Source organism: Ranitomeya imitator, chromosome 3 (assembly GCF_032444005.1).
Source record: "Ranitomeya imitator isolate aRanImi1 chromosome 3, aRanImi1.pri, whole genome shotgun sequence".
Taxonomy (NCBI): domain Eukaryota; kingdom Metazoa; phylum Chordata; class Amphibia; order Anura; family Dendrobatidae; genus Ranitomeya; species Ranitomeya imitator.
This window is the reverse complement of record NC_091284.1, coordinates 552,175,884-552,320,062: the sequence shown is the minus strand read 5'-3', so window position 1 is coordinate 552,320,062 and position 144,179 is coordinate 552,175,884.

Here is a 144,179-nt window from a genome sequence, read left to right as displayed (position 1 = left end):
CCCCAGCTGGTTACCGACATAGAGTTCCAATCCAATACTGGATTATGGGTTTGTAGCCATGGCAACCCCAACACGACCACATCATGCAAATTATGCAGTACCAAAAAGCGAATAACTTCCTGATGTGCAGGAGCCATGCACATGGTCAGCTGGGCCCAGTACTGAGGCTTATTCTTGGCCAGAGGTGTAGCATCAATTCCTCTCAACGGAATAGGACACCGCAAAGGCTCCAAGAAAAATCCACAACGTTTAGCATAATCCAAATCCATCAGATTCAGGGCAGCGCCTGAATCCACAAACGCCATGACAGAATATGATGACAAAGAGCACATTAAGGTAATGGACAAAAGGAATTTGGACTGTACAGTACCAATAACGGCAGAGCTATCGAACCGCCTAGTGCGTTTAGGACAATTAGAAATAGCATGAGTAGAATCACCACAATAGAAACACAGTCTGTTCAGACGTCTGTGTTCGTGCCGTTCTACTTTAGTCATAGTCCTGTCGCACTGCATAGGCTCAGGTTTACTCTCAGACAATACCGCCAGATGGTGCACAGATTTACGCTCGCGCAAGCGACGACCGATCTGAATGGCCAAGGACATAGACTCATTCAAACCAGCAGGCATAGGAAATCCCACCATTACATCCTTAAGAGCTTCAGAGAGACCCTTTCTGAACAAAGCCGCTAGTGCAGATTCATTCCACAGAGTGAGTACTGACCATTTTCTAAATTTCTGACAATATACTTCTACATCATCCTGACCCTGGCATAAAGCCAGCAGATTTTTCTCAGCTTGATCCACTGAATTAGGCTCATCGTAAAGCAATCCCAGCGCCTGGAAAAATGCATCAACATTACTCAATGCAGAATCTCCTGGTGCAAGAGAAAACGCCCAGTCCTGTGGGTCGCCGCGCAAAAAAGAAATAATAATCAAAACCTGTTGAATAGGATTACCAGAAGAATGAGGTTTCAAGGCCAAAAATAGCTTACAATTATTTCTGAAGCTCAGGAACTTAGTTCTGTCACCAAAAAACAAATCAGGAATCGGAATTCTTGGTTCTAGCATCGATTTCTGATCAATAGTATCTTGAATCTTTTGTACATTTACAACGAGATTATCCATTGAGGAGCACAGAGCCTGAATATCCATGTCCACAGCTGTGTCCTGAAGCACTCTAATGTCTAGGGGAAAAAAAAGACTGAAGACAGAGCTAAGAAAAAAAAATGATGTCAGGATTTCTTTTTTCCCTCTATTGGAAATCATTGAATGGCTCCTTGTACTGTTATGGCTGGCAATCAGGCAACACAGCGTGCAGTAATCAGCGCACATACAGAGATCTGGCAATAACCCAAAACAATAGGACGAGCTCTGAGACGTGGAATCTCTGTAGACTGCAGTACCTGATCTATCCTCACACAACTGGAAGCAGCAGTGGATTGCGCCTATCCACTACCTATGCAACTCGGCACTGCCTGAGGAGCTGACTAGCCTGAAGATAGAAATACAAGCCTGACTTACCTCAGAGAAATACCCCAAAGGAACAGGCAGCCCCCACATATAATGACTGTTAGCAAGATGAAAAGACAAACGTAGGAATGAAATAGATTCAGCAAAGTGAGGCCCGATATTCTAGACAGAGCGAGGATAGCAAAGAGAACTATGCAGTCTACAAAAAACCCTAAAACGAAAACCACGCAAAGGGGCAAAAAGACCCACCGTGCCGAACTAACAGCACGGCGGTGCACCCCTTTGCTTCTCAGAGCTTCCAGCAAAAGATAATAACAAGCTGGACAGAAAAAACAGAAAACAAACTAGAAGCACTTATCTAGCAGAGCAGCAGGCCCAAGGAAAGATGCAGAAGCTCAGATCCAACACTGGAACATTGACAAGGAGCAAGGAAGACAGACTCAGGTGGAGCCAAATAGCAAGGCAGCCAACGAGCTCACCAAAACACCTGAGGGAGGAAGCCCAGAGACCGCAATACCACTTGTGACCACAGAAGTGAACTCAGCCACAGAATTCACAACAGTTCTCCCTCAACCGTCATTCCCATTTGATTACTGGGCATCAAAATTAGACACCTGGCCAGAATTGGCTGAATATGCATTGCAGGAGCTTGCTTGCCCAGCAGCTAGTGTCCTATCAGAAAGAGTATTCAGTGCTGCAGGTTCAATATGAACCGAAAAAAGGACTCGTCTGGCTACACAAAATGTTGATGGTCTAACATTCATTAAAATGAACCACAACTGGATTTCGAATTCTTTTGCCCCACCTTGCCAGGGCGACACCTAGCTTTCCTATGAAAAGCTCTTGCCTGTGGACTACTGTGAATGACTTTTCAAATGTCTTCATTTGCAGCAGCTGATTGTCCAGAATACGACATGTTTACACCTCCCTAAATGGCCAAACTCCCCACACGGGGCCGTGGTATCGCGACTTGGCGCAAGCACCCGTGAGAGTGCTGTTTGTCTGAAGAGGTGGGTGTGCCCGCTTTTGGTCGACAGCACTGCCACTGGGTCCCTCATAGTACACTAAACTGTCTCTGGCGGTGGTGGTGCGCACCCAACGTCAGACACACTGTTGTAACATGAGGGGCCCTGGGCCTCTACCGCCGTCCACAAGAGAGTTCACCCACCCCCAGGTCAAACATTGCTCTGCCACTTCCACAATTATCTCTCACACTTCCACCAATGTTTAGACTATGCGCTGACATCCTTCCATTCCTGCCACTGACAATACTATTGTGTTGACATGTATAATGGTACTTAACATAGTCAGGGGCAGTGTCCTCTATTTACCAAAGTAAAAACTTTGCGCCAAATTAGTAGGTCAGAAACAACGCAGAGGATCCCACCCCTGTACCTAAAGATTGTACCCTTTAGTGTTTTCGCTGGATTTTAATGTGAGACATTCACATTTATGTATTGTTTTGGACTACTAACTGGCAGACACTCATTACAATCATCCTCCGCTGACCAGGCCACTGCTGGCCATGTTCACCTGGAACCAATTTAAAATTGCCTACAGCCATCTGTTATTATGTTAGGCCTTCGATGTCTGTCTGCGGTCACTCCTTCCACTAGGCCTCCACTGACCTCACCACTGCTGCCCGTGTACCCCTGGAACCAATTTAAAATTGCCTACAGCCAGCCCAATTTTTTTATGTTAGGCCTTCGAAGCCTGTCTGCGGTGCGTTCTTTCTACTACTACTACACTGACCAGGCCACTGCTGCCCGTGTTCCCCTGGAACCAATTTAAAATTGCTTACAGCCATCTGTTATTATGCTAGGCCTTCGATGCCTGTCTGCGGTCACTCCTTCCACTAGGCCTCCACTGACCACACCACTGCTGCCCGTGTACCCCTGGAACCAATTTAAAATTGCCTACAGCCAGCCCAATTTTATTATGTTAGGCCTTCGAAGCCTGTCTGCGGTGCGTTCTTTCTACTACTACTACACTGACCAGGCCACTGCTGCCCGTGTTCCCCTGGAACCAATTTAAAATTGCCTACAGCCATCTGTTATTATGTTAGGCCTTCGATGTCTGTCTGCGGTCACTCCTTCTACTAGGCCTCCACTGACCACACCACTGCTGCCCGTGTACCCCTGGAACCAATTTAAAATTGCCTACAGCCAGCCCAATTTTTTTATGTTAGGCCTTCGAAGCCTGTCTGCGGTGCGTTCTTTCTACTACTACTACACTGACCAGGCCACTGCTGCCCGTGTTCCCCTGGAACCAATTTAAAATTGCCTACAGCCATCTGTTATTATGTTAGGCCTTCGATGCCTGTCTGTGGTCACTCCTTCCACTAGGCCTCCGCTGACCACACCACTGCTGCCCGTGTACCCCTGGAACCAATTTAAAATTGCCTACAGCCAGCCCAATTTTTTTATGTTAGGCCTTTGAAGCCTGTCTGCAGTGCGTTCTTTCTACTACTACTACACTGACCAGGCCACTGCTGCCCGTGTTCCCCTGGAACCAATTTAAAATTGCCTACAGCCATCTGTTATTATGCTAGGCCTTCGATGCCTGTCTGCGGTCACTCCTTCCACTAGGCCTCCACTGACCACACCACTGCTGCCCGTGTACCCCTGGAACCAATTTAAAATTGCCTACAGCCAGCCCAATTTTATTATGTTAGGCCTTCGAAGCCTGTCTGCGGTGCGTTCTTTCTACTACTACTACACTGACCAGGCCACTGCTGCCCGTGTACCCCTGGAACCAATTTAAAATTGCCTACAGCCAGCCCAATTTTTTTATGTTAGGCCTTCGAAGCCTGTCTGCGGTGCGTTCTTTCTACTACTACTACACTGACCAGGCCACTGCTGCCCGTGTTCCCCTGGAACCAATTTAAAATTGCCTACAGCCATCTGTTATTATGTTAGGCCTTCGATGCCTGTCTGCGGTCACTCCTTCCACTAGGCCTCCACTGACCACACCACTGCTGCCCGTGTACCCCTGGAACCAATTTAAAATTGCCTACAGCCAGCCCAATTTTTTTATGTTAGGCCTTCGAAACCTGTCTGCGGTCCATTCTTTCTACTACTACTACACTGACCAGGCCACTGCTGCCCGTGTTCCCCTGGAACCAATTTAAAATTGCCTACAGCCATCTGTTATTATGTTAGGCCTTCGAAGCCTGTCTGCGGTCCTTCCTTCCAATAGTTCTCCACTGACCAGACCAATGCTGGCCGTGTACCCCTGGAACCCAGCTGAAAGTGCATGGAGCCTCCTTTTTTTCTTTGTTTTATATTTAGAAAGCCCAGATGAACTACGCTGTTCCACGGTTCAAGCTACCCAGTCGACATTTCTTTTGCGAGAAAAGCCATCCCAGCCCTCCAGCGGCATGAAAAAGTCTGCATTGTCATAGCACTCAGGCAATCAAACAGTAGAAAGGTGCACCTGACAAGAGACGCATGGACCAGTAGGCATGTCCACAAAAAGTTACGTGTCCATTACGGCGCACTGGGTTAATGTGTTGGATGCATGGTCCACAGGGGACAGCCTACAAAGTCTGTCTGCAGTCCCTAATTCAAATTTTCCTCCGCTGACCACACCACTGCTGCCCGTGTACCCCTGGAACCAATTTTACAGTGTCTACAGCCTAATTTTGTTATGTTAGGCCTACTACGCCTGTCTGCGGTCCCTCCTTCCAATACTCGTCCACTGACCAGACCACTGCTGCCCGTGGACCCCTGGAACCTATTTTTAATTGCATAGAGCATCCTTTTTTTAATAGTAGGCGTACAAAGTCTGTCTGCGGTCCACTATTGAAATTGTCCTCCACTGCCCAGAGCAATGCTGCCTGTGTACCCCTGTAACTTTTTTAAGCTGCAGTGAGCCACATTTTTGGTTTAAGTCCTACTACCTGTGTCTGTCTGCGCCACTCAATTCAGCTGTGTTTCTTTGAAAAAAGCTGAGCGTCAATAGTCTTGTTTTCAGCCTCTAGGAATTTTAAAACTGCATTGGGGGTACAACTTTGGTAGGGCCTACTAACGGTGTCTGCCTCCCCAAGGTGTGCCCCAGGTTTCGTCCACATTGCTTCGGTCTTCCGACTCTCGTTTAGTAGTTGTAGAAAACTACACTGCATTAGGCCTACAAATTGGGTATGGGGTGTAGAGAGATGGTGTGTTACACTCCAAGGTGTTCCCCAGGTTTCCTCACCAATGCTTCGATCTTCATGCTCTCGTTTAGTAGTTTTTGGAAACTACACTGCATTAGGCCTACAAATTGGGTATGGGGTGTAGAGAGATGGTGTGTTCCACTCCAAGGTGTTCCCCAGGTTTCCTCGCCAATGCTTCGATCTTCATGCTCTCGTTTAGTAGTTGTTGGAAACTACACTGCATTAGGCCTACAAATTGGGTATGGGGTGTAGAGAGATGGTGTGTTCCACTCCAAGGTGTTCCCCAGGTTTCCTCGCCAATGCTTCGATCTTCATGCTCTCGTTTAGTAGTTGTTGGAAACTACACTGCATTAGGCCTACAAAATGGGTATGGGGTGTAGAGAGATGGTGTGTTCCACTCCAAGGTGTTCCCCAGGTTTCCTCTCCATTGCTTCGATCTTCATGCTCTCGTTTAGTAGTTGTTGGAATCTACACTGCATTAGGCCTACAAATTGGGTATGGGGTGTAGAGAGATGGTGTGTTACACTCCAAGGTGTTCCCCAGGTTTCCTCTCTATTGCTTCGATCTTCATGCTCTCGTTTAGTAGTTGTTGGAAACTACACTGCATTAGGCCTACAAAATGGGTATGGGGTGTAGAGAGATGGTGTGTTACACTCCAAGGTGTTCTCCAGGTTTCCTCACCATTGCTTCGATCTTCATGCTCTCGTTTAGTAGTTGTTGGAAACTACACTGCATTAGGCCTACAAATTGGGTATGGGGTGTAGAGAGATGGTGTGTTCCACTCCAAGGTGTTCCCCAGGTTTCCTCGCCAATGCTTCGATCTTCATGCTCTCGTTTAGTAGTTGTTGGAAACTACACTGCATTAGGCCTACAAATTGGGTATGGGGTGTAGAGAGATGGTGTGTTCCACTCCAAGGTGTTCCCCAGGTTTCCTCTCCATTGCTTCAATCTTCATGCTCTCGTTTAGTAGTTGTTGGAAACTACACTGCATTAGGCCTACAAATTGGGTATGGGGTGTAGAGAGATGGTGTGTTCCACTCCAAGGTGTTCCCCAGGTTTCCTCGCCAATGCTTCGATCTTCATGCTGTCGTTTAGTAGTTGTTGGAAACTACACTGCATTAGGCCTACAAATTGGGTATGGGGTGTAGAGAGATGGTGTGTTCCACTCCAAGGTGTTCCCCAGGTTTCCTCGCCAATGCTTCGATCTTCATGCTCTCGTTTAGTAGTTGTTGGAAACTACACTGCATTAGGCCTACAAAATGGGTATGGGGTGTAGAGAGATGGTGTGTTCCACTCCAAGGTGTTCCCCAGGTTTCCTCTCCATTGCTTCGATCTTTATGCTCTCGTTTAGTAGTTGTTGGAAACTACACTGCATTAGGCCTACAAATTGGGTATGGGGTGTAGAGAGATGGTGTGTTACACTCCAAGGTGTTCCCCAGGTTTCCTCTCCATTGCTTCGATCTTCATGCTCTCGTTTAGTAGTTGTTGGAAACTACACTGCATTAGGCCTACAAATTGGGTATGGGGTGTAGAGAGATGGTGTGTTCCTCTCCAAGGTTTTCCCCAGGTTTCCTCGCCAATGCTTCGATCTTCATGCTCTCGTTTAGTAGTTGTTGGAAACTACACTGCATTAGGCCTACAAATTGGGTATGGGGTGTAGAGAGATGGTGTGTTCCACTCCAAGGTGTTCCCCAGGTTTCCTCGCCAATGCTTCGATCTTCATGCTCTCGTTTAGTAGTTGTTGGAAACTACACTGCATTAGGCCTACAAATTGGGTATGGGGTGTAGAGAGATGGTGTGTTCCACTCCAAGGTGTTCCCCAGGTTTCCTCGCCAATGCTTCGATCTTCATGCTCTCGTTTAGTAGTTGTTGGAAACTACACTGCATTAGGCCTACAAATTGGGTATGGGGTGTAGAGAGATGGTGTGTTCCACTCCAAGGTGTTCCCCAGGTTTCCTCTCCATTGCTTCGATCTTCATGCTCTCGTTTAGTACTTGTTGGAAACTACGCTGCATTAGGCCTACAAATTGGGTATGGGGTGTAGAGAGATGGTGTGTTCCACTCCAAGGTGTTCCCCAGGTTTCCTCGCCATTGCTTCGATCTTCATGCTCTCGTTTAGTAGTTGTTGGAAACTACACTGCATTAGGCCTACAAATTGGGTATGGGGTGTAAAGAGATGGTGTGTTACACTCCAAGGTGTTCCCCAGGTTTCCTCTCTATTGCTTCGATCTTCATGCTCTCGTTTAGTAGTTGTTGGAAACTACACTGCATTAGGCCTACAAAATGGGTATGGGGTGTAGAGAGATGGTGTGTTACACTCCAAGGTGTTCCCCAGGTTTCCTCTCCATTGCTTCGATCTTCATGCTCTCGTTTAGTAGTTGTTGGAAACTACACTGCATTCGGCCTACAAATTGGGTATGGGATGTAGAGAGATGGTATGTTCCACTCCAAGGTGTTCCCCAGGTTTCCTCGCCAATGCTTCGATCTTCATGCTCTCGTTTAGTAGTTGTTGGAAACTACACTGCATTAGGCCTACAAATTGGGTATGGGGTGTAGAGAGATGGTGTGTTCCACTCCAAGGTGTTCCCCAGGTTTCCTCTCCATTGCTTCGATCTTCATGGTCTCGTTTAGTAGTTGTTGGAAACTACACTGCATTAGGCCTACAAATTGGGTATGGGGTGTAGAGAGATGGTGTGTTCCACTCCAAGGTGTTCCCCAGGTTTCCTCGCCAATGCTTCGATCTTCATGCTCTCGTTTAGTAGTTGTTGGAAACTGCACTGCATTAGGCCTACAAATTGGGTATGGGGTGTAGAGAGATGGTGTGTTCCACTCCAAGGTGTTCCCCAGGTTTCCTCGCCAATGCTTCGATTTTCATGCTCTCGTTTAGTAGTTGTTGGAAACTACACTGCATTAGGCCTACAAAATGGGTATGGGGTGTAGAGAGATGGTGTGTTCCACTCCAAGGTGTTCCCCAGGTTTCCTCTCCATTGCTTCGATCTTTATGCTCTCGTTTAGTAGTTGTTGGAAACTACACTGCATTAGGCCTACAAATTGGGTATGGGGTGTAGAGAGATGGTGTGTTCCACTCCAAGGTGTTCCCCAGGTTTCCTCGCCAATGCTTCGATCTTCATGCTCTCGTTTAGTAGTTGTTGGAAACTACACTGCATTAGGCCTACAAATTGGGTATGGGGTGTAGAGAGATGGTGTGTTCCACTCCAAGGTGTTCCCCAGGTTTCCTCTCCATTGCTTCGATCTTCATGCTCTCGTTTAGTACTTGTTGGAAACTACGCTGCATTAGGCCTACAAATTGGGTATGGGGTGTAGAGAGATGGTGTGTTCCACTCCAAGGTGTTCCCCAGGTTTCCTCGCCATTGCTTCGATCTTCATGCTCTCGTTTAGTAGTTGTTGGAAACTACACTGCATTAGGCCTACAAATTGGGTATGGGGTGTAGAGAGATGGTGTGTTACACTCCAAGGTGTTCCCCAGGTTTCCTCTCTATTGCTTCGATCTTCATGCTCTCGTTTAGTAGTTGTTGGAAACTACACTGCATTAGGCCTACAAAATGGGTATGGGGTGTAGAGAGATGGTGTGTTACACTCCAAGGTGTTCCCCAGGTTTCCTCTCCATTGCTTCGATCTTCATGCTCTCGTTTAGTAGTTGTTGGAAACTACACTGCATTCGGCCTACAAATTGGGTATGGGGTGTAGAGAGATGGTGTGTTCCACTCCAAGGTGTTCCCCAGGTTTCCTCGCCAATGCTTCGATCTTCATGCTCTCGTTTAGTAGTTGTTGGAAACTACACTGCATTAGGCCTACAAATTGGGTATGGGGTGTAGAGAGATGGTGTGTTCCACTCCAAGGTGTTCCCCAGGTTTCCTCTCCATTGCTTCGATCTTCATGCTCTCGTTTAGTAGTTGTTGGAAACTACACTGCATTAGGCCTACAAATTGGGTATGGGGTGTAGAGAGATGGTGTGTTCCACTCCAAGGTGTTCCCCAGATTTCCTCGCCAATGCTTCGATCTTCATGCTCTCGTTTAGTAGTTGTTGGAAACTACACTGCATTAGGCCTACAAATTGGGTATGGGGTGTAGAGAGATGGTGTGTTCCACTCCAAGGTGTTCCCCAGGTTTCCTCGCCAATGCTTTGATTTTCATGCTCTCGTTTAGTAGTTGTTGGAAACTACACTGCATTAGGCCTACAAAATGGGTATGGGGTGTAGAGAGATGGTGTGTTCCACTCCAAGGTGTTCCCCAGGTTTCCTCTCCATTGCTTCGATCTTTATGCTCTCGTTTAGTAGTTGTTGGAAACTACACTGCATTAGGCCTACAAATTGGGTATGGGGTGTAGAGAGATGGTGTGTTACACTCCAAGGTGTTCCCCAGGTTTCCTCTCCATTGCTTCGATCTTCATGCTCTCGTTTAGTAGTTGTTGGAAACTACACTGCATTCGGCCTACAAATTGGGTATGGGGTGTAGAGAGATGGTGTGTTCCACTCCAAGGTGTTCCCCAGGTTTCCTCGCCAATGCTTCGATCTTCATGCTCTCGTTTAGTAGTTGTTGGAAACTACACTGCATTAGGCCTACAAATTGGGTATGGGGTGTAGAGAGATGGTGTGTTCCACTCCAAGGTGTTCCCCAGGTTTCCTCTCCATTGCTTCGATCTTCATGCTCTCGTTTAGTAGTTGTTGGAAACTACACTGCATTAGGCCTACAAATTGGGTATGGGGTGTAGAGAGATGGTGTGTTCCACTCCAAGGTGTTCCCCAGGTTTCCTCGCCAATGCTTCGATCTTCATGCTCTCGTTTAGTAGTTGTTGGAAACTACACTGCATTAGGCCTACAAATTGGGTATGGGGTGTAGAGAGATGGTGTGTTCCACTCCAAGGTGTTCCCCAGGTTTCCTCGCCAATGCTTTGATTTTCATGCTCTCGTTTAGTAGTTGTTGGAAACTACACTGCATTAGGCCTACAAAATGGGTATGGGGTGTAGAGAGATGGTGTGTTCCACTCCAAGGTGTTCCCCAGGTTTCCTCTCCATTGCTTCGATCTTTATGCTCTCGTTTAGTAGTTGTTGGAAACTACACTGCATTAGGCCTACAAATTGGGTATGGGGTGTAGAGAGATGGTGTGTTACACTCCAAGGTGTTCCCCAGGTTTCCTCTCCATTGCTTCGTTCTTCATGCTCTCGTTTAGTAGTTGTTGGAAACTACACTGCATTAGGCCTACAAATTGGGTATGGGGTGTAGAGAGATGGTGTGTTCCACTCCAAGGTGTTCCCCAGGTTTCCTCGCCAATGCTTCGATCTTCATGCTCTCGTTTAGTAGTTGTTGGAAACTACACTGCATTAGGCCTACAAATTGGGTATGGGGTGTAGAGAGATGGTGTGTTCCACTCCAAGGTGTTCCCCAGGTTTCCTCGCCAATGCTTCGATCTTCATGCTCTCGTTTAGTAGTTGTTGGAAACTACACTGCATTAGGCCTACAAATTGGGTATGGGGTGTAGAGAGATGGTGTGTTCCACTCCAAGGTGTTCCCCAGGTTTCCTCGCCAATGCTTCGATCTTCATGCTCTCGTTTAGTAGTTGTTGGAAACTACACTGCATTAGGCCTACAAATTGGGTATGGGGTGTAGAGAGATGGTGTGTTCCACTCCAAGGTGTTCCCCAGGTTTCCTCTCCATTGCTTCGACCTTCATACTCTCGTTTAGTACTTGTTGGAAACTACGCTGCATTAGGCCTACAAATTGGGTATGGGGTGTAGAGAGATGGTGTGTTCCACTCCAAGGTGTTCCCCAGGTTTCCTCGCCATTGCTTCGATCTTCATGCTCTCGTTTAGTAGTTGTTGGAAACTACACTGCATTAGGCCTACAAATTGGGTATGGGGTGTAGAGAGATGGTGTGTTACACTCCAAGATGTTCTCCAGGTTGCCTTTCCTGAGCTTCTATCTTCAGGCTCTTGTTAAACAGTGGTTAAATGGAACAACTGCATTTGGCGTACTAGTTGGTTTGGGGCCTACTAACAGTGTCTGCCACTCCTTGCTGTTCTCCTCCACTGAACAAAGCTGTGCCACCTGTTTACTACGGTTGCCAATTTTGAACTGCATTTCGACTACTTACTGATTTGGGCCTACTCTCTGTGTCAGCCTCTCATTCCAGTTGTCCTCCACTGCAATGCCCCCTGGTTAGTCCTGTGTTACCAATTTTGAACTGTATTTAGCCCACTTTATTCTTTGGGCCTATATCTGTGTTTCCTCCTCATCCTGCCCATTGCCCAGCCAGTGATAGATGAGTCTGCTGGTACATTGACCCATAACGCAAAATTCCCTGTGCACGCTACACAGCAAGATTGTGACCCTGCTGAAAGTCACGTTCCTCTTCCCGCATACCATACCACCTTACACGGGGACAAAGAGGAAGGTGCAGATGAAAGTGCAGGTTCCTTCATCAGGTGGGGGGAGGAATACTAGTTGGCAACGTCACTGGCACAGGGCCTCTCATAGTACGCAAAAGTGTTGCTGCCGGTGGGAGGCGCCCCCGCCGTGTAAACACACTGTGGTACTTTGAGGGGCCCTGTGCCAGTGCCAATGCCAACTAGTGGGCCCCCCCTGCTTGCTCAGGATCACAGCACTTGCAAAGTTGAAATACTTACCTCTCCCTGCTCCACTGCCGTGACGTGTTCCAGATTTCCTGGGCCCACTAATTACTTGAACCAGCCCTACCCCCCACAACTTTAGCCAAATGACCCCCAATTTCAAATGCCTTCAAATTATTATAAGCTAAATTACGATTGACAAGCTTCAGTAACAAGAATGGATGTTTTTGCCATTAAAATGGGCAGTGTAGATGTTTTCCTGGCCTCCACTCACTGCCGACTATGCTCCCCCATTGACTTGCATTGGGTTTCGTGTTTCGGGCGATACCCGACTTTTCGCGATAATCGGCCGATTCCACTCGACTCGACTTCTAAGATAGTCGGGTTTCGCGAAACACGGCTCGACTCCAAAAAGGTCAAGGTCGCTCAACCCTATTCACAATTATTATTTTTTCTTGGACAGCACCTAAAAGGGTTATCTAGACCAAATCGATAAGTCTGCAGTCACTTTGTGTGACTGCAGACTTCTGAATTCACCAGTTGCTGACCCAAGACCAGAGGGTATGTATGATTTAACAAAAACAAGGAGAACACCAGCACAATTCAACCTGTGTGTGTGTAAACTTGGCCTTAAACCAAACTTTGGGCTGAGCAATTAAGCCTGCAGGTACCAGGTGCTCACAATATAAGATGCAAACATGTATTTAGGAAGAAAAACTAGTGGCACTCACCAGTGATTTAAAGTTCAATGTCGTCATTCAGAAAAAATGTTTAAAATTATCTGCAGAGAGGGAAGGAGCACTCAGTATGGACCCAAAATTTACTTTTCGGGTTTGCCCATCACTGTTATTCACTCATTGAAAACAAGAAGAACCGTATTATTCCCCTTGATGGTATTTTTGCTGCAAAAATAATCATGAATTCAAGGGGTTTTTAGTCACAAAAAGGGTGCTGCCTACATAGTAAAACAAGCAAGTCAATATTATTCATCTTAAAGAAAAATCTCCATAATCCAGAAGTTTAAACACTATTGTCTACCTCAGAAACTGTGCATGGTTGTAAAAAAAAAACATTTTGCATGCTTAGTTATTGTAAATGTCCAATATTAAACCTATCCGAATACAGCGGTCTATTGCAGATCCTTGCTTATGGGATATGATTCTGCCTAGCTTTTCTTGTAACATCTAATTTTGTGAATGCACGTGCTGCTGTTGCAGCATGTACCTTTCCAGTTATGAGCTTACTTGTAGCTACTTTACAAAGTACTTTAATAGGATGAATGAGCTTTTTCCTAGTTATTTAATCATTGATTAAGAAGGAAAAAGGTCTGGAGCTATTTTCAGTTGTGCATTTGCGTTTGAAAGCTGTTGCTGTGAACCCACAACATTCGGTCAAATGAGCTCTTAATGTAAGTGAAAGAGACCATCATTAGGCTGAAAGAAAGATTAAATTGATCAGAGTGATTAGAGAAATGTTAGGAATGGTCAAATCAACAGTTTGATACATTCTGCAAAAAAGAGTGCTCTGGTGACTTTCAGAATTCAAAAAGGCCTGGAAATCCATGGAAGACAACAGTGATGAAGACAAACCCTTCACAACATCCACCCAAATGAAGAACACTCTCCAGGAAGTGAATAGTTCAGCATCTAAGTAGATCTTTCAGAATCTAAGTCTACCATAAAGGAAAGACTCATGAGATCAAATACAGAGGGCTCACAACAAGGTGAAACCATTAATCAGTCTTGAAAATAGGAAGGCCAGATTAGACTTTGTCAAAAAGCATCTAATGAAGCCAGCCTAGTTCTGGAAAAGCATTGTTTGGACAGATGAAATTAATATTAACCTGTACCAGAATGATGGGAAGAAGAAAGTATGGAAAAGGTATGGAATGGCTTGTGATCCAAAGCATACCACATTCTGTTAAAAACATGGTGAAGGCAGTGTGATGACATTGGCATGCATGGCTTTCAATGGGACTGGGTCACTAGTGTTTAATGATGATGTGACTAAAAATAGAAGCAGCCAGATGACTTCTGAAGTGTACAGGGCTATACTTTCTGCACAAATTCAACCAAATTGGAGAAAGATTGATTGGGTGGCACTTCACAGAACAGGCGGACAATGAACCAAAACATACTGTGAAATCAACCCAGGAATTGTTTAAGGCAAAGAAGTGGAATATTCTGCAATGGCAGAGTCAATCATGGCTTCCTGACTTCAGGCAGTTATTACCTGCAAAGGATTATGTACAAAGTATTAAAAATTAACGATCTTATGATCGCTGCTATGTAGCAGAGCCGATCCAGTTTTGCCAGCTTCTAGCCTCCCATGGAGGCTATTGAAGCATGGCAAAAGTTTAAAAAAATGTTTTAAAAAATATGAAAAAAATAAAAAAATATAAAAGTTTAAATCACCCCCCTTTCGCCCCATTCAAAATAAAACAATAAAAAATGTCAAACCTACACATATTTGGTATCGCCACGTTCAGAATCGCCCGATCTATCAATAAAAAAAAGGATTAACCTGATCGCTAAACGGCATAGTGAGAAAAAAAATTAGAAATGTCAGAATTACATTTGTTTGGTCGCCGAGACATTGCATTAAAATGTAATAACGGGCGATCAAAAGAACGTATCTGCACCAAAATGGTATCATTAAAAATGCCAGTTCGGCACACAAAATATAAGCCCTCACCTGACCCCAGATCACAAAAAGTGTAGACGCTACAAGTAACGGAAAATTGCGCAATTTTTTTTTTTTGCAAAGTTTGGAACTTTTTTTTACCACTTAGATAAAACGTAACCTAGACATGTTTGGTGTCTATGACTTGTAATGACCTGGAGAATCAAAAGATCAGGTCAGTTTTAGCATTTAGTGAACCTAGTAAAAAAAGCCAAACAAAAAACAAGTGTGGGATTGCACTTTTTTGCAATTTCACCGCACTTGGAATTTTTTTCCCGTTTTCTAGTACACGACATGCTAAAACCAATGATGTTGTTGAAAGTGCAACTTGTTCTGCAAAAATCAAACCCTCACATGGCCATATTGACTGAAAAATATAAAAGTTATGGCTCTGGAAAGGAGGAGAGTGAAAAACGAGAATGCAAAAACGGAAAAGGGCAAGGTCGTGAAGGGGTTAAATACATTCAGTTTCTACATGGTGCTGGTGATAGCTTCATTTGCCTCAGTCTTCTTGCAATTACTTGCAGTGGGTTAGTGTCTTCTCAGAGTGCTCTGGCTGGATTGCTGGTGTGACATCTGGGTGGTCTTCTCACGCTTGGTGTATCCCCTTGTTCCTCCAACCTCTATGTCTTTAGTTATAGTGGTGGCTGACTAGTGTTACCCCGTCCCCTCCCTATCCAGATCCTATAACTGGCATCAGGCAGGGATTAGGTTCCTGCTCGGCGATAGGTGCAGAACCTATTTAGGGACGTCTAAGGCAGACAGGGTGTTAGATCTGCCTGGGGTCTCCACTCCCCCCTTCCCTAATGTTTGGGCTTCCCTCTCTCCATTGTTGTGCACCTTACTTCTCTCTCACCAAGCATGAAATTAACACCAAACAAAAAAAGTTTTTTGTATTTAATCCCTTTACCCCCGAGGGTGGTTTGCATGTTAATGACCCGGCCAATTTTCACAATTCTGACCACTTTATGAGGTAACAACTCTGGAATGCTTCAACCATTCCCACTGATTCTGAATTTCTTTTCTCATACTTGCACCTACCTACATAGCGCTCTAGTTTTTAGGGTGATGGAATTTTTTGTTAAGAGGGAAGAATTAAAAATAAAACAAATTCTACCCTTCCTCCCAAAAAAAATGTTGGGGGAAAACAGTATAAACAGCTGTACACAATTTACTTTTTGCATACCTATTCCGATATTACATTTTGGCAATAGTACTCTACAAATTTATGCAGTTGTTGATTTCATCATTTTCAGTTGGTTTTCCTTCCTCCTTGCATTAGTTTTAACATAGTCCATTTTAGTCAAGGGTGAATTTATGTGCCTTAACACAAAATTTGTAAATAAATTATCACAGTAAATTGAGACACTCAACTGTGCAGGTCTGTTTTACCACACCTCTTTCAAATTGTCAAAATGGAGACTCAAGTAACACTATTATTGCAGGCAGACTGCTGAATTGTCCTTTTTGTCAGTTTCAAGCCTTACCCAGTATTACTGGTTGATTTCTTATTTTTCCTTGGTTAGCTAAGTGTGATAACAAAATTTTGGACACAAATGAGCTTTTATACTTGAATCAAAAATGAATGTTAAACCAAATCAGGACACGGTCAATCAACATGTTAGCATTAAAGAAAATAAAACCCATATCATGGAAATAAAATGTGAGAGCTGTAATATAGTAGATAGATAGATTTTATCAAGTATGCATTTATCAATTGTTGTTGCAATGGGCCAATGTAAATACAAATTCGGAATGCTACCTAACAGTGAATGTGTTTAAAATCAGCAAGTAAAAAGGAAATTCCAAAAAATCGGTATGATAGGGACTTACTGCAATGTTAAAAAAGCAAGCCAATCACAAAGAAAAAGAATGTCATATTACCTGAAATGTTCAAAATGAAAATGTTAAATCAAACATTTTACTTTCAAGAGCCATAGTTTTAGAAATTATGTTGATGAAATTTAGAAGTGCTTTGCAGTGACCTGAAAAAAATAAAGAGACAAGTACATTTCCAATATTTTAAGAAAAAAATATGATTTTGAGTAGGATAACATAAAATGCCTTATAGTCTAATCACTAAGGAGTCACAAATTACACTGAATGGAAGAATATAAAACTCTATTTTATATTTTTACTTAAACGATTATTCCACCCAAAAAACAAAATGTTACCTTTCCAAAGAATAGGGGATAACTCTATGATCAACCTCTGGGACCACCTGTGATCCCAAGAACAGGTCTTTGAAACCCTGAGAATGACACTTTCCAGCCCTGTTTTGAATGTAGGGAAAGTGTGAAGGCATGACTTGCTCCCTATTCATTGTCCATATGACTGCCTGAAATAACTAGAGCTTTATTCTCAAAATCAGAGTCCTAGCGATCACCCCTCCTCCACCATAGCAATTTGAATTTTTGTTCACCCCTTAGATAACAAAAAATTATATAAGTTTTAATTTTTACCTATTTTTGAACGGCTTAAAAAATGAAACTCCAAAAAACAATTGTGGAATTAAACTTTTCTTATCATTTCATTGCACTTACATCTTTTTCCTGTGCTTCAATGCACTATGTAGTAAAATGATTGCCCCCCTTTTAAAATCATAGCTTGTTCCTGAAAAACAACTCCTCATACTGCTATGCTGATGGAAAAATAAAAAAAGTTGTCTCTCGGTAAACCAGGAAGGGGCTCTGAATACTTATTTCAATGTGCTTTTACACCATGATCTTTATTCATCATATCCAAATGAAAAAAATGAAAAATATTTATGAAAGCTATTGCAAACATTTTGGGGAGCAGTTGCCCATAGCAAGTAGTCAGATTGGTACTTTATTTTATAAGACAAATCAAAATGGTAGGCAAATATTTGATTTGTTTCTGTCATCAAATGCACCAATTTTTTTTAAATGTTTACACAAATCTTCCTTTAAATTTTGACATATAAAGATAATTGAGATGCAATCAGGGATGTTCGGAAAGTTTGTCAAGTGCGCTGGCTTTGTATTTCCAGAAAATATTGTTCTATAATTGCTATAAATAACATATTTCAGAAAAGACATACTCAAACCAAAACTTTTTTTTATAAAGTAGTCACTAATATAGCACATTGCACCAAAGAGGTGAAAGATCTTTAAAAGGCCTCCTTTGACTTATCAAGTTTTCAATTCTATTGCCTTTTCTTGTTGCTTTGTCCTACCTCTGCAGGTTGCTCATTTTTAATTGATATTTCATGAATAATTCAGTTTCAAACTGTATTTTTTAAAGATGACTGTGGTTACCATTATTTTTTGAAGTCTGCCAAACCTTTACAACCATTAAATGTGGTATGAAGGGGGTCTCATTAATTTAGCTACAGTGAAAGTTAAAAGCAGCAGTGAAATGACAATAAGAAATTGTTTAGGTTTTCATATATTTCTATGCCTATACACTTTGTTTAGATTTGAAATATTGTTGCTTACATGTGACAAATGTATAATTTTTGGACACAATGGAAATCCATTAAAAATATATTGATTTTAAGTTTTGTGCGTTTAAAAGTGTAGGTTAATAGGTATAGTAAAATTGAATATATGTAAAACAATGTGTATTTGCTAGCATTTTTATTAAGTAAACATGCTCATTTTCACCATAAATAAAGGAATTGCTTTGTGGCAGCCACAACATTGTATATAGTATCACAAAAATCCCCAAAGTAGAAGTTTACAGCATCTCTATACTCTGGCTACAAACATGTGACACCATCTATATCATATCCATGTAGAGAAAAGCTGTATTAATTGTATTTTAACAATTTTGTGATATTTACCTATTAATGAAACCCCATATAACTGGAAAACCATCTTTGGCTGGTTTTAGCTTACCTGGTAAAAGCCAATAAGCAATTAAACAAACATAAAAATATTAAAGTCTGTTTCATTAGAAACTTGTAAGGTTAGATGCACTTCTAATATTTAAAACTGGACCTCAGCCCTTCTCTACAGTATATTATGTTGTAAGTGGGATTGTGAGGGATACCTTTCAACTCTTGGCAAGGTTGAACAATATCAATGTTAAGTGAGCAGGTATATACTTCATGAATGTGGTTTTGAGTACCTTGAGGGGTACAGTTTTTAGAATGGTGTTATGTCGGGATATTTTCTGTCATATAGGCCCATGAAAGTCACTTCAAATGTGGGGTGGTCCCTAAAAAAAAACGGTTTTGCAAATTTTATTTTGTAACTACCTAACAAAAAAATTATGTTTCAAAAATTGTGCTAATGTAAAGTAGATATGTGGGAAATGTTATTTATTAACTATTTTGTGCGATATGACTCGCTAATTTAAGGGTATAAAAATTAAAAGTTTGAAAATTTCAAAATTTTGGCAAAATTCTCATTTTTTTCACAAATAATCTCAAATCATATCAAATTTTACCACTATCATGAAGTAGAATATATCACAAGAAAAAAATGTCAGAATCAGTGGGATACATTAAAGGGTTCCAGAGTTATGACCCCATAAATTGACAGAAGTCAGAATTGCAAAAATTGGCTGACAGGAAGGTTAAAACAGACTTCAGAGCGAAGGGGTTAATCACCTTTATTTCTGACTTGGGTGTCATGAGTAGAGATGAGCAAACCCAAACTTAAAAGTTCGACATTCGTATCGGACAGTCAGTGTCCAGTGCTAAACGCAGAACACAGATTTTCCCCAGAAGTCTGTTGCAATGATAAGAGTTTCAGGGGAAGTCCCAGAGGAGAGAGAGGGAGATTTTTTTTTACCAGAAGCAAAGTTTGGGTCTTCATTGTTTTCAATGAGTTTCGGGTTTTGGCTCAATTATGGGTAAAGTTCTGGTACCTGTACCGAACTTTGGGCTAAAGTTCAGATTGAGAACTTCCACATGTCCGCTCACCCCTAGTCATAAGCTTTAGAATCATCGATTAATACAATTAACCATGTTAAACATTTTTGGTGGAGACTAGTGATTAAAGTGTGTAAATCATAGGCAGATGTAGCTGTTTAATAACTTATGTTTTAATTGTGCCGCCTTGTATTTTTGCATCACACTAAAATAGAATTTCAAAATAAAAAAAAAACATGGAAGGGAAGGGCGCATCTCTATTGAATACCACTTTATCACCTTGCTTTCAAGTTTAGAGTATTGTTATTTTTACACTTGGTGGAAAATATAGGAAAAAAAGTAAAAAACGCTAAGATAGTTTTGATCAACAAGTTCTCCATCCCTTCAGAAAAAAAAAACCTTAGTAGTGTGATGTCCACTGCTTTGAATTTTGGTGTTTTTCCAGAATCCATCGCTGTCTTTTCCATGAAGCTGTTTAGAAGAAGTCTATTCAAGAAAATGTTGATTTGCATTATTACACGTTTTACCCAATTTGCAGATGCAAATATAAGAACTGTTTTTCTGCAAGTTTTGTTTTCCTGCAATATCACCACAGAACTCATGCTTCATGAAAATGGACATTATTGTTTTATTGTAAAGTTAAACTGTTTGCAAATAACTGCAAGCACCATTTATACTTGTTACTGGCCCACAATGTTAATCCATTATCAAAGTGCAACACAGCATCAGAGCGATTGTTTTCTGTGTTGTTTGGCAAAGGTTTATGAGATGGGATTTTTTTTTCTTCCTTTCTTTACATTTTTGGAAGCTGAATAAGGTTTTCATCAATGCTTTTTCAAGTGATTTGTAAGAGCCTAAGGGGATTGGCAAGCAAGCGATGGTCCATGCCAGCTGTCATGCCCTTGGCCATGCCAAAAAGCATACAGCGAGCCTACTTTTCCAGAAAGATGTAATAGTGAGCATGAAGAAAAATATGCTTCTTTTTGTCAATTTGTAACCTCATGATGGAGTTAGCATAAACTGTGTGAGCACCTCCATATACTGTTTGGAAAACTAGACCACCATTATAAAAAATATGTGCTGCAACAATTTGCCAGGAAAATCTCTACATATATATATATATATATATATATATATATATATATATATGTATATATATATATATATATATATATATATATATATATATATATATATATACTAGATGGCAGCCCGATTCTAAAGAATCGGGAGTCTAGAATCCATATATACTTTATTTATTCAAATGTAAGAATAATACAATTAATAAATAATAGTAAGAAAGAACAAAAATAATAGGCAGTATATGGAGAAAACACCAAACAAAAGTTCAAAATTGGTGTGAAAATGTCACTGAACCACTTCACAACTAAATATATATAGTTTTGGTAAATGGTATTATCATTTTTTTGACGAAATTCGGCAGGAGCTTGAAGAGCAACGTCACTGGGCCCGCCTCCACGCAGTAGAAACTTGCTGTGAGGTAAAAATTCAAAAATCACACCAAAATGGCGGGCGGAGTGTGTCACAGTACGGCACGTTTCTGATTGGTCGCTCGCAGCAGGCGGCAACCAATCAGACACTGGACACTGTTGACGTCACTTATCTCCGGACATTATCTCCGGACATTATCTCCGGACATTAGCTCCGGACATTAGCTCCGGACAAAGCCACGGAAGTTGGCACAAATTGCAGGAAGTAGTATTCTAGGCAATTATATATTAGATAGATATATATATATATATATATATATATACTTGTTCCCTCTGTCCTGGAGTGAAATACATATCTGTCCTTACTGCTATGTAACAGAAGGCACAGTAGACAACAGTACAGGAAGTATAACCTGTTATGTCAATGTCTTTCACGTAAAGGGAACCTGTCCTATGATTGCACGTGCAGCGTGAGTCAGAATTAGGTTTCGTTATTAATGTTGTGTATCTTTTACTCTGTATTTTGGATGACAGGTCTCTTCCTTTACATAGAGAGAGATCTGTAAGTCATAGGGAGTAAGGCATTGAAAGCGGTGTTGGACGGGCCTGGGACTGTTTTTTTATATTCTGTTTTCTCTGAAATGTCACTGCAGTGCTTTAAAGTAATCCATCCACAGCTGCAATAATACAGCCAAACTCTGATCCATGCTGTCAATTGTTTAGTCAGCATGAATCAATTGACAGGTTCCTTTTAAAGTGATTCTGTGACCAAATTTCACAACACAGACTGCATACATTCTTGGAAAGTTCTACTAGGAATGGAGAAGTTGGTGTACTTACTTTGATTATCCATGACCAAATGGCTGTATAATACTTTGGGAAAGTTTAGACTCAATTGGTCCCCATCCCCATAGTCAGCTCAGCTACTCAATGCACCTACTCCATGCTGTTGCTGAAATCTCACACTACAAGCTGTAGCTATTGAAACTGGGTGAACAGAAAAGAAATGCACTTGAGTTCAAGGGCCCTTTCACCTTTTGGGCAATGTGCCCATGATCAGGATATAGCAGCATTTTGGAAGAAGAGTATTTTCGCTGCATCCAAAATGCTGCTTTCTAATCACATACGTAATGAATGGCTATGGGTGAGACTACGCAGAGGAGACTAGTATATCTGCTGCAAATAATTGACATGCTGCGGCTCGTAAAGACGCTCCGCGGGTGAGTTTACACAGCGTCACATAGAAGAACAGTAGGCATGGGATTTATGGACAGGTGAGCTGCGCCCAAAACGTTGTTATTCTGGATCGTGGGCACATACCCTTACCCTGGATTAATATCAGAATTATGCAACTATTCTGAAATGGAATTTCAAAGTAAGTACACCAGACTCCTTAAGAATAAGAGATCTATCTATTATTACATTTAATATTGTAGTTTGCATTATAAAAACATTTGTGACAGACCAACTATAAACAAACATCCAGGCAGCCTAGGCACAAGACTGGCATAAAGCTTTTTACTTATTTACAGCAGGGTTTTTGCACTATTTTTATCTTATAGGTTTTATAATTGACTGGCATGTTAACAAGCGGGAATTTTTTCTGATCTTCTTGTAACCAGAAGTAACATTGTACAGGATAGTTTGTGGATTAAGTCCGCGCTGCCACAATAATACAGATTCGAATATAATGAAATACGCTGGTGGTTTATTTATTTATTTATTTGAATAAACCACCAGAGTTTTTCATTACGTTTGAATCTGTATTATTGTGGCAGCGTGGACTTAATCCACAAACTATCCTGTACAACGTCTCTGAGAAGGTCGCCTGGGCGGCCCGTGGATCTGCAGCAGCCGATACGCACATGCTCTTGCTTTATACCATCAGGTGAGCAGCTCCTTGTTAAAAACTGCACTTAATCGGAGGATAAGACCCTCTTTGCGCTTTTTTGCCTCCCTAATCTACCTGTAACCAGAAGTAACACATACCTTAGTGTTGTGCTATCTACTGAAATCACATGCAGCGTTTCTTGCAGCTTTAGAGCCTTGTCACATATAAAGCCTTACATTGCTCTGTTGAATGTGCTCCTATATTTTGTATAAAAATATCAATAACAAATATGTGTTTGATTCTAGCATTATACTTGCCTTGAAATTATTTTAAAATTTACATTTGACATGTTTGAAGATGTAAAGAACCTAAACCACATCTGATTTTGATGCCCCAAAAATAAATGTTTTATGAACAGAAGGATTTTCACTAATTCAAATAATTTTACCATGGTGGTACATCTCTTTATTTGCATTTGTGCAACTTGAAAATAACCTGTCACCAGGTCTGATGTAGCCCATTCTTGCTGTTATTTTAGTCACACTGTTCTTCTGAGTATAACGCCTTTTCCTTTTTAAATTCGACATCCTGTTCCAAAAATCTGGGCCATTTTTATTAGTGCAATTTTTTTTTGATGTTTACAAAGGTCACATGGCTCACAGGGTCATCATTCATACAGGCCCCAGAGAATCCTGTAAGCCACAATCCATTGTTAAGAGCAGAAAAATCAACACTAAATAGCAACGCTTATATTCCTGGAACAGTAGAAACAAAAACAAAAACTGGGTTATTCAGGACAGCAGTGGAAATACAAAAGGGCTTAAACTGCCTATTTTGTATCACGTGACATATCCTCTTTAACCCCTTTACACCAAGGGTGGTTTGCACGTTAATGACCAGGCCCATTTTTGCAATTCGGACCACTGTCATTTTATGAGTAATATCTCTGGAATGCTTCAATAGATCCCGGTTATTCTGAGAATATTTTTTCATGACATGTTGTATGTCATGACAGTAGTAAAATTTATTTGATATGACTTGCGTTTATTTGTGAAAAAAATGGAAATTTGGCAACAATTTAGAAAATGTAGCAATATTCCAACTTTGAATTTTTCATGTCTTTAAATCACAGAGATATGTCACACAAAATACTTAATAATCAACATTTCCCACATGTATTTGGTTAAGAAGTTATAAGGGTTAAAAGATAACCAGCGATTTTTCATTTTTACAACACCAATTTTTTAGGGACCACATCACACTTGAAGTCAATTTGAGGGGTCTGTATGATAAAAGATACCCAAAAGTGACACCATTCTAAAAACTGCACCCCTCAAGGTGCTCAAAACCACATTCAAGAATTTTATTAACCCATCAGTTCCTTCACATGAATTTTTGGAATGTGGAAAAAATAAATAAACATTTAACTTTTTTCCCCAAAAAATTTACTTCAGATCCAAAAAATGTTATTTTGAGAAGGGTATCAAAATGGACCACAAAATTTGTTGTGTAATTTCTCTGAGTACGCCGATACTCCATATGAAGGAGAAAAACCGTGTTTGGGCACACGGCATGGCTCAGATGGGAAGAAGATCCATTTGAACGTTTACATTGAGCCGTAAAAATAAAAAAAAAAGCAAATTTCTCCTGAGTATGCGGATACTCTATATGAGGGAGATAAACCACTGTTCTGGCACATGGCAGAGTTTTTAAGGGAAGGAGAGCCATTTGATTTTTTGAATGCAAAATTTGCTGCAACAATTGGCAAACATCATGCTGTTTTTGGAGAGCCTCTAATGTGCCTAAACAGTGAAAATACCACACAAGTGACACTATTTTGAATGCTAGACCCCTCGGGGAACTGATCTAGATGTGTGGTCAGCACAGAAGTTTATAACATGGAGCCGAAAAAATTTTAAAAAATCACATTTTCCCTACAAATATGTTTTCAGCAGAAAATATTGCAAAAAAATAATGCATTTTCATAAGAGTAACAGGAGGAATTGCACCATACAATTTGTTGTGCAATTTCTCCTAAGTACGCCGATACCCCATATGAGGGAGAAAACTACTGTTTGGGCGCATGGCAGAGCTCAGAAGGAAGGGAGAGTTTTTCGAGTTTTTTAATGTCAAATTTCCTGGAATCATCAGCGTACGTCATGTCCCATTTGGAGAGCCCCTAATGTGCTAAACAGTGGAAACCCCCACAAATTACCCCATTTTGGAACATAGACCACTCAAGGAATGTAGTTAGATGCATGGTAAGCAACTTGAACCCCCAGGTGTTTCACAGAAGTTTAAAAGGTTGAGCCGTGAAAAAAAATAAAATCACATTTTCCTAACAAAAATGTTGTTTTATCCCCAAATTTTTTATTTTTTTAAGAGCTAATAGGAAATGTTTTTACAACAAACTGAGGTTCATTTTTTCCTGAGTGCGCCAATACCCTACATTTAATTGGGAAATATTTTTCAGGCACAGTGCAAAACACAGAAGGAAAGGAGCGCCAGATTTTACTGTTATGGTTTGCAGGTACCATGAACCAGTGGAAGAGGCCATGGGGTGCCAGAACAGCATACCCCCCATATGTTACCCCATTTTACAAACTATACATCTCAATGAATTCATCTAGGGGTGCAGTGATCATATTGACACCACAGGTGTGTCACAGAATGTTGTACCATTGAGCAGTGAAGAAAAAAAAACTAAATTTTACCAAATAATATAGCAAGGGTACATGACAAATAGTTACCACTCTCTATATAAGCCACAGGCCCATTGACAAAAGCCAATCTGAAAAAAATTAGATAATGAATGTGCACATGAATAAGTTAAAACATAACTTTTACTTTGTCCAAATAAAATAAAATATACTATGTGTTAGGGGTCGAGTTCCTGCCTCTGCGCAGGGGGAATCTCGGGCCATCTCCGCTGCAGTCTCCCATTCTTCTCCTGCCGCAGTAGAGCTTGCTCAGCAGAGACGTCGATCCCAGCATCTCGCTCAGTCTGACTCTGTGCTTAGAGTTACTGCTGTGTTTCCTGCTTCTCCCATTGAAGTCAGTGCTGGGCAGCGGCGAGCGGACGTTTCTGGGGCTAAGTCCTGCTTTTTACATTCTGAGCATGCCCAGAGTAAGATCTCTCAGTGGAGATCGAGGGTCACATGATCAGATACTGCAGCTAAGGTCCTTGTAGCTGCTAGGACTAAATCCTGCTTTGCACTCTGAGCATGCCCAGGGCGAGATCTCTCAGTGGAGATCCAGGGTCACATGCTCAGGTGCTGCAGCACTCCATTGGTCCTTCTTTGGAAGGTCCTAAACATGCTGCAGCTATATAAGCCTCGCATGGCCGCACGGCCATGCACTAGTATTGTCTTTGTAAATGTGTGTGTGTTGTGAGTGAAAGTCGTTCTTTAAAATCCCCTCCCTATTGTATGACTGCTCGCGGAAGGTGGGTAATTGCTACCTAGCGCCCGACTTAGCCATCAGCACGGTACACGCATTACAGCGTCTTATTGCTGTGACCGCCAGTGCGGCGCCGTGCGCTTTCTCTGCGCTTTCCTAACCCAAGCCTGGGTGGTTAGTGGCATCCGCCAGTGCGGCACCGCACGCACTCTCGTGCCTCTAAATATATTCTCTTGGTGCGGTACCGCGGCCCTGTGACTAAACAGGGTTCGCTTCCTTCGCACTGGGTGAAGTTAACCCAAGTGTGTATTCATATTGTACTGCCATCTCGTCCGTCTCTACTAGCAGCAGGGTTTTCACCTGCACGGTGGACCTCGGACGGCGAACGCACCTAATACCATTGCACCTTATACTTGGTGCGTTCCGCCAGTCCTAACATAATACTAGCGCCAAGGTCTGGCTAGTAATGACGGACGAACAGCGTTCACAGCGGTACATCCAGCAGCTGGAGGGAAGGTTGGTGGCTCTTGAGCGTTCAACCTCAGCTGTGGATGTTACTGCTGTCGCTGTTCAGGCTGCAAGTGTGGCTGCAGCTACCTTGTCCACTGCCGCCCCTGTACCGACGCTATCTCGCCTCCCGCTACCAGAGAAATTTTCTGGTGACAGTAAGTCCTGTAGGGGTTTCGTGAGTCAGTGCTCAATACATCTCGAGCTTCTGGCCTCTCGTTTCCCTACAGAGCGGGCTAAGGTGGGCTTTATCGTATCTTTATTGTCGGACAGGGCGTTGCAGTGGGCTACGCCGCTGTGGGAGCGTGGCGATCATGTGGTGCAGAGTGCTCCGTTATTCCTGAGCACTCTGAAACAGGTCTTTTTAGGACCTCGTGTCACCCATGATACGGTGCTCCAACTGTTGGCATTGACTCAGGGCTCGTCCTTGGTCAGCCAGTTTGCCGTCCACTTCCGCACCTTAGCATCTGAGCTGGAGTGGTCGGATAAGGCCCTTATTCCTATATTTTGGAGGGGGCTGGCTGACCACGTTAAGGACGCCCTGGCCACTAGGGAGATTCCCGCCACACTGGAGGAATTAATAACAGTATCCACTCGTATTGACCTCCATTTTCACGAGCGGAGGTTAGAGCGAGCCCAGTGTAGGCAGAAGTTTAGGCTGGCTCCCACCTTCGCCAAACCTTTGGAATCTCCAGTCCAGGCTCCTGAGTCCCATGAGCCTATGGTAGTGTCACGAGCGGGATCTAAGTCCCGGACCGCTCGTGCACTCCAGGTTTGTCATGTTTGCCAACAGTCAGGACATCTTGCCACCAGATGTCTCCAGCGGTCGAGGAAACGTCAGCGTCTAGTGGTAGTAGGTGGAGGTGCACTAGACACGGCGACGTTTGCCTCCAAATTATCCTTTAAGGGGACAATAACATTAGTCTCATCCTCCCACTCGGTAGACCTCTGCATGGATTCTGGGGCGGAGGGCAATTTTATGTCTTCTGCCTTCGCCCAACGTCACGCAATACCCCTGGTTATGCTACCTCAACCAGTAACGGTATGAGTGGTGAATGGGTCGACACTGCCCGCACAGATAACACATCAGACCATCCCTTTTACTCTGTCCATGTCACCATCCCATCAGGAGATTATATCTCTGCTCATCATTCCTGAGGGGATTGATGAGGTCCTGTTGGGGATACCTTGGTTACGGTACCACTCTCCTCACATCGAGTGGTCCTCAGGCAGAATTCTGGGATGGGGTGAATCATGTGGGGGTAGGTGTCACCGAGAGTGCAATCAGGTTGCTACTACAGAGGTACCCGCAGATCTATCCTCTCTCCCCAAGCAATATTGGTCGTATGCAGACGTGTTCTCCAAAAAGGCGGCAGAGACCCTTCCGCCCCATCGCCCCTATGACTGTCCTATTGATCTCTTGCCTGGTGCTGAGCCTCCCCGGGGTCGAGTCTATCGATTATCTCTCCCGGAGACGGAGGCAATGTCTCAGTACATTCAAGAGAATCTGGCAAGAGGGTTCATCAGGAAGTCAGTGTCACCTGCTGGGGCAGGGTTCTTTTTCGTGCAGAAGAAGAATGGGGAACTACGTCCATGCATAGACTACAGGGGTCTTAACGCTATCACCGTTAAGAACAAGTATCCTTTGACCTTGATATCTGAGCTTTTCGATAGGCTTCGGGGAGCAAGGGTGTTTACCAAACTAGATCTGCGGGGTGCTTACAACCTGATTCGCATCCATGAGGGGGACGAATGGAAAACGGCGTTTAACACCAGAGATGGGCACTATGAGTATCTGGTGATGCCCTTCGGGCTCTGTAATGCCCCAGCCGTTTTCCAAGACTTTGTCAACGACATCTTCCGGGATATGCTTTCCACCTCGGTTGTAGTCTATCTGGATGATATTCTCATCTTTTCTCCAGATATTGACTCCCACCGGAGAGATGTTGACAGAGTCTTCGACCTCCTACGGGCAAACTTTCTTTATGCAAAGTTGGAGAAGTGTATGTTTGAGCAGGAGTCTTTACCGTTCCTGGGCTATATCATCTCCGCCCAGGGATTGGCTATGGATCCTGCCAAACTACAGGCTGTGATGGACTGGCAAGAGCCCCATTCTCTTAAGGCGGTGCAGCGCTTTATGGGGTTCATTAATTATTACCACCAGTTCATTCCCCACTTCTCAACTCTGGTAGCTCCCTTGGTAGCCCTCACCAAGAAGGGAGCAAATCCCAAAGTGTGGTCTGAAGAGGTCTCCAGGGCCTTTTCTTCTACTAAGTCTCATTTTGCTAGCGCTCCCATCCTACATCGTCCCGATGTTGATAAGCCGTTTATAATGGAGGTGGATGCCTCTTCCGTTGGTGCTGGAGCAGTCCTCTTCCAGAAGGATGCTCAAGGTCGGAAGCATCCGTGCTTCTTCTTCTCCAAGACCTTCACACCAGCGGAGAGGAATTATTCCATCAGGGACAGGGAGTTGCTAGCAATGAAATTGGCTTTCTCAGAGTGGAGACATCTCTTGGAGGGGGCTCGTTTTCCCTTTCAAGTTTTCACAGACCACAAAAATTTGCTATATTTGCAAACAGCCCAGCGGCTAAATTCTCGCCAGGCCAGATGGTCCTTATTCTTCTCCCGATTCCACTTCACCCTCCATTATCTCGCTGGGGAGAAGAACATTCGAGCTGATGCCCTTTCTCGCTCTGTTGTGTCATCTGAGGAGGAGGAAGGAGAGCCTCGGCTTATTGTTCCTTCTGAGAGCTTGAGAACCGTGGCTCCGGTGTCGCTTGAGTCTGTGCCTCCGGGCAAGACTTTTGTGCCCATAAATTTGCGACCGGAGGTTCTCTCTTGGGCTCATTCCTCCAGGGTGGGTGGACACTTTGGGACAAAAAGGACATCTGAGCTGCTGGCGAGGACGTACTGGTGGCCGCATATGCTCCGAGATGTCAGAGATTACGTTCTGGCGTGTGTCTCATGCGGCAAAAATAAGTCTCCTCGACAACGGCCGTCTCGGTTACTCTATCCCTTGCCGGTGGCAGACAGGCCCTGGGAAATGGTCGGGATGGACTTTGTAGTGGGTTTGCCCAAGTCTCGCGGCTGTACCGTCATTTGGGTTATTACCGATCATTTCTCGAAAATGGTGCATTTGGTGCCGCTCCCACGGTTACCTTCTGCACGGGCCTTGGCAGCGTTGTTCATAAGACACATCTTCCGCCTACACGGCATGCCAGACAAAATTGTCAGTGACCGGGGTCCCCAGTTTGCGTCTCGGTTCTGGAGAGAGCTTTGTCGTCTTCTCAGCATTGAGTTAAATCTCTCTTCCGCATATCATCCCGAGACGAATGGGTTGGTAGAGAGGGCCAATCAGACTCTGGTCACATATCTGCAACATTTTGTTTCTGCCAGGCAGGATGACTGGGCATCTTTATTACCATGGGCAGAGTTCGCCCTTAATAACGCTGTAGCCGACTCCACTGATCAGACACCTTTCCTCCTTAATTACGGCCAATATCCGCGGGTTCCTGTGCCTATGCCCGTGTCCTCTGCTGACTCCAGGGTGGCAGACTGGGCAGTGGAGGCACGGGACATTTGGGACCGCACTCAGGATGCCATTCGGGCCTCAAAGGAGAGAATGAGGTCCTCCGCCGATGCACATCGGCGCCCTGCCCCGACCTTTGCTCCTGGCGATTTAGTGTGGCTCTCCGCCCGTAACATCAGGCTGCGTGTAGAGTCCACTAAGTTTGCACCTCGCTACTTGGGTCCCTTCAAGGTCCTCGAACAGGTTAATCCTGTGGTCTACCGTCTGGCCCTTCCTCCACGCCTTGGTATCACCGACACCTTTCATGTGTCCCTCCTTAAGCCCGTATACATGTCCCGGTTTTCTGAGTCATCTGCCGGGACATCGGGTTCATCTACAGATGATTACGAGGTGAACGCTATTTTGGGGTACAAGTTGGTACGTGGTAAAAAATTCTATTTGGTGGATTGGAAGGGTTATGGCCCTGAGGACAGGTCCTGGGAGCCTGCTGAGCACATTCGGGCTCCGCAGCTCATTGCTGCCTTCGAACGTAGCGAGGCCCAAGGGGGGGGGGGCCCTAGGGGGGGTAATGTTAGGGGTCGAGTTCCTGCCTCTGCACAGGGGGAATCTCGGGCCATCTCCGCTGCGGTTTCCCATTCTTCTCCTGCCGCAGTGGAGCTTGCTCAGCAGAGACGTCGATCCCAGCGTCTTGCTCAGTCTGACTCTGTGTTTAGAGTTACTGCTGCGTTTCCTGCTTCTCCCATTGAAGTCAGTGCTGGGCAGCGGCGAGCGGATGTTTCTGGGGCTAAGTCCTGCTTTTTACATTCTGAGCATGCCCAGAGTAAGATCTCTCAGTGGAGATCGAGGGTCACATGATCAGATACTGCAGCTAAGGTCCTTGTAGCTGCTAGGACTAAATCCTGCTTTGCACTCTGAGCATGCCCAGGGCGAGATCTCTCAGTGGAGATCCAGGGTCACATGCTCAGGTGCTGCAGCACTCCATTGGTCCTTCTTTGGAAGGTCCTAAACATGCTGCAGCTATTTAAGCCTCGCATGGCCGCACGGCCATGCGCTAGTATTGTCTTTTGTAAATGTGTGTGTGTTGTGAGTGAAAGTCGTTCTTTAAAATCCCCTCCCTATTGTATGACTGCTCGCGGAAGGTGGGTGATTGCTACCTAGCGCCCGACTTAGCCATCAGCACGGTACACACATTACAGCGTCTTATTGCTGTGACTGCCAGTGCGGCGCCGTGTGCATTCTCTGCGCTTTCCTAACCCAAGCCTGGGTGGTTAGTGGCGTCCGCCAGTGCGGCACAGCACGCACTCTCGTGCCTCTAAATATATTCTCTTGGTGCGGTACCGCGGCCCTGTGACTCAACAGGGTTCGCTTCCTTCACATTGGGTGAAGTTAACCCAAGTGTGTATTCATATTGTACCGCCATCTTGTCCATCTCTACTAGCAGCAGGGTTTTCACCTGCACGGTGGACCTCGGACGGCGAACGCACCAAATACCATTACACCTTATACTTGGTGCGTTCCGCCAGTCCTATCACTATGTGAGACCAAATACTTAATGCATCACTTTATTCTGTGAGTTAAAGGGGTTAGCTAGTGGGGCAGTTTGGGTCGTTGCAGACGTGGCGATACCAAATATGTGTACTTTTTTTTCAAATATTTATTTAGAGATACAACATCTTTAATTTTTTTATTATTTTTTATTTTCTTAAAAAAATTTTTTTACAATTATTGAAAACATTTTTTTTTACTTTTTTCTAACTTTTTTACTTTATCCCAATATCGGACTATGATTTTTTGCAGGCTAATTGCTTCTATAGCATGGAGATAAAGCAGCATTCCCATGCTGCATAAACTGTTAGCTTTACACTGACAGACAACTATAGAAATGTAAATTTGCCAGCCTTGCTGAATTATTCAAATCAGGAATAAGTCGGGGTATATATGGTAGAAATAATAAGCTGAGCCATCCACCATAAATAAGGAGGATAAAGCAATGCTGAAGTGCCGGGACTGACTAGCCTCAACTAGCTTCGACGAAGCTGTACGAGTTACGGCAATATGCGTTGGGTTGTCGTAGCGGCACCCTTCCCGGTATTCCATCTATCTTTTTTCCCCCTTTGGGTGGTTCCATTGTATTTCGGCTAGTCAGTCCTGGCACTTCAGCATTGCTTTATCCTCCTTACTTATGGTGGATGGCTCAGTTTATTATTTCTACCATATATACCCTGACTTATTCCTGTTTATTTCACAAAGGTTGTGGCCTTTTAACCACTTATACACCCTTTAGGGTATGGTTGGGATGTTATTATATGTATGCTGAGCTGTGAGGTGGTTTCTTGGCGATATTTTTCGGCTGCAGGTCTGTACCTGCTGTGCTATCACTCAGTGGTTTACAGGGAATTTTACCCCTCTTATATTTGTATTTTAGACATATTTCTCTTGGTCTTCAGTGCATTTGGAGGTTGCTTCATTCATATATGTATCATTTGTGCATTGCAATGATTGTTGATATTATGCATTGACTTCCATTAGCATCCTGTTTACTTTAGAGTATATATGTTGGGGGTTTTGTGGGAAGGTTGCCTATGTATTTTAATTATGTTTTAATTTTTGTGTTTATGTACCAAATAAAGTTTGTTATATATTTTTTCTTATAGTTGTGTGGTGTAGTGTGCGGGCTTTACGGTAGTGCTTTCCTCTTTATTTTTCGAGCTGATGTCTTTAATGATATCAGTTTGGTGCAGATACGTTCTTTTGATCACCTGTTATTGCATTTTAATGCAGTGTTGCTGTGACCAAAAAAACGTAATTTTGGCGTTTTGATTTTTTTGGGAATTTTTTCTCGCTATGCCGTTTAGTGATCAGGTTAATTCTTCTTTTTATTGATAGATCAGGCGATTCTGAACGTGGTGATGCCAAATATGTGTAGGTTTGATTTTTTTTTTATTGTTTTATTTTGAATGGGGCGAAAGGGGGGGTGATATAAACTTTTATATTTTTTTTATTTTTTTCATATTTTTTAAACATTTTTTTACTTTTGCCATGCTTCAATATCCTCCATGGGAGACTAGAAGCTGGCATAGCCTGATCGCAGGGCCGCCATCAGGGCATTACTGGCCTTACTACTGTATGGGGCTTGTCGAGCTGAAGCAAAAAAGGGGGGCCAGACCACGCTGGCAGCCCGGTCTGGGCGGGCCCCCCTCTCTTTGCAAATGCTTATCAGGCCCTTGGGACATTTTTTTAAAACTGCGGCACACCAGATGCGCAACAACAATGTGGTGATTTAAAGTTACACCTACAGAGTTATTAATGTATCCGGCGGACGGAAATGGGCACTGTTCCTTTAAGTTGCGGCGGGCCCGGGTGCATCATGGTCCCGACGTCACGTTACACACTGTGAGCACTTCCTCATTCCGGAGGAGTGTGGTGTGTATTGTCGGTGGGCAGACTGAGGCAGAGAGAAGGATAAAACTGAGGAGACTGCGTCCAGTAAGAGGAGGCTTCGGGTGGCTGCACCTGCCAGTGTGTGACTAATTCAGGTCTCTCCTCCACCCCGGCTGGCAGTTGTGCAGCTCTGTGCTCTTAGTCACACAGAACTGTCACTCCAGTCCTGACATCTATACAGGACAGCAAGGAGCAAATAATGGGATGGGGGGTATTATAATACAGGGGGAGCATGGAGTCTCTGCTGTGATAATAGGTGGGAGATAAGGGATGGAGCAGCTGCAGGGGAGTTATTGATGAAGGAGAGGTAATGGACCCCAAATTATAAAACACAAGAAAGTTTATCCATGTTTTACTTTGTTCTAAACATAAGATAAAGGTAATAATGTTGTACTTCCATATCGCCAATCACTGCTGGGTGATGATATCAGTGATAATGTTGCACAACATTTTATCTCACACCCGACATTACAGAACTCGTTCCCGTAATTCATGTAATAGGATGAGAGTGATTGTTTGCTTCTCTGGTTGTTCATCATGTTTATACATGAAATTAAAGCTTTGCTCTGATCAAATGATCACAGTACTGGATCAGACATTTGGTGCAGGGAGAATATTCTTAGGGTATGTGTCCACGTTCAGGATTGCATCAGGATTTGGTCAGGATTTTACGCAGGTAAAATCCTGACCAAATCTGCACCTGAAGTCACTGGCAGGTCACCTGCATTGTTATTGCGTTGTTTCAGCATTGCAAGGACATGTTGCGTTCTTAAAAGATGCGCCGCATGTGCATTTTCGTGGGTCTGCCGCATGCGTCTATTAATGCATAGTGGAGACGGGATTTCATGATATCCCCTCCACTATGCTGTAACATCTGGACACTGCGTGTTTGACACTGCGGCTCTACACAGCGTCAAACACGCAGCGTTTCCTGAACGTAGAAACATACCCATAGAATGTCGCAGACGGTAACTTGTATTTAGAAGAGCTGAGATCTCAGGCAAGTTTGTGGCTCTAATCGCTGCACTTACCACTAATAAATCCTCACATTCGATGCAATATTCTGCATTTTAGTTGGTTCCATAATTCCTTGTATTATATCTGCAAATAATGTGAAACATTTATTGGAAGATTATCTGATTGTGAATTCTTATTAATCTATAATATTAGGTCAGGGCACAGATCCCTGGTGCTCAATGTAGGGAGGACAGCAGGGAATGAATCCTCGTGTTTCCTTCTGTTGGAAGCAATGTGTTTCTAGTTATGACAAATGAGTTTCTCTGGCTTAATCAGGAGCCATGACTGCCCCACACCCCCAATAACCGATCACGTGATGCCCCCAAACTCCTCACAGTCCTCCCTGATTCCCTATGCTGTCCCCCCGAGCTTTCAGATATTCCCCGGTACAAGGACTTATAACAAAAACAAAAATAAATTCTATATGATGAAACGATACAATATATATAATGGGATTCTGATAATATGCAAGAAATGAGGAGGGAGGAGACAGGAGGGGCCGGGACCTTATATACAAGGAGTACTATATACACAACCATCTCATTAATAGAGGAAAGGCGATTACAGGCTTCCCTTGTAAATGAGAAATAATGGACAAATAGAATTATGTATGGATCAGTGGTGGTATTTGTTCCTTGTATGTGCTATTATTCAGTCACTTTGGTGGTAATATGTGATTCAGTCATAGTGCCGTGGTATTTGTTCCTTGTATGTGGTATTATTCAGTCACTGTGTGGTGATATGTTGTCTGGTCATGGTGTGGCGGTATTTGTTCCTTGTATGTGCTATTATTCGGTCACTATGTGGTGGTAGTATGTGATCTGGTAATGTTGTGTTGGTATTTGTCCCTTGTATGTGGTATTATAGGTCACTATGTGGTGGTAATATCTGATCTGGACATGGTGTGGTGGCATTTGTCCCTTGTATGTGATATTGTTCGCTCACTGTGGTGGTAATATGTGCTCTGGACATGGTGTGGCAGTATTTGTCCCTTGCATGTGGTATTACAGGTCACTATGTGTTGGTAATATGGTGTCTGGCCATGATGCGGTGGTATTTGTCCCTTGTATGTGATATTATTGGTCATTTTAAACCTTGAAAAATAAATACAAATATACCTAAATTGTATTGGATATTTTCACAAATGTTTGTAAGTTACAGCAGAGTATAATTATGACATGGTGGGGATATCTGAAACATGGCTGGATGAGAGCCATGACTGGGCTGTTAACTTGCAGGGTTATAGTCTGTTCAGAAATGACCGAATGGATAAGCAAGGGGGAGGGGTGCATCTATATGTAAAATCATCCTTAAAACCCATCCTGCGTGATAATATAGGTGAATCTAATGAAAATGTAGAGTCCCTGTGGGTGGAGATAAAGGGAAGGGGAAAAAATAATAAATTACTGATAGGGTTTTGTTATAAATCTCCAAAAATAATGGAAGCAATGGAGAATAATAATAATAATAATAATAATAATAATAATTTTTATTTATATAGCGCCAACATATTCCGCAGCACTTTACAATTAAGCGGGGACATGTACAGAAAATAAATTCAGTACAAGTTAAGACAATTTAAACAGTGACATTAGGGTTGAGGTCCCTGCTCGCAAGCTTACAATCTACAAGAATATCCTCGTAAAGCAAATAGATGAAGTTGCGACTAGGGTTGAGCGACCTTTACTTTTATAGGATCGGGTCGGGTTTCACGAAACCCGACTCTTTCAAAAGTCGGGTCGAGTGAAATCGGCCGATCCTATCAAAAAGTCGGGGTCGGCCGAAACTCGAAACCCAATGCAGTGCATTGGGTTTCCAATGGTTCCCAGGGTCTGAAGGAGCGGAAACTCTCCTTCAGGCCTTGGGATCCATATTTAAGTATAAAATAAAGAATTAAAATAAAAAATATCGCCATACTTACCCTCTGACGCGCCCTGGTACTAACCGGGAACCTTCCTTCCTTAGAATCAGCCTTCCAGGACCTTACGGTGACGTCGCGGTGACGTCGCGGCTTGTGATTGGTCGCGCGGCCGCCCATGTGACCGCTCGCGCGACCAATCACAAGCCGCGACGTCACCGCGACGTCACCGAAGGTCCTGGAAGTGCTGATTCTTAGGAAGGAAGGCTGCCGGAAAGAAGCAGGGCGCGTTCGAGGGTGAGTATATTCCTATTAGGTATATACTCACCCTCGGACGCGCCCTGCTTCTTTCCGGCAGCCTTCCTTCCCAAGAATCAGCCCTTCCAGGACCTTCGGTGACGTCGCGGTGACGTCGCAGCTTGTGATTGGTCGCGCGAGCGGTCACATGGGCGGCCGCGCGACCAATCACAAGCCGCGACGTCCCCGCGACGTCACCGCAAGGTCCTGGAAGGCTGATTCTAAGGAAGGAAGGTTCCCGGTTAGTACCAGGGCGCGTCAGAGGGTAAGTATGGCGATATTTTTTATTTTAATTCTTTATTTTACACTTAAATCTGAATTCCGATGCCAATTCCCGATATCTTAAACATATCTGGAATCGGTATCGGAATTCCGATTCCAGATTCAGAAGATCGCCGACTTCATGGCCGACCCCACACAGGGGTCGGGTCGGGTTTCATGAAACCCGACTTTGCCAAAAGTCGGCGACTTCTGAAAATTGCCGACCTGTTTCGCTCAACCCTAGTTGCGACTCAAGGGGACGTCATTATTATGGGGGACTTTAACTACCCTGAAATAGATTGGGGAACAGAAACCTGCAATTCCAGCAAAGGTAATCGGTTTTTGACAACTATGGGAGACAATTACCTTTCACAACTGGTTCAGGACCCAACAAGAAGGGGGGCACTGCTAGACCTATTATTATCCAACAGGCCAGACCGCATATCAAATATAAGGGTTGGGGGGTCACTTGGGGAATAGTGATCACAAAATAATAAGTTTTCATGTATCCTTTAATAAAATGTGTAGTAGAGGGGTTACAAGGACACTAAACTTCAGGAGGGCAAATTTCCAACGGATGAGAGAGGATGTTGGTGCAATTAACTGGGACGATATCCTAAGACACAAAAATACACAAAGAAAATGGGAGACATTTATTAGCATCCTGGATAGGACCTGTGCACAGTATATACCATATGGGAATAAACATACTAGAAATAGGCGGAAACCAACATGGCTAAATGGAGCTGTAAGGGGCACAATAAGTGACAAAAAGAAAGCATTTAGAGAATTAAAGGAAGTAGGTAGTGATGAGGCATTAAATAAATACAGAAAATTAAATAAATTCTGTAAAAAGCAAATCAAGGCAGCAAAGATTGAGACAGAGAGACTCATTGCCAGAGAGAGTAAAAATAATCCCAAAATATTCTTTAACTACGTAAACAGTAAGAAACTAAAAAATGATAGTGTTGGCCCCTTTAAAAATAGTCTGGGTGAAATGGTGGATGAGGATGAGGAAAAAGCCAATATGCTAAATGACTTTTTTTCATCAGTATTAAGTAAGAATCAGTAAGAAAATCCCATGGCAGACAAAATGACTAGTGATAAAAATTCCTCATTAAATGTCACCTGCTTAACCCAGCAGGAAGTACGGCTTCGTCTAGAAATCACTAAAATTGACAAATCTCCGGGCCCGGATGGGATACACCCCCGAGTACTGAAGGAATTAAGTACAATCATTGATAGACCATTATTTTTAATCTTTAAAGACTCCATAATAACAGGGTCTGTACCACAGACCTGGCGTATAGCAAATGTGGTGCCAATATTCAAAAAAGGGACAAAAACTGAACTCGGTAATTATAGGCCATTAAGCTTAACCTCTACTGTGGGTAAAATCCTGGAGGGCATTCTAAGGGACGCTATACTGGAGTATCTGAAGAGGAATAACCTCATGACCCAGTATCAGCACGGGTTTACTAGGGACCGTTCATGTCAGACTAATCTGATCAGTTTCTATGAAGAGGTAAGTTCCGGACTGGACCAAGGGAACTCAGTGGTTGTAGTGTATATGGACTTTTCAAAAGCTTTTGATACGGTGCCACACAAAAGGTTGATACATAAAATGAGAATAATGGGGATAGGGGAAAATATGTGTAAGTGGGTTAAGAGCTGGCTCAGGGATAGGGAAAAAAGGGGGGTTATTAATGGAGCACACTCGGACTGGGTCGTGGTTAGCAGTTGGGTACCACAGGGGTCAGTATTGGGCCCTCTTCTTTTTAACATATTTATTAATGACCTTGTAGGGGGCATTCAGAGCAGAATTTCAATATTTGTAGATGACACTAAACTCTGCAGGGTAATCAATACAGAGGAGGACAATTTTATATTACTGAATGATTTATGTAAACTAGAAGCTTGGGCTGATAAATGGCAAATGAGCTTTAATGGGGATAAATGTAAGGTCATGCACTTGGGGAGAAGTATTAAGATGTATAACTATGCGCTTATTCTAAAACTCTGGGCAAAACCTTCAATGAAAAAGACCTGGGTGTATGGGTGGATGACAAACTCATATTCAGTGGCCAGTGTCAGGCAGCTGCTACAAAGGCAAATAAAATAATGGGATGCATTAAAAAAGGCAAACATGCTCATGAGGAGAACATAATTTTACCTCTATACAAGTTACTAGTTCGACCACACTTAGAATACTGTGTACAGTTCTGGTTTCCAGTGTATAAGAAAGACATAGCTGAACTAGAGTAGGTGCAGAGAAGAGCAACCAAGGTCATTAGAGGACTGGGGGGTCTGCAATACCAAGATAGGTTATTACATTTGGGGCTATTTAGTTTGGAAAAACGAAGGCTGGAGTGATCTTATTTTAATGTATAAATATATGAGGGGACAGTACAAAGACCTTTCTGATGATCTTTTTAATCATAGACCTGAGACAGGGACAAGGGGGCATCCTCTATGACTGGAGAAAAGAAGGTTTAAGCATAATAACAGACGCGGATTCTTTACTGTAAGAGCAGTGAGACTATAGAACTCTCTGCCGTATGATGTTATAATGAGTGATTCATTTCTTAAATTTAAGAGGGGATTGGATACCTTTCTTGAAAAGTATAATGTTGCAGGGTATATATACTAGGTTCCTTGATAGGGCGTTGATCCAGGGAACTAGTCTGATTGTCATACGTGGAGTCGGGAAGGAATTTTTTTCCCCAAAGTGGAGCTTACTATTTGCCACATGGTTTTTTTTGCCTTCCTCTGGATCAACATGTTAGGGCATGTTAGGTTAGGCTATGGGTTAAATTAGATGGACTTAAAGTCTTCCTTCAAAATTAATAACTATGTAATAACTATGTGTAGAGTAGGGCCCGGCCAAAGGAGTCGGCCTTGTCATGGTGACAGATTAAAAAATTGTTTGGCCAAAACAAAAGCTGCTTGTTATGTATATGGTGATGGGAACTGTAAATGTGTGATTGGCGAGGACGTGGTGCAGAAGTGGAGTTTTTCCAAGAGAGACTGGTAAGACTGTGGAAGGTTCGAGGGATGGAGGCGGGGCTGGGGTGGAGCCTTGGCGGAGTCTTAAGGGGCCCCGAAAATTTTGCCAGTATCGGGCCCCGAAATTCCTAGTGGCAGCCCTGCCTGATCGGCTCTGCTACATAGGAGCAATGCTTAGATCGCTCCTATGTAGTAGAATTACAGCATTGCTCTGAGCGCTGACCACAGGGTGGCGCTCACAGCAATCTGGCATCAACAACCATAGAGGTCTTCAGGAGACCACAGGTTGTTATGCCAATGCACTAGTGACCCCCAATCATGTGTCGGGGGTCACCTGTGCGCACATTTCCGACCAGATGGCTGGAAGCATTTGTTAAATGCCACTGTCAACATTTGAAAGTGGCATTTAACTAGTTAATAGCGGCGGGTGTTTTATTTGCAGAGTCTTCAAGTGACTTAATACGCTTTTCTTACTCATCCAGTCTCTGACCCTATTGTGTTATGTCAAACTGCGACCATAAAATTTGTGACTGTTATTCTGACATTTTAAACTTAAAACATTAGATTGAGACATTAATTTATAATGACCAATCATATTATTTTTGGGTTGTGTTGAAAATGGATTTGTTCAGCAACACTGGAGAACAGGTATGTGGCCAACACATGTACTTCCTTAATGAAACGCATGATTATTTGCAGTATATGGTGATTTTTTTTATATGGGATAGCCTCTCTTAAGTTTGATTATCATGTACTAGATGGTGGCCCGATTCTAACGCATTGGGTATTCTAGAATATGCATGTCCACGTAGTATATTGCCCAGCCACGTAGTATATTGCCCAGCCACGTAGTATATTGCCCAGTCACGTAGTATATTGCCCAGCCATGTAGTATATTGCCCAGCCACATAGTTCATTGCCCAGCCACGTAGTATTTTGCCCAGCCATGCAGTATATTGCCCAGCCACGCAGTATATTGCCCAGCCATGTAGTATATTGCACAGTGACAGAGTATACAGCACAGAGCCATGTAATATACAGACTTAAAATAAAAAAAAAACATATACTCACCCTCCGTTGTACTCCTGGCCCTGTGTGCGGTGCAAGCGTCAGCTACCGGTCCCAGGGTTGGTATGAGCGCAGGACCTGTGATGACATTGCGGTCACATGACCATGACATCATGGCGGGTCCTTGTCGCATGCCATCCTTGCCACTGGAATCTGCCGCTTGCATGGAGCGGTAACCAGAGTGTCGCGAGGAGCAGGAAAGGCGCCGGAATGTGAGTATATGATGATTTTTAACATTAGATTTTTAAGATTGGATCTTTATACTATTGAGGCTGCATAGGCAGCCTCAATAGTAAAAAAGTTGGTCACACAGGGTTAATAGCAGCATTAATGGAGTGTGTTACACCGCGGCATGATGCGGTCCATTAGCGCTGCCATTAACCCTGTGTGAGCGTTGACTGGAGGGAAGTGCGGAGCGGGCACTGACTGTGGGGAGGAAGGAGCGGCCATGTTGCCGCCGGACTGTGCCGGTGCTGATTGGTCGTGGCAATGGTCAGGGGCGTTTTGCCACGACCAATCAGCGACTTGGATTCCATGACAGACAGAGGCCGCGACCAATGAATATCCGTGACAGACAGAAGGACAGAAAGACGGAAGTGAACCTTAGACAATTATATAGTAGACTAGCTATTGAACCCGTTTTACGCCCGGGTGGCGAGCATTTATATTGGTATATGGTCTCCATCCGGGTATGTGCTGCTCCATCCTGCGTCCCCATCCTGTCATGTGCTGCACCCATCCTGCGCCCCCATCCTGTCATGTGCTGCACCCATCCTGCGCCCCCATCCTGTCATGTGCTGTACCCATCCTGCGCCCCCATCCTGTCATGTGCTGCTCCATCCTGCGCCCCCATCCTGTCATGTGCTGCACCCATCCTGCGTCCCCATCCTGTCATGTACTGCTCCCATCCTGCACCCCCATTCTGTCATGTGCTGCACCCATCCTGTGCCCCCATCCTGTCATGTGCTGCACCCATCCTGCACCCCCATCCTGTCATGTGCTGCTCCCATCGTGCGCCCCATCCTGTCATGTGCTGCACCCATCCTGCGTCCCCATCCTGTCATGTACTGCTCCCATCCTGCGCCTCCATTCTGACATGTGCTGCACCCATCCTGCGCCTCCATTCTGACATGTGCTGCTCCCATCCTGCGCCTCTGTTCTTTAATTTGCTGCTTCCATCCATATGCCCCATACGCTGCTCCATAAAGGTTTATGGCCCCCATAAGATGCTCCATAGTATATGCCCCGTACACTGCTCCATAAAGGTTGATTGCCCCCATAAGATGCTCCACAGTATATGTCCCCGTACGCTGTTCCATAAAGGTTTATGGCCCCCATAAGATGCTCCATGGTATATGCCCCCGTACACTGCTCCATTATGGTTTATGGCCCCCATAAGATGCTCAATTGTATATGCCCCCGTACACTGCTCCATTATGGTTTATGGCCCCATAAGATGCTCAATTGTATATGCCCCCGTACACTGCTCCATTATGGTTTATGGCCCCATAAGATGCTCCATGGTATATGCCTCCGTACACTGCTCCATTATGGTTTATGGCCCCATAAGATGCTCTATATTATATGCCCCCGTACACTGCTCCATTATGGTTTATGGCCCCATAAGATGCTCCATGGTATATGCCCCCGTACACTACTCCATTATGGTTTATGGCCCCATAAGATGCTCCATGGTATATGCCTCCGTACACTGCTCCATTATGGTTTATGGCCCCATAAGATGCTCCATTGTATATGCCCCTGTACACTGCTCCATTATGGTTTATGGCCCCATAAGATGCTCCATGGTATATGCCCCCGTACACTACTCCATTATGGTTTATGGCCCCATAAGATGCTCCATAGTGTATGCCCCCGTACACTGCTCCATTTTGGTTTATGGCCCCATAAGATGCTCCATGGTATATGCCCTGTATGCTGCTGCAATATATGAAAAAAAAAATACCATACTCACCTATCGTCGCTGGGCGCCGAGTGCTGGGGGGCCTGAGCAGGCGGGGGCACCGGCGCTGTGGGGGTCAGGTGCCGGTATTGCCACTAGTTCAGGCCCCCCAGCACTTGCTATATTCACCTGGCCCCGTTCCACCGCTGCGCGTCATCGCGCCCTCTGAACTGAACGTCACAGGCAGAGGACCCGGAAGATGGCGGCACGCAGCGGTGGAACGGGGCCAGGTGACTATAGCCAATACTTACCCTCCTGGTGGTCCCTGCTTCTCTGTTAGAGATCGCGGTGTGCGTTCATTGTTTACGCATACCGCAATCTCCTGGAAGCATCACTCTGTGGGGGCCAGACTGCGCCGGCGCTTGCGCTTGCGCATGCGCAGTCTATAAAGGCTTCGGACAGAGTGACGCTCCCAGCGTTATATTATAGATTTGTAGAGGAAATAAAATGGAAAAATAGAGCATAAAAGTTTAATGATCACTGGTAACTCTTGTTTTTAGGATATGTGTACTTAAATTTAAGGTACAGTTGGATTCTTTACAACATGCTTACACATATGTCATAACTATATATTTACAAAATATAGCACTATACATCTTTTTCAACTTGTTTAGCTATTCATATAAATGTGCTTAGGGAATAACGCACTTGCACCTCCCATACATTTAAATGTTCTTTTCGTGAAGTCATGTAGCAAATACCTACAGTTATTTCTGTAGCTTGTAACTGCTGGTTTTCAGACAGAGTGAGTAATTGGGTGGTACATCCACAATTGCTACTGTAACTGTAGAATAATTGCATATCTCTTCCAGCTTTTTTTTCAAATTGCAGATATTATAAAATATAGAGAGGAGGGTATTGGTGCTTGTAAACCATTTTCATTGAAAAAATCTGCCTATTACGACTTATACTGTAGCAAGTGCTTTGCTGAGAACCATTAGGAGATAGAACTTTAGAAATTAACAACAAATCTTTGGCTGAGATGTATTTCTTTAATTTTCTATTCTTTTTTTCTGTGTATAAAAGTCAGGATCGTCACAATTAATAATTTTTTTGCCAAATCATTATTAACCCCCTACCCTACCAAGTGATTTTCTGTTTTTGCACTTTAGTGTTTTTCCCTTCCCTACTTCTAAGACTCACAACGTTTTTTCTTATTCTGTCAACTCAGCCATATAAGTGCTTCATTTGTATAGTATGAGTTGGACTTTTGAAATACATAATTCATTTTACCGTTTTCAAAATCCAATTGCAGTGAAATTGCAAAAAGGAAAAAAAAACTGCAATTCTGCAATAGTGTTTTAGAGTTTTGTTTTTATGGTGTTCAAGATGCATCAAAGTTTTTATCCTCTTAATACACTGTGTTCCAAATTATTATGCAGATGACATTTTTCTCGGATTTTCCTAAATGGTCGGTGCAAATGACAGTCAGTCTAATAAAAGTCATCACCCGTTAGAGTATACATCGAATTTTATTGAAGAAACCTCCCAATGATAACAGTTTAATCTCCAAAATGAATAAAAACTCAAAATGCACTGTTCCAAATTATTAGGCACAGTAGAATTTTTAAACATTTGATATGTTTTAAAGAACTGAGAATGCTCATTTGTAGAATTTGCAGCATTAGGAGGTCACATTCACTGAACAAAAAAGCTATTTAACTCCAAAACATCCTAACAGGCCAAGTTACGTGTTAACATAGGACCCATTCTTTAATATCACCTTCACAATTCTTGCATCCATTGAACTTGTGAGTATTTGGAGAGTTTCTGCTTGTAATTCTTCCCTCCCAGAGCTGCCGTTTTGATGTGAACTGCCTCCCACCCTCATAGATCTTTTGCTTGGTGATACTCCAAAGGTTCTCTGTACGGTTGAGGTCAGGTGAAGATGGTGGCCACACCATGAGTTTATCTCCTTTCATGCCCATAGCAGTCAATGACTCAGAGCAGCATGAGATGGTAAATTGTAATGCATGAAGATGGTTTTGCTCCTGAAGGCATGTTTCTGCTTTTTAGATCATGGAAGAAAGTTGTCAGTCAGAAATGCTATTTACTTTACAGAGGTCATTTTCACATCTTCAGGAACCTTAAAGGGCCCCACCAGCTGTTTCCCCATGATTCCAGGCCAAAACATGATTTCTCCACCTTCTTACTGACGTCACAGCCTTGTTGCGACAAGGTGGCCATCCACCAACCATCCACTACTCCATCCATCTGGACCATCCAGGGTTACTCATCAGTAAACAAGAATGTTTGAAAATTAGTCTTCATGTATGTCTGTTCCTACTGCAACTGTTTCGGCTTGTGAACACTGTTTAGGGGTGGCCGAATAGTAGGTTTATGCACCACGGCAAGCCTTTGAAGGATCCTACACCTTGAGGTTCGAGGGACTCCAGAGGCACCAGCAGCTTCAAATAACTGTTTGCTGCTTTGTAATGGTATTTTGGCAGCTGCTCTCTTAATCCAATGAATTTGTCTGGCAGAAACCTTCCCCATTATGCCTTTATTTGCACGATCTCTGTCTGTGCTCTGTTTCAGTCATAAATCTCTTCACAGTATGATGATCACAAAGTTTTTGTGAAATCTCTAATTTTTTCATACCTTGTCCATGGCATTGCACTATTTAATGCTTTTCTGCAGCAGAGATATCCTTTTTATTTCTCATATTGCTTGAAACCTTTGGCCTGCTTAATAATGTGGAAAACCATTTTAAGTAGTTTTTCTTTAATTAGAATCACCTGGAAAACTAATTATCACATGTGTTTAAGATTGATTTCAGTTATCTATTGAGCCCTGAGACACAATACCATCCACAAGTTTATTTGAAAAACAAAACAATTAAATCTTTATGACACTTAAATCCAATTTGCATAATAATTTGGAACACAGTGTATATTGCAGTCATCATATTATATGGCACTGTGAACTTACAATTGCTCATTTTGCCTTTCTACCCAGCTGTTCTATTTCCTCTGCTCTATTAAGAAACAGGAAGTCTGTTTTCTCTTCATTGATTCTTCCCCTCTTCATCACCTTACCCAGTTGCTCTCTTCTCCCCCTACCAGAGACTTTTTCAGTGACTCAAGTCTCATACAGGTAAAATAGACTTTCTGTTGCTACATCGAGCTTAGAAGGATTCAGCTAGTCAGTTTTTAATTACATTATGTCATAGACCTAATGGAAAGAGATTAAGCTGGGTAGAAAGGTAAAATAAGCAATTGTAATTAAGAGTGCCATATAATATGATGATTGCAATAAATTAGGATTGAAATTTTGATGGTAGTGGTTCCTTCATTTAGCTGAAAAATTATCTGGCAATATGATTCACCAATTTGGTACACTACTTGCAATACCAAGCTTGTATAGTTTTCTCTATTCAAGTAAATGGTGAAAAAATTCAGAAATACATAAGAAAAATAATTTTGCTGCTGTCACCATTTTTGATATACCGTATTTTCTCAAGTATAAGCCGGGATTTTCACACCATTTTTTTGGGCTGAAAGTCCCCCTCTCGGCTTATACTCAAGTCATACCCAGGGGTCGGCAGGGGAGGGGGAGCGGGGGCTGTCTAATTATACTCACCTACTCCTGTCGCGGTCCCTGCAGCGTCAGTGCAGGAGACGCTGAAGATGGAGCGGCGCCGGTACGAAGTCAGGTGAATATTGAAAGAGCCGGGGGCCTGAGCAACGGAGAGGTGAGTATGTGATTTTTTTTATTTTTTTATCGCAGCAACAGCAAATGGGGCAGGTGTCTGTATGGAGCATCTTATGGGGCCATAATGTTTGTGCAGCCCTATATGGGGCAAGTGTCTGTATGGGGCCATAATGTTTGTGCAGCACTATATGGGGCCATAACGTTTGTGCAGCACTATATGGGGCAAGTGTCTGTATGGGGCCGTAATGTTTTTGCAGCACTATATGGGGCCATAACGTTTGTGCAGCACTATATGGGGCAAGTGTCTGTATGGGGCCATAACGTTTGTGCAGCACTACATAAGGCAAGTGTCTATATGGGGCAAGTGTCTATGGGGCCATAATCAATGTTCGTGCAGCACGATATGGGGCAAATATCTTTATGGAGCATCTTATGGGGCCATAATCAACATTTGTGGAGCATTATATTGGGCAAATGTGTCTATGGAGCATCTTACAGTATGTTGCCATTATTAACCTTTATGCAGGATTACATGGGGTATATTTTAATATGGAGCATCTTATGGGGCCATCATAAACTTTATGGAGCATTATATGGGGCTCCTGATTCAATATGGATATTCAAAAACACTTAACCTACTGATGACTCAATTAACTTTACTTTTATTGGTATCTATTTTTACTTTTGACTTTTACCGGTAGCTGCTGCATTTCTCACCCTAGGCTTATACTCAAGTCATTAGGTTTTCCGAGTTTTTTGTGGCAAAATTAGGGGGGTCGGCTTATACTCGGATCTGCTTATACTCGAGTATATACGGTATATAACATTTTCAGTTTTGCATTTATGGTGCTTTGTGAACGTTTATTATTTATTTTGTTCATTGGCTTTCATTTTATACAATTTGGGCTACAATGTTTTGACTAGAGTTGAGCGACTTTTACTTTTTTAGGATCGAGTCAGGTTTGTGAACTTTGTGAATAGTCGGGTCGCGTGAAATCGGCTGATTATTTCGAAAAGTCGGTGGCCGACCGAAACACGAAACCCAATGCAAGTCAATGGGGAATCAAAGTAGGCAGTGAGTGGAGGACAGGAAAACACCTACAGTGCCCATTTTAATGCCAAAAACATTGATTCTTATTTCTTAAGCTTGTCAATCTTAATTTACTTTATAATAATAGTTAGGCATTGAAAACAGGGGGTAATTTGGCTAAAGTTGTGGGGGGTAGGGCTGGCTCAAGATTTTCGTGGGCCCAGGAAACGCAGAATACATCACGGTGGTGGAGCAGGGAGAGGTAAGTATTTAAACTTTGCAAGTGCTGTGATCCTGAGCAAGCAGGGGGGGCCCACTAGTTGGCACTGGCACAGGGCCCCTCATAGTACGGCGGTGTGTTTGACGGCGGGTGGCGCCTCCCACTGCCAGAGACACTTTTGCGTACTATGAGGGGCCCTGTGCCAGTGCCAACGAGTATGCCCCCCCACCTGATGAAGGAACCTGCACTTTCATTTGCACCTTCCTCTTTGTCCCCATGTAAGGTGGTATAGTATGCGGGAAGGGGAACCTGACTTTCAGCAGGGTCAGATTCTGGCTGTGTAGAGTGCAAGGGGAATGTAGTGGTATGGGTCAATGTACCATCAGACTCATCTAGCAGTGGCTGGGCAATGGGCAGTATGAGGAGGAAACACAGATATAGGCCCAAAATAAAAAAGTAAGCTAAAAGCAGTTCAAAATTGGTTTAAGGACTAAACAGGCGGCATTGCTTTGTTCAGTGGAGGACAATTGTAACGAGTGGTGCAGACACAGTTAGTAGGCCCAAAATAAAAAAGTAGGCTAAATGCAGTTCAAAATTGGTAACAGGACTAAACAGGCGGCATTGCTTTGTTCAGTGGAGGACAATTGTAACGAGTGGCGCAGACACAGTTAGTAGGCCCAAAATAAAAATGTAGGCTAAATGCAGTTCAAAATTGGTAACAGGACTAAACAGCTGGAATAGCTAGGTACTGGGGTGGGCTCCTCTGCTGAGTAGCAGACAGTGGTAGTAGGCGCAAAGTATTAACTGGTCTAAATGGAGGCCAGGGCCCCTGTATATTTTAACTATCATCTATCATTTCAACAAATTTGTATTGGCAGTGCCATTGAAAGATTTAACAGCACAGACTACACAGTGGTAGAGCAGGGAGAGGTAAGTACTGCAAGTGGCAGAGCACTGTTTGAGCTGGGGGGAACACTCTCTCGTGGGCGGCGGTACTGGCACAGGGCCCCTCATATTACGATGGTGTGTCTGACGTTGGTTGAGCACCACCACTGTCAGAGACACTTCATTGGACTATGAGGGACCCTGTGCCAGTGCACCCACCTGTCCAGGCAAATGGCACTCTTCGCATGGGTGCTTGCGCCAGGTGGTGACCACCGCCCTGTGGGGGGAGTCAGCCCATTTAGGGAGTTATAAAAATGGCCTATGGTGTACATTCAGCAGCTGCAAATGGAGCAATTGGAGAAGTCAGCAAGAGGAGGACAAAAGCAAGACATTTTTCAGGCAAGCTACGTGTCAGCAGGAGAAGGCAAAATAATTTGAAATCCATGATTGGTTCATTTTAATGAAGGTTAGATCATCAACATTCTGGGTAGCCAGAGATGTCCTTTTTTTGGTCAGTATTGAACCAGCAGCACTGAAGACTCTTTCTGATAGCACACTAGAAGCAGGGCAAGCGAGTTCCTGTAGGCCAGGTGTCTATTTTAGATGCCCAGTAATCAAAGGGGAATGACCTGTGAGGGAGAACATCGATAAGGGAGGAAAAGTAGTTCGCAACCATACTGGACAAATGCTGTCTCCTGTCACTTTGAATCGATGCAGCAATACCTGTCGTGTCAGCGGTCATTGCGAAATCACTCCACAACCTGGTCATAAACCCCCTCTGTCCAACGCCACTTCAGATTTGTGCACCTCTAACACCTCTGCCATGTTGCCCCCTATTGCTCGTGTGAGAACCATCGCCGCCGCTGTGTGCTGGGAAAGCCTGAACCAAACGGTCTACAAGAGTTGCTTTTTTGGTAGCCAATGTTTGCTCAAGGTTCTCATGTGGTGTTAGGACTGGCAGATCGCACCAAGTATAAGGTGTAATGGTATTAGGTGCGTTTGCCGTCCGAGGTCCACCGTGCAGGTGAAAACCCTGCTGCTAGTAGAGACGGACGAGATGGCGGTACAATATGAATACACACTTGGGTTAACTTCACCCAGTGTGAAGGAAGCGAACCCTGTTGAGTCACAGGACCGCGGTATCGCACCAAGAGAATATATTTAGAGGCACGAGAGTGCGTGCGGTGCCGCACTGGCGGACGCCACTAACCACCCAGGCTTGGGTTAGGAAAGCGCAGAGAAAGCGCACAGCGCCGCACTGGCGGTCTCAGCAATAAGACGCTGTAATGTGTGTACCATGCTGATGGCTAAGTCGGGCGCTAGGTAGCAATCACCCACCTTCTGCGAGCAGTCATACAATAGGGAGGGGATTTTAAAGAACGACTTTCACTCACAACACACACACATTTACAAAAGACAATACTAGCGCATGGCCGTGCGGCCATGCGAGGCTTAAATAGCTGCAGCATGTTTAGGACCTTCCAAAGAAGGACCAATGGAGTGCTGCAGCACCAGAGCATGTGACCCTGGATCTCCACTGAGAGATCTCGCCCTGGGCATGCTCAGAGTGCAAAGCAGGATTTAGTCCTAGCAGCTACAAGGACCTTAGCTGCAGTATCTGATCATGTGACCCTCGATCTCCACTGAGAGATCTTACTCTGGGCATGCTCAGAATGTAAAAAGCAGGACTTAGCCCCAGAAACATCCGCACACCGCTGCCCAGCACTGACTTCAATGGGAGAAGCAGGAAACGCAGCACTAACTCTAAGCACAGAGTCAGACTGAGCGAGACGCTGGGATCGACGTCTCTGCTGAGCAAGCTCCACTGCGGCAGGAGAAGAATGGGAGAGCGCAGCGGAGATGGCCCGAGATTCCCCCTGTGCAGAGGCAGGAACTCGACCCCTAACATTACCCTCCCTAGGGCCCCCCCCTCCTTGGGCCTCGCTACGTTCAAAGGCAGCAATGAGCTGCGGAGCCTGAATGTGCTCAGCAGGCTCCCAGGACCTGTCCTCAGGGCCATAACCCTTCCAATCCACCAAATAGAATTTTTTACCACGTACCACCTTGTACCCCAAAATAGCGTTCACCTCGTAATCATCCGTAGACGAACCCGATGTCCCGGCAGATGACTCAGAAAACCGGGACATGTATACGGGCTTAAGGAGGGACACATGAAAGGTGTCGGTGATACCAATGCGTGGAGGAAGGGCCAGACGGTAGACCACAGGATTAACCTGTTCGAGGACCTTGAAGGGACCCAAGTAGCGAGTTGCAAACTTAGTGGACTCTACACGCAGCCTGATGTTACGGGCGGAGAGCCACACTAAATCGCCAGGAGCAAAGGTCGAGGCAGGGCGCCGATGTGCATCGGCGGAGGACCTCATTCTCTCCTTTGAGGCCCGAATGGCATCCTGAGTGCGGTCTCAAATGTCCCATGCCTCCACTGCCCAGTCTGCCACCCTGGAGTCAGCAGAGGACACGGGCATAGGCACAGGAACCCGCAGATGCTGGCCGTAATTAAGGAGGAAAGGTGTCTGACCAGTGGAGTCGGCTACAGCGTTATTAAGGGCGAACTCTGCCCATGGTAATAAAGATGCCCAGTCATCCTGCCTGGCAGAAACAAAATGTCGTAGATATGTGACCAGAGTCTGATTGGCCCTCTCTACCAACGCATTCGTCTCGGGATGATATGCGGAAGAGAGATTTAACTCAATGCTGAGAAGACGACAAAGCTCTCTCCAGAACCGAGACGCAAACTGGGGACCCCGGTCACTGACAATTTTGTCTGGCATGCCGTGTAGGCGGAAGATGTGTCTTATGAACAACGCTGCCAAGGCCCGTGCAGAAGGTAACCGTGGGAGCGGCACCAAATGCACCATTTTCAAGAAATGATCGGTAATAACCCAAATGACGGTACAGCCGCGAGACTTGAGCAAACACACTACAAAGTCCATCCCGACCATCTCCCAGGGCCTGTCTGCCACCGGCAAGGGATAGAGTAACCCAGACGGCCGTTGTCGAGGAGACTTATTGTTGGCACATGAGACACACGCCAGAACGTAATCTCTGACATCTCGGAGCATATGCGGCCACCAGTACGTCCTCGCCAGCAGCTCAGATGTCCTTTTTGTCCCAAAGTGTCCACCCACCCTGGAGGAATGAGCCCAAGAGAGAACCTCCAGTCGCAAATTTATGGGCACAAAAGTCTTGCCCAGAGGCACAGACTCAAGCGACACCGGAGCCACGGTTCTCAAGCTCTCAGAAGAAACAATAAGCCGAGGCTCTCCTTCCTCCTCCTCAGATGACACAACAGAGCGAGAAAGAGCATCAGCTCGAATGTTCTTCTCCCCAGCAAGATAATGGAGGGTGAAGTGGAATCGGGAGAAGAATAAGGACCATCTGGCCTGGCGAGAATTTAGCCGCTGGGCTGTTTGCAAATATAGCAAATTTTTGTGGTCTGTGAAAACTTGAAAGGGAAAACGAGCCCCCTCCAAGAGATGTCTCCACTCTGAGAAAGCCAATTTCATCGCTAGCAACTCCCTATCCCCGATGGAATAATTCCTCTCCGCTGGTGTGAAGGTCTTGGAGAAGAAGAAGCACGGATACTTCCGACCTTGAGCATCCTTTTGGAAGAGGACTGCTCCAGCACCAACGGAAGAGGCATCCACCTCCATTATAAACGGCTTATCGACATCGGGACGATGTAGGATGGGAGCGCTAGCAAAATGAGACTTAGTAGAAGAAAAGGCCCTGGAGACCTCTTCAGACCACACTTTGGGATTTGCTCCCTTCTTGGTGAGGGCTACCAAGGGAGCTACCAGAGTTGAGAAGTGGGGAATGAACTGGCGGTAATAATTAATGAACCCCATAAAGCGCTGCACCGCCTTAAGAGAATGGGGCTCTTGCCAGTCCATCACAGCCTGTAGTTTGGCAGGATCCATAGCCAATCCCTGGGCGGAGATGATATAGCCCAGGAACGGTAAAGACTCCTGCTCAAACATACACTTCTCCAACTTTGCATAAAGAGAGTTTGCCCGTAGGAGGTCGAAGACTCTGCCAACATCTCTCCGGTGGGAGTCAATATCTGGAGAAAAGATGAGAATATCATCCAGATAGACTACAACCGAGGTGGAAAGCATATCCCGGAAGATGTCGTTGACAAAGTCTTGGAAAACGGCTGGGGCATTACAGAGCCCGAAGGGCATCACCAGATACTCATAGTGCCCATCTCTGGTGTTAAACGCCATTTTCCATTCGTCCCCCTCACGGATGCGAATCAGGTTGTAAGCACCCCGCAGATCTAGTTTGGTAAACACCCTTGCTCCCCGAAGCCTATCGAAAAGCTCAGATATCAAGGGCAAAGGATACTTGTTCTTAACGGTGATAGTGTTAAGACCCCTGTAGTCTATGCATGGATGTAGTTCCCCATTCTTCTTCTGCACGAAAAAGAACCCTGCCCCAGCAGGTGACACTGACTTCCTGATGAACCCTCTTGCCAGATTCTCTTGAATGTACAGAGACATTGCCTCCGTCTCCGGGAGAGATAATGGATAGACTCGACCCCGGGGAGGCTCAGCACCAGGCAAGAGATCAATAGGACAGTCATAGGGGCGATGGGGCGGAAGGGTCTCCACCGCCTTTTTGGAGAACACGTCTGCATACGACTAATATTGCTTGGGGAGAGAGGATAGATCTGCGGGTACCCCTGTAGTAGCAACCTGAACGCACTCTCGGTGACACCTACCCCCACATGATTCACCCCATCCCAGAATTCTGCCTGAGGACCACTCGATGTGAGGAGAGTGGTACCGTAACCAAGGTATCCCCAACAGGACCTCATCAATCCCCTCAGGAATGATGAGCAGAGATATAATCTCCTGATGGGATGGTGACATGGACAGAGTAAAAGGGATGGTCTGATGTGTTATCTGTGCGGGCAGTGTCGACCCATTCACCACTCATACCGTTACTGGTTGAGGTAGCATAACCAGGGATATTGCGTGACGTTGGGCGATGGCAGAAGACATAAAATTGCCCTCCGCCCCAGAATCCACGCAGAGGTCTACCGAGTGGGAGGATGAGCCTAATGTTATTGTCCCCTTAAAGGATAATTTGGAGGCAAACGTCGCCGTGTCTAGTGCACCTCCACCTACTACCACTAGACGCTGACGTTTCCTCGACCGCTGGAGACATCTGGTGGCAAGATGTCCTGACTGTTGGCAAACATGACAAACCTGGAGTGCACGAGCGGTCCGGGACTTAGATCCCGCTCGTGACACTACCATAGGCTCATGGGACTCAGGAGCCTGGACTGGAGATTCCAAAGGTTTGGCAAAGGTGGGAGCCAGCCGAAACCTCTGCCTACACTGGGCTCGCTCTAACCTCCGCTCGTGAAAACGGAGGTCAATACGAGTGGATACTGTTATTAATTCCTCCAGTGTGGTGGGAATCTCCCTAGTGGCCAGGGCGTCCTTAACGTGGTCAGCCAGCCCCCTCCAAAATATAGGAATAAGGGCCTTATCCGACCACTCCAGCACAGATGCTAAGGTGCGGAAGTGGACGGCAAACTGGCTGACCAAGGACGAGCCCTGAGTCAATGCCAACAGTTGGAGCGCCATATCATGGGTGACACGAGGTCCTAAAAAGACCTGTTTCAGAGTGCTCAGGAATAACGGAGCACTCTGCACCACATGATCGCCACGCTCCCACAGCGGCGTAGCCCACTGCAACGTCCTGTCCGACAATAAAGATACGATAAAGCCCACCTTAGCCCGCTCTGTAGGGAAACGAGAGGCCAGAAGCTCGAGATGTATTGAGCACTGACTCACGAAACCCCTACAGGACTTACTGTCACCAGAAAATTTCTCTGGCAGCGGGAGGCGAGATAGCGTCGGTACAGGGGCGGCAGTGGACAAGGTAGCTGCAGCCACACTTGCAGCCTGAACAGCGACAGCAGTAACATCCACAGCTGAGGTTGAACGCTCAAGAGCCGCCAACCTTCCCTCCAGCTGCTGGCTGTACCGCTGTGAACGCTGATCGACCGTCATTACTAGCCAGACCTTGGCGCTAGTATTATGTTAGGACTGGCGGAACGCACCAAGTATAAGGTGTAATGGTATTAGGTGCGTTCGCCGTCTGAGGTCCACCGTGCAGGTGAAAACCCTGCTGCTAGTAGAGACGGACGAGATGGCGGTACAATATGAATACACACTTGGGTTAACTTCACCCAGTGTGAAGGAAGCGAACCCTGTTGAGTCACAGGACCACGGTACCGCACCAAGAGAATATATTTAGAAGCACGAGAGTGCGTGCGGTGCCGCACTGGCGGACGCCACTAACCACCCAGGCTTGGGTTAGGAATGCGCAGAGAAAGCGCACGGCGCCGCACTGGCGGTCACAGCAATAAGACGCTGTAATGTGTGTACCGTGCTGATGGCTAAGTCGGGCGCTAGGTAGCAATCACCCACCTTCCGCGAGCAGTCATACAATAGGGAGGGGATTTTAAAGAACGACTTTCACTCACAACACACACACATTTACAAAAGACAATACTAGCGCATGGCCGTGCGGCCATGCGAGGCTTAAATAGCTGCAGCATGTTTAGGACCTTCCAAAGAAGGACCAATGGAGTGCTGCAGCACCTGAGCATGTGACCCTGGATCTCCACTGAGAGATCTCGCCCTGGGCATGCTCAGAGTGCAAAGCAGGATTTAGTCCTAGCAGCTACAAGGACCTTAGCTGCAGTATCTGATCATGTGACCCTCGATCTCCACTGAGAGATCTTACTCTGGGCATGCTCAGAATGTAAAAAGCAGGACTTAGCCCCAGAAATGTCCGCTCGCCGCTGCCCAGCACTGACTTCAATGGGAGAAGCAGGAAACGCAGCACTAACTCTAAGCACAGAGTCAGACTGAGCGAGACGCTGGGATCGACGTCTCTGCTGAGCAAGCTCCACTGCGGCAGGAGAAGAATGGGAAACCGCAGCAGAGATGGCCCGAGATTCCCCCTGTGCAGAGGCAGGAACTCGACCCCTAACATGTGGCATGATATTTTGTAACTTTTCTTTATATCATGGATCCAGGAGGCAAGCCAACCAGTAATCGTCATCGGTCAACATTTTGATAATGCAGGGGTCCCTTTTTACGATATGCAAGGCATACTCAGCCATGTGGGCCAATGTTCCAGGTGTCAATTCACTGCTTGTGCTGGGTTGAAGATCACTTTCTTGCAAATCAACATCAGTTGTGTCCTGCAAAAACCCTGTACCTGACCTTGCAACGCCACCAGTTTCTATTGCCCCCTGAGAAGCATCCTCCTCCCATAAATAATCATCTCCATCATCCTCCTCATCCTCTTTGTCTGCCACCTCATCCAGAAGAGTTCCCTGAGCAGACAATGGCTGACTGTCATCAAGGCTTCCCTCCTCCTCGGCTGCAGATGCCAGCTCCTTAATGTGCGTCAAACTTTGTATCAGCAGACGCATTAGTGCGATGCTCATGCTTATGATGGCGTCGTCTGCACTTACCAGCCGTGTGCATTCCTCAAAACACTGAAGGACTTGACAGAGGTCTTGAAGCTTCGACCACTGCACACCAGACAACTCCATGTCTGTCATCCAACTGCCTGCCCGTGTGTGTGTATCCCACAAATTAATCACAGCACGCCTCTGTTCGCACAGCCTCTGAACCTTGTGCAGTGTGGAGTTCCACCTTGTTGCAACATTGATTATTAGGCAGTGCTGGGGAAGATTCAGCGATCGCTGATGGTTCAGCATACGGCTGGAGTGTATGGGTGACCGGCGGATGTGTGAGCAAAGTCTTCGTACCTTCAGTAGCAGGGCTGGTAACTCCGGATAATTTTTGTAATTTTTGAGGAAGCACTGCACCACCAGGTTCAAGGTGTGAGTCAGGCAAGGTACTGTATGTGTTTCAGTTCTGAAAGGGCTATGGCAGCCATAAAATTCCTTCCGTTATCACTGACTACCTTGCCTGCCTCAAGCTGTACATGGCCCAGCCATGACTGAGTTTGTTGCTGCAAGTACTTGGCCAGTACTTCCGCGGTGTGTCTGTTGTCGCCCAAACACTTCATTTCTAACACAGCCTGCTGACGCTTACCATTAGCTGTTCGATAATGGGACACCTCGTGTACAACACTGGCAGCTGCGGATGGAGTGGTCATGCGACTGCGCTCTGTGGACGAGCTTTCGCTTCTGGAGGAGGAGGAGGAGGGGTTGCGAACTCCTACAGCCATCTGTTTCCTAGACCGTGGGCTAGGCAGAACTGTCCCACTATGGCTGTCCCCTGTGGACCCTGCATCCACCACATTAACCCAGTGTGCCGTGATGGACACGTAACGTCCCTGGCCATGCCTACTGGTCCATGCATCTGTTGTGAGGTGAACCTTTCTACTGACTGATTGCCTCAGTGCATGGACAATGCGGTCTTTGACATGCTGGTGGAGGGCTGGGATGACTTTTCTCGCAAAGAAATGTCGACTGGGTAGGTCATAGCGTGGTACTGCATATGCCATCAGGGCTTTGAAAGCTTTGTTTTCAACCAACCAGTAGGGCATCATCTCTAACGAGATTAGTCTAACAATGTGGGCATTCAAACCCTGTGTACGTGGATGAGAGGATGAGTACTTTCTTTTCCTAACGAGAGTCTCTTGTAGGGTGAGCTGGACTGGAGAGGTGCATATGGTGGAACTAGCGGTGGTGGTGGTGGAGATGGCGGATTGAGAGAGGGTTTGTGATGGTATTCTCGATGTTGGCCAACATACAGTGTTTCCTACCAATTATCTTGTGATTCCCTGACTGCTTTGGCCTTGCGACGATATCTCCACATTTGCTGCTGGTGGTGTCCTAACCGGTGAGCTTACAGTGAGGGAAGCAATGTAGCGTTGCTGACTACCTTCATTCTGAGCAGGTGCACCAACGGCATGGGACGTTTGGTAGTTAGTCCAAGCTTGCAAGTGCATGCTGGTTAAATGTCTAAGCATGCACGTTGTATTAAAATTTTGAAGATTCTTCCCTCTGCTAAAGGTCTTTGAGCATTTCTTACAGATAACTTTTGACTGATCATTCGGATCTTGGTTAAAAAATTGCCACACTGCACTGTTCCTACTATGGAATACCTTTTCAGGCATTGCACGCTGTGCTACTTTCACCGGATGGCCACGCTGTCCTAAAACTGTTTTTGTTTTTGACAAACGTTTTTAGCCTGATACGGGCCTGCCAGACGACAGCTGTTGCGATGTAGATGGCTGCTACGGATCATCCTCCTCTGCTTCAGAGCTACTGGCAGCGGCACCCTCTTCTCATAATGGCTGCCAATCTGGGTCAACAACTGGATCATCTATCATCTCCTCTTCAATGTCATGTGCAACTTCCTCTGTGTCACCGTGTAAGGTGCTATAGCGTTTGGGACGGGGCACCATAGTCTCATCAGGGTCAGATTCTGGCTCAGTACACTGCGAGGGCAATGTAGTGATCTGAGTCAATGGAACAGCATTATAATCTAGCTGTGTCTGTGCATCAGTGCACTCCATGTCCGATTCATCTTGTAATGGGCAGTTAACAATTTCCCGTTCTAACCCAGGAACGGTATGTGTAAGGAGCTCCATGGAGTAACCTGTAGAGTCGCCTGACGCATCCTTCACTTTTGGTTTGGGTGAAGGACACAAGGAAATGTCTTGTTCCTGACCGGGAGCATCCACTGACGACTTGCTGCTTTCATATTTGGAACTTTCTGAAGAGGAGGTGAAAGAGCTAGAGGCCGAGTCAGCAATGAAAGCCAAAACTTGTTCCTGCTGCTCCGGCTTTAAAAGCTGTTTTCCTACTCCCAGAAAAGGGAGCCTTCGAGGCCTTGTGTAGCCAGACGATGACGCTAGCTCAACACCTCCAGCCTTAGGTGCTATTGTGCTTTTGCCACTACCACCAGATGCACCACCACCACCACCATCAGTACCAGCTGGAAACCACCGCCAATGGCCTCTTCCACGAGACTTCCTCATTTTTTGGAAAATCTAACGAAAATTACATATATATGGTACTTTAAAACAAGGTAGAAGGTGTATATAAACTTGTTGAGAATTTGAATCTCCCTTTTTTGGGGGGAGACTGACCCAAAACTCAGGCCCAGTGTATAAAACAACGCAATGTAAGTGCCAGAAAGTGGCTGACTGACATACACCATACTAACAGGACTGCAGTAGATCCACTTTGTGAGAATTTGAAACTCCTTTTTTGGGGGGGAGACTGACCCAAAACTCAGGCCCAGTGCATAAAACAACGCAATCTAAGTGGCAGAAAGTGGCTGGCTGACATACACCAAACTAACAGGACTGCAGTAGATCCACTTTGTGAGAATTTTAAACTCCCTTTTTTGGGGGGAGTCTGACCCAAAACTCAGGCCCAGTGTATAAACCAACGCAATCTAAGTGGCAGAAAGTGGCTGGCTGACATACACCAAACTAACATGACTGCAGTAGATCCACTTTGTGAGAATTTGAAACTCCCTTTTCTTGGGGGAGACTGACCCAAAACTCAGGCCCAGTGTATAAACAACGCAATCTAAGTAGCAGAAAGTGGCTGGAACATACATGAAAAAATACAAGGACTGTAGTACAATTTCAATCTCCCTACAATGATCTCAGGAAAAGTATGGCAGCAATAAAAAGGACTGCTGCACACAAAAGTGTGGACAAATAAACAAGATAACTGTGCAGAAAGGAGCAACAGGATTTTTGCTTTTAAAAAAGCAGTTGATTTGCACAGCAGCGTGTAAACAGCAATGCAGCTATCAGGGAGCCTTATAAGGCAGCCTAATAAGCTACAGAGCTGATGCACAAAAATATAGCCTCCACTGTCCCTGCAAACAAATGGTGGTGTTGGACAGTGGAAATCGCTACAGCACAAACAGTTTCGGGGGTTACTCTTCCCTCCCTAACTATATCCCTTCTTCTGATGAAGCTGCGGCAACCTCTCCCTATGCTACGATCAGCAGAAGTAAGATGGCGGTCAGCGTGCACGCCCCTTTATAGCCCCTGTGATGCCGCAGAAAGCAAGCCAATCACTGTCATGCCCTTCTCTAAGATGGTGGGGACCGAGACCTATGTCATCACGCTGCCCACACTCTGCGTCCTCCTTCATTGGCTGAAAATTGGCGCTGAAAGCGTCATACGAAACGCGACTTTGGCGCGAAGATCGCCGACCTCATGGCCGATCCCACACTAGGATCGGGTCGGGCTTCATGAAACCCGACTTTGCCAAAAGTCTGCGATTTTTTAATTTGTCCGATCCGTTTCGCTTAACCCTAGTTTTGACTGCTTCTAATTGCATTTTCTTGAAGTATTGCAGAGACAAAAAGATACACTTCTAGCACTTCGTTTTTACCTCCCTTCTTATTTAACTTTATATGTTGACATCATGGACTTTTCTGGGAGCAGTGATACCACACGTGTTTATTTTTTGTCAGTATGGCTTTTTGAAAGTTTAATTCAATCTAATTCAATTAGGATTATTTAGTCTAGAAAAAAGACGACTGAGGGGCGATCTAATAACCATGTATAAGTATATAAGGGGACAATACAAATATCTCGCTGAGGATCTGTTTATACCAAGGAAGGTGACGGGCACAAGGGGGCATTCTTTGCGTCTGGAGGAGAGAAGGTTTTTCCACCAACATAGAAGAGGATTCTTTACTGTTAGGGCAGTGAGAATCTGGAATTGCTTGCCTGAGGAGGTGGTGATGGCGAACTCAGTCGAGGGGTTCAAGAGAGGCCTGGATGTCTTCCTGGAGCAGAACAATATTGTATCATACAATTAGGTTCTGTAGAAGGACGTAGATCTGGGGATTTATTATGATGGAATATAGGCTGAACTGGATGGACAAATGTTTTTTTTTCGGCCTTACTAACTATGTTACTATGTTACTATGTTACTAATCTTCACTCATCCAGCCTGTAGAAAGCTCCTCACTGTCTCTCCTGCTGCTGTGATCTTCCACTATTCAAAGCAAGCTGCAGCTGTCAGTCAGGATTGCTGGAAGGTGAATAAATACACGTGGACTCATGAGTTCTCTTTAGCTGAGCTTATAGCATGATTACACATGGCTGCGACTAAAAAGCTGTTTGATTATTTTTATATATTTTCTTATATAAATTTCCATGCATTTTAGTGTTTTGATAACAAAAATAAATTGAAAAAAATCCTAAACGTCAGGACTTGCCACAAACCTATAGGTTCTTCTGCAAACTCTGACGTGAATCATCGGCAGGCAGCCTATTTTATTTCCACACTAACATCAATAGTACTTGGGTGAATTGCCTGTTGGCAGTCAGGTGGTTAGTGACATAATTTCATTTGTGGTGAATATATTGTTGAATCAACAACTGCATATTACAGACTTTGTGAAAAAAATATACTTTGAATACTTCGTACTAAAACTAGGAGATAAAAATAAAGTTTGGGTGCCTCATAAAGTGTGTAAACGATATGTTCAGGACCTCCGAAATTGGTTTAAGGGTAAAAAAAAGCTTTCCATTATGGGATTCCTATGGTATGGTGAGAGCAAAAGAACCATAATGGCAACTGTTTCTTTTGTTCATGCAATGTGAAAGGCTATAATTTCAAATGGAAGCATTCCATTTCATACCCCATTCACTTAGCAATTTGTTCCATCCCCCATTGCACAGATATACCAGTACCGAAGGCCCCTGCTATCTTGGAAGAGATACTTAGCTCCGATGAAGGTGGACTCATACCTGAGCCAAATGATGAAGTAAGTTTTGACTTTGAAGATGATCGAAGATGAAATTTTTTTTTACAGGAGATGAAGGATTTAGTAAGACTTGAAACTTCCCAAAGATGTCACTAAGTTACTCGGATCAAGGCTCAAAATCAGGAATTTAATGTTACCAGGAGTGTCTTTTTCATTGTTTAGACATCGTGAAAAGTTGCTTGTTCCATACTTTTCTCAGGAAGACAAGTTGGTTTATTGCAACGATGTCAAAGGTTTGATTGGTCATCTCAAAATCCAATATGATTAAGTGCAAAGGCGTCTTTTTATAGATTCTTTAAAAAGAAGTCTCAAAGCAATTTTACTCCACAACAGCGGTTTTTATGCTTTATGCTTTGGGACAATCGAGACCAACAAAATCACTGGACCAAGAAGAGTTGGCAGCCAACTTTGGTACCTCCCTATAAAGTACCACCTCTCCACATAAAATTGGGCTTGATGAAGCAATTTATAAAATCACATCCAAGAGATGGGGAATAGTAATGAGCAAATTTGTTTGGAAAATTATCACTAAACATAAATTTGGCACGAATTTGGCCCATTTGGATTCGTGATCGGAAACGAGCAACATTTAATAATATCGTAAAAATCGGTAATATTCGTTAAAAGTGCGGTAAAATATTTGCGTTGCCACAAAAATATTTTCAGCACTTTAGCAACGATAATGTTGGTGTATCATGAGTGATTGGCACATGTTTGATGAGGGGAGGGTACTTGCAGAGCTCAGAGGCAGGGCATTCTTGTAAACAGTCATTTTTTCCCCAGAACTTTATTAACGTCATACACTAAGGGACCTGACTTTAAAATAGTTTGTAGCATCTTGTGTGTTATAGAGGCCTGATCCAGAGTCCACAAAAAAATCTTCTGTTTCTAGTGCCATACAGTAGGGGACCTGACTTTAAAATAGTTTGTAGCATCTAGTGTGATATAGAGGCCTGATCCAGTGGCCACAATAGTGTTCCTAGTGTCATACAGTAGGGGACCTGAACTTAAAATTGTTTGTACCATAACTTCTTTGTCATACAGGCCTCATCCACACTGAAATAATTATTTTTTTCTGTGACTAATATGACACAGCACACCATATTTCAACTTGGATATTACTTTTGCTGAAATTCAGCTGTTTGCAAAGGTGGTGCAGAGTTTAAAATCTAATTTTTTGTTGCTAATAGTTTGCTCCTACCACACAATCTGAGCAACATTACTTGGAAAAAAGCAAGGCTGTGGTGGAAGGGGAGTTAGGCTTGGTGTGCAATATTTACGTGGAGTAGGTGGTAATTTTTGTGAAAGCACTAGTCACGTCCTATGCAAAGCCTTGCAGCGCTGGAGTCCTCAGCTCAAATCCCACCAAGCACAACATGAGTTTGTATGTTTTCCCCATGTTTGTGTGAGTTTCCTCCAGGCACTCGGGTTTCTTTCCGCATTCCAAAGACATACTGATAGGGAATTTAGATTCTGAGCTCCATCGGGCACAGCGGTGATAATGTGTGCAAACTGTAAAGCGCTGCGGAATATGTTACCACTATATAAAAATAAAGACTATTATTATTATTACACCACTACCTTTCTTCGGCATACGCACAGCAGTACACCTTGTCGATGATGCACAGAAGGAGTATGTACTCGAGTGGATAGCAAGCGCAGCTTCGAGTGGCCTCTCCTCCTCTTCCTCCACCTCAACATCACACCCAGTACAGTCCACAGAGGTGGCACCCAAATTCCTCTTACTTCCCCCCACGTTCCAACTATCCAACCGTTCAACTGACTGTATGGAATCGCAGATGGTTGAGTCTGAAGAGATGTTCACACATTCTATGCCATGCTCATCAGAAGTGTACTCAAAAGCTTTGCAGAGTCAAGAGGAGGAAATCTTAACCTATGCCTAAACTTTTTTTAGCTTGGATCCGGGGTAGGATGAAGTAGGGTCCAAACAGCATCCTGACCCTTGTCATCAGACGTTAACCACTGGGGGAGGTGATCCTGATGAGACTCAGATATCTGAGGCTCAAGTGGACTGTACTGTGCTGTCAGGGCAAGAAGAGTAGGAGGGTGACTCCAAGGGCAAGAAATGTGATAACACAGAGGAGGATGATGATCAGGTGTTGGATCTCAGATGGCGTGAACATACAGGCACACAGCTAAGTAGGTCATCCGAGGAAGACTACGAGGAGGTTACGTTGCGCCATACATAGCAGACACCAAGTGATGCAGCCATGATGAGCAATGGATCCTCAGCCACAACTGTGCCTCTGGCCAGTAGCGTCTGTGGGTCTGCTGCTTGCAGGGGTGGCAAGGGTTGCATAGCCTGGGTCTTTTTTGACACTGCAAAGGATGAGACAACTCACGTAATCTGCCAACTTTACTAAAAAAAACTTAGTCAAGGTAAAAAGTGCCATAATTTGACTGCTACATGTATCAACCTTCACATGTGCAATCAATATGCTTTAGTGTAGGAATCCCACTGCTCAAAAATGTGGACCAGCGGACCTCAATAACCATCAGCCACTCCATCTGCTGCTTCTTCTTCCTCCCCTGTTACCGTGCCAACCTTTGAGATGCAGGTTTTCAAAAGCAGAACCTCTGGTTCTTTACCCACTCCAGTCATGCTGACTGAGAGCCCACCGTCAGCTATAGTGGAAGTGGACATGCCTGCAGTTTTTGGCCAATCTCAGAGAACTGCTGTTTTTGACCAATCTCAGAGAACGAGCATACAACAAGTTTCTCGATCCACCATAACATCTCGGCCTGCACCTCTCTCATGGCCCAGGAGTTTGTCTGGTTCACCATACTCCGCCCTCTCTCAGAACTGCAGCCAGCCCACAATTCCACAGTTGTAGTCACAGAACAGATTGTTTCCTCCTATGCATGACAAAGCTAAGAGCTTGAACTCCACCATCTCCAATCTGTTGGCCACAGAAATGCTGCCTTTCCGTCTGGAAGATACAGATGATTTCCAAAAGCTGACGGCCGTCGCCGTCTCCCAGTACCAATTACCCAGTCACCATTACTTTTCTAAGAAATCTGTGCCTGCGCTACACCATCATGTCACAGACAGCATCACCCATTCCTTGACAAATCTCTGTCTGCCAGGGTGCATTTCACCACAGACACTTGGACAAGTAAGCATGGCCAAGGGCATTGCATCTCACTGACTGGACACTGGGTGACTCTGGTGGCTGTGGGGACAGGCACTGCTCCACAAGTTTGGGAATCCCCAAGGCTTGCAGGACAAACCTCTACATTTAACAATTTCTCCACTGCTTCTGCCTCCTCTATCTCCTCTAAGGCCTCCACCTGTGCCCTCAACCTCTGCCTTAACAAGACAAGCTTTCCAACAGGGCAGAGCAAATCCCCACCACCTCCGTTCTGTGCATCCAGGGCTCACCGCAATCAGGCAGTATAAAAATTGATACTTAGAAAATTGATGACATATTCAATACTTATTTCACTTCCTCTATATATACATGTGCTTCTCACAAAATTAGAATATCATCAAAAAGTTAATTTATTTAAAAGTGAAACTTATATAATATATGGAGTAGAGTCATTACAAACAGAGTGATCTATTTCTGTTTATGTTGATGATTATGGCTTATTTCTGTTTATGTTGATGATTATGGCTTACAGAAAATGAAAACCCAACGGTTATTATCTCAGTAAATTAGAATACTTTATACCACCAGCTTGAAAAATGGATTTTAAAATCTGAAATGTTGGCCTGCTGAAATGTATGTTCAGTAAATACACTCAATACTTCATCGGTGCTCCTGTTGGATCAATTACTGCATCAATGCAGTGTGGAATGAAGGCGATCAGCCTGTGGCACTGCTGAGGTAATATGGAAGCCCAGGTTGCTTTGATAGCAGCCTTCAGCTCGTCTGCATTCTTGGGTCTGGTGTTGCTCATCTTCCTCTTGACAATATCTCATAGATTCTCTATTGAATTAAGGACATGTGAGTTTGCTGGCCAATCAAAAACAGTGACACTGTGGTTTTTAAACCAGCTATTGGTATTTTTTGCAGTATGGACAGATACCAAGTCCTGCTGGATAATGAAATTTCCATCTCCAAAAAGCTTGTCGGCAGAGTGAAGCTTGAAGTGTTCTAAAATTTCCTGGTAGACCGTTGTACTGACTTTGGTCTTGATAAAATACAGTGGACCTACACTAGCAGATGAAATGGCTCCCCAAACCATCACTGATTGCGGAAGCTTCACACTAGACCTCAAGCAGCTTGAATTGTGCACTTCTCCACTTTTCCTCCAGACTCTAAGATCTTGATTTCAATATGAAATACAAAATTTACTTTCAGCTGAAAACAACACCTTGAACCATTGAGCAACAGTCCAGTTCTTTTTCTCCTTGGCCAAGTTAAGATGCTTTTGGTGTTGTCTATTTATCCTGAGTGGCTTGACACAAGGAATGTGACACTTGTAGCCCATGTCCTGGATACATGTGTATGTGGTGGCTCTTGAAGCAATGACTCCAGCAGCAGTCCACTCCTTGTGAATCTTCCCCAAATTTTTGAATGACCTTTTATTAACAATCCTTTCAAGGCTGTGGTTATCCTGGTTGCTTGTTCACCTTTTTCTACCACACTTTTTCCTTCCATTCAACCTTCTATAAATATGCTTTGATAAAGCGCTCTGAACAGCCAACTGCTTTAGCAATGACCTTTTGTGGCTTACCCTCCTTGTGGAGTGTGTTAATGACTGCCTTCTGGACACCTGTCAAGTCAGCAGTCATGGGGACATGATTGTGGAGCCTACTGAAACAGACTAAGGGACCTTTTTAACCCCTTCCTGACCTATGACGCATACGCTGTGTCATGAAAGTCAGTGCCAATCCGTCCTGTGATGCAGCGTATGCGTCATGGCGGAATCGTGTTCCTGCAGGTCGGGTGAAAGGGTTAACTGAAATTTCACCCGACCTGCAGGGACAGGGGAACTTGTACTTTAGCCCGGGGGGTGGCTTAGCCCCCACTTGGCTACGACCTATGACGCATACGCTGTGTCTTGAAAGTCAGTGCCAATCCGTCCTGTGATGCAGCGTATGCGTCATGGCGGAATCGTGTTCCTGCAGGTCGGGTGAAAGGGTTAACTGAAATTTCACCCGACCTGCAGGGACAGGGGAACTTGTACTTTAGCCCGGGGGGTGGCTTAGCCCCCACTTGGCTACGATCGCCCTGGTGACCACTTTGTCACCACCCCCAAGATCTGATTGGAGCTAGCGTCCTTGTGACGCTACCACTCCATTCAGATGTGGGAAGGCGGAGAAACCCATGGTTGCCTCGCTGTCCAGCTTCATGCTTCCATGGAAGCTGAACAGCGAGGTGCCTGCATACTGCCCTGCCACATACATCGCCGCCGCCGCAGTCATCGCTACCACCTCTACAGTCATCGCCGCTGCTGCAGTCACCGCCGCCGCTGCAGTGGCCGCCACCGCCAGGTGCACTCCTCTGCTTCTCTTCCCCCTTGTCTTGCCATTCCATGCCTCCCGACCTTCGCTCCCTCCCCCCTGCCCCGGTGATCGCTCCCTCCCCCCTGCCCCGGAGATCACACGCCTGTTGCTGGCTCCATTTCCTACTTCTGCTGCATCGCACCTGACAGCCCCCGCCCCAGTGATCCCTCTGATCTCCCCTCTGATCGCCCCCCTGACCTCCCCCCTGTCCTGTGGATCACCCCCTGCCTTGCTGATGTCCTCCCCTGCCCCATTGATGTCCTCCCCTGCCCCACAGATCTCCCCCTGCTCTGTGGATCACCCCCTGCCACGCTGAGGTCCTCCCCTGCTCTGCTGATGTCCCCCCTGCCCCGCAGATCTCCCCCCTGCCCTATGGATCACCCCCTGCAATGCTGATGTCCTCCACTGCCCTGCAGATCTCCCCCCTGCCCTGTGGATCACCCCCCTGCCTCGCTGATGTCCTCCCCTGCCCCATTGATGTCCTCCTCTGCCCCACAGATCTCCCCCTGCCCTGTGGATCACCCCCTGCCCTGCTGAGGTCCTCCCCTGCTCCGCTGATATCCCCCCTGCCCCGCAGATCTCCCCCCTGCCCTATGGATCTCCCCCCTGCCCTGTGGATCACCCCCTTGCCCTGTTGATGTCCTCCCCTTCCCCACTGATCTCCCCCCTGCCCCGCTGATCTCCCCCCTGCCCTGTGGATCGCCCCCCTGCCCTGCTGATGTCCACCCCTGCCCTGTTGATGTCCTCTCCTGCCCCGCTTATCTCCCCCCTGATCTCCCCCTTCCCCACAGATCTTCCCCTGCCCCACAGATGTCCCCCTGCCCCGCTGATGTCCCCCCTGCCCGCAGATCTCCCCCCTGCCCTGTGGATCACCCCCTGCCCCGCTGATGTCCTCCCCTGCCCCGCTGATGTCCTCCCCTTCCCCGCAGAACTCCCCCCTGCCCCGCTGATGTCCCCCCTGCCCCGCTGATGTTCCCCCTGCCCCGCTGATGTCCCCCCTGCCCCGCAGAACTCCCCCCTGCCCTGTGGATCTCCCCCTGCTCCGCTGATGTCCGCCCCCTGCCCCGCTGATGTCCTCCCCTGCCCCGATGATGTCCTCCCCTGCCCCGCTGATCTCCCCCCTGTCCTGCTGATCTCCCCCCTGCCCCGCAGATCTTCTCCTCCCTGCCCTGTGGATGTCCCCCCTGCCTCGCTGATGTCCCCCCTGCCCCCTGATGTCCCCCCTGCGCTGCTGATGTCCCCCCTGCCCCGCTGATCACCCCCCAGCCCCAGTTTTCCCATTAGGGTTAGGGTTGGGGCTAAAATTAGGGTTGGGATTAGGGGTAGGGTTAGGATTGGGATTAGGGGTAGGGTTAGGATTAGGATTCGGACTAGGGGTAGGGTTAGGATTAGGGGTAGGGTTGGGATTAGGGGTATTGGTGCGTTGGGGTTAGGTTTGGAGATAGAATTGGGGGTTTCCACTGTTTAGGCACATCAGGGGCTCTCCAAACGCGACATGGCATCCGATCTCAATTCCAGCCAATTCTGCGTTGAAAAGTAAAACAGTTCTCCTTCCCTTCCGAGCTCTCCCGTGCGCCTAAACAGGGGTTTACCCCAACATATGGGGTATCAGCATACTCAGGACAAATTAGAAAACAACTATTTTGGTCCAATTTCTCTTGTTACCCTTGGCAAAATAAAAATTTGGGGGGCTAAAAAACCCTTTTTGTGGGAAAAAAAATGATTTTTTATTTTCACGGCTCTGCGTTATAAACTGTAGTGAAACACTTAGGGGTTCAAAGTTCTCTCAACACATCTAGATAAGTTCATTGGAGGTCTAGTTTCCAATATGGGGTCACTTGTGGTGGATTTCTACTGTTTAGTTAGATTAGTGGCTCTGCAAATGCAATGTGACGCCTGCAGACCATTCCATCTAACTCTGCATTCCAAATGGCGCTCCTTCCCTTCTGAGCTCTGCCATGTGCCCAAATGGTGGTTCCCCCCCAGATTTAGGGTATCAGTGTACTAAGGACAACAACTTTTTGGACAACAACTTTTGGGGACCAATTTCTCCTGTTACTCTTGTGAAAGTAATTGCGGGCTAAAAATCATTTTTGAAGAAAAATTTTTTTATTTTATTTTCACGGCTCTGCGTTATAAACTTCTGTGAAGCATTTAGGGGTAAAAAGTGCTCACCACACATCTAGATAAGTTCCTTGGGGGTTCTAGTTTCCAAAATGGGGTCATTTGTGGGGGTTTCTACTATTTAGGCACATCAGGGGCTCTGTGAATGCAACATGACGCCCGCAGACCATTCCATCAAAATCTGCATTCCAAATGGCGCTCCTTCCCTTCCGAGCCCGGATGTGTGTCCAAACAGTGGCTTACCCACACATATGGGGTATCAGCGTACTCAGGACAAACTGGGCAACAAATATTGGTGTCCAATTTCTCCTGTTACCCTTGTGAAAATAAAAAATTGCTTGCTAAAACATAATTTTTGAGGAAAGAAAAATTATTTTTTATTTTCACAGCTCTGCGTTATAAATTTCTGTGAAGCACTTGGGGGTTTAAAGTGGTCACCACACATCTAGATTAGTTCCATGGGAGGTCTAGTTTCAAAAATGGGGTCACTTGAGGGGGAGCTCCAATGTTTACGTACACAGTGGCTCTCCAAACGCCACATGGTGTCCGCTAACGATTGGAGCTAATTTTTCATTCAAAAAGTCAAATGGCGCTTCTTCTCTTCCAAGCCCTGCCGTGTGCCCAAACAGTGGTTTATGAGGTATCAGTGTACTCAGGAGAAATTGCCCAATACATTTTACGATCTATTTTATCCTGTTGTCCATGTGGAAATGAACAAATTGAGGCTAAAAGAAATTTTTTGTGAAAAAAAAGTACTTTTTCATTTTTACAGATTAATTTGTGAAGCACCTGGGCGTTCAAAGTGCTCACTATGCATCTAGATAAGTTCCTTGGGGGTCTAGTTTCTAAAATGGGGTCACTTGCGGGGGAGCCCCAATGTTTAGGCACACAGGGGCTCTCCAAATGCGACATGGTGTCTGCTAATGATTGGAGCTAATTTTTCATCCAAAAAGTCAAATGGCGCTCCTTCCCTTTCGAGCCCTGCTGTGTGCCCAAACAGCGGTTTACCCCCACATGTGAGGTATCAGTGTACTCAGGGGAAATTGCCCAATAAATTTCAGGATCCATTTTATCCTGTTTCCCATGTGGAAATGAAGAAATTGAGGCTAAAAAACATTTTTGTGAAAAAAAAGTACTTTTTCATTTTTACGGATCAATTTGTAAAGTACCTGGGGTGTCAAAGTGCTCACTATGCATCTAGATAAGTTCCTTGGGGGGTCTAGTTTCTAAAATGGGGTCACTTGTGTGGGATCTCCATTGTTTAGGCACACAGGGGCTCTCCAAACGCGACATGGTGTCCGCTAATGATTTGAGCTAGTTTTTAATTCAAAAGTCAAATGGCGCTCCTTCCCTTCCGAGCCTTGCCGTGTGCCCAAACAGTGGTTTGTGACCACATATGAGGTATCAATGTACTCAGGAGAAATTGCCCATCACATTTTAGGATCCATTTTATCCTGTTGCTCATGTGAAAATGAAAAGATTGAGACTAAAATAAATTTTTTGTGAAGAAAAAAGTACTTTTTCATTGTTACGGATCAATTTGTGAAGCACCTGGGGGTTCAAAGTGCTCAATATGCATCTAGATAAGCTCCTTGGGGGGTCTAGTTTCCAAAATGGGGTCACTTGTGGGGGAGCTTCAATGTTTAGGCACATAGGGGCTCTCCAAACGCGACATGGTGTCCGCTAACGCTTGGAGCTAATTTTTCGTTGAAAAAGTCAAATGGCGCTCCTTCCCTTCCGAGCCCTGTCGTGTGCCCAAACAGTGGTTCCCCCCCCCCACATATGGGGTATTGGCGTACTCAAGACAAATTGTACAATAGCTTTTGGGGTCCAATTTCTCCTTTTACCCTTAGGAAAATAAAAAAATTGTTGCTAAAAGATCATTTTTGTGACTAAAAAGTTAAATGTTCATTTTTTCCTTCCATGTTGCTTCTGCTGCTGTGAAGCACCTGAAGGGTTAATAAACTTCTTGAACATGGTTTTGAGCACCTTGAGGGGTTCAGTTTTTAGAATGGTGTCACTTTGGGGTATTTTCAGCCATATAGACCCCTCAAACTGACCTCAAATGTGAGGTGGTCTCTAAAAAAATGGTTTTGTAAATTTTGTTGCAAAAATGAGAAATCGCTGGTCAAATTTTAACCCTTATAACTTCCTAGCAAAAAAAAATTTGTTTCCAAAATTGTGCTGATGAAAAGTAGACATGTGGGTAATGTTATTTATTAACTATTTTGTGTCACATAACTCTCTTGTTTAACAGAATAAAAATTCAAACTTTGAAAGTTGCACAATTTTCAAAATTTTTGCCAAATTTCCATTTTTTCACAAATAAACGCCAAAATTATCGACCTAAATTTACCACTAACATGAAGCCCAATATGTCACGAAAAAACAATCTCAGAACCGCTAGGATCCGTTGAAGCTTTCCTGAGTTATTACCTCATAAAGGGACAGAATTGCAAAAAAACGGCCAGGTCATTAAGGTCAAAATAGGCTGGGTTATGAAGGGGTTAAATACTTAGGAAGCCTTTGCAGGTGTTTTTTGTTTGTGATTCTAATTTCCTGAGATACTGACTTGTGGGTTTTCATTGGCTGTAAGCCATAATCATCAACACTAACATAAATAAACACTTGAAATAGATCACTCTGTTTGTAATGACTATATAATAGGAGTTTTTGTACCAAAGAACTGAAATAAGTTAACTTTTTGATGATATTCTAATTTCTTGAGAAACACCTCTATAGGTCATGAATAACCTTCATTAAAATGACAGAATTGAGGTTTCCAGTCACAAGTGACTCACCACATGTCCTTAAAGATGCAATTAAAAAAATCAAAAAGCTTTATACCCCAAATTGATATCAATAAAACCATCAGTTCACCATGCAAAAAGAAAAACAAGTCAATTTTTTAATTAGGGTATTGCAATGTTTGCAGTGAATCTCCAAAATCAATGTTTACTGGTGGGACCTTGCCATCTCAGTAAGACGCTCCTCATATGTCTATGTGGAAAGAAATAAAAGTTATGACTAGTGTTGAGCATTCCGATATCGCAAGTATCGGGTATCGGCCGATATTTGCGGTATCGGAATTCCGATACCGAGTTCCGATATTTTTGTGATATCGGGAATCGGTATCAGGATCCATATTCATGTGTAAAATAAAGAATAAAAAAAAAAATATTGATATACTCACCCTCGGACGCGCCCTGGTTGAAACCGCTGTAACCGGCAGTCTCCCCTCCTAAGAATGAGCGAGTGAAGGACCTGCGATGACGTTGCGGCTTGTGATCGGTCGCGTGAGCGGTCACATGAGCGGTCACGCGACCAATCACAAGCCGTGACGTCATCGAAGGTCCTTCACCCTGCATTCTTAGGAACAGAGGCTGCCGGTTACACAGCTTATAGCCAGGGGCCGTCGGAGGGGTGAGTATATTGATATTTTTTTTATTTTTATTCTTTATTTTTTACATGAATATGGATCCCAGGGCCTGAAGGAGAGTTTCCTCTCCTTCAGACCCTGGGAACCATTACAGGATACCTTCCGATGTTTGCGTCCCATTGACTTGTATTGGTATCGGATATCGGTATCGGCGATATCCGATATTTTTCGGATATCGGCCGATACAATCCGATACAGATACTTTCAAATATCGGACGGTATCGCTCAACACTAGTTATGACTAAATATAGAAATTACAAGAATTTTCTTTGGACTTTGTAGTGTGCCAGAGTTTTTTCCTTTTATATATTGCTTTCTCCTGAGCACCTCCTGTTCTAATGAGCACCTTCTTTATCGTGATATTATATAAATATAGAAGGAGAGAAAAAAACAAAAGCATAAAAATGAAAAATCAACCAGCACTTAAGAGGTTAAAAACAGTTCATCACCAGTCCTCAGATTTTCATTTATTTTCATTTTGGGCACATTCAGTTCAATAAAGCTCAGCTTCATTACTTGCAAAACCACAGACAAGTGTTGTTGTTTAGCAAGGAGTATTTCAAAATATTTGGTCCAAACAGATAGAACAGAACACTGTGGTAGCTCTTGAAAATTACTTTCACCCCCAATGGATGTTGTGTCATCTATTCAGAGATCAAGATATGTACTTTAACTGTAAAATATTTTTTTTAAACATTGCAATGAATCATAAGTTAAGTGCAACAACATCAATCAAGTTTTAGTTCGACTAGGAGATATTCTCACCGAGAGGATTGAAGCATCATATGTCAAGAAGATGAAAACTATATAGCTATCAGAGTGATACAACTTGTCAAACAATCTTCTTAACTGACACTTTTTGAGTGTTAGTACTGTGTACATTAGATGTCTTCTTGACAGCAAATTGCAGGGTTCTGATCTGAAGAGTGTTAGTTAAGACTTCATACTTCTTTGAACAAAGTTCTTTAGTACTCATGAGGTTAACCACAGACTTGTTATCAGTCTGGCTTCTTGTCTTGACTGTAGAGAAGCCTTTGGCAGTTCTCTATTGTGCCATGTCTAATGATGTTTAAAGGTTCAGATCCTTTGACGAGATGTACAAAAAGGTAAAATGTAATGTCAATATTGTTTAACCATTATTTGAAGTGGGTAATTGAAAAGTTATTCTCTTTAGGGAAAGGCTACTGCAGTACATTGTAGATAACTAGGTCCACTCTACTAATATGATATTAAATGAGAGATTGTGCAAACATGTTGCCTGTGCAATTTTCTGTAAAAGTTTATAGATTGTATATATTAACTAAATTATTTAGAACAAATTACATTTGCAAAGTTGAGCATAGTGGCTCAGTGGTTAGCACTGCAGCGTGGCAGTTCTAGGGTCTTGGGTTCAAATCCCACTAAGGACAACATCTGCAAATAGTTTGTATGTTCTCCACGTGTTTGCGTCATTTTCTCCTGGGTACTCCAGTTTCCTAACTCACTCAAAAAGAAATTAATAATGAATCTATCAATTGGGATCGTAATGACGATGTCTGTAAAGTGTATAGGCGTTAAATAAGAGAGTAAAATAAATAAATTAAATATTAATGTGAAAAGTTGGTCTGCAGTCACTGATGTTTTATTGGACACACCTTCTCATTTAAATATTTTTCTGTATTTTCGTGACTATGAAAATTGTACATTCACATGGAAGGCATCAAAACAATGAATTAACACATGTGGAATTATATACTTAACAAAAAAGTGTGAAACAACTGAAATTATGTCTGATATTCTAGGTTCTTCAAAGTAGCCACCTTTTCCTTTGATGACTGCTTTGCACACTCTTGGCATTCTCTTGATGAGCTTCAAGAGGTAGTCACCGGGAATGGTCTTCCAACAATCTTGAAGGAGTTCCCAGAGATGCTTAGCAATTGTTGGCCCTTTTGCCTTCACTCTGCGGTCCAGCTCACCACAAACCATCTCGATTGGGTTCAGGTCTGGTGTCTGTGGAGGCCAGGTCATCTGGCGTGGCACCCCATCACTCTCCTTCTTGGTCAAATAGCCCTTACACAGCCTGGAGGTGTGTTTGGGGTCATTGTTCTGTTGAAAAATAAATAATGGTCTAAATAAACGCAAACCGGATGGAATAGCATGCCGCTGCAGGATGCTGTGGTAGCCATGCTGGTTCAGTATGCCTTCAATTTTGAATAAATCCCCAACAGTGTCACCAGCAAAGCACCCTTACACCATCACACCTCCTCCTCCATGCTTCACAGTGAAAGCCAGGCATGAAGAATCCATCCATTCACCTTTTCTGCGTCGCACAAAGACACGATGGTTGGAACCAAAGATCTCAAATTTAGACTCATCAGACCAAAGCACAGATTTTCACTGGTCTAATGTCCATTCCTTGTGTTCTTTAGCCCAAACAAGTCTCTTCTGCTTGTTGCCTGTCCTTAGCAGTGGTTTCCTAGCAGCTATTTTACCATAAAGGCCTGCTGCACAAAGTCTCCTCTTAACAGTTGTTGTAGAGATGTGTCTGCTGCTAGTACTCTGTGTGGCACTGACCTGGTCTCTAATCTGAGCTGCTGGTAACCTGCGATTTCTGAGGCTGGTGACTCGGATAAACTTATCCTCAGAAGCAGAGGTGACTCTTGGTCTTCCTTTAGTGGGGTGGTCCTCATCTAAGCCAGTTTCTTTGTAGCGCTTGATGGTTTTTGCCACTGCACTTGGGGACACTTTCAAAATGTTCCCAATTTTTCGGACTGACTGACTTTCATTTCTTAAAGTAATGATTGCCACTCATTTTTCTTTACTTAGCTGCTTTTTCTTGCCATAATACAAACAAATTTTTGTCAGTAGGACAATCAGATGGGTATCCATCAGACTTCTGCACAACACAACTGATGGTCCCAACCCCATTTATAAGTCAAGAAATCCCACTTATTAAACCTGACAGGGCACACCTGTGAAGTGAAAACCATTCCCAGTGACTACCTCTTGAAGCTCTTCAAGAGAATGCCAAGAGTGTGCAAAGCAGTCATCAAAGCAAAAGGTGGCTACTTTAAAGAACCTAGAATATAAGACATAATTTCAGTTGTTTCACACTTTTTTGTTAAGTATATAATTCCACATGTGTTAATTCATAGTTTTGATGACTTCAGTGTGAATGTACAACTTTCATAGTCATGAAAATACAGAACAATCTTTAAATGAGAAGGTGTGTCCAAACTTTTGGTCTGTACTGTATATATACGGTATATATATATATATATATACACACAGTATATTAAGAATGAGTGAGCACAAAAACGCTCATTTCGAGCAACAAGTGTAATGAGAGTCAATGGGAAATCTGAGCATTCTTTCAGCAAACCCTACAAAGAGGCCTGTAGGGCAGTGAAAATGTTTAAAATAATGGAAGAAGTGTGGAATGAAAGGACAATATTATGGGGAAGACCCTGGGAAGCATCTCTGATTCCCAGATCGCTGCTGAGAACAATAGTGTCAAAGTTTACTCCACTTTATGGACTAACAATAACACATTCAAAATCGACAAGAAATTGGAGTTAACAGGAAAAAAATGTTAAGAAACATTAACATTAAGTAGCATAGAAGAAGGGATTATGTGCAGAGTATGGTGTCATCACCGCTCACCATCTTTGGGGACTTCTCAAAGTCTTGAGGAACTGAACAAATATCAGACAACCATGACCGCTCTTCAGTTGTTATATGTAAAGGCTGACCAGAATACTGACAGGCATGTTGGAGCTGGTATTCCAGAACTGACCTCTGCTGCTCCAAATCTCCTCAACAGTACTGATAATAATATCACTAATACCAATAATAGTAACAGTACTGAAAATACTACTGATACCAACAATATTGACAGTGCTATAAAACCAATTAGGGTACGTATCCACGTTCAGGATGGCCGGCGGTTTTGACAAAGCGGCAAACTTGCTCCGCCCAAAGCTCCGCCCCCTTCTGGCGACACGATGATGCCAGATGTGTTCATTGCACACATCTGGAATCATTGCACCTCACACATTGGGCCCTGTGTTACACCTTACGGTGGCGCAGCGTCAACGCAAGGTAAACAGAGATGCTGCAATCTAAAAAGATGCGCCGTATGTCCGGAATCGCAGGGCCGCCGGATGCGTGTTACCACGCATGATGGAGATGGGATTTCATGAAATCCCCTCCACTATGCTGTAACATCTGGACGCTGCGTGTTTGACGCTGTATCTCTATGCAGCGTCAAACACGCACCGTTTCCTGAACGTGGAAACATAACCTAAGGGTGCAAAGAGGCAGCCATATAACTTGTGAGAGGATCACATCGCAATTCTCGTACTGGCTGTCTGTTCTCCTAACCTAAACTTCACAGCTGTATAGAAATACATCATGCTGTCATTCTCAGGTAAGGAGAGGTGCTAGGCTAGCCCATGCAGTGGGATCCTAGCATGAGTTATTCGTACATCTGTCTGCTCCATTACTTGAACTAAGTAAACAATATCAATAATACCCACAAAACCAACTTTACTAACATTACCCCCAAGACCAACTTTACAGACAACACTTACAGTATCATCAGTATAGATAATACTGTCGCGGGAGACAATACCAGCAACGTTAGTGGTGCCATTTGAGATTGTTTTCTTGGAGGTTAAAAAAGTAGCATAACAATAGAGGATGTGAATAAAAGATAATCATTACTAGCACGTTAAAACACGTGCTACTCCAGCATTGATGCTCTGGTAGTTCTTTAGGTATTTGTCTGGCACAAAACAGCTGAGACTTGTGATTGGCAGCTGTGGTTATGGTGGAAGTATGCTGAAACAAAGATTGATGAGGACAACAGGAGCATTCAGTGCTGAATGTTGTAGTCTAACAACAGGAGTAGTAAGGGGAATTTTTTTTTAAATTATCACATTTGCCATTGTTCTGCAGATTTGTGATATTTCAGGAAACTTCTCCTATGGTAAATCTGTTCAGGTATGTCAAACTCAAATACACAGAGGATCAAAATTATTAATTTGTAAAATATTTTGCTCCAACCTTGATATTTATTTTAAAAAAAAGTCTGCAATTGAGGAAGTTTTTCCTTATCATTAAATAAAAAGATAAACTTTTTCATATAGAAACAAAAACTTATAGGGGTTACCCCATGTACAAAGTGTTAGGAGTCGAGTTTCCTCTGCTGCACAGGGGGAATCTCGATCCGTGTCTGCTGCGGTCTCCCATTCGGTATCGGCCGCAGTGGGCTCTGCTCAGCGGAGACGTCGCTCCCAGCGTCTCGCTGGGGCTGATTCGGTGCATAGGGTCACTACTGCCTTTTCTGGCTTTCCTATGGTACCCTGCACTGATCTGCGGCGAGCGAGCCTCTCTGGGACTAAGTCCTTGTTTACTCACACTGAGCATGCCCAGGGCAGGGTCTCCCATTGGAGGTCGAGGGCCACATGCTCGGTCACATGCTCAGGTGCTGCAGTACATTCCATTGGTCCTTCTGGAAGGTCCTGAAAGGGCAAAAACTTCAGTAGCAGCTTCCTGTGCTGCAACTATATAAACTGCGCATGACCGCACGGCCATGCGCTAGTATCGTCTTTTGCTATATGCTTTGCGCCAATGTGGTCATGTGTTTGTATGTGTTCAGGGACCCGGCTGAAATAAGCCCCTAGAATGCTGGCACCTCCGGCAAGGAGATTGTGTATAAGTGTGTTCAGGGACCCGGCTGAAATAAGCCCCTAGAATGCTGGCTCCTCCGGCGAGGAGATTGAGTATGCATGCATGACCACTCACTGCTCACATCTGGGTAGTTGGCCTGTACCACCCCCCAAGGAACTTATCTAGATGCATATTGAGCACTTTAAACCCCCAGGTGCTTCACAGAAGTTTATAACGCAGAGCCATGAAAATAAAAAATAATTTTTCTTTCCTCAAAAATTATTTTTTAGCCTGGAATTTCCTATTTTGCCAAGGGTAATAGGAGAAATTGGACCCCAAGTGTTGTTTTCCAGTTTGTCCTGAGTACAATGATACCCCATATGTGGGGGTAAACCACTGTTTTGGCGCACGGCAGGGCTCGGAAGGGAAGGCACGCCATTTGGCTTTTTAAATGGAAAATTAGCTCCAATCATTAGCTGATACTATGTCGCGTTTGGAGAGCCCCTGTGTGCCTAAACATTGCAGATCCCACACAAGTGACCCCATTTTGGAAACTAGACCCCCAAAGGAACTAATCTAGATGTGTGGTGAGCACTTTGAACCCCCAAGTGCTTCACAGAAATTTATAACGCAGAACCATGAAAATAAAAAAATAAAAAATATTTTCTCAATAATGATTTTTTAGCCCGCAATTTTTTATTTTCCCAAGGTTAACAGGATAAATTTGACCCCAAAAGTTATTGTCCAGTTTTTCCTGAGTACGCTGATACCCCATATGTGGGGGTAAACCACTGTTTGGGCACACGTCGGGGTTTGGAAGGGAAGTAGTGATGTTTTGAAATGCAGACTTTGATGGAATGCTCTGCGGGCGTCACGTTGCGTTTGCAGAACCCCTGATGTGGCTAAACAGTAGAAACCCCCCACAAGTGACCCCATTTTGGAAACTAGACCCCCAAAGGAACTTATCTGGATGTGTGGTGAGCACTTTGAACCCCCAAGTGCTTCACAGAAGTTTATAACGCAGAGCAGTGAAAATAATAAATACGTTTTCTTTCCTCAAAAATAATTTTTTAGCCCAGAATTTTTTAATTTTCCCAAGGGTAACAGGAGAAATTTGACCCCAATAGTTGTTTTCCAGTTCCTCCTGAGTATGCTGATACCCCATGTGTGGGGGTAAACCACTGTTTGGGCACACTTCGGGGCTCAGAAGGGAAGTAGTGACTTTTAAAATGCAGACTTTGATGGAATGGTCTGTGGGCGTCACGTTGCGTTTGCAGAGACCCTGATGTGGCTAAACAGTAGAAACCCCCCACAAGTGACCCCATTTTGGAAACTAGACCCCCCAATGAACTTATCTAGATATTTGGTGAGTACTTTGAACCCCCAAGTGATTCACAGATGTTTACAACGCAGAGCCCTGAAAATAAAAAAATCATTTTTCTTTCCTCAAAAATGATGTTTTAGCAAGCAATTTTTTATTTTCACAAGGGTAACAGGAGAAATTGGACCCCAATAATTGTTGCGCATTTTATCCTGAGTATGCTGGTACCCCATATGTGGGGGTAAACCACTGTTTGGGCACACGTCGGGGCTCGGAAGTGAGGGAGCACCATTTGACTTTTTGAATACAAGATTGGCTGGAATCAATGGTGGCGCCATGTTGCGTTTGGAGACCCCTGATGCGCCTAAACAGTGGAAACCCCTCAATTCTACCTCCAACACTAACCCCAACACACCCCTAAGCCTAATCCCAACTGTAGCCATAACCCTAATCACAACCCTAACCCCAACACACCCGTAACCCTAATCACACCCCTAACCACAACCCTAATTCCAACCCTAACCCTAAGGCTATGTGCCCACGTTGCGGATTCGTGTGAGATTTTTCCGCACCATTTTTGAAAAATCCATGGGTAAAAGGCACTGCGTTTTACCTGTCGATTTACCACGGATTTCCAGTGTTATTTGTGTGGATTTCACCTGCGGATTCCTATTGAGGAAGAGGTGTAAAACGCTGTGGAATCCGCACAAAGAATTGACATGCTGCGGAAAATACAATGCAGCGTTTCCGCGCTGTATTTTCCGCACCATGGGCACAGCGGATTTGGTTTTCCATAGGTTTACTTGGTACTGTAAACCTGATGGAACTCGGCTGCGAATCCGCAGCGGCCAATCCGCTGCGGATCCGCAGCCAAATCTGCACTGTGTGCACATAGCCTAATTCTAAAGGTATGTGCACACACTGCGGAAAACGCTGTGGATCCGCAGCAGTTTCCCATGAGTTTACAGTTCAATGTAAACCTATGGGAAACAAAAATCGCTGTACACATGCTGCAGAAAAACTGCATTGAAACGCAGCATGCAGCATGTCACTTCTTTCTGCGGATTCCGCAGCGGTTTTACAACTGCTCCAATAGTAAATCGCAGTTGTAAAACCGCAGTGAAATGCGCAGAAAAACCCTCGGTAAATCCGCAATAAATCCGCAGCGGTTTAGCACTGCGGATTTATCAAATCCGCTGCGGAAAAATCCGCAGAGGACTAGAATACGTGTGCACATTCCGAAACCCTAACCCTAACCCTAACTTTAGTGGAAGAAAAAAAAAATGTCTTTATTTTATTATTGTCCCTACTTATGGGGGTCATTTAGTATTTTTTTTATCTTGATCACTGTGAGGTTTTATCACAGTGATCAAAATGCACTTGAAACGAATCTGCCGGCGCATTTTGGAAGATGGCGGTGCCCAGGAAATAAGACGGACAGACCCCGGGAGGCTCGGTAAGTATGATGGGGTGGGGGGAGCACGGGGGGTGGATCGGAGCATGGGGGGGTGGATCGCAGTGCGGGGGAGTGGATCGCAGTGCGGGGGGGTGGATCGCAGTGCGGGGGGGTGGATCGGAGTGCAGGGGGGTGGGATTGGAGCACGGGGGTGGGACTGGAGCACGGGGGAGCGGACAGGAGGACGGGGGAGCGGAGCACAGGACGGAGGAAAGCAGACCACAGATCGGAGGGCTGGGGGGGCGATCGGTGGGGTGGGGTGGGGGCACATCAGTGTTTCCAGCCATGGCCGATGATATTGCAGCATCGGCCATGGCTGGATTGTAATATTTCACCAGTTTTTTAGGTGAAATATTACAAATCGCTCTGATTGGCAGTTTCACTTTCAACAGCCAATCAGAGCGATCGTAGCCACGGGGGGTGAAGCCACCCCCCCTGGGCTAAAGTACAACTCGTCCTGTCCCTGCAGGCCGGGTGAAATTTCAGTTATCCCTTTCACCCGGCCTGCAGGAGCCCAATCCGGCCATGACGCATATGCTGCGTCACAGGTCGGAATGGCACAGGTTTTCATGACGCATACGGTGCGTCAAAGGTCGGGAAGGGGTTAAATACATAACTAAAAAAATGGCATGCGGTCCCCCCCCCATTTTTGACAACAGCCAAGCTGAAGAAGACAGCTGGAGGCTGGTGTTCTCAGGCTGGTATGGGGCCATGGATATTGCCCTACCCAGCCTAAAAATAGCAGCCTGCAGCTGCCCAGAAAAGGAAAATCTATTACATATGCCAATTCTGGTGCCTTGCCCAGCTCTTCCCACTTGCTCTGTGGCGGTGGCAAGTGGGGTTCATATTTGTGGGGTTGATGTCGCTTTGAATTTACCTACAGTTGAAATGTGATAATGGCACAGCAGAAGTCAGCCATGTGTCATGAATAAAGTATCAGAGTCTGGGCTAACATTTAGAGATTTGAATTGAAGTTTCAAGTAAGACATGGTGTCTAAAGGAGCAGCGTAAGGCTTCTTATCTGGGAGACCTGATACCCCATGCAACACCTCTAATTTAATTTATTTTTCCATCCACACTCAGATAACATAAACATCATTTTCATACAGTAATATTGGTATAAAAATGTAAGGAAAGTAATCCAGGTAGTTGACTGAAAGTAAGCTCAGGCCTGCCTGTCTTGGGGCTCTACTTACACAGTTAACCCGCCAGATAGAGAGCCTCCAAATTTCAAAAAATATTTGTCACACAGCACTAAAGTGGCATCAATTTCCACAGAGTAGAAACAGTATAATAGGCCTCTAACACACCTTCCACTACAGGCAACCAGATGGAGACCCAACTTGAATTATCCACATTGCAAATAAAGTTTGTAACATCAGCAGCAGTAGCAACAACAGTTACAGAAGACACCGCAAAGATGGCACAGACTGCAATTATGTGAGATCAATACATGACACTAAAAATGACACCAGAGCTCTGCAACTAGGGTGCAAAGGTCAATGGAGATCCATGACTTGTTCATTTTGATGAAAGTTAGGAGGTCTACACTTTCAGGGGATGTCCTAACAGATAAGCGCATCTGGCTATCACCACCAGCGTTGAAGACACGTTCTGAGAGAACCCTGGCTGTCAAGCATGACACAACCTCCAAGGTGTGACAGGCAAGTTCAGGCCACTCTTCCATTTTTGAAGATCAAAATGCAAAAAGATCCAAACCCTCTTGATGATTTTGATATTGAGCTCCAGATATTGCTGCACCATTCTCTCTTGTCATTCACAAAGTGTCAGACTTGTACTCTGTTCTGCTGGTGCACGGGCTGGTCTAAAAAATGTGTTTTAACAACTCACATATATTGCTTATGTCACTTACACTGCTGCTGCTGCTAATGGTTTTGCGATGACGCCTTGATGTTCCAGGGTTTGGACATCAAGAACTGAGATGCACACTGTGTGCCTCACTGCTATCTTGAGGAAAACCACTCTTAAGATTGTCTACAAGCTTGTTTCGATACTCCAGTATGCGCTCATCCTTTTCGAGGGGGAAGCATCTGGCTAGATGTACTCTTGTATTTTGGATTTAACAGAGTGGCAACCAATCAGCCAGCACTATATCTAAGCCAAAGAATACGAGCATCATGTTAAAGATAAGCAAGAATGTGCTCAACTGTCATGAGGTCCAAGTCCATGGTGTGTTTGTGGCAGGGTAACACTCAAGGTTGCTTCTTCCATCCCCTTCATCCCCTTCTGCCAATATCAGACAACAGAGAGAGAATCATTATCATCTTCATCTCCTGACTGTTGTGCGTCCATCACCTTGTCCTCCTCCATTTGTTTCTCACCTCCTGAATCTTGTATCCTGTATCCTTTATCAGCTCCTGTATGAGCCCCTATAAGATCACTATAAGCCACAATCATATGGCACACGCTGGTGCAATGACAGTCCGGAAATTTGAGATATTATTATCCCTTACACATCCCCCTCTGTTTCCGCCTCTTTCTGTGAGAAGTAATGTCGACTGGACAACTGGTACTAGGGGACTGCGGCCACCATTAACTTTCTGAAACCATCTGTATCCACCAGGCAGAAAGGCAGAATTTGCATGGCCAAAAGATAGGAGATGGTGGATTTCAAGCTCTTAGCTTTGTCATGTGTAGGATGAAACATTCTTTTACATGACCACAACTGCGGGACTGAGGGCCGGCTGCTGTGCGGAGAGAAGGCAGAGTACAGTGAATTGGACAAACTTGGACTGTGAGTGAGGTGCAGGCGGATATGTTATGGTGGATAGAGAAATATGTGTTGTGCTAGGTGACACAAAAGCAGCAGTTATGTCTACTTCCATAACAGCTGACTGGCTCTCACTCATCCCAACTGTGGTGGGTAAACAATTGCAGTTTCTGCATCCAGAGACCTGTATGAGAAGATTTTGAATCGTGATGGAGGAGGAAGAAGCAGCGGGTAAGGTTGATGGCCCGGCCGGTGGCTGGTGAGGCCCACTAGAGTGTATTTTAGCACAGTGAGATTCCCACATTAAGGCATGTTGATCATGCATGTGCCGATTCATGCATGTAGTTGTCAAATTAATGCAATGTTTCCCTCTATTGAGTTTTTTTTTGTGCAAATTTGACAAATGACGTGTGTTGGGCCATCCTTTGTGGTCTTAAAAAAAAGCCCCAGACTATGCAACCCTTGCAGTCCCTGTGAATTGCACACTCTCAACTGGTGCTGGCCACAGCCATAGTTGGGGCTGAGGATGCAGTGCTTGTTGTGGTTGTATCACTTCATGTCTGTGTGGGAAGCTGCAACCTAACCTTCTCATCTTCCTCTTCCTCCACCTCCTCTGCTGAGCTACTCAGATGCGTACTGCTGTGTTATTATCGTTATTATTATTATTGTACATTTTTATAGTGCCATTTATGCCTTGGCACTTTACATATGAAAAGAGGACAAATATAGACAAATACAACTAAACATGAGCAAAAAACAAGGCACACAGGTACATAAGGAGGGAGGACTCTGCCCGCGAGGGCTCACAGTCTGCAGGGGATGGGTGAGTGTTGTGAATTCTGTGGCTGAATTCACTCCTGTGGTCACAAGTGGTACTGCAGCTTCTGAGCTTCCTCCCTCAGGTGTTCTGGTGAGCTATTTGGCTGCTTTGTTATTTAACTCCACCTGATTCTGTCTTCCTTGCTCCTTGTCAATGTTCCAGTGTTGGATCTGAGCTTCTGGATCTTTCCTGTGGCCTGCTGCTCTGCTTAGATAAGTGCTTCTTTGCTTTTGTTGCTACTTTTTCTGTCCAGCTTGTCATTTCGTTTTGCTGGAAGCTCTGAGACGCAAAGGGTGTACCGCCATGCCGTTAGTTCGGCACGGTGGGTCTTTTTGCCCCCTTTGCGTGGTTTTTTGCTTTAGGGTTTTTTGTAGACTGCAAAGTTCTCTTTGCTATCCTCGCTCTATCTAGAATATCGGGCCTCACTTTGCTGAATCTATTTCATCCCTACGTTTGTCTTTTCATCTTGCTAACAGTCATTATATGTGGGGGGCTGCCTTTTCCTTTGGGGTATTTCTCTGAGGCAAGTCAGGCTTGTTTTTCTATCTTCAGGCTAGTCAGCTCCTCAGGCTGTGCCGAGTTGCATAGGTAGTGTCATTTCTCTGAGGCAAGTCAGGCTTGTTTTTCTATCTTCAGGCTAGTCAGCTCCTCAGGCTGTGCCGAGTTGCATAGGTAGTGTCAGGCGCAATCCACAGCTGCCTTTAGTTGTGTTTAGGATAGGTTCAGGTATTGCGGTCTACAGAGATTCCACGTCTCAGAGCTCGTTCTATTGTTTTTGGGTTATTGTCAGATCACTGTATGTGCTCTGATTTCTGGCACACTGTGTCACTGGATTGCCTACATAACAGGTGAGGATACACTAGGAGCTGGTTGTGTGGCGGTTCAGTAGGTTGAGGATCACTGCAGGCTTTAGGCTTGTCGGAAGAGGTGAGTTTTCAGGTTCTTTTTGAAGGTTTCTATGGAAGGCGAGAGTCTGATGTGTTGTGATAGAGAGTTTCAGAGTATGGGGGAAGCACGGGAGATGTCTTGGATGTGGTTGTGGGAAGAAGAGATGAGAGGGGAGTAGAGAAGGAGGTCTTGAGAGGATCGGAGGTTGCTTGTAGGTAAGTACCGGGAGACCATGTCGCAGATGTATGGAGGAGACAGGTTGTGGATGGCTTTGTATGTCACTGTAAGGGTTTTGAACTGGAGTCTTTGGGTGATAGGAAGCCAGTGAAGGGCTTGGCATAGGGGAGAGGCTGGGGAATAGGGAGACAAGCAGATTAGTCCAGCAGCAGAGTGTAGGATGGATTGGAGTGGTGCCAGAGTGCTAGAGGGGAGGCCAGAGAGTAGGAGGTTGCAGTATTCAAGGCAGGAGATGATAAGGGCATGGACTAGTGTTTTTGTGGTGTCGCGGTCAAGGAATGCACAGATCCGGGAGATATTTTTGAGCTTGAGGCGGCAGGAGGAGGCAAGGGCTTGGATATGTGGTTTGAAAGAGAGGGCAGAGTCGAGGATCTGGCTTTCTAATTTGCCACTGAAACACAGTTTTATTACAAATGATTGGAGTACCTAATTGAGTCTCGTAGCTGTACCACAATATTAGGCCTAACAATTTTTAAGTGGAAATCTGGCCTTTTAATTTGCCACTGAAGCACAGTTTTATCACAAACAATTTGGAGCAGCTAATGGGGCCTCGTGGCTGCTCCCTAATTTTAGGCCTAATGATTTTTAAGTGGAAATCTGGCCTTCTGATTTGCCACTGAAACACAATTTTATCACAAACAATTTGGAGCTGCTAATAGGGCCTTGTGGCTGCATCCCACTATTAGGCCTAACATTTTTTAAGTGGAAATCTGGCACTCTGATTTGCCACTGAAACACAGTTTTAGCACAAATGATTTGGGGTAGCTGATTTGGCCTCGTGGCTGCACCACAATATTAGACCTAACTATTTTAAGTGGAAATCTGGTCTTCTGAATTGCAACTGAAACACAGTTTTAGCACAAATGATTTGGAGTAACAACTGGGGCTTCCGGAGACTGCCACACAATTTTTGAACAATCTACTTCAATGTTGGAAGATTGATTTCACACAAGATAGGATCCTATCTTTTTAACTGACAAGTTCACTTTCAGCACCAGCTCTAGCATGAGCGACCTCTCTGCACTGTGACACTGAGATAATGGCAACAGCAAAACAAGATGTCCGCTTTTTATATGGCCAGGGACATGTGACTTCAGCTGCCAATCAAAGAAGACCTTGTTTCATGACATTGTGGATGGTTTCTGAGCCCTGATTGGCTTCCAGAATCAACACACATAAAGTTAAGGGAAAAAAAAAGAAAAGGAGCGTGCAGCTCCTATAACCTCTCCACACTTACAACTTCTCCACACCCCCCTCCCCTCATTAAACCTGTCTCCCCATCCCACCTGCTCATCATACAGCACCATTATCCTAACCAAAGTAATAACAAAAGCATTAGTGGCTATGCAATGATTTACTGAACTGTGACCTTATTTTGCCTCCAATTTTTTTTTAAATTATTTATTTAGAACGCAGGCACTGGCTGATGAATACTCCCATCAGCAGCACCTGCTCTCCCTGTTATTAGCATCAGCAGGTGTCAGCTAATAGGAGTAGTAGTCCCATCAGCTGACGCCAGTGACCGAAGGTGGACTTTTTACCGCCGATCACAGCTGCAGGCTCATGCTGTCATTTGACAGCATGGGAACTGCAGCTCTCTGACCAGCAGTAATGATTTACTATACTAGTCTCTCATCAGCCAACACCTGCTGACCTGTGGGTCACATTCACAACTACAGGGTCATGCTGACATCTGACAGCTTGTCCCCGCAGTGTTCTGAACGATGGTAACACTCTTACCGGTGGTAACGTTACTGCCGATTAGAACCGCTGGTGAGATCACAGCCTTAGTGGAAGCTCAATCGTTTACCGAATTTTGTGGAAAATGCTCAGGAATTCGTACACGAATCCGAATGTGCAATGTTCGTGCTGACTTTGAGATTGGCAATTTTTTCCGAACAAGTTCTCTCAGATGTAATCACCATCATGCATATGTGTGGGGTTTTCTGCCTCCTTGGTAATGCTGGGTGTATATTCCCCTTCTTTATGGGTGTACTTTGCATGGCCAGGGAGGTAGAAGCCAACAATGCTATGGCTCTTACAAATCATGTTAATAATGCACACAGGGATGTGCTTACAATGTGGAAGTAAGAACTAGTTTGGACACCAGACCCAATAATGCAGACAAGGGGAAGGCTGCTATCAAAGCAACATGGGCTTCCATAACACCTCAGCAGTACCACAGGCTGATCGCCTCCATGCCACGCCGCATTGATACAGTAATTGATGCAAAAGGAGCCCTGACCAAGTATTGAGCGCATTTACTGAACGTACATTTCAGTAGACCAACATTTCGGATTTTAAAATTATTTTTCAAGCTGGTGTTATAAAGTATTCTAATTTACTGAGATAATGACTTTTGGGGTTTCATTGGCTGTCAGCCATAATCATCAACATTAACAGAAATAAACACTTGAAATAGATCACTCTATTTGTAATGACTCTATATAATATTGGAGTGTCACTTTCTGTACTGAAGAACTGAAATAAATTAACTTTTTGTTGATATTTTAATTTTGTGAGAAACACCTGTAATTATAGAGGTGGTTATGGTTGCATTTCAACAGATGGCAGGTTCCCTTTAAAAACACTAAGCATCAATATGTCGTTATAGTTCTCCACATGTGCCTATTCTAAATACTACTAATATTCTGAAAGTAGCTTTTCTATAAGGAATTGAACTATAGCGAGACAGACAGATATAGAGTATTCTAATACTAATGCATTTTTCTTCTGACATGCTTCTCTAATGTCTTGACTTGAAGCATAGATAGATCAAATTTATTATGGATATATCATGTTTAATTATTCTCTACTTCCTTTCCTGTTTACAGGCTTTTGTGTAGCCTGTCTGATCTGTGCCCTTTGCTGCCTTTTTGGACCATGACCTGACAGTCATTATTATGTCTTTTATCTTCTTTTTTTTATTAGACCAATCAGGCGTGACATTTGGCTTTTCAGAGATCCTATCTATTACACTGTCAGTAGAGCAGGCTGATGTACTGTAGGCCAAGTGTCAACATAAGGTGAGGCTGCAAATCAGCCACAATCTAAAGCTAATTACCCTGCCTGGAAGTTAATTAAATACTTGTTAGGAGCAGCAGGATAGATCCTAATTAAAGTTGTCTAATAACAGAGCTCTGACATAAGCGAACGCTGAGCTTTCCTACAGGGTTTAAATAATCGTACAAAGGGCAATAATACCTGTCTCATCATGGGGTCTAGGATAACCCCAAAGATGTACATTTATCTGTATTTTTCTCTACTAATTTGCCACATAATGTGCACGGCAAGTCAGTGTTTAATTTACTCACATTTTAATTTCAGTGTCTCTGATGTCTTCATAGGGGAATTGCTACTTTTCGGAATGACAAGGTTTCTACTTACAATTAGCCCATTCCATCTAAAATTGTTAACAAGGACTTGTTAAAATTGAATGTAAAACAGTTTTATATATATATATTTAGCCTGTGCAGCAATGTAACTGGTGTTTTTATAATTCATTTCCAAAGAATACTAGTGAGCACATGTATAAAACTTGCCTTTTGGTTTTTATGATTATTTTTTGTGGTGTGGTTTTCTAGTAGATTGGAAAACTAATAAAAAAATATTGCCCACTGTTTAAAAAATTATAAAATTAAACAAAATCAAATAAATAGGTTTCTAAACTTTGCTCATATTGGACAATGCAGGAAACAAAAGTCTACAGATGGCCTATTGGTTGCACATTGCTAACATAAATTGCTTGCATCATTGAATTACATCAGAAATGCATATTGATTTGCATTGATTTGCAAAATAACTAATTTGTGTTTTAGATATTATTTCCACCTTGTCAGACATATGGGGTTAGGTGAAACGTAGGCTGGTCCTGGCATGCAACACCAAGTTCTAAAAGCTGTGGCATAATATTGGCTGCTCCCAGTACTGGGGTTTTCCCCAATATTTGTTGAAATTACACATACGCATATAGAATATCAGGCCATTTCTTGACAGCCCTCGCCTGCCTATAACCCCAATAATCTTATTATGTGTCTGCTTATATAACCATTCATAGTGTAATGCGGATGCGTGTGGACCCACTTCCCCATGGTCTGGGCATCTCTTGGAAGGGTGTTACTAAGTGACTAGAGCCTCTAATGGTGAGGATAGGTTTTGCTGCCAGTAGTCACCAGGTAGCACTCCAGGGCAGTCCCCGAGTCTGCAGCAGCTGACCAGAGGGTCCGAGGAATGGGTATGAGGTACAGGAGGACAGAGGCAAAGACATGGAATGACAATCTGGGCTCAGGCCAGGCAGCACAGGTTCAGTATACATAGCCGAGGTAAGGAGCAGAGAGGTCAGGATAAACGGTAAATGAGCTGAATAAAATCAAAACATGCACCAAAGTGGAAACCTAAAGACAGACTGCAACTAGGAACCTACGATCAGGCCAAGAGTGGTGGGAGGAGCTGCTACATTAGGATAGGCTGGGTAAGGTAAACAGCTGCAGAACACAGAAGGGGTAAATTTGTGTAGTACATTTCCACGCCTCCCTATAGCCAGGTGGAGATTCTCTAGGAGGAGAGCTGGTAGTGAGTGCAAAGCAGCACAGGAAGATGGTATGATGCAGGGAAAGCAAAGTGCAGAATGCAGTGAGTAGGGTGGTGCTGAGAATGCGTGTGTGACGCCGTCGTATCACCTGGTAAATTAGTAGAACATATTTGCATTCCACAGTTACCTGTAAGTATAACCCTGATACTTAAATCAGAATTAAAGAAGATTAAGGGAGGACACGTACACATATGGAGCATAGTGTGGTTGATAATAAGATAGAAAGATATGTGGCATGTGGGCGATTTAATCTCACTTGCCCATAAGCCTGTCAGGATGTGGTTTCACCTATACAGAGCATGCAGATGCTAGAGCACCTGCATTCCAGTCCAATTTCTCTGTATTCCATACACCGAATGCCTGGACTGGAGCGCATCCTATGCTCCAGTTCATTTCCTGCATACCATGTGCATGTGCGGCTCGGTCAGGACAAAAAAACATTTCCTGGGTCATCATCATAAATAGCACCATATATCAACTATGACATATGCTGACTACATGGGCATCATTCCCTTAGCAATTTTGTACGGATACCAGTCCTCCTGACCTAGAGGCTATTTGGCAAATGGCATGCATACAGCTTTCAAGCTAAGTATTCTTATTTGAGATATTTACACGTGGGGTTACCTCTTCCTTGTTTTTCCTGTCTGAATTTGTCACTTAGTGGAAATGCGTAGAGAATATGACATACTAATAATATGACTTGCTTGATTGATTAAGCCCTTTCTGACATCTGGTGTAATAATACGTCCCTGTGCCCTGGACCTTATTGAACAGGGACGGTTTAATATGCCTTTGTGATTGCCCGGTGGCGCTTCTAGCACTTTAACCACCTAAATGCTGAGATTGAACGTGATCGCAACATTCCAGGAGCTGTTAGAGGGATGACAGCCCCTCTGCCCTTGGATTGGAGACCCAGCGGCGTGATGCGGGGTCCCGATCTTTGCCATGGTGACCCAATGTCATCATGACTACATCCGAGTCACCAGGGCTAGGAAAGTTGCTTGATCATGCGCAGTGCATTATCAGCAACTATCTGTCAATGCAGAGCTGACAGTTTGGAAAACATGGGGATACTGCTGCATCCCCATGTTATGCAAGCAATCAGCCTGCAAAAAATATAGTCCCATAGTAGGACAGAGTAAAACAGCTTAAAAAATAAAGCAAAATGTTTTAAATAATTGTAAAAATATTAAAATAATAATAATAAAAATCAAAAGCTTTTGTACCTATAAATAAATATTTGTATGAAAAAAATATCAACAATAAAAGTACACAAGTTTGGTATGACCTCATACACAATGACCCGACCTATAAAACTGTCCCACTAGTTAACCCCTTTAGTAAACACCATAAAAAGATATATAAAAGCAAGGCAGAAAACAATGCTTTGTCATCATACTGCCGAACAAAAAGTGGAATAAAACACAATCAAAAGGAAGGATAAAATAAACATACATACATAAATAAACAAATATACAGAAACACGGCATCTTGTGTAGCAAAAAACAAGCCACCATAGAGCTCCATCAGCAGAAAAATAAAGTTATAGCTCTCAGAATAAAGCGATGCAAAAAATTGTTTTTTTTCTATAAAATAGTTTTTATTGTGTAAAAGTGACAAAACATAAAAAAGTATATAAATGTGGCATTGCTGTAATCGTACTGACCCGAAGAAAAAAACTACTGTACCTTACCAATTTTACCACAAATCGAATGGCATAAACATCCCCCCAAAAAAGAAATTCCTGAATTGCTGGTTTTTGTTCATTCTGCCTCCCAAAATTTGGAACAGAAAGCGATCAAAAAATGTAATGTGCCCCAAAATGGTATCAATAAAAACGTCAACTGATCCCTTAAAAAACAAGCTCTCATATGATTCTGTGGGCCAAAATATGTAAAAATAATAGCTCTCAAAATATGGTGATGCAAAAACTATTTTTGACAACAAAAAGCGTGTTTTAGCGTGTGACAGCAGACAAACATAAAACCCCAATATAATTCTTGTATCACTGTAATCACACAGACCCAAAGAATAAAGTCACCTAATCAATTATACCGCACGAGGAACAGCGTAAAAAAAAAAAAAACAATTCTTCACCTGCTGTTGATTTTTTCTTTCTGCCTCCAAAAGATCACAGTAAGGCTAGGTGCACATTTATCCTGAACTCTGCTCTGAGAGCTTGCATAGAGGTTTCCATGTATATCTCTGAAATACGTGATGGATCCTCTGGTGGAAGATTCCCTATAATGAGGCAGACGGAGGCACTGTGGATGCCATAGGACCTGTGATGCGACGGTGTCCATCTTTTTAGGATTGCATAAACATGCCGTCAGCCATCGTTCTGTGCACTTCTGAAAAGAAATACATCTCTGAACTGAGGCCAGACAGAGTCCTTAGTAACTCTGCTGCCTCATTATAGTGAATGGATCCCTTGGGGGTTTCATCTGAATCACGTTACTCAGAGATTTAGATGGAAACCCCAAAGAAAGAGGTCAGCGTAGAGTGACAGATAAATGTGATCCCAAACGTTATGTAGAATGTTCCCTATAAAATCTTCAACTCAATCCACAAAAAAGCAAGCACTAACTCTCAGCTCCGTTATCTGTAAATGGAAATATAGGGGGCTTCCACTTGACTGGTAGCACAAAGGCTCTGGAAAAGCGAAATGGCTTCTCACCCGCCAAAAGAAATTCAGCCAATTGTGCGCCCCCAAATCCAAATGCCCCCTCCCTTCTGAGCCCCACAGTGTACCTAAACTACATCTAGTGTCCAAGTTTGGCATTTCTGAAGCGATGAGAGCCCTCCTAACTTATGGCTGCATGCCTCCAGAAGCACAGGCTAGGAAGAGGATGGCTTTTAGAAATAGATAATGATCCTAAACACACATTAAAATCAAAAATAGACTACCTAAAAAGGCACAAGCTGAAGATTTTACAATGGCCTTAACAGTCCATTCATCAGATCATCATTGTAAATCTGTGGCTAGACCTCAAAATAGCAGTGCATGCAAGACGACCCAGGAATCTCACTGAGCTGGAAGAATATTTCAAAGAAGAATGGATGAGAAAATCCCTTGAAACAAGAATTGAAAGACTCTTGGCTGGCTACAAAGAGCATTTTCATGGTGTGACTCTTAATATGGGTGTTACTAAGTAATATCCTTAATAATAATAATAATAATAATTTTTATTTATATAGCGCCAACATATTCCGCAGAACTTTACAATTAAGCCGGGACATGTACAAACAATAAATTTGGTACGAGTTAGGGACATTAGGAGTGAGGTACTTTTAAAATGTAAAAGATGAATATATATATATATATATATATATATATATATATATATTTGTTTTGCCTAAAGTACAAAGGAAATGTGTCATCTTTAACTTTAGGCCATTTAGAGGTCATTTTATCTTCAGCTTGCTTAACTGTTCACAATAACATTAATTTTGACCAGGGGTGCCCAAACTTTTACATGCCATTGTATATCCCCATGGATATCATCTATTACTACAATATTATTATCCACTAGTACACTATTATGTGCCTAATGCTTGATTAAGACTATATGAGTGGTTTTTATTGAGTCATCTTTTTTGTGGATTGATCATAAATCTGATTACAGTATTGCGGTATATTGAGCAGACTGCTACAGATTGTTAGATCAACAAGTATAGATAGCAATGACTGATATTTTTGCCACTGACTGCTTGTTTATTATTTTGTATGGTTTGTTTGGGCCTATTAGGGTAAGCCTCCATTGAACTGTGCACCTTTTGCGTTCCTAGGGTGCCAACCTCTGCGTTAAGGAAGGGATCGGATAGACTAATATTAGGGGCATTCCACTTTCTATATTTTTCCCTTGTCAGGCATACTTACCTTGGTTAGCCGTATTCATTTTAACACATTTTTAATATTATTTTAAGAGATTAATAAAAGTGATGTTTTAATATTATGTCTATAGAGTGTATATTCTATGAACCTTAAGCTTTATTTCATACGCTGTAGCAATACAAGTCTGCTAATGATACACTTTTGTTTTATTTCTAGAGGCCTTCAGGCCATGGCCATTTTGATGGATGAACAATCTGTAGGAAGATTGATCTTGTTCAAGCCTAGATAGATAAACCAGGGTCTTCTCCACCATTATCTTGATAGTATCAAGCTATAGGGTTGCTGTTCATCCTTTTCTCCTTGTTCCTTCTTTTCTTCAGACACTTATGTTCTTCTCCAGTAATTGCTTTCTTTGTATTATGTGTCCAAAGTAGGTAAGATGAGTAGCAGTCCCATGTTTGAGCTTTCCATCTTCACATTCCATAATAAGTAATGTGTTTAGGCTGGCTGTTTTCTGCTTCATATGGCCTTGAGGTTCTGTGGCTTCCAGGGTTTCCTGCCTCTCTTGATTGGCTGCTTTCCAGTATAGTCTGTTGTTCAAGCTCTCGCTGTTCCATGTGCCTTCCAGCCTACATGCCACTGCCTTCTTTACCATGGCCGTTGGCTTTTTGAATCCACCATCCGCACCAGATGAGTCTAAGGGTACGGTCACACTATACGATTTACCTACGATCACGACCAGCGATATGACCTGGCCGTGATCGTAGGTAAATCGTAGTGGGGTCGCTGGGGAGCTGTCACACAGACAGCTCTCCAGCGACCAACGATGCCGAGGTCCCTGGGTAACCAGGGTAAACATCGGGTAACTAAGCGCAGGACCGCGCTTAGTTACCCGATGTTTACCCTGGTTACAAGCGTAAAACTAAAAAAAAACAAACAGCACATACTTACATTCTGGTGTCCGTCAGGTCCCTTGCCGTCTGCTTCCCGCACTCACTGACTGCCGGCCGTAAAGTGAAAGTGAAAGCACAGCCGCTGTGCTCTGCTTTCACTTTACGGCCAGCAGTCACAGTGTGGGAAGCAGACGGCAAGGGACCTGACGGACACCAGAATGTAAGTATGTGCTGTTTGGTTTTTTTTTAGTTTTACGCTTGTAACCAGGGTAAACATCGGGTTACTAAGCGCGGCCCTGCGCTTAGTAACCCGATGTTTACCCTGGTTACAAGCGAACGCATCGCTGGATCGCATCGCTAGATCGCTAGATCGGTGTCACACACACCGATCTAGCGATGACAGCGGGAGATCCAGCGATGAAAGAAAGTTCTAAACGATCTGCTACGACGTACGATTCTCAGCAGGATCCGTGATCGCTGCTGCGTGTCAGACACAGCGATATCGTAACGATATCGCTGGAACGTCACGAATCGTACCGTCGTAGCGATCGAAATGGTATAGTGTGACGGTACCCTAACAACAGTTTAAAAATGTACCACATTTATCAAACAGCATGAACCACTTAGATAAATCTGACGCATTTTAAGCCTGTCTTGTCTTAAATTCCTAAGAATTGGATAATATTGATAAATAAGCACCACTTTGTACAAAAATCAATGCTCTGTTTCTTGAGAGTAATTGAATAAGGCTGGTTTCACATATGGCTCCTGTCGCGTCCTGGTTTACATTTGGTTTGCTTAACAAAAACATCTGATGGAAAATGATGGAGGAACTCATCTCATTGTCTGCAATGGAATTGTTTCTATCTTTCTGGTGCATCAATTTTTGTACCGGACAGGTGTAGTCGTCAGTCTGGTGACTTTATCACAACATTTTTGTTACTTTTGTTATCCAGAAAGGTCCGATTCTGGCGCTAAATAGCAAAAAAAGCCTGAGGGCAACTGATGATTTTGGCATCAAGTTCTTCCAACAGTTCTGATCCATTGGGGCACACCAATAAGCCTTAGTTAGGTTCTTTTTTTCATGTAAAACAAAATTACATGTTGAAACAATAGTAAACATGACCTTAAATGCATTATGAAATTTAAATATTTACTATATACAGTATATCCTCACCCATCCCTTGTAGATTGTGAGCCCTCGCGGGCAGGGTCCTCTCTCCTCCTGTACCAGCTGTGACTTGTATTGTTCAAGATTATTGCACTTGTTTTTATTATGTATACCCCTCCTCACATGTAAAGCGCCATGGAATAAATGGCGCTACAATAATAATAATAATAATAACCAGTTTGTTTTCTTTGCCTTCTAAACGCTGTATTTTAGATACAAACCCTGGGCAGTGACACATATACAGACATGTAGCCACTACATGTGGGACTTTATGGTGCTTCTCTAACGTATCATATTCTCCCTTTCAAGTAACCATTTGAATACTTTTGAGCATAGCACATGATGCTGCTATTTTTTTCATAATTTCAAATGTAATTCGGGATTATAAAACGCCAAAAGATCTGTCATATCATTGTGTATATGAGTGCTAAGTGGTCAAAAGTTGATTTAATGTGAGATTAGTTTCAGAAGCTTGCTGATTTTAGCCTGCCTCATTACAAAATGAAAGTCTTAATATCAGAAAGCAGAGTTAAAGTTTTATTCGCCTGCACATTCCACTTTGTGAGGGTTAATCCTCTTTGTTCTGCTTGGGAAGCATGATGCCAGTAACTAATTTGTATTGCTGATAAAGCTTATCTGTTCTGGAAATCCCTCTAAAGCTTTACATTGATGTTAACATAGGTCATGAAAATGCTGACAGTTTCACTTGTTCTTCATATAGATGGAGGACATTCCCAGTGGTCTGATGTGTTGTACCCACCAGATTCCTAACAATCAGAATTTAGCTGTAATAAATCACTCTAAGGTCTCACTCACACTGGTGAGTAGCCTCTGATTATTATATCATTTAAGAAAATACTATGCTATATGCAAACAACCCTTGGCTTAAACTCTGCTGCGAGTGTGATCCGAGTATCGTTTTACTTTGATCCAATTCTTTCGTAATCGAGAATTGGATCATAGGTGCAGAGAAGATGGAGGACTTAGTTGGAGGACTTAATTTCTCTATCTTCTCAATTGTGTGAGTTGGTGTATATTGGACTGCGCATACAGTACAATGTTTTACTTGCACCCATAGACTTGTATGGGTGATCACCGTCCGATATATACGCTGTCAATCTCAGCATATTTTTTGTCATATTGGCTCGGCATGCTAGTCAGCCTTGCTCCATAGTATAATATTGTAGTGAGTGCTATCAGATAAAACATAGGATGGCAGTCATCCAAGTTATCCGGTAGCTACTCGCCAGTGAGACCGGGGCCTAAAAGATTGCTGGATAGCATAAAGGTGCTTATAAAATAGCTTTTTAGTATAGGTCTTTGCCTAAAAAAAAATAAAACATTTGGAAGTATATTCTGTACAACATAAGAAGCTAGAACAGTTTGCAAAAAGACTTACAAGAAATGAATGCATTTTTTTCAGCAGTATTTTCTCTACTCCTCCCTGATCTAAGTAGAATCATCATGTTCTTCTCTTCTATCTAAACTGTCACCCGAAATTCTCTACTCTGTTTATACAGAGGCACTATAGCAAACCCAGCCGCTCATTCGGCAGTGGAGCATAGGAGAAAAGTTGTCCAGAAAAGGCATGTTTATAAAATCAAATTTTCAGAATTTTCTTACAGCAGAAATAGTCACAACCCTTTATTGAGTGATGATTGAGCTGTACATTTAGCTATAGAATGTTCTAAAAAGCAAATTTACACTGAAATTAAGTCTTTCTGATATGAATTAATGCACTAATAAGTGTCCTACATTAAACTAATAGTGACATATAATACACAGTTGTAACAATTAACCATTTATCATATGGATGGTAATTTTATAGATGTTGTACTTTAGGTGTACTATGATTATGACTGGCAGGAATAGTTATAAAACAGAGATAGTTATAAAATGCAGATAAACAATATTTGCATTCTTAGACATAACATATATACTCGAGTATAAGCCGAGATTTTTGGAGCGCCCCCAGATGCAGGGCCGCGGGGTACTCGGTACCGGGCCTCTCTTTCTCGGTCCTGGGGATGTCACGGTGGCTGGACCCGGTCCGTGACCCTGCTAAGGGGCGTCCAATTAAAGGTGGTGGTTTGGTGCGTGGTGCAAGGCGCAATGAGTAATGAGGACACAGGGTTGCAGTCTCTTTACCTCTTTACTGAAGGCTTCGGGATCCGCAATCCAGAGCACTGCTAACAGGGCTGGCTGAGACCGGCCGGTCCGAAGGCACATCCAGAGTTCCCTTTGCAGGTGGAAATCAGTGCCTACCTACTAGCGCCTGGGTGTTGTAGTATTTCCCTGCTGAGCACCACGGGATAGTCCTCACAACTGTCGTATCTGTTCTGATGTTCTCCGTCCCCCAGATGATATGGCTAGGACGCACCCGTATGACGGGTAGGCCTGGAGTTATTCTGAGACCCTAGAGACGCCCCTCTCCCACAATTGCCTCCTTTGTCTTTGTTAGGTGTAAAAGGTGAGACAGCCAACCTATAGTTAACTGTCCTGCCGTAGTTCGAAGTAATGCGTAGAGTCTGTTACTTCCTCAGTGCTCCGGCCACCGGCTGCGCGCTTCAGAAGGATGTTGCCACAGTATTAGGGGCACGACTCCTTCTGGTTCTATCTCCTTTGTGCTATGATCTCGCTTCTCACTTCTCCACAATATACTATATCCACAAGAAGAATAACAATACATGTTAGTAGAAAACACACAAAATTTTGAAATACTATGAACAAGTAAATATAACAGTGCTTCCCGTTATGGTAGGTGAGGATGCTTGAACGTTGCAAAGGGTTGGTCATGCATAGTTCATGACTCCCAGTTCAGTAGGTGCAACCTTGAAAAAGCAGGGACCCTGGGTAAACAAAGGGGTCCCTGTGAAAGTTTTGGAGCAATTCACTGTCCATCACTCCATTGTCCATTTTTAAACCTGTAACAAAGATATTTACACAAACATTTTCAACCAAATAGCATCTACCATTAGTATCTCCAAGTTTTGTAGCGAAGTGGAGTTTGATTCTTGGTACTACGTGTAGACCTCTGCAGTGCAGGGGTTGCTATTGGCCTAAAAGGGCCCGCAACGCTTGATATCGCTGGTGTGGTGCACTGTCTTCTAGCAACACTTCTAGTGAGTCTGGGTAGCACTGATCATGCTGGAGCTCTCAGGGCTGCTACTACTAATGGTGGGCATGGCAGATTCACCGATAGCAGAGGGAGGGCTTGCCGGTTCAACTGTTGGCATGGCATCTTCCGGTGGGTCGGCTGTGCTTGCGGGCTCCGATGACCTGGCACCACATTTAGTTCTGGCGGTTTCAGTTGACGAAACGTTAAGACAGGTACCACAATGGCCTGATACATTTGAGTCCAAGACTGGGGAAAATCGCCAAGAACAGTGTGTATCATCTTCTCCTCTTCCACGGGCAAAGAAGTCCCGGGGTCTCTTTCCCCATCTCTCAGCTTATCGGGGCATATTTTAAGGTGGTCTCTGGATATTGCCGTTGAGGTTTCCCCTCCATCTTTGCTGATGAGACAGACCTTCGTATTGTCGAAATTGGAGGGCAGAATGGTATACGGTTCTGCTTCCCATTGGTCATCAAGCTTGTGCAGTCTCCTCTTCCATTTGAGTACCTGCTCACTGGGTGACAAGGGAGTCACGGGAGCATGCTGGTTGTAGTCCCTTTCTTGTTTTTGTCTGGCTTGGGCGAGACTTCTTTCTACACATTCCTGTACTTTGCGGTACCTTTGCTGCCTCTCTGTATCCCAATCCGCATCTGGCGAGATATTTTCGGGGGTCAGGACCCCCATGTCCAGATCAACAGGTAACTTGCTAGACCTTCCTCGCATCAGGTACGCTGGAGTGCAGTTGGTGGAATTCACTGGGATGTGGTTGTACATATCTACCAAGTCTGGTAACTTTGTGGGCCACAAGTTCCGTTCCTCTACAGGTAAGGTCTTCAGTAAGTCGATCACCACCTGGTTCATCTTCTCACACATCCCGTTGGTTTGTGGATGGTACAGTGTGGTTCTGATCTTCTTACACCCGTACAAATTGCAGAACTCCTGGAACACCTCTGCTTCAAATGCTGGCCCCTGATCGGTCAGCACCTTCTCCAGGTACCCATGTGGTCTACAGAAGTACTGCTGGAAGGTTTTGGCAGCCGTCCTAGCCGTTAGATCTTTGACCGGCACGACTACCAGGAATCTGGAGTAGTGGTCCACGATGGTGAGAGCGTAGATATAGCCGGACCGGCTAGGTGTTAGCTTCACGTGATCCAGCGTGACCAACTCGAGCGGCCGTTTGGTGATGATGGGCTGCAAGGGAGCCTGTTGGCTGTCACGATCCTTCCTGCGTAGGCTACAGGTGCTACACTCTCGACACCACTTCTCAATGGCTTTCTTCATGCCAATCCAGTAGAACCTCCCACGGAGTAGCCTCTCTAGCTTCCTCCATCCGAAGTGTCCTGCCCCATCGTGGTACGCTCCCAGGACCATTGGAACATCTTGTCTTGGGACCACGATCTGCCATACCAATTCATGAGTGCGTGGGTCGATGCTCATGCAGCACAGCTTGCCATCGTGAATAAACAGTTTGCCCCTCTCCTTCCACAACTGTAATGCCTCTGGTGGATCATCCGGGCCAGGATGCAAACCTGCCTGCGTCAGGAGCTCTTTCACCCGATGGACCGCAGGGTCACCATCCTGTTTCTCTTCCCACCCATGATGGGGCAGGGGATTCATCGGGGCACCCTGTTTATTCCTGTGCTTGTTCTCCACCTGATGGGAACACTGAGTTGCCTTGGGGCGATGGAAAGCAGGCAGCTCTACCTCTTCAAATGCTTCTGGATCTTCCCCTGTTTCGGGCAAGTGAGGCATTTGGGACAATGCATCGGCATTCGCATTCTTGTGCCCTGCCCGGTACTTGATGGTGAAGTCGTAATTGGACAACCGGGCCATCCACCGCTGCTCCAAGGCACCGAGTTTTGCTGTATCCAAGTGCGTTAGTGGATTATTATCCATGAAGACGGTGAATTTTGCTGAGGCCAGGTAGTGCTTGAACCTCTCCGTCATGACCCAAACGACGGCGAGGAACTCCAGCTTAAAGGAGCTGTAGTTGTCAGGGTTTCTTTCAGTGGGGTGAAGTTTCCTGCTGGCGTAAGCGATTACTTTTTCCTTGCCTTTCTGGACCTGGGACAGCACGGCTCCCAGCCCCACGTTGCTGGCATCCATATACAATACAAACAGTTGGTCATATTCAGGGTAGGCCAGTACCTCTTCTCCCGTCAGCGCCAACTTTAAGCAGGTGAACGATCCTTCCAGTCCAACGTTCCAATCAAATGGGGTATTCTTACTCTTGGATTTCTTGGATTGGCCCACCAACAGGTCTTGCAATGGCGAGGCCTTCTTGGTGAAGTCCTTGATAAACCTCCGGTAGTAGCCCACCAACCCGAGGAACTGCCAGACTTCATGGAGGTTACCGGGCTTTGGCCAGTCCTTGATCACCATGACCTTGTCGTGGTCTGGGGCCACTCCTTCGGCACTCACCACATGGCCCAGATACTGCACTTTGGGTTTTAGCAGATGGCATTTGGACGGTTTCACCTTTAAGCCAAAGTTGGACAGAGCTTCAAACACCTCGGCCAGGTGCTTCAAATGGTCTTCATAGGTTTTAGAGAAGACAATGACATCGTCCAGATATAGCAGCATGGTTTCAAAGTTCTTGTGTCCCAGACAGCACTCCATCATCCTCTAGAACGTCCCTGGACCGTTACACAATCCGAAGGGCATGTAGTTGAACTCGCAGAGAACCATCGGCGTCGTCAAGGCCGTCTTTTCCTTGTCCGCCTCTGCCACGGGAACCTGCCAGTACCCACTGGTGAGATCAAAGGTAGAGAAGTAGTTAGCAGACTTTAAAGCAGCCAAGGACTCCTCTATCCTGGGCAGGGGGTATGCATCCTTATGTGTAATGCGGTTTAGTTGCCTATAATCCACACACATCCTCATGGTGCCATCTTTCTTCCTAACGAGGACTAATGGAGCTGCCCAGGGGCTACAACTGTCTCTCACTATCCCAGCCTCCTTCATCTCTCGCAACATGTCCTTGGCACACTGATAATGAGCTGGGGGTACAGGACGGTATCTCTCTTTTATGGGTGGGTGATTTCCTGTGGGGATATGATGTTGAATCCCTTTTACCTGCCCGAAATCTAGGGGGTGCTTGCTGAATACCCGCTCATACTCATGAACCACCCTGTAGGCCCCCTGTGTCTGGTGAGATGGGGTAGAATCAGTGCCCACATGTAATTCCCGACACCAATCTTTCGATTGCCCTGCAGAGCCGTTGTTCTCCTCCGGATTGGACGGGACCAAGAGCCCGGGTGCCTGTATCACACTATTATTAACAGTAAACAGCTTGGCAAGTGTGACATATTTGGTTAGGTGGTCTGCTTCCTCCCCACAGTTAAGAACACGTACTGGCACCCTCCCCTTGCGGACATTAACCACCCCTCTGGCTGTCAGGAGGGTAGGCCTATTATCGGAATACACAGGTTCTACCAGGGCCTGATAGTCTTTACTCCTGAGGCCTATGGCTGCCCGACACCATATTAACATTTCACTTCTGGGGGGTATCGCAATGGGGTTCGAATCACTCACTGTGACCCGGCCAATTTCACCACTAGTCAACTCCACCTGCTGTCTCTGCATCAGGGCTCTGATTTCTTTCTGCAAGGCACGTTGTTCACTGTAACCAGCTGTCTCTGCTACCTGCTGCAACATGACAATAACTTCTGCAAGACAATTTTCTATGACATTAGTACCGATGGTCATCATGGGGTTACATTCACGTCGGTCAATATCAACAATGACAATTCCCTGGGCCTCCAATTCTACCCACCCCACCTTAATGGTGACCTCTTTATACCCCACTTGTGGAGTGGCTGACCATTACTAGCTATTATGGTAAAATCATCATCGGGGCCACGGGTAATGTCGGTGTCCTCCCAATAACGTTTATAAAGGATGTAAGGCATAGTCGTCACCTGGGAACCGGTGTCCAGCAAAGCGTTCATGGGGATACCGTTGATCACGATGGGGAGAACTGGTCGCCCTCCGATGTATTTGACTCTCCAATTTTGCGGGCCTGACCGTTCTACTCCTGGGGGGTGGCCCTCTGCCCCAGGGGTTGCTCGTTTAAATGACAGTGTCCAACTATCCCACACACCAGCAAAATCAACAAAATGGCGACGCACATGTGCACCACTCTCCGGGATCCGACATCTTTTTGAAGGTCTCTTTTAACTCCGGCGTGCAGATATGACGTCACGGGGGATTTCCTCCCTGCACGCAGAAGCTGAGTGCCGGCATTAGATGCACCTAAGACCCGGGGGCGGCGGCGCCGTGCGCGACACACTATTGGGCAATAGGTGAGTGGGGATACCATATAAGCCAGCAACTATGTAGACATGACATGCACAATTATCTTTTTCTCCCTTGAGAAAGCGGAAGACGCGAAACGTACATCAGGACGTGTGGGATACTAAGGACGGGCTCACCACATGGGTATGTGTCAGGCATTCTATATGTGTTAAAATGGACTGGGAACTTGGCACTATGCACTTTAGGTCTATTTAGATTAGGGCTTATATATTTGGGATGCCCATATGCTATTACACAGACTATATGATCCCAGAAGCCTGTATACTATTTCTTGTATCACTTTTTTGTGCTATGTACTTGGGTACTCATCCTTTCCTCTTAAAGGGAACCTGTCACCTGAATTTGGCGGGACCAGTTTTGGGTCATATGGGCGGAGTTTTCGGGTGTTTGATTCACCCTTTCCTTACCTGCTGGCTGCATGCTGGCCGAAATATTGGATTGAAGTTCATTCTCTGTCTTCCATAGTACACGCCTGCGCAAGGTAAGATTACTTTGCGCAGGCATGTACTACGGAGGACAGAGAATGAACTTCAATCCAATAGTTCGGCCAGCATGCAGCCAGCAGGTAAGGAAATGGTGAATCAAACACCCGAAAACTCCGCCCATATGACCCAAAACCAGTCCCGCCAAATTCAGGTGACAGGTTCCCTTTAATGAATACTACATTTGGATATTTTCTGTGTTTTTAATAATAAAATTTGTTAATTTTTCAAAACACTTTTTGTGAGCGTGGTGTGTTTGGGTACTTGGTACCCGGTTGTTAGATAATAACGCTCTTATTAGAGTTTATATGAAAATGTAATAGTTTTTGAAGGATACCAGTAATAGTTTCCTAACATTACATATGCCATCACAGTAATATTACCATGAATTAACCATTTATATTGCATATGCAATCAACAACAAGAAAACCTTCCAGCACAATGTTAGGTGATAGATTTACAGTACAGTATTTATAAAATGATTGCACACTTCTGTCTTGTTCACCGTGCTCTCATTTGTTATTGACCCATCCATAAAACGGTCTTTTATTTGTAGTTGTGCCCTTAATGTTGAACATCTATGATTGGCACTTAGGCAGATGTCTGTGATTCTCATTGACCTTGTCATCATTACAGAGGTCATATGTTTTCTCAGAAATGAAATGAAATGGACTTGAACAATTGCCTCGGCCAAGTCAGAAGCAGGCTCACCTTAGACATCAGTAATGCATGTGTTCTATCATCATCTATTTTCCCCTTCAACAAGCGTTCTTAGGTAGGCCATGGACAGGACAATCATATTCTTTAGTACTAGCTGACCTCGATCATATTGTTTGTAAATGGCATGGTATTTGATTGACTTCAAAGTAGCATGGCAGTGCTGTACAAACACTGGAAAAGGTAACAAGCCATCAAATCTTGAATACAAGTCAGGTGAGAATGGCAATGCTGATGGAAAAATAGTGCACTTATGGTTCACTCACATCACCTTTGGCCATTTATTTTTTGGGTCAAAATAGTGTTTTTCTTATGTGAGGATCTTAAAATATGTCAAACAGTGAAGTAAAATATGGTGTATATATATATATATATATATATATATATATATATACACAGTATACATATATACATATTTATATTAATACGTAGTATATATACAGTACATATATTTTTTTCCCATCAGTAGTGCCACATTCTCACCTGACTTGTATTCAATGTTTGAAACATGCATATATATATATATATGTATATATATATATATATATATATATATATATATACTAGATGGTGGCCCGATTCTAATATATATATACTAGATGGTGGCCCGATTCTAACGCATCGGGTATTCTAGAATATGCAAGTCCACGTAGTATATTGCACAACCCACGTAGTATATTGGCCAGGCACGTAGTATATTGCCCAACCACGTAGTATATTGCCCAGCCACGTAGTATATTGCCCAGCTACATAGTATATTGACCAGCCATGTAGTGTATTGCCCAGTGACATAGTATATTGCACAGCCACATAGTATATTGCCGAGCCACGTAGTATATTGCCCAGTTACGTAGTATATTGCCCAGTCATGTAGTATATTGCCCAGTCACGTAGTATACTGCCCAGTGACATAGTATATTGCCCAGCTACGTAGTATATTGCTCAGTGACGTTGTATATTGCCCAGCCACATAGTATATTGCCCAGCCACGTAGTATATTGCCCAGTCACATAGTATATTGCCCAGTCACATAGTATATTGCCCAGTGACGTTGTATATTGCCCTGCCACGTAGTATATTGCACATCGACGTAGTATACAGCACAGAGCCATGTAGTATACAGCACAGACACGTAGTATACTGCCCAGTCACATAGTATATTGCCCAGTCATGTGTTATATTGCCCAGTCACGTAGTATATTGCCCAGTCACGTAGTATATTGCACAGCGACGTAGTATACAGCACAGAGCCATGTAGTATACAGCACAGACACATAGTATACTGCCCAGTCACGTAGTATATTGACCAGCTACGTAGTATATTGCCCAGCCACATATGTAACAGGTTAAAAAATAAAAAATAAACATATACTCACCTTCCGAGGGCCCCTTGTAGTCCTGTCGCCTGTGTGCGGTGCACGCGGCAGCTTCCGGTCCCAGGGTTTGTATGAGCGCAGGACCTGTGATGACGTCACGGTCACATGACCGTGACGTCATGGCAGGTCCTTCTCGCATAGCATCCTTAGCACCGGAACCTGCTGCTTGCTCTGCCGAGGACAGGACGCGACATCGGAGGGTGAGAATAACCTTTTTTTTTATTATTCTTATTTGTAAAATTAGATCTTTTTACTATTGATGCTGCATGCACAGCATCAATAGTAAAAAGTTGGTCACACAGGGTTAATAGCTGCGTAACCGGAGTGCATTACACCGTACTCCGGTAACACTGGCATTAACCCTGTGTGAGGGCTGACTGGATAACTGGTAGTGGAGTATAGAGCGGGCACTGACTGCGGGGAGGGAAGAGCGGCCATATTGCTGCCGAACTGTGGCCGTCGCTGATTTTTCGTGGCAATGGTCGTGGGCGTTTTGCCACGACCAATCAGCGACTTGGATTCCATGACAGACAGAGGCCGCGACCAATGAATATCCGTGACAGACAGACAGAAAGACAGAAGGACAGGCAGACAGAAAGACGGAAGTGACCCTTAGACAATTATATAGTAGATATATATATATATTTATATATATATATATATATATATATATATATATACTGCTCAATAAAATAAAGGGAACACTTAAACAACAGAGTATAAGTCCAAGTACATCAAACTTCTGTGAAATCAAAGTGTCCACTTAGGAAGCAACACTGTTTGACAATCAATTTCACATGCTGTTGTGCAATTGGAATAGACAACAGATTAAATTATTGGCAATTATCAAGACACGCTCAATAAAGGAGTGGTTCTGCAGGTGGGGACCACAGACCACATCTCAGTACCAATGCTTTCTGGCTGATGTTTTGGTCACTTTTGAATGTTGGTTGTGCTTTCACACTCGTGGTAGCATGAGACGGACGCTACAACCCACACAAGTGGCTCAGGTAGTGCAGCTTATCCAGGATGGAAGATCAATGCGAGACGTGGTAAGGCTACGTTCACATTGGCGTTCCGCCAATGTGCGTCGCTGTTGCGCCGGTGACGCAGCGGCGACGCAGCGGCGACGCGCCCCTATGTTTAACATAGGGGACGCGTGCGTTTTTTGGGTGGCGTTTTTTGACACTTGCGTCGTTTACGACGCTAGCGTCGGACGCAAGAAAATGCAACAAGTTGCATTTTCTGTGCGTCCGATTCTCGTCAAAAAACGACGCACGCGTCGCAAAACGCGCGCGTTTTTATGTGCGTTTGTGCGCGTTTTTTCGTGCGTCGCGCGTTGCGTCGCCGACGCAGGGCGGAGCAACGCTAGTGTGAACGTAGCCTAAGAAGGTATGCTGTGTCTGTCAGCATAGTGTCCAGAGGCTAGAGGAGCTACCAGTAGACAGGCGAGTTGTAAGAATTCCGGACTTCCCTTGTTCCTGTTTGCCCTGATCCAAAATGGAGTCTTGGATCTCACCCTGTCATGAAACTTCCTGTCTGTCCTGATTATTTAAGTCCAAGTCATGTGTTCTTCTGTGCCTGAGTATTTTGTGTTGCTGGCTCCTGAGCTTCTGCCTGTGGCCTGGTGAACTCCCTGCTTCAGCTGCTCACTACTTGGTGGTCTGCCTCGCCCCTTTCAGCTGCATCTCACCTCTGGAACTGCTGTGACGGGCAGCACACCTGTGGAAGGATTTCCCTTGTTTGCTAAACTTTTCCCAGTGTTGTGCCTCTTTGCACAACCACACCAGGTGAGCAAGATTTTAGTGTTGCTTTTCTTACCAAGAGAGTATTTACTCATCTACTATGCTTAGATAGTGCTCTTTTTCCCTTCATCCTCTTTCACCAGGACTTCATGCTTAACGCACCACCTGCATATTATTGAACTTCCACAAAAAAGTGCTGTAAGCACGTGTGATCAAGTTTTGCTGGACTTCCTTGTTTAAGTACTGTGTGCATTTCTACGTCACTTCTGCTGGATTCCCGAGTTTAAGTACTGTGTGCATTTCCACTAATAACCTACTCGACTTCCTTGTCAAGTGTCTTGTTTGCCCCTTCGTCATATCCTTGCTGGACTGGTTCATATAAGCGGTCGCGCCCCGCTATTCACTGTGCTGTGATTTACCATATTGTGCTGAGCACCTCATTGCAATTGCAGGAAAATCTGTGTTAGTTCTGTTTGCTTTTCTGTTTACCATATTGTGCTGAGCATCCAATTACAATTGCAGGAATATCTGTGTTAGTTCTGTTTGCATTTCTGTTTTGTTTAAATACATCATTTACTGCAGCTTTGCTTTCAGACTGGTTTTATCCCACGCTATCAGATTCCATAGTACCTACATATTGTTACACCAGGAGACGTGGAGGGGGCCATAGGAGGACAATAACCCAGCAGCAGGACCGTTATCTCAGCCTTTGTGCAAGGAGGAACAGGAGGAGCACTGCTAGAGCCCTGAAAAATGACCTCCAGGAGGCCACAAATGTGCATGTGTCTGCACAAATGGTTAAAAACTGACTCCATGAGGAGTGTCTGAGTGCTTGAAATCCACAGATGGGGGTTGTGCTCATAGCTTCACACCATGCTTGGCATTTGCCAAAGAACACCAGGATTGGCAAATTCGCCACTGGCGCCCTGTGCTCTTCACAGATGAAAGCAGGTTCACACTGAGGACATGTGACAGACGTGACAGAGTCTGGAGACGCCATGGAGAGCGATCTGCTGCCTGCAACATTCTTAAGCATGACCGGTTTGGCAGTGGGTCAGTAATGGTGTGGGGTGGCATTTCTTTGGAGGGACGCACAGCCCTCCATGTGCTCACCAGAGGTAGCCGGACTGCCATTAGGTACTGAGATGAGATCCTCAGACCCTTTGTGAGACCATATGCTGGAGCGGTTGGCCCTGGATTCCTCCTAATGCAGGACAATGCCAGACCTCATGTGGATGGAATATGTCAGCAGTAGTGTTGAGCATTCCGATACTGCAAGTATCGGGTATCGGCCGATACTTGCTGTATCGGAATTCCGATACCAAGTTCCGATATTTTTGTGATATCGGAAATCGGTATCGGAGTGTGCGGTGCGTATGGTTCCCAGGGTCTGGAGGAGAGGAAACTCTCCTTCAGGCCCTGGGATCCATATTAATGTAAAAAATAAAGAATAAAAATAAAAAAATATGGCTATACTCACCCATCCGAAGAACCCTGGCTGTCACCGCTGCAAGCGTCCGCCTCCGTTCCTGAGAATGTAGTGAGTGAAGGACCTTCGATGACGTCGCGGTCAGGTGAGTAGTCACGTGAGCGGTCAGGACCGTGACGTCATCGAAGGTCCTTCACTCTCTGCAATTCTCAGGATCGGAGGCGGACGCTTGCAGCGGTGAAAGCCAGGGTCCTTTGGAGGGGTAAGTATAGCCATATTTTTTATTTTTATTCTTTATTTTTTTACATTAATATGGATCCCAGGGCCTGAAGGAGAATTTCCTCTCCTTCAGACCCTGGGAACCATCGAGGATACATTCCGATGTTTGTGTCCCATTGACTTGTATTGGTATCGGATATCGGTATCGGCGAGATCCGATATTTTGCATGTATCGGCCTATACCATCCGATACCGATACTTTCAAATATCGGAAGGTATCTCTCAACACTAGTCAGCAGTTCCTGCAAGATGAAGGCATTGAAGCTATGGACTGGCATCACTTGTTTGTGCAGCTTTATATGGGGCAAATATCTTTATGGAGCATCTTATGGGGCCATAATCCGCATTTGTGCAGCATTTTTTGTGGCATATTTTAATATGGAGCATCTTATGGGGCCCATCATAAACTTTGTGGAGCATTATATGGGGCCATAATCCACATTTGTGCAGCATTATATGGGGCATATTTTGTATGGAGCATAATATGGGGCTCCTGATTCAATATGGATATTCAAAAACATTTAACCTACTGATGCCTCAATTAATTTTACTTTTATTGATATCTATTTGTATTTTTGACATTTACCGGTAGCTGCTGTATTTTCCACCCTAGGCTTATACTCAAGTCATTAAGTTTTCCCAGTTTTTTGTGGCAAAATTAGGGGTCTCGGCTTATACTCCGGTCGGCTTATACTCGAGTATATATAGTACCAATAAATAGGTATATTTATATAAAAGCAAAATTGAACAAAACTAGTCAACCCCTTCAGTGATCTCCATACAAAAAAATGCAAAATGAGTCAAAAATTGATTCTTTTTCATCATACTGACAAACAAAAAGTGGAATAAAGCAACATAAAAAGTCGAATGTAAATATAAAATTGTATTGCTGGAAATGTCATCTGGTCCCGCAAAAAGCAAACTGTCATAGGGCTCCAACAGTAGAGAAATAAAAAAGCTATAGCTCTTAGAATAAAGCAATGCAAAAACAATCCTATAAAATTGTTTTTATTGTGTAAAAGCGGCAAAACATAAAAAAAAAAATATAAATGTAGTATCAATGTAATCGTACTGGCCTGAAGAATAAAGCTGCCTTATCTTTTCTACAACATGTTGAGAGGCATAAGAAAAAAAACAGTACTTGAATTGCTGGTTTTTGTTCATTCTGCCTCCCAAAAAATCAGAAAAGAAAGCGATCAAAAAATGTTATGTGCCAGAAAATAGTACCAACAAAAATGTTAACTCTTCACAAAAACTAGCCCTCTTATGACACTGTCGGCAGAAATATAGAAAAATTATAATGCTCAAAATATTGCGATGCAAAAACTTGTTTTTGCAAAAAAAAAGCTTCTTTTAGTTTGTGATAGCAGCCAAACATAAAAAAACTTTGTAAATCTGGTACCTCTAATCGCATTGAACAGAATAGATTTGTCTAACCACTTATACAGCAGGATAAAAAATAAATAAAGCTAATTCTTGACCTGCTGTTTATTTGTTTATTCTACCTCCTACAGATCGCTGTAATGCTCAGCTCACATTTATCCTGCGCTCTATGCTGAGCGCTTATAATGGGTTTTCCGTGTAAATCTCTGAATTACGTGATTCAGATGGAACCCCCTGCAGAAGATTCCCTATGATGAAGTAGATGGAGACACTATGGTCGCTGTTTGGCCTATGATTCAAGGGTGTCCTTCTTTTTAAGTGTGCATAGAAGCACTGTCCCCGCTACAGTTTTGTGCACCTCTGAAAGTCACACAGCTGAACAGGGACCAGACTGAGTCCAGAGTAACTCTGCTGCCTCATTATAATGAATGGATCCCTCAGTAGAGATGAGCAAACATTTTAAGTCAGCGAACTTCCCGATGTTTGCCAAACAGCTCACCGAACATAACTAACCCCCATTGAGTACAGTGGGAGGTAAAACCAAGCACATAGACAACACCTTCAGGAGAGCCCTAAAGCTGCCAAAACAGCTCAAATTACGGTCAGACACCAGGAAAACCGGCATCAATTCACCCAGAGTACAAATATTATAATTGCTCAGCATGGAAGCATGTGATAAGGCCTAGGACAGGACTTGGACCAGCATTTCTAGCTTAAACATTGATCAGTAACAGGTGGATGAGTGACAGGTGTAGGCCTGGTGCTCTAGGAGCCCTGCGAAATTCAGGCAACACTCATGGTGGAGACCCAACTTGGAGTCCAAACATTATAAAAAATTAGGGTCAGACACCAGGAAAAGTGGCATCAATTGACCCACAGTAGAAATTGTATAATAGCCACAACATGGATGGATGGTACAGGGCCTGGTCCAGCTTTTCTAGCTTACTAATTGATTAGTAAGAGATGGATGAGTAACAGAAGTTGTCAATTGTCTTTGGATAGCATGAGCCGGTGTTCAGTAGAGCTTTCAGCAACATTATTATTATTTATTTATATAGCACCATTGATTCCATGGTGCTGTACATGAGAAGGGGTTACATACAAGTTACAGATATCACTTACAGTAAACAAACTAACAATGACAGACTTATACAGAGGGGCGAGGACCCTGCCCTTGCGGGCTTACATTCTGCAGGATTATGGGGAAGGAGACAGTAGGTTGAAGGTTGCAGGAGATCCGGTGTTGGTGAGGCGGTAGTTGCAGTAGTGATGAGGAAGCAGCGGGGTCAGTGCAGGCTGTAGGCTTTCCTGAAGAGATGGGTTTTCAGGTTCCGTCTGAAGGATCCGAATGTGGTTGATAGTCGGACGTGTTGGGGCAAAGAATTCCAGAGGATGGGGGATATTCGGGAGAAGTCTTGGAGGCGGTTGGATGAGGAGCGAATAAGTGTGGAGGAGAGAAGGAGTTCTTGGGAGGACCGGAGATCACGTGAGGGAAGATATCAGGAGATTAGTTCAGAGATATATGGAGGAGACAGGTTGTGGATGGCTTTGTAGGTCAGTATTAGTAATTTGAACTGGATACGCTGAGGGAATGGGAGCCAGTGAAGAGATTTGCAGAGGGGGGAAGCAGAGCAGTAGCGAGAAGAGAGATGAATTAGTCGGGCAGCAGAGTTAAGGATGGACTGGAGAGGTGCAAGGGTGTTAGCAAGGAGGCCGCAGAAAAGTATGTTGCAGTAGTCAAGGCGGGAGATGATTAGGGCATGCACAAGCATTTTAGTAGATTCGCTGTTGAGGAAAGGATGGATTCTGGAGATATTTTTGAGCTGGAGGCGACAGGAGGTGGAAAGAGCTTGGATTTGCAGTTTGAAGGACAGGGCAGAGTCAAAGGTTACTGCGAGGCAGCGGACTTCCGGTACGGGGGAAAGCATGATGTCATTGATTGTGATTGATTGGTCAGGTAAGGAAGATCTATGGGATGGAGGAAAGATGATGAGTTCAGATTTGTCCACATTGAGTTTGAGGAAACGAGAGGAGAAGAAGGAGGATACGACTGATAGGCAATCTGGGATTCTGGACAGCAGTGCGGTGAAGTCTGGGCCAGAGAGGTAGATCTGAGTGTCATCAGCATAGAGGTGGTACTGGAATCCATGGGACTTTATGAGTTGACCCAAGCCAAGTGTATAGATTGAGAAGAGTAGGGGTCATAGAACAGAGCTTAGGGGGACTCCAACAGAGAGAGGGTGGGATGAGGAGGTAGTGTGGGAGTGGGAGAGGCTGAATTTGCGGTTGGAAAGGTACGAGGAGATCCAGGTTAGGGCGAGGTCTTTGATGCCAAAGGAGGAGAGAATCTGTAGTAAGAGGCAGTGGTCAACTGTGTTGAAAGCAGAGGACAGGTCTAGAAGGAGGATTACAGAGTATTGTCCATTAGCTTTCACGGTAAGTAGGTCGTTAGTGATTTTGATCAGGGCTGTCTCAGTTGAGTGATGGGGCAGAAACCAGATTGTAGATTGTCAAAGAGCAAGTTAGATGAGAGGTGGGAGGAAATCTCAGAGTGGACGTGCTGCTCCAGGAGTTTGGAAGCGAATGGGAGCAGTGATATTGGGCGATAGCTGGACATAGCAGTTGGATCGAGGGTTGACTTTTTAAGGATAGGCGTGATTGTGGCATGTTTGAAAGCAGAAGGGAAGGTGCCAGAAGATAGTGATAGGTTGAAGAGGTGGGTTAGGGATGGGATAAGTGTGGTGGTGAGGTTGGGGAGGAGGTGGGATGGGATGGGGTCCAGCGCACAGGTCGTGAGGTGCGATTTGGAGAGGAGACAATTAAGCCCCCCTTCAGTGATGTTGGATAGGGAGGCTATGGGGTTTGGGCATTGGTCTGGTATAGAAAGGGGTTGTGGTGGTTGAACAATGAAGACTTGCCTTGTCTGGTTGATCTTATTTTCAAAGTGTGTGGCAAAGTCCTCAGCAGAAATGAGGGAGGTTGGATAAGCAGTGGGGGGTGGAGGAGAGAGTTAAAGGTTTTGAATAACTGTTTGGGGTTGTAGGATAGGGAAGATACAAGGGTTGTGAAGTAGACCTGTTTAGCAGAGATGAGAGCAGATTTAAAAGCGAGTGCTGCCTGTTTGAATGCAGTGAAGTCGTCTTGCAAGTGTGTTTTCTTCCAACGCCGCTCCGCAACCCTGGACACTTGCCGGAGCTTTTTAGTGGTTTTATTGTGCCAAGGTTGTCTATTGGTACGTCGCACTCTGCCATGGATGAGAGGGGAAACTGTGTCAAAAGCTGATGCAAGAGTGGCATTGTAGAAAGCAGTGGCACTGTCTGTGTCGTGGAGTGAGGATATGGATGCCAGTGGTAGGATAGAGTCAGAGGGTGTGTGGGTGTCTAGGTGTGCAAGGTTTCTGCAGGGGTGCGCATTTTGCTGGGCATGGATGACTGGTGAGGAGGACAGGGATGAGAAGGTGAGCAGATGGTGGTCGAATACAGAGAGAGGGGAGGTGGTGAAGTTAGATAGAGAGCAGAGACTGGTGAATACCAGGTCTAATGTATGTCCATCTGTGTGGGTGGCTGCGGAGGACCACTGAGTAAGTCCAAAGGATGAGGTAAGGGACAGAAGTTTGGAGGCTGTTGACTGAAGAGTATCAATGGGGATGTTGAAGTCACCCATGATGATATTGGGAATGTCAGCAGAGAGAAAGTGAAGAAGCCAGGTGGAGAATTGGTCAATAAAGGCAGTGGCCGGGCCTGGAGGTCGGTATATGATGGCCTCTTGGAGGTTGGAGGGAGAGTAGATGGACTTCAAAAGAGGGGAGGATAAGGGAGGGTAGAGGTGGGATTGGGTTAAAGGTGCAGTTTGAAGAAAGGAGAAGACCCACTCCTCCACCATGTTTGTTGCCGGGTCGAGGGGTGTGGGTGAAGTGGTGGCCTCCGTAACACAGCCCAGCAGGGGAGGCGGTGTCAGAGGGTGTTAGCCATGTTTCTGTGAAGCCAAGGACATTACAACCTACCTCACATACACCGCGAACACCACACCTATTCCCTCTTACACCATGACCTAATTTTTTCCCACTCATGTTGGATGTACCCTACCCCTCTTTTAATCAGCTGTTTCACAACCGTAGGGCCTTACCTACCTGTCAGTCACCTTCCACTAAATTAACAATCAGTATTTATTTATTTTTTGGCTGGACTACAGAATTAGCACAAACGATTTAGATGCTGAAATGTGGACTGGTGGCTGGAATAAACAATTAGCACAAAGAATTAAGATGCTACAACGTGGACCACAGAATCAGTAGCACTAAGGATTTATATACTGAAGTGGCGAATTTTGGCTGTACCACAGAATTAGTACTCCAGATTTTTAAGCTGGAAGGTTAATTTGACACAGGATCCTATCTATCTAAACTAGTGAAGAATAAACGCCCTGGCTAACTATCTGACTACTTGCAGCAGCAGCCTCACTACGCTGTTACACTCACAAAATGGCACCAAAGACACATGTCCACAATTTAATATAAAATGTTCCTAATAAAAGCTTCACCTCAATTCACAAAAATAGCAAGTTCCCACTTAGGTCCGTCATTTATCAATTGAAGCATAGGAGGCTTCCACATTACGGAGAGCACAAAGGTTCTGGGAAAGCGCTTTGGCTCCTTGACCCGCCCAAAAAATCTCCCCCCAAAATTTGGACTCATAAATCCAAATGCCCCCCCCCCTCCCTTCTGAGTCACAGTGTACCTAAACCACATTTAGCGTTTACATGTTTGTCATTTCTGTAGCGATGTGAATCCACTTAATTTACCTGTGCATGTCTGCTGCTTGATTCTGGAAAAAAAACATGGTGTGAAATCATTCATCACTACACCTGTAGATCAATTTAAAAAATAGGGTTACTTGAAGGGGAATTCTGATCTTCTGGCACTTAGTTGCTCGGTATATGGAGTCGGCAATCTATTCTAGGAAAATCTGTGCTTGAAAAATCAAATAGTGACACTATTTCTCTTCTGAGCTTTCCACTGTTCCTGAAAAGTATGTCCAGATTACATCTAGGGTATTGGTGCACTCATGAGAAATTGCACAGCAAACTGTCCATTTTTGCCTTTTAGCCCTTATAAAATGTAAAAATTTGGTATTAAAACAACATTTTAGTAGTGAATAATTATTTCTTCACTGCCCAATGGTATAAAATTCTGTGAGGCACATATGGTGTCAATATGCTCACTGCACTCCTAAATTTATTCACTGAAGGGTGTAATTTGTAAAACGGGGCACTTATGGAGGGGTTCTGCTGTGCTGACCCATCTGGGGCTCTGCAAATGCGACATGGCATCCACAATCTATTCCAGCCAATTTTGCACTTTAAACGTAAAATGGTGTTTCTTCTCTTCCAGACTCTGCTGTGTGCCCAAACAATAGTTCCCAACCACGTTTCAGTTATCAGTGTACTCAGGTGAAATTGAAAAACAAAATTGTATGTTTCAGTTTACCTTGTCACCCTTGAAAAAATTAACACTTTGTGGCAAAAACAACATTTTTGTGTTCAAAATGTATTTTATCATTTTAAAATTTGATACAAAATTCTGTGATGCAAATACGAGTTCAGGGTGCTAACCATACCTCTATATAACTGCCTTGACAAGTGTAGTTTTCAAAATGGAGTCACTTGTGGGAGGTTTCCACTGTTTAAGTACAACATGTGCTCTGCAAACACTACACAGCGTCCGCTATAGATTTCACGGAATTTTGTGTTTAAAAAGACAAATGGTGCTCCTTTTCCTTTGAGCCAACTTCTTGAATCTGGTTTTGAGCATTTTGAGGGGTGCAGGTTTTAAGATGGTGTTACTTTTGGGTATTTTCTTTAATATAGGCCCCTCAAAGTCAACTAGAATATAAAGAGGTCCTTAAAAACTATTTTGTTGGAAAAATGAGAAATTTGCTGATCAACTTTTAACATTTTTAACTTCCTAACAAAAAATATGTTTCAAAACTGATGCTAATATTAAGTAGACATGTGGTAAATGTTATTAATTAGCTATTTTGTGTGATATACATACTTATCTGGTTTAAGGGCATACAAATTAAAAGTTTGAAAATTGCTAAATTTTCTAAATTTTTGGCAAAATTCTAATATTTTTACAAATAAACAGAAAAAATGTACCACTACCATAAAGTACAATGTGTCTCTGAAAAAACAGGTCTCAGAATCCCTGAGATATGTTGAAGCATTCCAGAATTATTACCACATAAAGTTACACTGGTCAGAATTTGGCCTGTTCAAGGTGAAAACTGTCACAGATGTGGTTTGTGGAACCACTGTGCCACAGACCATGGAAAGCCTGGAGGGGTATGATTAAGCGAACACCTGACTGTTCACTAAAGCCTCTGATTTTGAGGATAGACTTGGCTCCCGATGAATGCCAGGTGCCACTCCAGGACAGACCAATGGGCGCACAGCAGCTGGACCCAGAGGGCAGACTGGAGGGAGAAGCTGGCAGAGTTTGTATTAGAATGCAGCAGACAGTTCGCATAAGAGTGCGGCAGACAGAGTTTGTATCAGTGTGCAGCAGGCAGTGTTTGTATCAGAGTGCAGCTGACAGGATCTGCAGTAGAGTACAGCAGTCAGGGTCTGCATTAGAGTACAGCAGGCAGGATCTGCAGTTGAGTGCAGCAGGCAAGGTCTGCATTAGAGTGTAGCAGGCAGGGTCTAAAGTTGAATGCAGTGGGGTCTGGTATGCAACCTTACACAACTTAGACTGCGAAACAGGAAGGTTGTTCAGGCACCTCCCCCGTGAGGAGGAAGCAATATATACATAATGACTCATAGCCATTGGCTGGGTAGGAAATAGCAAGTGCACATGCTGACCCTTTAAGAGGGCAGGAGCGCATGCGCACGTGTCCTATGGACATGGATATAGGACCGGCTGGAAGCATGCCAAGCATGGGGAGGGGAAGAACTGTCTGCAGCATGGGTGAGTGAAGAGACATGCCGGCAACCCTGCCTGTCAGAGCAGGGATCCACTTTATGCCCCCTCCTCTTCAAGCCATCTAGGAAGTTCTGGAGTAGAATCAGAGCATGAATATTCTCCTTAGGCTCCCAGGACCTTATTTCAGGACCAAATTCCTTACAGTCAACAAGGAAGAAGGTCTTGCCTCTCACCCTCTTCATGGCCAAGATGGTCTCCACTTCAAAAACATCATTCGAGGCTGTTGGCATGGGCGTGGTACTGGGATCCTTGAAGAAGGGACTCAGGATGACCGGTTTCCATAGAGAGGAAGGAATTTGGAATCCGCAGAGGAGGCAGCTTCAATTTATAGGAGACTTCATTGATCTACTTCAACATCTCAAAAGGCCCGATAAAACAAGGACCCAACTTGTAAGAAAGAACCTTCAGCCTGATGTACCTGGACAAAAGCCATACCTTGCCACCAGGATGGATACACAGAGAATCCAGACGCCTTTTGTCTGCACGTCTCTTCATCCAGGCTTAGTATGAACAGACAGTGGGCCTAGAATGGGCATCGTTGCACCAGGTTGTATTCTTATGGGAGATTTTCTCCCATCTATTTTCTGAGACCCAGTGGTATGATTTAGTACAGGTCACCCGCTAGCCTGTTTTTTGGTTCGTGGCCTTTTACATATATTTTGCCTGGGCAGCCATTCTGTGCATATTACTTATCTTCTCTTTGCACTGCTTTATGTGCCTCCATGGGCTATCATGGCATTGTCCAACCTTAGTAATTTTTCTGTGTACCACCCCATGAGCCAATAGGTTATTGTTGGGTTACATTATTACACTGAACTATGGTCTTTATTCCCTGTGTGTCTTTGATGATGTTTTGTATGTTTTAACTATGTTTTTATTGTTTGTGATGTTTTCTTGATGTGTCAATAAAATCAGTTGTTATATTTTATATAATTGCTATCTATCTCTTGATGGTGTGCGATTATTTACAGTAATGCTTTTCTTCTTCCTTATTCAGTGGGCCTAGAATGAACAGATGTTGCGTAACGAGAAGCGGAGGGAAAGGCCAGGTGAGAAGTGAGTGGAATGTACTATTTTTGTTTTTTTTTAAACTTTTGCTGGTCATCAACATTTCAGCATTTGGGCAACCAGCTGACCACAATGTATGCAACATTACTAGTGTTGAGCGATACCTTCCGATATCGGAAAGTATCGGTATCGGATAGGATCAGCCGATATTCAAAAAATATCGGATATCGCCGATACCGATACCCGATCCCAATGCAAGTCAATGGGACCAAAATATCGGAATTAAAATAAACCCTTTCTTGCCTTGTAGGTTCATTCTACATGAAGGAAAACAACTAAGAATAATGCCGGATGTATTTGGGGAGGTGGCGGAGACATTAAAGTCATAGAGGTTTATCCCAATCAAATAGAATAGCATGTTTTTTGTTTTTTTTTAAGACGTTCGGAGTGACAAAGATATTGACTATGTAAATTTTTTTTTAATTTTGTCAGATATTGATGTTTCACTATTCCACGCCCTTCCCCTTCTTTTTTTTTTTTTTTTTTTTTTACTTTTCCCACACTTTCATCTTCATCATCATCATCAGCATCTTTGACATCAACTTCTTCTTCACCTTATTCATCTTCTTCTTCATCCTTTACCTTTTTTTTTTTTTGATTACATTCTTCATATTCATTTTATTCAACTATTATTATTCTTCCTATTCTACATATTCTTTTTATTCCACTGTTATTATTCTTCCTATTCTACTTCTTCATCATAATCTCATTTGTGACAGGCATTCCCGTAGTTGTTATCTATAAAAGTTTGAAGATTACACCTTCCGTTCTGCCAGTCACAAAAGTTACATTTGTCCGCGTTCAGTTTGGCCTGCAGCATCAGGCTTTATCCAGGGGCACCACGAGGAGGAACGGACTCACCCCCATACAATGCTTAGTCTTCTTCTGCATATAATTTAGATAATATCTTTTGCTCTGATATTAAGTCTTATGCTTAATGTTCTTCTGCTCTTTGTTCTGCAGCCTCTTGTTCTTCTGCTTCTCGGTCTTCCATGTCGTCGTCTCCAGGGTCGTCGTCATCTCCGCCGTCGTCATCTCCGCCGTCTCCGCCGTCGTCGTCTCCGCCGTCGTCGTCTCCGCCGTCGTCGTCTCCGCCGTCGTCGTCGTCATCGGGGTGGTCTTCCGGGTCGTCGTCGTCGTCATCGGGGTGGTCTTCCGGGTCGTCGACTTTAGGGTCTTCAACTTGGAAATGTAGCAGAAGGTACAAGAAGGCTGAGAAAATGCCAAGAACCAGCTGATGGAACTGGAACTCGGATGGCTACCCGAAGGTTCAAGAGCCTATGGAACTACCGAGGACCAGCTGACGTTACTGGAACCCGGTTACTAAGCAGGAGGTACCCGTGCTAAAAAGCACTACCAAGGACCGCCTGACGTTGGCGGAACTCGGATACCCAGAAGGAGGCACCTAAGCCAAAGGCTCTGCCCGGAACCAGCTGACGGTACTGGAACCAGGATGGGGAGCAGAAGGTACAAGAGCAAAAGACACTGCCGAGAACCAGCTGACGGTACTGGAACCCGGATGGGTAGCCGAAGGTCCAAGAGCCAATGGAACTACCGAGGACCAGCTGACGTTACTGGAACCCGGTTACTAAGCAGGAGGTACCCGTGCCTGAAAGCACTACCAAGGACCACCTGACGTTGGTGGAACTTGGATACCCAGAAGGAGGCACCTAAGCCAAAGGCTCTGCCCGGAACCAGCTGACGGTACTGGAACCAGGATGGGGAGCAGAAGGTACAAGAGCAAAAGACACTGCCGAGAACCAGCTGATGGTGCTGGAACCAGGTGGTGGACCTGAAGGCCCACAGGAGAGGAGAGAACAGCTAGGCCACGAGGCAGCCGCAGTTACCGAACCCCAACAGTCCTACAGGGGGAGCTGGGCCTACTGGCACTACAGAACCAGCCTTGACTACCAGTTCACGCAGCCCACATAGGAAGCTCCTAAACTGGAGGCACCCTGGAGTTGGCTAACCCGACAGCACCACGACGGGGCAAGCATAGGCGTCTCAGTGAGCTTGACACAACCCGGAAACAGCTGACGGTGCTGAAACCAGGCTTGGCACGAGGGAGTACCTGTGTCAAAAACACTGCCGAGAACCAGCTGGCGTTGCTGGAACCCAGATGCGTTGCCCCAGTGTGCAAGAGCCAATGGCACGACCGAGGACCAGCTGACGGTGCTGGAACCCGGTTACTAAGCTGTAGGTGCCCGCGCTTAAAAGCACTACCAAGGACCGCCTGACGTTGGCGGAACTCGGATACCCAGGAGAAGGCACCTAAGCCAAAGGCTCTGCCCGGAACCAGCTGACGGTGCTGGAACCAGGAGGTGGACCCGAAGGCCCACAGGAGAGGAGAGAACAGCTAGGCCACGAGGCAGCCGCAGTTACCGAACCCCAACAGTCCTACAGGGGGAGCTGGGCCTACTGGCACTACAGAACCAGCCTTGACTACCAGTTCACGCAGCCCACATAGGAAGCTCCTAAACTGGAGGCACCCTGGAGTTGGCTAACCCGACTGCACCACGACGGGGCAAGCATAGGCGTCTCAGTGAACTTGACACAACCCGGAAACAGCTGACGGTGCTGAAACCAGGCTTGGCACGAGGGAGTACCTGTGACAAGAACACTGCCGAGAACCAGCTGGCGGTGCTGGAACCCAGATGCGTTGCCCCAGTGTGCAAGAGCCAATGGCACGACCGAGGACCAGCTGGCGGTGCTGGAACCCGGTTACTAAGCTGTAGGTGCCCGCGCTTAAAAGCACTACCAAGGACCGCCTGGCGTTGGCGGAACTCGGATACCCAGGAGGAGGCACCTAAGCCAAAGGCTCGGCCCGGAACCAGCTGACGTGCTGGAACCAGGTGGTGGACCCGAAGGTCCACAGGAGAGGAGAGAACAGCTAGGCCGCGACGCAGCCGCAGTTACCGAACCCCAATAGTCCTACAAGGGGAGCTGGGCCTACTGGCACTACAGAACCAGCCTTGACTACCAGTTTACGCAGCCCACATAGGAAGCTCCTAAACTGGAGGCACCCTGGAGTTGGCTAACCCGACCGCACCACGACGGGGCAAGCATAGGCGTCTCAGTGAACTTGACACAACCCGGAAACAGCTGACGGTGCTGAAACCAGGTTTGGCACGAGGGAGTACCTGTGACAAAAACACTGCCGAGAACCAGCTGGCGGTGCTGGAACCCGGATGCTTTGCCTATCAAACATTGTCTTCCTACAGCCCCAACTAGCGGTGTTGGAGCAAAGGGTAAGCACGGGGAGCAGAGTGTAGGCCGAAGCCTGCACTGGAGTCAGCTTTGTGTCTGCGTTGCGTTTGCAGGACACTTTGCCGGCTACACAGTGGGGGAACAGCAGGCGGTGCTGAACCCCACTAACACATTGGCTGGTGTTTTTCTCTGTGCAGCTAGCACTTCCGGGCAAAAACTAGCGTTGTTACAGCCCAGGGTCTGCAGGAGGAGGAGAGGAGCAGAGTGTAGGCCGAAGCCTAGTTGAACAAATTTCAAAGGTAACCTTTAACCCCCCCACAGGTGTTACAAAGTACAAGAGCCACACCTTGTGCAGCATTAATGCTGCACAAGAAAAGGTTGCTCTATTAATTTGTCTACTTGCACACGCTGAATGCAACACGTACACAATTTAGCCCATTCTACAGTCAAACTGTAGTTGAGGCGTGACTTGTATTTATAAGGAGACACAGCATAGGTGTCCCAAATAACGCCTTTGTGCTAGGCGCTGCTTCCTGAGCGTTGTTTTTTGCTGTACAGGAGTCTGCGCTCTTGTGTTATCCCTTGGCAATGCCCTGTTAGCGCTGCCCGTCTTATGACCTCATTTCATGTTGGCCGCTGCGGTTAACGATGGCCATAAATCCCAGACCCACACTGCCTTTTCATAAAGTCACACTGCGGTGCTGGGATTCGTGGCCTTGAGCAGTAAATATTTTCGATGCTCACACAGGTCCTTACACCTGCTTCAGACTGGGAGGCCTCTGCTGATCCCTTTTCGCATGCCGCGGCCAGGAGGCCGCACAGTCTGAAGAAGGCGGAAGGAGATGAGTGACGACAGGCGAACATATGCACTGCTCGTGCCCATAAACCACACCCTCGCTGACAAAATAAATAAGACAACGAGGGGCGTTGTTTCACGCAGGGCGGATGCACAGGCGCAGCCAGCTAACCATGATGTCAAAAGACGGGAAGCGCTACCAAGGGGGGTGCTGCGTATCATTAGAAAGGAAAGTCACACCTCAGGGACAGTGGAATGGTCTCAATGAGACACATTTTGTACGTGTTGAGTTCCACGTGGGCAAGGAGAAAAAGTCAGCCACCTTCTACAAATGCAGCAGTACTGCTGAACAAGGTGGCTGTTATACATAGAAACACCTGGGGGTGGGGGGCAGGCTCCCTTCAATTTCAGTTCATGTGCCTGCATGGCGTTTGCAGGTCACGTTGCCCGCTACACAGCTGGGGAACAGCTGGCGGTGCTGAACCCCACTAACACATTGGCTGGTGTTTTTCTCTGTGCAGCTAGCACTTTCGGGCAAAAACTAGCGGTGTTTAAGCCCAGGGTCAGCAGGAGGAGGAGAGGAGCAGAGTGTAGGCCGAAGCCTAGTTGAACCAATTTCAAAGGTAACCTTTAACCCCCCTCAGGTGTTGCAAGGTACAAGAGCCACACCTCGTGCAGCATTAATGCTGCACAAGTAAAAGGTTGCTCTCTTAATTTTCTCCTTGCACACGCTGAATAAAACACGTACACTATTTAGCCCATTCTACTGTAAAACAGTAGTGGAGGCGTGACTTGTCTTTTTAAAGAAAAGCAGCCCAGGTGTCGAAAATAACACCTTGGTGCATGGGCGCAGCTTCCTGAGCGTTGTTATTTGCTGTACAGGAGTCTGCGCTCTTGTTATCCCTTGGCCATGCGCTGTGAGCGCTTCCTGTCTTCTGACCTCATTTCATGTCGGCCGTTGCGGTTAACGATGGAAATGAATCCCAGACCCACAGTGTGTTTTCAAAAAATCACACTGCGTGGCTGGGATTCGTGGCCTTGTGCAGTAAATATGTTTGCCGCTCACACATGTCCTTACACCTGCTTCAGACTGGGCGGCCTCATCTGATCCCTTATCGCATGCCGCGGCCATGAGGCCGCATAGTCTGAAGAAGGCGGAAGGAGATGAGTTAAGACAGGCGAACATATGCACTGCACATGCCCATCAATAACACCCTCGCAGCCAAAATATATGAGACAACGAGGAGCGTTGTGTTGGGCAGGGCGGACGCACAGGCACAGGCAGCCAACCAATGATGTCAGAAGACGGGAAGTGCTACCAAGGGTGGTGCTGCATATCATTAGAAAGGAAAGTCACACCTCAGGGACAGTTGAATGGTCTCAATGAGACACATTTTGTACGTGTTGAGTTCCACGTGGGCAAGGAGAAAAAGTCAGCCACCTTGTACCAATGCAGCAGTACTGCTGTACAAGGTGGCTATTATACATAGAAACACCTGGGGGTGGGGGGCAAGCTCCCTTCAATTTCAGTTCATGTGCCTGCGCGGCGTTTGCAGGTCACGTTGCAAGCTACACAGCAGGGGAACAGCTGGCAGTGCTGAACTCCACTAACACATTGGCTGGTGTTTTTCTCTGTGCAGCTAGCAATTCCGGGCAAAAACTAGCGGTGTTAGAGCCCAGGGTCAGCAGGAGGAGGAGATGAGCAGAGTGTAGGCCGAAGCCTCCACTGGTGGCAGCTTTTGGTCGGTTGTGCCAGCGTGGCTTGTGCTGGACACGATGCCGGCTACACAGCAGGGGAACAGCTGGCGGTGCTGAACCCCACTAACACATTGGCTGGTGTTTTTCTCTGTGCAGCTAGCAATTCCAGGCAAAAACTAGCGGTGTTAGAGCCCAGGGTCAGCAGGAGGAGGAGATGAGCAGAGTGTAGGCCGAAGCCTCCACTGGTGGCAGCTTTTGGTCGGTTGTGCCAGCGTGGCTTGTGCTGGACACGATGCCGGCTACACAGCAGGGGAACAGCTGGCGGTGCTGAACCCCACTAACACATTGGCTGGTGTTTTTCTCTGTGCAGCTAGCACTTCAGGGCAAAAACTAGCGGTGTTAGAGCCCAGGGTCAGCAGGAGGAGGAGAGGAGCAAAGTGTAGGCCGAAGCCTAGTTGAACCAATTTCAAAGGTAACCTTTAACCCCCCCTCAGGTGTTGCAAGGTACAAGAGCCACACCTTGTGCAGCATTAATGCTGCACAAGTAAAAGGTTGCTCTATTTAGTTTGCTCCTTGCACACGCTTAATAAAACACGTACACTATTTAGCCCATTATACTGTCAAACAGTAGTGGAGGCGTGACTTTTCTTTTGAAGAAGACTCAGCACAGGTGTCAAAATTTACACCTAGGTGCTGGGCGCAGACTCCTTACCGTTGTTATTTGCAGTACAGGAGAGTGCGCTCTTGTGTTATCCCTTGGCAATACCCTGTTAGTGCAGGCCGTCTTATGACCTCATTTCATGTTGGCCGGTGCGGTTAACGATGGCCATAAATCCCAAACCCACAGTGCCTTTCCATAAAGTCACACTGCGGTGCTGGGATTCGTGGCCTTGTGCAGTAAATATGTTCGCCGCTCACACATGTCCTTACACCTGCTTCAGACTGGGCGGCCTCAGCTGATCCCTTATTGCCTGTCACGGCCATGAGGCCGCACAGTCTGAAGAAGGCGGAAGGAGGGGAGTGAAGACAGGCGAACATATGCACTGCTCGTGCCCATCAATCACACCCTCGCAGTCAAAATATATGAGACAACGAGGGGGGTTGTGTCGGGCAGGGCGGACGCACAGGCACAGGCAGCCAACCAATGATGTCAGAAGACGGGCAGCGCTACCAAGGGGGGTGGTGCGTGTCATTAAAAAGTAAAGTCACACCTCAGGGACATTGTAATGGTCTCTAATGAGACACATTTTGTACGTGTTGAGTTCCACGTGGGCAAGGAGAAAAAGTCAGCCACCTTGTACAAATGCAGCAGTACTGCTGTACAAGGTGGCTGTTATACATAGAAACACCTGGGGGTGGGGGGCAGGCTTCCTTCAATTTCAGTTCATGTGCCTGCGTGGCGTTTGCAGGACACGTTGCCGGCTACACAGCAGGGGAACAGCTGGCGGTGCTGAACCCCACTAACACATTGGCTGTTGTTTTTCTCTGTGAAGCTCGCATTTCCGGGCAAAAACTAGCGGTGTCAGAGCCCAGGGTCAGCAGGAGGAGGAGAGGAGCAAAGTGTAGGCCGAAGCCTGCACTGGTGGCAGCTTTTGGTCGGTTGTGCCAGCGTGGCTTGTGCTGGACACGATGCCGGCTACACAGCAGGGGAACAGCTGGCGGTGCTGAACCCCACTAACACATTGGCTGTTGTTTTTCTCTGTGAAGCTCGCATTTCCGGGCAAAAACTAGCGGTGTTTAAGCCCAGAGTCAGCAGGAGGAGGAGAGGAGCAGAGTGTAGGCCGAAGCCTAGTTGAACCAATTTCAAAGGTAACCTTTAACCCCCCCTCAGGTGTTGCAAGGTAGAAGAGCCACACCTTGTGCAGCATTAATGCTGCACAAGTAAAAGGTTGCTCTATTTAGTTTGCTCCTTGCACACGCTGAATAAAACACGTACACTATTTAGCCCATTAAACTGTCAAACAGTAGTGGAGGCGTGACTTGTCTTTTTAAGGAGACGCAGCACAGGTGTCAAAATTTACACCTAGGTGGTGGGCGCAGATTCATGAGCGTTGTATTAGCTGTACAGGAGTCTGCGCTATTGTGATCCCTTGGCCATGCGCTCTGAGCGCTGCCTGTCTTCTCACCTCATTTCATGTTGGCCGTTGCGGTTAGCAATGGATATGAATCCCAGGCCCACAGTGTGTTTTCAAAAAATCACACTGCGTGGCTGGGATTCGTGGCCTTGTGCAGTAAATATGTTTGCCGCTCACACATGTCCTTACACCTGCTTCAGACTGGGCGGCCTCAGCTGATCCCTTATCGCCTACCACGGCCCGGAGGCCGCACAGTCTGAAGAAGGCGGAAGGAGAGGAGTTAAGACAGGTGAACATATGCACTGCACATGCCCATCAATCACACCCTCGCAGCCAAAATATATGAAACGAGGGGGGTTGTGTCGGGCAGGGCGGACGCACAGGCAGCCAACCAATGATGTCAGAAGACGGGCAGCGCTACCAAGGGGGGTGGTGCGTGTCATTAAAAAGTAAAGTCACACCTCAGGGACATTGTAATGGTCTGTAATGAGACACATATTTTACGTGTTTAATTCTACGTGGGCAAGGAGGGGGAGTGGGGCCAGGTTCCCTTTAATTTCAGTTCATGTGCCTGCGTGGCGTTTGCAGGTCACGTTGCCGGCTACACAGCAGGGGAACAGCTGGCGGTGCTGAACCCCACTAACACATTGGCTGGTGTTTTTCTCTGTGCAGCTAGCACTTCCGGGCAAAAACTAGCGGTGTTTGAGCCCAGGGTCAGCAGGAGGAGGAGAGGAGCAGAGTCTAGGCCGAAGCCTGCACTGGTGGCAGCTTTTGTTCTGTTGTGCCAGCGTGGCTTGTGCTGGACACATTGCCGACTACACAGCAGGGGAACAGCTGGCGGTGCTGAACCCCACTGACACATCACCTAGTGTTTTTTCTGTGTAGACAACACTTCCAGGTGGCAACTGACAGTGTTGAAACCCAGGGAATCAAAGAGGAGCAGAGTGTAGGTCGAAGCCTGCAGTGGAGCAAGTTGAAAGGGAACCTTTAACCCGCCCCCCCCCCCCAGGCATTTGTTGCTGAAAGAGCCATCTTGTACAGCAGTAATACTGCACATGGAGAATGGTGGCTCCGAAAATTATGCTCCTTGCAAACGCTGAAGTACACACTCATATAATGTGTCCCCTCACACCGTCAAACCATCCCGGAAGTGGGACTTTCCTTTGTAATGTGACACAGCACAGCCGTCATTCCAACCCCCGTTGTTTGGTTCTGTCACGGAGCCCGCGCTGTAATGTTATCCCTTGGCCATGCACAGTTAGCGGTGCCCGTCTTCTGACATCATGTAGGTGTCAGGCTGGCAGTGCCTGTGCGTCCAAGCTGCCCGAGATCCAACCTTGCAGTGTAATCTAATGTAGTCCCACTGCGGGCCAGGGATCCATGGGCATGCGCAGTGCATATCATCGCCTCTCACTCACCTCCTTCCTGCTTCTTCAGACTGTGCGGCGTCACGGCCGTGGCATGCTATTAGGGATCAGCTGACGCCGTCTAGTCTGAAGAAGCGTGAAGAAGGGGAGTGAGAGGCTAGTATATGCACTGCGCATGGCCATGGATACCAGGCCCACTGTGGGATCACATTAGACGACACTGCGAGGTGTGATTTCGGGCAGCGTGGACGCACAGGCGCAGCAAGGACGACAACAAATGATGTCAGAGGACGGGCAGCGCAAACTGTGCATGGCCAAGGGATAACATAACAGCGCAGGGTCCATGACGGAATCAAACAACGCTAAGGAGGCAGCGCACGGTGCCAAGGGGTTAGCAATGACGGCTGTGCTGCGTCACATTACAAAGGAAAGTCCCACCTCCGGGACGGTTGGACGGTGTGAGGGGACACATTACATGAGTGTGTAGTTCAGCGTTTGCAAGGAGCATAATTTCAAGAGCGACCTTTCCCTTGTGCAGTATTAGTGCTGCACATGGTGGCTCTTTCAGTAACAAACGCCTAGGGGGGGGGGGGACAGGTCCCCTTACATTTTAGTTGTGCCAGCGTGGCGGTCGCATGACACGTTGCCGGATACACAGCTGGGGATCAGCTGACGTTACTGAACCCCAATAACAGAGGAGCGACTGTTGACTGTGCAGACAGCACTTCCAGGCACCAACTGGCGGTGTTAGAGCCCAGGGACAGCAGGAGGAGCAGATTGGAGGTATTGCCGCACACACAGCTGGGGATCAGCTGACGTTACTGAACCCCAATAACAGAGGAGCGACTGTTGACTGTGCACACAGCACTTCCAGGCACCAACTGGCGGTGTTAGAGCCCAGGGACAGCAGGAGGAGCAGATTGGAGGTATTGCCACACACACAGCTGGGGATCAGCTGACGTTACTGAACCCCAATAACAGAGGAGCGACTGTTGACTGTGCACACAGCACTTCCAGGCACCAACTGGCGGTGTTAGAGCCCAGGGACAGCAGGAGGAGCAGATTGGAGGTATTGCTGCACACACAGCTGGGGATCAGCTGACGTTACTGAACCCCAATAACAGAGGAGCGACTGTTGACTGTGCACACAGCACTTCCAGGCACCAACTGGCGGTGTTAGAGCCCAGGGACAGCAGGAGGAGCAGAGGAACAGAGTGTAGGCCGAAGCCTGATTGGAGCAAGTTGAAAGGGAACCTTTAACCCCCCTTCCCCAAGACGTTTGTAGCTGAAAGAGCCATCTTGTGCAGCACTAAGGATGCAAAAGGAAAAGGTGGTTCTTTTAATTATGCTCCTTGCAAACACCGAAGTAAACACTAAAAATGTGTCCCCTTATACCGTTAAACCGTCCCGGTGGTGCGAATTTCCTTCGTAATGGGACACAGCACAGCTGTCATTCCTATCCCCTTGGTGACGTGCGCTGCCTCCTCAGCGTTGTTTTAAGCTGTCACGGAGCCTGCGCTGTTCTGTTAGCCCTTGGCCATGCCCAATTAGCGCTGCCTGTCTTCTGACATAATTTGGTGTCAGGTTGTCAGTGCCTGTGCGTCCACGCTGCTCCAGATCCCACCTCGCAGTCTCGTCTAACGTAATCCCACTGCGGGCCTTGGAACCATGGGCATGCACAGTGCATATCCTCGACTCTCACTCCCCTCCTTCCCTCTTCTTCAGACTGTGCGGTGTCACGGCCATGGCATGCTATTAGGGATCAGCTGACGGCGCACAGTCTAAAGAAGGCGGAGGGAAATGAGCGAGACCCCGAGGGGAAGATATGCACTGCGCATGCCCATGGATCCCAGGCCCGCAGTGTGACTCAATCAGAAGACACTGCGAGGCGGGATCTCGGGCAGCGCGGCCGCACAGGCGCAGCCAGCCTGACACCAAATTATGTCAGAAGACAGGCAGCGCAAATAGGGCATGCCCAAGGGATAACAGAACAGCGCAGGCTCCGTGACAGCTTAAAACAACGCTGAGGAGGCAGCGCATGGCACCAAGGGGGTAGGAATGACGGCTGTGCTGCGTCACATTACGAAGGAAAGTCCCAGCTCCGGGACAGTATAAACGGTATCAGTGAACACATTTTATAAGTGTTAAGTTCTGCGTGTGCAAGGAGCTAAAAAAAAAGAGCTACCTTTTCCTTGTGCAGCATTACTGCTGCACAAGATGGCTCTTTCAGTAACAAACGACGGGGGGGGGGGGGACAGGTTCCCTTACATTTAGGTTGTTGTGCCAGCGTGGCGGTCGCAGGACACATTGCCGGCTACACAGCTGGGGATCAGCTGACGTCACTGAAACCCAATAACACTGGGTCGTATGTTTTTACTGTGCAGCCTGCACTTCTGAGCCGCAACTGGCGGTGTTGGAGCCCAGGAATAGCAGTTCAGGTGGTAGAAAGATGAACACAGCAGGAGACCTGGATGACACCCAATTACTTAATCAGGCAGAGGAGTGGCAAATTCCTGCGAGATCCAGGCATGGTTCATTTTCAGGAAAGTAAGCCGGTCAACGTTATCGGAGGATAGTCGCATGCGACGGTCTGTTAGTACACCACCTGCGGCACTAAAGACACGTTCCGATAAGACACTAGCCGCAGGGCAAGCCAGCACCTCCAATGCATACTGGCTTAGCTCTGGCCATGTATCCAGCTTAGAGACCCAAAACTTGAACGGGGAAGAGCCGTCAGGGAGTACAGTAAGAGGGCAAGCCATGTAGTCTGTCACCATCTGACGGAACCGTTGCCTCCTGCTGACTGGAGCCGCCGGTGATGGTGTAGACATTTGGGGCGGGCACACAAAAGTGTGCCAGAGTTGTGCCATACTGGGCTTGCCTTGGGCAGAGGCATTGCTTCTGCTCCCTCTTTGGGCAGAGCCTCCCCCACTGCCTCGACGCACTGAGCTGCTTTGTAAAGCACTAGCAGCACTCCTCTCAGTTGGACAGGAGAAGATGATGGAATTCACCAGTGTGTCGTGGTACTCCCGCAATTTACACTCCCGGGTCAACGCAGGGATGAGGTTTTGGACGTTGTCCCGGTAGCGAGGATCGAGGAGGGTGAACACCCAATAATCAGGCATGTTGAGAATGTGGTCGATGCGGCGGTCGTTTCTCAGGCACTGCAGCATGAAATCCACCATGTGCTGCAGAGTGCCAACTGGCCCAGAAACGCTGTCCCCTGCTTGAGACATGATCTCTGCCCGCTCGTCATCACCCCACCCTCGCTGTACACACTGACCACTGGACAATTGTGTCGCTCCCGCCTCTGGACGGAGCTCTTCCTCCTCCATTGACTCCTCCTCATCCTCCTCACATATTGGCCCCTGCGTACCCCTTTGTGAGGAACCACGTGGCGCTGACTCTCCAGAAGCTGATGGAAAAGGTGACTCCTCATCCTCCACCTCTTCCACAACATCATCCCTTAACCCTTGCAAAGTTTGCTGAAGCAGGCAGATAAGGGGGACAGTCATGCTGACTAGTGCATCATCTGCACTTGCCATCCGCGTGGAATAATCAAAAGGACGCAAAACCTGGCAGACGTCCTTCATAGTGGCCCACTCTGTGGTTGTGAAGTCTGATCGCTGACTGCGACTTCTTTGCGCCTGATGCAGCTGGTACTCCATAACTGCTTGCTGCTGCTCACACAACCGCTCCAACATATGTAACGTGGAATTCCACCGGGTAGGTAGGTCACATATGATGCGGTGTTCCGGAAGGCGGAATCGGCGCTGCAGAGCAGCAATGCGGGATCTGGCCAAGCTGGAACGCCGCAAGTGAGCACACTCTAGGCGGACCTTGTGCAGCAGGGCATCAAGATCCGGATAGTCCCTCAGAAAACTCTGCCCAACCAAATTGAGCATATGTGCCAGACATGGGATGTGAGTGAGGATGCCAAGGGCCAAAGCTGCCACCAGATTTCGGCCATTGTTACACACTACCATGCCTGGCTGGAGATTCGCTGGCAGTAACCACACATCGCTCTCCTGCTTGATGGCATTCCAGAGCTCCTGCGCTGTGTGGCTTCGATGCCCCAATGAAACTAGTTTCAAGACGGCCTGCTGACGTTTGGCCACGGCTGTGCTCATGTCGGTCATAGGTAAACGTTCACGGGTCCTGCGCCACTCGCTCGATCTGTACCTGGCTCAACAACATTAACCCAATGGGCAGTGAGGGAAACATATCGCCCCTGTCCATGCTGACTGGTCCACGCATCGGTGGTGAGGTGGACCTTGCTACTGACGGCGTTCAGTAGCGCATGTTTTATGTTTGCCTCAACATGCCTGTGCAGCCTGCCTGCTGAAGTAAAAGCGGCTGGGCACCTTGTACTGTGGGACTGCCAATGCCATCAAGTCACGGAAGCTGTCAGTCTCCACCAGCCTGAACGAGAGCATTTCCAGGGACAACAGTTTGGCAATGCCTGCATTCAGAGCCTGTGCTCGGGGGTGGTTGGCCGAGAATGCCCGCCTTTTCTCCCATGCCTGTACTACCGATGGCTGTAGAGTAGACTGGGAGTGTGAGGATGACTGGGAAGGTGGTGCTGTGGGTGGAATTACACTAGGTCTCTGCACAACAGTGGAGGAAGAGGCAACACGAGATGAAGAGGTGGTAGCTGCCGCTGTTGGTTGGCCTACGTCTTCACTGTGTTTCTGTAACTCCACCGCGTGCCTGGTCCGCACATGTTTCCACATATTTGTGGTATTGAGGTTGCTGACATTTTTCCCTCTTTTTACTTTCTGATGACACAGCTTGCATTTGACAAAACAAATGTCATCTGCAACTGTGTCAAAAAAGGACCAGGCACTGCAAGTCTTGGGAGCGCCCTTTTTGGCTTTGGAAAGAGACAGGCTCCTAACGGGTGCCAAAGTGGAGGCTACAGGCTCCGCAGTCTTCCCCCTCCCTCTCCCTCTTTGGCCCGTAAGGGGAAGCTCTTCCTCAGAGCTGCTCCCACCACCTTCCTGTTCCTCACGCCACGATGGGTCAAGGACCTCATCATCTCCACTACCCTCTGCCACCAACTGCTCCTCCTGGGTAGTCTCGGCAGCACAGTATGCATCAGAAAGCGGCACCTGAGTTTCATCATCAGATGCGTACTGCGCTGTGGTCACCGGAGGCACTGGCCCACCTGCCTCTTCAGAGTCAGAGAGAAAAAGCTGTTGGGCATCACTGCACACTGCCTCTTCTTCCATTTCTCCAATGCTGCTTGGCTGGCCCCCTGTTTCCAAGCCAAGAGATTCAGAGAACAGAAGTAGAGACGGCTCCTGTCCTGGGCTCTCTGACTGCCTGGCCAATTTGGCAGGTGGTGAAGAGACAGATGGCTGCTCTCCAGTGCTCTGTGCCTGAGAGGATGTGGCACTAACTGAAGTCGATGCCGAGGCGTTAGCTGCCATCCACCCGACAACGGCTTCAATTTGGTCTTCACGCAGCAGCGGTGCACGGCGCTCTCCGACAAAGCTGCGCATGAAGGACTGTTCCCTGCTGAAACTGAGTGACGACGAGTCACCGGCGCCCGCAGCAGGCACAGAATCACCACGTCCTCTCCCTGCTCCTCTCCCTGCTCCGCGCCCACGCCCACGTGCCTTACTCCCTGCGCTCTTCATCTTGGTTGACAGATAAAGATAAGCAGAAAAGTACTAAGGCCTTAGTGTGCTTATTCCTGAAATGCTCCTCCTAACAGGTGTAAGAAACACTAATGTTGTAAAGTGTGGACTAAACTTTATTATTTTTCAAATGTGGCCTACACAAGTGTTAAGTTGTGTTTGGTGAACTTTACTTTTTTTTTGTGCAGATCGGGCTGCAGAGCTAGTTTAAATCACACGGAGACCGTGCAGACAGCCGTAAACGGCGCTGCAAGGCCCAAAAACCCCCCTCTAGGTTATCCTATGTAGTGTTTTTCCACAATTTAGCTGGAGACGGGTGGAAAAACACTAATAGGGAATTTTTTAAAAATTTTTTAAACAGGCTGCACTATTTGAAAGAAAGGAAAATTTTTCTCAAGGTATGAGCCAGTAACGAACCCTGAGCTGAATCCAACCGGCTATGGCTGCACACAGACTACAGGGCGAGCTGGGCTCACACGGAGACCGTGCAGACAGCCGTAAACGGCGCTGCAAGGCCCAAAAAACCCCCTCTAGGTTATCCTATGTAGTGTTTTTCCACAATTTAGCTGGAGACGGGTGGAAAAACACTAATAGGAAATTTGAGAAAAAATGTGCAGCAGGCTGCACTATGAGCAAAAAAGGACAACTGTGTGAGGCAGTGTGAACCCCCCCTGAGCTGAATACAACCGGGTATATGGCTGCACACAGACTACAGAGTGAGCTGCACACACACACACACACAGAGACCTTGCAGAACGCTGTTAAAACAGCGCTGCAAGGCAAGAGCAAGGTGAACAGTGAAGAACACACAGCGTTTTGCGAAATTAGCCTTTGGAAAGGAAAATAAAGCAATTAGCTAGCTCAACTGGCCCTCAGTTAGAACACAGCGTCCTGTCCCTAACTGAAATCACAGCAGAGTGAGCGCAAAATGGCGGCAGCGTTTTTTATAGTGCAGAGTGACATCATTTCAGCAGCCAATCACAGTCTTGCCAGTACTTACATGCCCACCATGCTAAACAGGATGTGCCCACACTTCCAATCATTCCTCATTGGCTGCTGCGTTCAGTTTGAATTCTGAGAACTTCCGATTCCGGTATCCGATACGCGGGAAGTATCGGAATTCGGTATCGGAATTCCGATACCGCAAATATCGGCCGATACCCGATACTTGCGGTATCGGAATGCTCAACACTAAACATTACTAATGTGGGATACGTGAGGTACAGCTACAGTATTTTGTCTGCAGTATCTTTTCCTCATAGTTTGTAAGCTTGTGAACAGGGCTCTCACACCTCTTGGTATCTGTTTTAGTTTCAATATATTTATTTAAAGTTTTAAATACAACCAAAACTAGGCAAACTTCTGTACAGAAGAGAAATGTGCATCAATAAAAAGAAGGAGAAGTATAATAATTGTCCTGTACAAATAATCAGCCTTCGAGGGGACAAACAAAACGTACAAAGACCCATAGACAATACAGAGAGACAAAGGATAAATACATCAGGGAGGGGGGTATCTATTCAGTCATCAAACAAGCAATAATTTTAACATAACAGGAGAAATTGCCCAGATAGGTCAGAAACTAAAGGACTTGGTAGTCTGGTTAGCCATTAACAGAAACAATCTAAATGTAGCGAGCAGTAGATGGGTACCAAAAATACATGACATTGTAAATATATTATGGGGAAATCAATCCCACCAAGATGCCTTCGTCCCCAGACCCCCCAACCACATATGTTCACATCATGGGGAGATCTTGAGAACCTGGGTCAGTTGAGCGACAGAGTCGAGGTCAAGGTCAATCCAGGGGCCCCAAGTTCGGAAGAAAGTGTTCCAATCATCATTCCTGGTTGCTTGGATGCGTTCATGAAGTAGAATCGAGTTTATTCTGTCTTTAACTAGCGAAATGGAAAGCGACGTAGTTCTCCATCTAGCCGCAATGTGAATTTTCGTGGCCATACATATAATGGTCACAAGTTTATGTAGATTTCTGGAGAAGCCGGGATACTTTGCTCCCAGCAGGAAAACTGAAGGGTCCATGGAAATTGTTTTAGCATAGATCTGATCTATAATTAGCTTAACCTCTCGCCACAGGGTCTCGACAATAGGACAGCTCCACCATATGTGCAACATGTCATTTAAAGCATTACAACCTCTAAAGCAATTGTTAGGTACGTGTGGGTGGATGGCATGAAGTCTCGCTGGGACGTAGTATGCTCTGTGGAGGACTTTAATCGACGTTTCCGCTAACGAGGCCTGATGACTGCCCTTTGTTAGTGTATCACAAGACATGTGACATTTCTCTATAGGTAGTACCAGGCCTAAATCTTCCTCCCATTGTAGCATATATTTTAACTTCCCTTTAGTGCGAGGTGTATTAAGGGCAGAGTATACTAGGGAGATCAATCCCTTCCCCATGGGGTCATGCAGGCACCTATTCTCAAACCCAGATGCCATAAATGGGGTTCTATGTGGCATGATATGCTTGGCGAAGTGAAGAACTTGATTTATGCGGAGAGCTTCCCTAAATGGTGGTTCATGTTTCTGGATAAATTCTTGTCTAGTGAGTAGGACATTGAATGGGGAGCATAGGTGTTTCAGAATGGTGATATCTTTCAGGATCCACCAAGCGAAAAGAGAGGGCTCTAGGCCTGGTGGGAACATGGGATTACAAAATAGAGAGGTGAGTGGGGAGGATTCGGATTGTAAACCATACTTGAACCTTTCCTTCCTCCACAGTATTAAGGAGTGGGCAGAAAAAGGGGCAGTGTTGGTAATATTTTGCGGAAGTTTTCCGGTGGACCAGAGGAGACCCGGAAGGGAGTATGGTCTAAGGAGATAGGATTCTAAATGTACCCATCTAGGGCGTCTGTTGCCAGAGTTGACACTAGCTAGTTGGGCTATTTGGGCAGATTTATAGTATAACGTGAGGTTGGGTAGGGACAACCCGCCTATCTTTCTGTGCAAAAACATAACATTTTGTTTGATCCTTGGCCTCTTACCATTCCATATAAATTTTGCGATGAGCGTTTGTATATCTCGAAGATTTTTTGACGGTATTGTGATAGGGAGGGATCGAAAGAGATATAAAAATCTCGGAAGAGATATCATTTTAATAGCATGTAGTCTACCCAGCAAGGACAGATTCAGAGAAGACCATCTAGCCACATCAACCTGAATTTTTTTTAATTAAGGGGAGGTAATTCCATTTGTATAGGGTTGATTTGTGAGATGTCAAGTTAATCCCTAGATAGGTTAGAAAGTGATCTTTTTTGCTAAATCCGAACTGGGCTACCAGATTATCCTGGTCTTCCTTGGAGGTATTAACAAATAGTGCTTCCGACTTTTCGACGTTAATTTTAAGGCCAGATACTGTTTCGAACGTGCGGAGAAGAGAGAATAGGTTGGGGAGGGTGGAATAGGGGTTCGTTAGGGCCAAGAGGAGATCATCCGCGAAAAGGCTGACTTTATATTGATCCCCGAGATCGGCAGGGCCTAATATGTTAGAATTATTTCTTATAGAATGGGCCAAAGGTTCCATTGCTAGGGCAAATAACGTTGGCGATAATGGGCATCCCTGATGTGTACCTCGCTGTATGGTTATAGGGGAGGGTCTGGTAGTTGGGAGCTTAAGATATGCAGTTGGATTATCATAGATTAGTTGAAGACATGAGATCAATTTTTGAGGAAAGCCAAATTTAGTTAAAACCAAGAAAAGGTATGGCCAGGAGAGAGAATCAAAAGCTTTTTCAATGTCTAAGGCTAACATCATGAGTGGTTTGTGTGATTGATTTGCTGAGTGGATAATATTAAGGTTTCTCCTTATATTATCAGGACCTTGCCTCAGGGGTATGAAGCCCACCTGGTCTTGGTGTACTAATGAGCTTATTGAGTCTATCATTGATAATTGAAGTAAATATTTTGAGGTCGACATTTAGTAATGAAATGGGTCTATAGTTTTTGACTAGTAAGTGATCTCTCTTTGGCTTGGGAATGACCGTCACGTGGGCTGTATAGAATTCGGGGGGCATTTGGGAACCATTTAAAAGAGCATTGCAAAAGGTTTTAATGTGGGGTGTTAATAGATTGTTACATTTTTTATAATACATGGCAGTGAGTCCATCCGGGCCAGGGGCTTTTCCTGTTTTTAGTTTTTTGATCACTAAGTCTGTTTCTTCAGTTAGAATTTCTGATTGGAGCTGCTGGGATATTGTCTCTGAGATGTTGGGCAAGGATATATCCTGTAGTAATGCTTGTAGAAGGTGCGGGGGGGGGGGGGGTGTTTTGGGAGCGGAGTAGAGTTTCTGATAGAACTCGTAAAATGCTTTGTAAATGGTCTCTGGGTGGGCTGATACGTGTCCCGCGGGATCTCTAATAGAGGGTATAGCATTAATGAGTTGTTTTGATCGTAATTGGCGGGCAAGCATCCTGGAGGGTTTATTCGCCTGCTTGTAAAAAGTAGCTCGATTGGTATCTGTTTTGAACTATGTTTTGTTATGCTGTAATGCAGAGGCGTAGCTAGGGGTTCAGCTCAGGGGGGGGCGAAACTTCTCAGTGGGCCCCTAACCCCTGATTACAACTATGATGGTGCACTCTAATCGTGGGTATAGTAGAACGTCAGCAGATGTTCCTGCTGTAGGTAAAAAAAGATCTCCAAAAAGACCAACACTGATATTACCACCATACAGTGACCATATAATGGTGGATACCAGTCGTACAAAGCATACAAGTGATTACAGTACACTTGTAGATGGTGGCCTACAGCTGACGTTCTTTATGATTGAATCGTTCATTTTTCCCGTCTTTTCCATCTGGACCAGACCGACATGACTTCTTCCACCCAGGACTGCTGCAGAAATTACAACAAAGACACAGTTCACTTTTCACATTTTCAGCACTGTCCCCAATGGGACTATTCTCAACCTGCACAAACTCCTCATCCTTGTGTCACCCCAATACTGAGCCGCTGCCGTATGTGTCCCTATTACTGCACCTGCTGTGTGGTACAACAGCAATGTTCCTCATACTGATTCTCATAGTAATACCACCACTGTGCCCTTACATAGTAAAATGTCTCCTTTGTGCCCTCACAGTAGCCCCAAACTCTTTACAGGCCCCCACAGTAGCTCCCACACTGTATAATGGCCCCTGCATTATCATTCACCCTGTATAATGACTCCGTATCAGCTCCCATGCTATATAATGGTACCGGCAATAGCTCTCATGTTGTATAATGACCCCCGCAATAGCTCCCACTCCTTGGATTCTGTGGGCTGATACTTGCACAGCTCTGATATATATGACAAAGAGCTAAATAGAAGAAAATAGAAAGAGCTAGTAGGTGCATATAGAGTCCAGCATATGGGCATAGCTCCCTGAATGTATCCAGGTAACCCTAAAGGAATACTCTTGTCTGGAGAAGAACCAAAAGAGGGAAATAGAAAGGAAGGCAGCCAGAAGAAAGAAAGGGAGGTAGAATATTACCAATCTAAAGAAGTACACCCCCTGGTTCGTCTGTTCCTTTTCCCCTTCTCCCCCTTTGGGGGTTTTGCTGTCTAGACAGAGTATTTGTTCAGGGTCCTGCACCGATATATGATCTCCTATACGCACCTATTTGCTGTTTCTATTTTCTTCTGTCTTGCTATTTATCATATACTAGATGGTGGCCGGATTCTAACGCATCGGGTATTCTAGAATATGCATGTCCACGTAGTATATTGCACAGCTACGTAGTATATTGCCCAACCACATAGTATATTGCTCAGCCACGTAGTATATTGCCCAGACACGTAGTATATTGCCCAGCCACATAGTATATTGCCCAGTCACGTAGTATATTGCTCAGCCACGTAGTATATTGCCCAGCCACGTAGTATATTGTCCAGCCATGTAGTATATTGCCCAGCCACGTAGTATATTGCCCAGCCACGTAATATATTGCCCAGCCACGTAGTATATTGCCCAGCCACGTAGTATATTGCCCAGCCACGTAGTATATTTCCCAGCCACATAGTATATTTCCCAGCCACGTAATATATTGCCCAGTCACGTAGTATATTGCCCAGCCACGTAGTATATTGCCCAGCCACGTAGTATATTTCCCAGTCACGTATTGCCCAGCCACATAGTATGTAGCACAGCCCACGTAGTACGGTATATTGCCCAGTCACGTAGTATATTGCCCAGCCACATAGTATATAGCAGAGCCACGTAGTATATTGCCCAGTCATGTAGTATATTGCCCAGCCACGTAGTATATTGCCCAGGCACGTAGTATATTGCCCAGCCACGTAATATATTGCCCAGCCACGTAATATATTGCCCAGCCACGTAGTATATTGCCCAGCCACGTAGTATATTTCCCAGCCACGTAGTATATTGCCCAGCCACATAGTATATTGCTCAGCCACGTAGTATATTGCCCAGACACGTAGTATATTGCCCAGCCACATAGTATATTGCCCAGTCACGTAGTATATTGCTCAGCCACGTAGTATATTGCCCAGCCACGTAGTATATTGTCCAGCCATGTAGTATATTGCCCAGCCACGTAGTATATTGCCCAGCCACGTAATATATTGCCCAGCCACGTAGTATATTGCCCAGCCACGTAGTATATTGCCCAGCCACGTAGTATATTTCCCAGCCACATAGTATATTTCCCAGCCACGTAATATATTGCCCAGTCACGTAGTATATTGCCCAGCCACGTAGTATATTGCCCAGCCACGTAGTATATTTCCCAGTCACGTATTGCCCAGCCACATAGTATGTAGCACAGCCCACGTAGTACGGTATATTGCCCAGTCACGTAGTATATTGCCCAGCCACATAGTATATAGCAGAGCCACGTAGTATATTGCCCAGTCATGTAGTATATTGCCCAGCCACGTAGTATATTGCCCAGGCACGTAGTATATTGCCCAGCCACGTAATATATTGCCCAGCCACGTAATATATTGCCCAGCCACGTAGTATATTGCCCAGCCACGTAGTATATTTCCCAGCCACGTAGTATATTGCCCAGCCACATAATATATTGCCCAGTCACGTAGTATATTGCCCAGCCACGTAGTATATTGCCCAGCCACGTAGTATATTGCCCAGCCACGTAGTATATTTCCCAGTCACGTATTGCCCAGCCACATAGTAAGTAGCACAGCCCACGTAGTACGGTATATTGCCCAGTCACATAGTATATTGCCCAGCCACATAGTATATAGCAGAGCCACATAGTATATTGCCCAGTCATGTAGTATATTGGCCAGCACAGAGCCACGTAGTATAGAGACTTAAAAAAATAAACATATACTCACCTATAGCCCGTTGAAGTCCTGCTATACTTACCCTCCGCCGCCTTTCCCGCTCCTCACCACGCTCCTGGGATCTCTCCATTGCAAGCGACAGCTTGCAGTCCCGTCCCAGGGCTGGTGAGAGCAGGACCTATGATGACGTCGCGGTCACATGACCCTCACATCACGGCAGATCTTTGTCGCACACCAGCCCTGGGACAGACCCGGAAGCTGCCGATTGAAATGGAGCGGTCCCGGGAACGTGGCGAGGAGCAGGAAAGGCGGCGGAGGGTGAGTATAGCAGGTTTTTTGTTTTTTATTATTTTTAACATGACATATTTTTACTATTGATGCTACATAGGCAGCATCAATCTATATATATAATTGTCTAAGGGTTTTTCCGTCTGTCTGTCTGTCTTTCTGTCTGTCTGTCCTGGAAATCCCGCGTCTCTGATTGGTCGAGGCCGCCAGGCATCGACCAATCAGCGACGGGCACAGTATCGACGTAGAAACCCCGCGTCTCTGATTGGTCGAGGCCGCCAGGCCTCGACCAATCAGCAACGGGCACAGTGACCATGATGTCATAATGGTTGCCATGGCGACGATGATGTCATAAAGGTTGCCTCGGCCAATCAGCAACGGGCACAGCGACGATGATGTCATAATGGTTGCCATGGCGACGATGATGTCATAATGGTTGCCTCGACCAATCAGCGACGGGCACAGTCTGCCGCGAATTCTGGAATCATCATTGTCCATATACTACGGGGACATGCATAATCTAGAACACCCGATGCGTTAGAATCGGGCCACAATCTAGTAGTAAATAGTTGGGGACACACAGGGTTAATGGCAGCGGTAACGGAGTGCGTTACACCGCGGGCCGTTACCGCTGCCATTAACCCTGTGTGAGCGGTGAGTGGAGGGGATTACGGAGCGGGCGCCGGGCAGTGAGTGCAGGGGAGTAGGGGAGGGACTAATCGGACTGTGGCCGTCGCTGATTGGTCGTGGCAGCCATGACAGGCAGCTGCCGAGACCAATCAGCGAACGAATAACCGTGACAGAAGGACAGACAGACAGACGGAAGTGACCCTTTGACAATTATGTATATAGATATTCAGCCTCAACTTTTTTATTTTTAATACAAGGTTTCATAATGGGGTTTTCATGTTTACTACCTTGGATTTACTGATATGAGATCATGCAGACACTGTACTGATTGGATCCTGACCTTGGCTATAGGATGGATGGATAGATATCCTATAGCCGGTGTCAGGGTCCTATCAGACCAGTGTTTGTGTGATCTCATATCAGTAAATGCAGTGTGTATATATATACTGACAAGACAGGTCAGCAATGTGCACTTATAGATTTGACCCCGGCTGCAGGACCCACACAGAGAAGGATATGACACACACACACACACATTCTCACACACACACACACACACACTTAAGGCCCCGTCACACATAGCGACGCTTAAGCGATCCCGACAACGATACGACCTGTCAGGGATCGTTGCTGCGTCGCTATGTGGTCACTGGTGAGATGTCACACAGTGCGATCTCCCCAACGATGCAGCAGCGATGCGTCGAACTGTAGCGACCTGTAGCGACCTGTAGAACGATGCTATTTCATGATGATTCAATGGGACGTCCTGTCAACGAGGTCGTTGGTAAGGTGTCAAACACAGCGATGTGTGCTACCCAGCGGGACCTCAACGATCAAAAAACGGTCCAGGCCATTCCGACACGACCAGCGATCTCACAGCAGAGGCCTGGTCGCTGCTACGTGTCACACATAGTGAGATCGCTACTGAGGTCGCTGTTGCGTCACAAAACTTGTGACTCAGCAGCGATCTCGCTAGCGATCTCGCTATGTGAGACGGGGGCTTTACACTCACACTCTACAGTGCCTCAGATATAAACTGCAGATATACAGCACAAGGCAGGGTCTTATCAGGAGGGGAGCCGTGTCCTGCCACATCCTCACTGCACGGTGCAGACATCTCCGGCCACTACCTGCAGAAATCTGTACTGTTACTTACAGCACCACTGTCCTGTGACTGTCTGTCTTGTTCTTCTCTGGACACTCACAGAAGCCGTGCCCTGGTCCTCCTCCTGACTTCTCTGCAGCAGAGCAGACACGCTCACACAGCGTGCAATGTGGGCGTGACTGCTGTATGCTGGAGCCAGCAGACAGTTACAGTGCCGGCACCTATCCTCCCTCGTGCATGAGTTCCTCTGGCTCTCCCCGGTCACTGCCCGCGGTAGTGCAGGGAGATCGTGTCTCCCTGCTCTACAAAGGAGCATGGAGATTAACTATATCAGCGGGCTGTGCATGCTGATATAATTAAGTGTAGTGTAGCTCCAGGTGGGCCCCTGTTAGCGGTGGGCCCGGGGCGGCAGCACCCTCTGCCCCCCTGGTAGCTACGCTACTGCTGTAATGTTTATTGTTTGTACAAATCCCCTCTATAATTGTAAAGGGCTGCGGAATGTGTTGGCGCTATATTGATAAAATTATTGTTATTATTATTATCTGCAGTAATAGTACCACAGTTGCTCTGACATTTTTATTTGTTTTGATGATCTATAGATCACACAGGACTGTCATAGTACAAGATTGCCTGGTGCAGGCTTGTA